Below are 116,739 nucleotides of genomic sequence, written 5' to 3'. Positions count from 1 at the left end.
AATGACTTCCTCCCTGAGCAAGGGCTTCAGTGAGATGTAATCTGGGAGGGTAATTGGTTCAGTGAGTAGATTGTGAAGGGTTTTAAACCATGAAGTTGTTTAAAAATTGGGAACAGGTGAATGATAGGAGAGGTGATGGGCCCTACCTGTCTGGAGCAAGTGATAAAGTGGTATTTCACATACAAGCAGGGCAGACAGGACTACTAAAAGTAAGTTTTAATAGTTACATGGAAATACTGGCAAACCAGGAGGCTTTGCTGGCTCAGTAGAGGTAGGAGGTAATAAGGTGTCCTGACTTGGGGTCATACAAAAGACACAGTTTGGGTGAAAGTTTTTGCTTTTTCAGGTGTTTTGACTATTGCAGCACAGGGATATAAAGCAATGGTCCTATAAAGTGACTAACCAGCAGATGAGAAGGCAGAGTTTTAGCCATACAGCACTAAACTGTGCTTGATGTGGGAAGAGGAAAGAGACTGAGTTATTACTTGGTTGTATGTGTTAAGAGATTTTGTAAGTGGGGACAGGGTAGTATGTCTAAATCTATTGCCATGCTGTGCTAGATACCGCAGACTTCTGGCGAGGTGTGTCTGAACTGATGTTTACATTAGTGGACTTGGAACATACCAGTTTAAATCACCTCTTGTGTCTGTGTTTGTGTTTTAAAATTAGCCATTACCTATTATGTTTGACCTCACCTGAGTGAATTACTAATATTTGTAGGTATTTGGTAAAGTTAGTGTTTGTACTATTCTAGATGAGTATTTGTATCAGTTAAAAATCTACAGAAGTGTAATACACATTGTCACTCTTTTCAACAGTGCTGGATCAAATGACTGAAAGCATCTCATTCTTTTTACTGTAATATCTGTTAAAATTTTGAATTAACTATCTAAAAGACACCTCGGTATACATAAAGGATTAATTTAATTCAGAAGTCTTTATTTGAAGTACTTACACACTTAATTATAGGTAGAGCTTTCTTCTAAAACTACTGTAGCAGTAAAATCTAAGCTTCACAAATTAAAAATACTATGCTCATTGTTACAAACGTAAGAAAGCTCCCTTAGATGTTAGGCTAAATTAAGGCTGTACTTTAATAAACTGGCATGAAGCTTGCAGTTAATCATCAAGAGCCGTGTGCCTTCTGGACACATAGGCTAAGAGTCAGATTTAAAACAAAGGGTGTGCCCCAAAAATGCTTTTTGTTCGTTCTGTGGAGCTTAATCAATGAACACTTGTGTTGGAGTAATGGTGTTTAAGGAGCTGACGAGCCCCAGGAGTGCCTGATCCTGAGTGAAGCAGTTGAGCTCTCCTGGGCCAGCTGCTCCGAGCGCCGTGAGCAGCAGCCGGAGGCGGGGCGAGCAGACAGCTGCGGGCATCGCCGCAGGGCCGGCTGTCTGCGCAGCGCAGCGCTTCCAGCCACCTCCTCTTCGGCTTGGAAATTACAGCTGCTTTCTGTGACTAGTTGCTAAAAGTCCAGGTAAAGCTCAGCTACTTTTATGTACTTAATCCCGTGTAAATTTTGAGTAAAAGAGGCTCCCCTTGTTTAGTTTCTTACTCTAAAATTTGAATGACAGTTCTTAAGTGTATAGATAAAGGCAAGTGGGAGTTTTAGAATAAACCTTTTAAACAGTATATACTGAGGAGACTTAATTAATTATTAACTTAGACAATAGCAAATCAGTTATTCTAAGATCTTTATGTGCCTTCTAAAGTGAATTTTCACCTTTTCCTACTTTATGTCTTAGGGGGAAAAAAAGTGTACTTAAATGGGCAAAAGTAACCTGGCTTTACAAATTCTCCTAAATGCAAGCTTTCTGTTGTTTTGCTGGAGAAATACAACCAATGTTTCATTTTCTTTTGAAAGGCACAGCCTTCAGCAGAATTGGTATTTTACCCTTATTAGTTTTTCACTACATCAGTGTGTCTGTGTTCTCAGTATGAATTTAATCTCAGTCAAATACATTTTTCTTTTCCAAGTTTTGCTGTTGTCCAGACAGGGGAGGTGTTTGACTTACACAGAGTGAAGGGCCTGAACCTGATTTAAGCAGAGAATGAGAATCAGCAAAGCCCAATGCCTGTAAGCAATGCTGGTCTAATTTATTTGCCATAGTGTATTGTATGGGCTTCACTGCAATTTCATCTTTTCTAACCCATTTTTAGCACAACCCCTGAAACAGTCATGTGTAAAAGATTTAAGAAAGTTTCATGCAGTATTGCAGGCAAGGCAATCTTGCTTTCTCATAACATTTTGGAAATCTCAGAAGTCCCTTCCTCAAATGGTTTTTCTCCTGTTTTGGACAAATAAGACTTCTGCTTGTTCTGAATAAAAAATTCAGGATATTGTACTAAGTTGTCAAGAGGATAGTCTTGCAGGGCTGGGAGCAAAAGAGCCAGGACCCACAGGGCCTTTTGGATAGGTAAAGTCTGGATATGTTAAATCCCCACATAAATCCCCAAAGGTGTCTTCCCCCTAGATCATCTGTCCTTTCCCCATGTCAGGTTACATAAATTTTATTCTTCACAGGTGGAGAAAAGTCACGATGACTCTGTGTAATGGATCTTCTATTTTGATCCCAAATGGAATGGGCTTCCCAGCACATATGGTTGTAGATATTTCCTGGCTGAGCATGTTTGTGTGTGGGTTGGTTACAGCAGTGTCTCTCACTGCATTTGTCCTTCTGCTAAATGCAGGATGCTTTCCAGCATCTCCTCCACAGTTACTGTTCCTGTAGCTCCTTATGTGTGAAGCTCTTTGTTCCTGGCCAGGTTAGATGAGGGAGAGCACCAAGGAGATGCCAAGATGTGGAAACAGGCATATGTGAAAGATCTTTCACTGCTCCTTTTGCTAGGATGCTGCTGAAATGGTGAACAAGAGTAAGGATTACCAGGACAGGAGATGGAAGCTGGTGTCCTCACGCGAGGTTACTGCTGCCCTTGTACAACTGCTCATGGCAGCATTTCCAGAGCACACCTCCCCCGCCCTCAGCATCTACATTCTGCCTCCAGCAGTACATCAGGTGGTTTTAGAAGAAAATACAAGCACTTTCCTCTGGTAATCTCATATGGCTGCTCTCTGTTGTAGAAGTACTCTGTGTCAGACCATCCCATTGTCCTAGCAGTGACTTTGCTCACCAGCTGCAGACCCTGCTATAGCTTTGTGACAATGCCACCAAGCGTGTTCAGTGCCTGTGCTGTGATCCTGGGGTGCCTCTATGGTGCTGTGTTGCTATAAAATTGTGGCAAACAGTTGTGTCCTGGACTGAGACCCGGGGCATTCATAACTCCCAGCTGGGCAGCTGGTGGCTTCTGTGCTGCAGAGCAAAGTGGGTTGGGCAGGGAACAGTGGGCAGCAAAGGAGCTGCACCCACTGTCCTCTCACAACACCAGTGTGGGCCTGTGTGGCAGGACCCATGGGCACAGCAGTCAGCCCCAGAGGGAGCACAATATCGACCAGAGGTGATAAGTGCTCAGTGAAACTGATGACGTGCTAAAGATTTTGTCGTCAATAAAATTTTAGGTTTTAGGCTGACTTTTTGTAATATATAGGCTGCTGAAAAATTGGCGAATTTATATTGTAGTAAATTCAGAGTGTCCTCAGTCTGGCTGATGGAACTACATCTCTTGACCCTGTGTAGTTTGTAACTACTTGACCCTAGTAGTTTGTAACTAATTTTAACAATATTTACATTATCTTTAGGGATAAATACAGAATCAAAAGGGAAATATTTAAGGAATGTTTTCAAGATTGCATATAGGGATATGATTGAAGTGGAAAGCAAACTGTTTCTTTGTTTGATATTTCACACACTGTGCTTTCTTTTATTCTATACCTTTTTTCCATCTCTTTCTTACAAGGCATTTCCAGCTTCCTTTTCCACTGTCACTCATCTGTTTCTTTCCCTTGTGCTTTCTTTTGCCTCAGCTTCCACTGAGTTTGTGGAAACTCTGTTTGGGCTTTTTTGTTGTTGTTGTTTTTAATCTCGTTGATGTCTTCAGGCTTATTCTGGAAGCATCAGAGATCAGCCAGGGTCAGTGATCAGCTTTGGACTCACTTTTCCAGGTCTATCCTTAGCAAACACAGGCCTGTTGGCAGAGAAGGAAAGCTTGCCTGGTGTGCTGTGTAATGGAAAGCATAGGAGCTTCCCTGCTCTTTACATCCAGCTCTGCAGCCCAGCTGTTGTATCTTAGGGTTTCAGATTAAGCAAAAAGTATCTTGTTTTGACTCCCTGCCGTGTTTTGTGAAATCAAAAGTACTGCCACAACCTGATGCAACTTGTTTGTTTATTACACAGGTGTGAATGACCAGAGCATGTAGATGATAATTATCAGGTATGAGATTTTAAACCCATATTTGTTAGGTAAGTCATAACAGTAGCTAATTCTTGTCTAGTATAAATCCCAGTTTCTCTACACAGCAGTGTCAAAAGACAGACTGGGAAGAGGGGCAAGCATGATGGGACAGTGCTCAGCCTGATGGGTACCAATGATGTATGAGTGTGGTGGGATTCCTTGTATGTTTTGAGTGGGATTCATTTAAAAGGAAACAAATGTGTCAAGAGAGGAAGGAGAATGCTGAAGGAAGGACGGAGGCAGAGGAGAGGTTAAGGGAAGGGCATGAAAGGTGGAGGAGAGCAGTGAATTTGAGGTGAAAGGGCTGAGAGAAGGAAGAAGTTGGAGGGAAGGCCAGTCAAACAGGGCGAGGGAAGTCCTGCCAGAGCACTGCCCCACCAGGCTGGCATGGCTTTATGCCCCAGCCAAAGCTCTGCTAAATCCCTTTGTGCTTCTTGCCTGATTTTACTTGGTGGTGATGCAACCCAGGTAGTGACATCACATAAATACACCTACAAGTGGTGTTGCAGAGTCTAGATTGTGACCGGCAGATTAGCCAGCGGTGTCACAATCCGGTGTTTATATCATTGTCTCCTGAATGTGGAAGCGATTGCTATGGTGATAACCAAGTTTTCATCAGTGGATCAGGCTGTTAAGAAAAGGGAGCCCTCTTGCAGAGACAAACAGCTTTGAATTATTTGGAATAAAATAATGGTAAACTCAAGTTAAATATAAATATCAAGTGCGGCACATCACTAAGATTTTAGCAGTTGGGGTGCAATATAAACATGTGACTGAACTCCAGCACATCCTGCATCTGGGTCACCTATGGCTACAGGGCAGTATTAGATTTTAGTGTTAGTGAAAAGTGTGCCCCTGTGCCAAAAAGCAGCTGTTGCATCTGCACATCCCAGAATTCTATGAACAGAAGCAGGGAGCATGAGGAGTGAATGGCACCCGAGAAAGTCAGCAGTACTTGCGATTTTGAGCTGGTTTTGTAATTTGTATCGGAAACAAAGCAAGTTATACTTGTTTGAAAAAATGTAACTTTCCAACCTCTTAATCAGATGACAGTATTTTTTTCGTATGTGAGATCAGATAAGAAATTTCTTCTATGTAATCTTGAATTACATTTTAAAGATGAGTTCAAAATATAGAATAGTTTTTATTGCATGTCATAAAGAGCAATTTACATCAGTTCATTTCACTTTGTAGAGCAAGATCCTACTTCAGTATTGGTATTTATCTTTTGCTATCCTAATGGCAGTGTTTGCAGATCCAAACAAAGCATTTTGTTTTTAGAACACTAACTGTAATCCAGTCAGAGGATATTAAGCAACTTCCAGGATTAGACCCTTAGTTAAAGTTTGTCTTCAGTTTCATATTTCCTTCAGTTGGTTGGTTGAATTGTTCTTCTATAATTTTGCATTGGAGTATATCCTGTACAAATAGAGAAGAGATTTTGACCTAGAAGGAGACCTCTTATTAGTGAGCATACTTTTAAATTACAGTAGCTATCTGAAGCATCTTGACATATGATAGATAGCGCTGTTGCTATATGGGTTTGATTCAACTTGTTACTTAGACAAGCAACCTCCCACCCCTATTTCTCAAGGAGAAACTCAAGATCTGATTTAACTTCATGTATGCTAGTTTGAATAAATCTGCTGTTTGTGATGCTGCTGTTGGTGTTACACTGGAGCATTTTGATGCAGTTTCAGCACTGTCCACATTGTAAGTGTCCCTTGCTCCCCAAACCCGGGTTCATCTGAGAGGCAATGAGTAACACATGGATCTGCTGCCCTTTAGCAGCTGGTGCCGTGCTTGTGCAAATTCACAGCATCAATTAGGTTGGAAAAGATATCTGAGATCATCAAGTCCAACCTATGACCAAACACCATCCTGTCAGCTAGACCAGAGCACTCAGTGCCACATCCTGTCTTTCCTTAAAAACCGCCAGGACAAGGAGGCCAGCACCTCCCGGGGCACCCCATTTCAATGTCTAATCGCTCCTTCGCAAAGAAATTCCTCCTAATGTCCAACGTAAACCTTCCGTGGCACAGCTTAAGACTACAGTAAAGACAATTCATATCATTGTGGCGGGTTTAGATTTTTCTAAAAGTGGGTGCAGTACATGAAAAAGAAATAAAGTTAATGGGAGGGGAGAGAGGGAGAAGGGAATCCCATTTTTAGCGCGGGAGGGATACCAGGCGGCTCCTGGCCTGTCCCCTCGCTCGGGGCTCTGTCCCGCCGCTGCCGCCTCCCCGGCCCGCGGAGCCCTCACACCGCCGGCCACGCCCCCGAGCGCGCCCGACCAATTGGGGCTCTGCGGCCCCGCCCCTCGGGCCGCGGCAGCCAATGGGAAGCGCGGCGCGGCGCGCGTCCACCTGCGGCTGCGGGAGCACCTGAGCGGGCGAGAGGAGCCGACAAAACCCGTCGGAGCGGCGGGTGCGCGGCGCTGCTCCTCCCGACCCGCCCGGCCAGTCCTGCCGCCCGCTGCCTCCGCCAGACATGACACAGGACTACGACAAGTGAGTGAGCCGGGCGGGGGAAGAAGTACCGCGTCCGGTCCGACCGGTGCTGCCGCCCCGCCGGGGGGCTGCGGCGAGAGGGGCTCGCCACCCGGGGGCCGGGCCGGAGCAGCCGCTCTCGCGGGCCCGCCCCCCTCGCTCCTCTCTCTCGGGGGAGTACCCGGAGGTTGCGGCGGGGCGGCGCGAACGGCGGGGGGAGCGGGGGCTGAGCCCCGGGGGGGAGCCGGCGGCGCAGCGGGGCGACCCCGGCAACCACCCCGCCCCGCGGGGCGAGCGCCGGGGCTGGGCCGGCTTTGAAACCCGACACCCGCAGCGAGGCGTGGGGCCGCCCCCCGCCTCGCCGGGCCGCGCCTTAAATGCGGGCGGCGGCTGCGGCGGCCGCGCCGTCGGGAGGAGCTGCCGGGCCGAGGGAGCCGGGCTGAGCCCCCGCGCCGCTGCCCGGCGGCCGCAGCCGCCCCCATGGATTTCTACGAGGCGCATCCCTCCGGCAAGGTGGACTTCGGCAGGTAAGGGCGGCTCCCGGCCAGCCCGGCTGCGGCGACCCCGGAGTAGCCGAAGTTGGGTCCTGAAAAGAGTTAAACTGAGCTCGAGGTGTGTGTATTCTGTAACTCCGTGGTGTTGAATACGAGACGTCGCCTTCAAGCGGATCCCAGGCTGTGTTTACGGACTCGGGTCTGTTGCTGCACTTGTCACTGTGTCCATCTGCTGACAGTGGCCGTGGACACCTGAGTGCCAGAAAATGGGGTAGCTCTGAAGAGATTTGCTTTCAAGAACAGATTTAAAAATTTCTATTCTTTGAATGATTGGTGACTCAAATGCGCTCCTTTCCTAGGGAATGTGTAGGATTTTAAACCCAACTTTTTGTTTCAACATGCTACTTTCTAGGAAGAGGACTCCAATGCAGCAGCTCACTTAACTCATATCTCTAGGATTTTTCATAGGTGTTTTAATTTCCAGTGACACTTAGTAGATGAGGCCGTAGCAGTTTGGGTGTATGCGCTTCGCTTTTCTGGCACACCGGTGCCAGAAATCCTGGGTGCTGCCTCAGCGTTAGAGGTGAGCTCTGTGCAGGAGCAGGCACAGCATGGCTGCGCAGCTCTGGGCGTCACAGGGTAAGAGGGACAGGACGGCTGGTCCTGCAGCAGTGAAGGAGGGAGGAATGGTTTCTGTGCTCTGAACACAGAATATCCCAGGCTGGGGAAGCTTCACAGGTAAAGAGTCTCTGCTTTTTGTAGTATTTCTCTGCTCCCACTGTGGTCAAGTGGAAAGTATAATTGGGAAATTATTAGAACTGCTGTATGAAGCTTAATTTTGTGCCTCTGCTGGACTTCTACCACTGTGTGAGCAGATCAGCATGCCAGTTATCTTCTAAAATGTAAGAAAAAAAGATGTGTTTGCCTTCTCTTATCAATATGTTCTCATTTTCGTGAAAGAAGCTGTGGTTCCCCTGAAGTAGGGAGTTGCTGCCAAACACTGTGCTTTTCTTGATAATTCTGCAGATAACTTTTTCTGTGCTTTTTTAGGTGGGTGGGTTACTTTTAGGGCAATGTGCATTGAATTTCGGTGTTTCAATGACAAAGGAATCACACAAAAATACTTAGTTCTTGCGTTCGAAAGGCTTCTGGCTAGTTGAGGCTTTTGTTCTCAGTATTTTTGGTTTTCTGATGATTTTGTTTCCCATGTGAATATTGTGTTGCTGGAGGGAATCAGCATAGTGTTTTTGTGAGTTCAGCAAGGCTGATTTAGCCTTTTAGCTTGGTGGGGATGGATCAAGGGAACTGCACCCAGGTTACTTCAGTTGCCTTTTCCTCTGTGAGTTTTCCCATTTGCTATGGATATTTGAGGATTCGTTTATATGAAGAACAATAGCTTGTACCACGTCCCTAAAGAAAATTCTGCTTTGTCTTCTGTGGGTCGTCTCACTTTGATGGAAAGTAGCTGTCCTCTGCATTCGGGTGTCTGTGTCAGTGTGTGTACAAATACATATGAAGACCTAAAGAACGGGCTTGGTGCAAGAACTTGTCTCTTTTGTCATTTTTGTTTGCTCTTCTTTCAACTACATAATACTGATTTATAGCCACCAAGTGCTCTTACAAGTCCTGGAAACTCCCACTTGCTTTCAGTGCCTTCAGCTCAGCCAAGCTGTCCGATGGCAGCTCGGCAGGGTGACTTGTGTAACTGATAAAGCGTCGAATGCATAATTTGCTTTGCAATCTTTTTGGTAGAAGGTGGTGATAAATGTAGGATACTGCTAAGCTGATTATAGTGATTAGAGTATTTCACAACTTTCTATTTCACAACTTTTTGTATTTGTAGTATATTTCAGTCTCTGAATGTATCTGAAATAGATTAAAAGAATGATTCCCTACTAGGAAAAGGATGTGAAGGTGGTGCGGTTTTTTTATGGGGTTAGTTGTTTTTAAATAACTACTTTTCTATTTTAACTATGGCCAATTCACTAAAAATGTCAAGTTTGGGATTATTACAGAAAGTAAAAAAGCCTCTCCTGCTCCCCCAGCCCATCTGCAGTAAACTAATGTTGAACTTGCACTGGAAAGAAAACTGAACTGGTTTAAAAGTCAGATTTAAAAATGAACTTGAGCTGACTTAAAAGATGAAGCATATGTTTTACCAGTAGAACAAAAAAATATTATCGAGGCTGGCAGGACAACATTTTCTACACATCTTGCTTTTGTCTGTGGACAGAATCTCCAAGTCATTTTGGAGTTTGTTGGTTCCCAGCAATCTCCAAATGTTTGGAGTAAATATAATTTTATATATATATACTACGGCACAAAGGGAATAACTCGTTTTTTTCCTTTTTCTTCACTCAGCTGAGTGTTTCAAACTAGTGTGCTGGATTATTTCAACAGTACCCAGGCAGTAAGTTGTTTTTATTCCCCCTTGTCAGAAAAAAAACACTGCCAAATTTATTTGAACCCGCCTTTACCAATTTCCCTATGTCATCTGTAACTTACAAGTTGCTTCTAGGTGGTGTTTTTAGATCTATTCTGAGAGTGAAGACACTTGAAAGCACTGGAGAAAAGAGATGTTTCGTTAATGCACATTTTCTAGTTCCACGTGGGAACTGGATCAGGCTGTACCTTGGCAATTTTGCATGGGATGTGCTGGAGCTTTGTAGGTGGTTGGCCAGGAAGTGTGTTGCTCTTTCTGGGTTGGATTCAGAGCATGAGCAGGTCAGTTGTGCTCTTACATGGCTTTGTCTTTTTGTAGAGGCTGGTGTAATCCATCTGAGTTTGGTCAAATTAATCCCGATTTACTCTGAGCATGAGTGAGATCAGAATTAAGTTTCTGGGCTTTTTGTGTTGACTAATCCTTGCAGTACACTGAATCAGAATATGAACCACATGAAACTGGGGCAGCTAATTTTGAAGAACTTTTGGAATGTTTTTCATGTGTTCTAACAGGTGGCTTTTTTTTATTTCTTCTTTTTTTTTATGATTCAAGTAAAAGACCCGTGTTGGTTCTTCAGAATGACTCTCTCTACTCTCAGAGACGTCCTTACACCAATGAAGATGAGGCCTGGAAAACTTTTCTTGAAAATCCCCTCACAGCAGCTACCAAAGCTATGATGAGCATCAATGGGGATGAAGACAGTGCAGCTGCCCTCGGACTGCTCTATGATTACTACAAGGTAGATTGGCCTGGGTTTGTTCTCGTAGCCAGCAGAGCTCGTGTTCCACTTGTGGAACAGGTGTCATTTGCTGGAGGATTTTGCAGAAGCTGTGAACAGATCACAAGGACTTTAAACAGTGTGGGTTTTAAATTGAAAAAACCCTATGTCTCTCTTTCTGAAAATTTGTTTTATTTTTAGCTCTGTAAAATAAGATCCCCTAGATCTTGATGTAAAAGTTAAGTAGCATTTTGCTACTTTTCAACCTGAGTAGCACTTTTTCTCTTGACCCCAAGTTCTGCAAGAGGCAATGTGTTATAGAAATAGTCATAAAGAGTGACACTTTAGGACCATATCCCTGCCTGAATATAAATATACATGGAGTAAGAAACTCCTTTTGCTCACATGGTCCCTATTCTGGGGGACCTTTGGCTTTTGCTGGGGCTTTGTTGTGTTATTTTAGGCTCAGCTGATACTAAGATACAGTTACAGGTCTTTGGTGGTATGTGGGGCTGAAGTGTCCACCTGAAAGAGTTGCTGTTTGCATCCCTCTAACCCTCAGTGAGCTTCAGCTGCTGTAATCTGTTAATCCTTTGATAGCAGTGATTGTCTTGCCCAGTGTTCATTGTCTTCTTGGAGACCTGTGCCTTCCTAGGTGCTCACAGCTGAGCTGAGCAGTCAGAGAACATTCTGGTCTGCATGGGGTGCATTTTGCTGAGCTCTGTTTCCCGAATACCAAAAGTATAAGCTAGGGTAGTTATCTCTAGCCAGGGCAGTGGAGAGCAGCAGGCATTTCCAGGCAGGGAGGGGTCCTGCTTGTGTTGGGATGCCTGTGTTATGGTGGCCTGGCTCACCGGGTGGAGATGCCTGTTTTTTCTTTGCTGAGCATGCAGGAACGCCAGGAGGCTGACTTGGCTCTCCTGCCTGGCGCTTTGGCTGGTGTCTTTTAACAGTGGTGAGTGGAGTTGCCAGCCTCAGTTGTGTTCTTCAAGTACTGGGAGACATTGCCTGGTGCAGACAAAACCCTTGCCTGCCCTTTTAAGAGTTGAATATGTCTTACATACCAAAATATTCTTGTAATGCTTAATATGGAGATTAACACTCCACACACACATGACAAAATGCCACAGACTCACTGATGTGGATGTTATTCAGCTAGTTTTGTGAGAAAACTGCCTTTCTGCTTTGTGCTTGTGCTTACTATGCTTTTGGGAAAAAAACCCCCAAACAACAACATGCTTTCACCAGAACAATTTTAATCCACAAGATCAATTTTGATTTCTAAACTTGTAGATTACAAAAAGAATGTTGATGTTGATCCTTCATGCTCAGCAAAGCAGAAGGGATTTGCTGTACATTAATGCCTAATTCAAGGTTTCTTCTTATGTTTGGGTATCAGTGAGTGTACAGAAAAAATTGGTGGAAGAACAGGTAGGCTGCACACTTGGGTAAAGCAGAATGGCTGGAGGTTGAAAGATTTATTGAGGGCTGCTATGGAGTAATGTTATAAAGAGGTGATGTCGAGGCATTTCTAACACGCCCCCTCTGCATATTAAAGGCAGCTGATGAGATCATTTTCCTATAAAAAAAACAAAACAATAAAACCAAAAAACTTTTGTTTCCTTCCATTCAACTACTGAGCTTGCTCAACTGTGGTTAATAAGGCCTTATAGGAAACAAATTTTGGATAAAAATTCTTTCAGGAGTGTTGGCCAAACTCAGCTTGGAAAACTCTTATTTTTTGCTGACTAGTTAGTGCTGGTCTCCCAGCAGTCTCCATCTAGAGGCTCTTCAAATTTTTCTGGTTACTGTGGGAAATCAAACAGTTCTGATGTTTCTGGGATTCCAGGTTATATGTAAGAATGAGGACATCGTTTTCAGTCGGGGCTGGTGGTGCTGGTGTACCCTCAGCCTTTGCCTTTGTGCTGAAGTGCTTCCCCACCCTGGACCCAGGCTGGCAAATGGAAGCAGGATCTGAACAGGCTTTTGGTGAAGGATCTGAACAGGCTCCTTTGGTGAAGGAGCGTGGTAGGAGTTCAGTCCTCTGTACATTCACCAGAAGATGTTTGCTTTGCTTGTTCAGGAGGCGTGATGAGGGTGACAAAAGTCCTAGGCCTTACGTGTGGGTTGGCAGGAGAGCTTGTGTGAACTTGCAGTGTGGCTGAGGGGACCTGAGCACCACAGGCTTTTGCCAGCAGCTGCAAGAGCTGTTTGGGTTTGCTGGAGTGCTGGTTATGTGCTCCATGCAAGGAGCTGAGCCACCACAGCTCCAAGAGTTCACCTTCTCCTGTGTGCCTTGGCCTTGCAGTGCAGCCAGGAAAATGACACATGTCTGGGCAAGGTGACTTGTTTGATTGATGGTGTGTTTTCAGGGCAAGTCCTGTCTGTGGCATAAAATACAAGAAGCAATACTGAGCTGTCTTAAATCAGAATGCTGATTACATTTTGTTTATAAAAATTTTAATATAGTTTTGGCCAGTGTGTTTGTGCAGCCATGCAGAAATATGAGCTGTAGTGTCTTAATATGTTTATTGGACATGGTACTCCCCAAATTCCCTGATCGCAGAGGAGAAAGGAGAGCCTCAACTGATCTTAAAGGGAATGGCCTAGAGAGCACATGTCCTTGGGGAAGTGGCTGTGGAACAGCATCCTTTCACAAGCTCATCCAGCAAGCTGAACTCTGCCAGCTTGCAGAGGAGAGAACCTGCACTGCCAGCAAACCTTGGGAAATCTTCTCTTGGTCCTGCTCACCCCAGAACTGGTGCTCCAGCCATAGGTGGATCATTTTCTGCACTGGTGGTCTCACCACCTGGTGCTGGCAAGAGCTCAGGGCTGACACATGTCAGTTGGCTACATAGGGATCTGTGGGGTATCTCCTGGGGCTGGCCTGGCATCCAAAGCAAGGCTTCCTTAATTTGACCAAATTTTAAGGAGCTATAGCTAATTTTTTTGTATGGGAGGAAGAATTGAATTATAGTATGTCTTTAATTTCTCAGGTTCCAAGGGAGAGGAGATCTTCAACAGCCAAGCCTGAGGTAGAACATCCTGAACAAGACCATAGCAAAAGGTATTATTTTTTATTATTGCTTCTCTATTTCCTCCCTTGTCTCCTCGACCATCAAAGCTGCTGAAGGAAGGTAACTTGCTGCAGTGTGGAGATAAATTGTTAGCTTTTACTCTGTGCCTCTGTGTTGTTTCAGGAACAGGATGGGGATTGAACCATGGTGTGGAGAGCTGAGGCTCAAACTGCTGCTCAATGCCATCTATCTGCTTTTGGTGTGCTGATGTCATATAGGCAGCCTAGCAAAAGCTGCTCTCTAACATTAGGTGCAGGCATCCCCCCAGGCTGCAGTCACTGGTGACACTTTCCATTTTTCATGCAGTTACTTCAGTTGCTCTCTGCTGATTTTTGTTCTCAGGTGCCAGCAGTATTGCTGTGTCATGTAAGGGCCAGTTGGGAAGCTCTTCAAAGTGCTTGTGATTTGGTTTTGTATTGTCTGGGGACTTGCTTTGTATTCTCTGCAACTTCTGTCTGGCTTCCCCTACCTGCCTTCCCTCTCTCATGCCTCCCAAGCAGATTATACTGATTAGGTGAATATAACAAATGGGAGGTTCACTCAAGCCAGTTTCCACTCCTACCATCCTCTTCCTTTGGACAGACTAGAATGCTTTAAGGACCTGAGGTGAGGTTTTGTGGTCTGGCTGAGCTGATTGAGTGACTTGTTGTCAAGAAGAGCAGGCTGGTTCCCAGCCATGTGTTCCCCCTGCTACTCTTGAACCAGATTGGGTCTCACATGGATCCATCACCAAACAGGGAAGGAAAAGCTGCCTAGTTTTCTGCTAGCCAGGCAAGCTGAACTGGCTCACCAAGGAGGCAGGGGAAATGTCTGAATTGGTGTAGAGGAGGGGGCAGGACCAATTGGTGGGGAGGGAGAAAGAAAGGGCAGGCTGACTTAGTGGTTACTAGCTATGAGGTCAGCTCAGCCACAGATCTCAGTGCTGTCCTGGCAGAAATGAGTGTGGTGGGGTGGAGAGTGGCAAGTTATGCAAACCACTCCCAGGAGTCTTGGTGCAAACCACTCCCAGGAGTCTTGGTGCAAACCACTCCCAGGAGTCTCGGTGTGGATTTTCTTGGGGGGTTGTGCATGAAACGAGGGGTGTGATTTCCCTATTAGTGCTTCCCAGGTGGTGCACAGTCCTGGGGCAGAGGAGCAGCAACCTTGCTGCCAGTCCTTCTCCCTCTGCCAAAGAGCAGCTTCGTGGAGCCTGCGTGTGCCAGTGTGTGGTGGGAAGTGCTTAGTTTTGGTCTGCTGTTTTCCAGGCAGTGAGGATCTGGGCTGCGAACCCTCACCCTTTGCTCCAGGGTAATTACTCTCCAAGGTGGGATGATTAACAGTGAGAGAGGAGTTATGGGGTTTTTTTAATTAGTTTCTCAGCTTTTCAGGTTAGGATTGAGCTGTTCTGCACAAGCAGGAGAGTTTGTGTCAGCTGTCTTTGTCCAAAAGGTTGAAAAGCTTTTCTAGCTCTTGTTTATTAAGAAAATAAGCTGTATAATTTATGCCTGCTTTCTTTTTGCCCTTTTAAGGAACAGCATCCCAAACGTGACAGAACAGTCGCTCATTTCTGCTGGAGAAAACAGGGTCCAGGTTCTGAAAAATGTGCCTTTCAATATTGTACTTCCACACACCCCCCAGATGGGCATGGACAAGCGAGGCCACCTCACGACGCCTGACACGACGGTGACGGTTTCCATTGCCACGATGCCCACGCACTCCATCAAGACGGAGACGCAGGCGCACGGCTTTGCCGTGGGCATCCCGCCCAGCGTGTACCACCCCGAGCCGCCCGAGCGCGTGGTGGTCTTCGACAGGAACCTCAACCCTGACCAGTTCAGTTCCAACACACAGCCCCAGAACTCCCAGAGGCGAACCCCAGACTCCACCTTCTCGGAGACTTTCAAGGAGGGTGTGCAAGAGGTACCAGGCGAGGCAGCTGCTGTGTGTGTGTCTGTCTGTCTTGATCTGGATGGAGAGATTCACTTCCGTCTTTAACTGTTCTTGTTACATGACAGAAATCTGTCAAGTGGCTTAGAAATAGAAGGCTTTCCCAGAAAAGTGCATAATTAAAACTTAGTAAATAAAACCTTCACAACATGCAGTCATTATCAAAAGCGAATGACTAATCTGACTAGTGACAGAGGCTTTGGCTTGCAGAGTGTGGAAATAGTTATCTCGATCCATAGAGCCAGGTTTTGCAAGAGTTCAGCACTCTGTGGTGCCTTTGCAGGTACCAAAGTGAAGTGACTGTATGTAAGCTTCCTTACTGCCAGTTTCTAGGTGTGGTGTGTGTCCATAGAAAACAGTTGGATTATGTAGAGCCCTTGAGTGAGAAAATCTGTGGGTTTTGTTTTATGATACCGACTGAAAATAGCAGTGTAACCATGTTTTGATTTTTAAGCCAAACCTCAAGGAGCTGTGTAGCTATGCCCTTTGAGATTTGGGAAAGCATTAAAATTTTGCCTTGAGCTGACTTGGAAGGCTTACGAGATGTTGTGCTTAGTTGACACCCAAAAGTTTTGGATTAAAACACTATTCAAGTGTCCTGTTTGTTAAAACCAAAAATCAGTTGTTATCTGGTGAACAATTTGCCTGACAGAAGTTCTGTGGTAAGGAGTATCTATTTAATATTGACTTTTCTTTTTGCTGCAGTGTTAATTGTTGTTTTGTCTACTTCAGGTTTTCTTTCCTACTGAACTGAATCTCCGAATGGCCAACATGAATTCAGAAGATTATGTTTTTGACAGCATTTCTGGGTAATGATTTAAGGCTTCCATTTGCCCATATCCTCCTATTCTCTTAGTTGTCCATGAGCAAGCAGTACAACTCATGCCAGTTTGCACCAAGTCACAGTTGGATTTTGAGGGGGTCTGTGGATCTTAAACCCACAATTGTCTGCTTTTTTGAATTTCACAGTTGAAAATTGTAGCTGTAAAGATAAAATTGTATCTCTAAAGAAAACAAATACTTTAAAGAAAACTACCTGGAGGACTGGAAATACCACCCATCTTCAGTTATGGTCCTTGCACCAAATCTGTGTCCCATGGGAAGGGGCAGTACTGTCTGGGAGTGATCTGGGAGTTTGCTTCCATCTGTGCCCCTCTCCCTGGTGTGCTTGTCTTGCTCTCAGTCTGCTGGAAGTCTACATCAAAAACAGGAGAAATAAAACTCACCTGAACTCCAGAGGAGGGGAGCGACTTGTTTGATAGTTGCAGTTGACCAAGAGGGTGATGGCCACTGAGTAGCTTATTAGCTTGTGAATTTAATTAAATTGTTAATAGATACTTTGCTGTTGGTTGAGGGCAGCTTGCTGCTCTCAACCTGAATAGGGACCTTCCAGTCTTAGGAAGGTCCCTATTCCTAAGACACACATATCCCCTAAGACACACTGCTGATGTGTCTTAGGATTTAGCTTGCCAAGAACTTCTCTTGAATGTTCATTCATGAAGGAAATGGTTGAAAAAGGGGCTCATCCTGTTTTCCAACTTCTTTGCTTGGTGATGGCTTAATGAGTCAGCTAACGACTTTGGAATTTCTCCAAATTAGATGTGGAACGTTTAATCAGCTTTCCAGGAAAATGCCTTAGCAATCACTACCCTCTTCACTCTATAGGAATAACTTTGAATACACTCTGGAAGCCTCCAAGTCCCTCCGACAGAAGCCTGGGGACAGCACAATGACTTACCTGAATAAAGGTCAATTTTACCCAATCACGCTGAAAGAAGTCAGCAGCGCTGAAGGAATCCACCACCCCATCAGTAAAGTCCGAGTGAGTGGCAGCACTTGTGGTTTCTTGGGAAGGAGGGTGTGCACCATGGTAACCTTAAAGTGCAGCAATCTCGAGCAGAGCATCAGCACAAAGGCCAGCTTAGCTGTGCCCTTACGTCAGTGTTCGTTCCTTTGCTGTCCACCTACTGCCAGGCCAGCCCAGCTTGGCTCAGACTGTTAAGAAGCGGTGTCAGCACTTGTGTAAAAGTGATGCAACACCTGGAATGAGATCCTTGAATTCTGGTTAGGAGAGCAGTTCTGCTCATCTCTGTTTATGACCCAGAAAGTGCTGTTGTCTGCCTTCCTGTTTGGCAGTGGTGTTCCAGGTATACTGTAGTGCCTCAAGTGGAAAAGCCTAAAGCTCCAAACCAAATGATGTACTCTCTGGCCTTTTCTTTATTTCTCTTTCATGTTTTTGTTTGTTTTTTTTTTAATCTTTCCCTCTCTCCTTTCAGAGTGTCATTATGGTTGTGTTTGCTGAAGACAAAACAAGGGAAGATCAGCTCAGGCACTGGAAATACTGGCACTCAAGACAGCACACAGCCAAACAAAGATGCATTGACATAGGTAAGGAACACTCTCGTTGCTGATGTCAAACTTAAGACCTAATTCCTTGGCAAGGTTCCGTTTTCTGCCAAAGCTTTGTTATTTTAAGGAACTTCTGGATCCCTCTCTGCCCTCCATAGCTTTGCTGAAAGCCCGGAGATGGTTTGTGATTGGAACTAATGCTGTAGTTTTTAGAACTCATTAAAGAGGCTGACTTTTTTTTGAGGATTTTGATTGGTGGGTTTTGTCTTGGGAAATCCAACAGTCCCCTCCATACAACAGGTTTTCTTAGAATATCCTGCTGCTTGTAGCTAGGTCACAGCTTGTAGTCCCAGTGGCTGACCTAAATATTGTGTTTCTTTAAAGGACAAGATCCTTGTAGGAATACCTCAGGACTAATGATCCTCCTTCCCACAGCTTTGCTCCCAACTCGTCTTTGGTACATGTAAAAAAAGAAAACACTGCAAATTTCCACTTGCCTCCAGACAAGGCTGGGGCTGGCTGGGTTCCAGCCTTCTCTGGCTGAAGGCTGGGCTGTACTCCTGGTCCCTTCCTTCTGTGAATCAAAGCAGGGATTAATCATTTGGCACTTAAAGCAGACGCGCATGCAAATCTTTGTTTGTTATTGAAGGATTTTATTGAGAGCTTATGTCCTTGCCATACAGGGTAGTTTCCTGCACATAGCACAGAGCACCTCATATTTGGGATCTGCCTTTGTCACTGCAGTTTCTAGTTTAGAATTTTTGCAAGTCCCATTTTGCTCCTTTCTCCTGTTGGTTGAGGGCTTTTTTGTGTGTGAGAACCATTTCCAGCCTCTTTAAAAATCCATTCCTAAGGTACAGTTCAGCTTTCTTTTGCCCCCCAAGGGGCTGCTGAAGAGTTACAGTTTCTGGCTGCTTGGTGTGATTAAGGACCCAGGTAATAATCTCTTCTTCCTCTCCCTCATGAACCCTTCTGTCTGACAGCTGACTATAAGGAGAGCTTCAACACCATCAGCAACATTGAGGAGATCGCCTACAATGCCATATCCTTCACCTGGGACATCAACGAGGAAGCAAAGGTATGTGACCACGATTGTATTTCCTGTCCTTTGAGCAGATTCAGGGGCTGGGGGAAGGGAAGGGCGTGTGGCCTACCTGGTGATTAGCGTGTAACAAGTTTGTTTACGCTCCTACATTAGGCAAAACCTTCTGGCTATTTCTTAAGAGGGTTTGCATGTGCAACTGGGAGAGCTTTGCAACTGCTTTAGGCTTCTTGGCAGAAGTGGCTGCCTGAGAGACAAGTACTGACAGAAGGAAGCACGGATGGAGCGTTTTGGAGCAGATGAGGTGTGAGGGAGTGGAGCCGGGCCTGGCACCGAGCATGGCCTCCTGGGGAGGCAGGGGACAGCTGCAGGGGAGCTGGGGCTCAAGCCATGGCCTTGCCTTCCACCAGAGAGGGAGCAGCTGCGGCATGCGTTGCTTAAACCGCAGATCCCAACACCCAGTGACCTATTTCTAACTAGAACAGCCTCCTGGTGAACTCTGGTTTGATCTTTCCTCAGAACTGTGGGTGCTTTTGTAGGTGTGTAGGTACAGGAAGCTTCCCTGGCTAGTAGCTAACTGCAGCTGTTTGAGCCACTCTGGCTGCTGGAAAAGCCTTGTGTATCTTCTACGTTCAAGGAAGCAGGTCAAAGCACAGAGCCAACTCAGTTCTAGAGGCATTTCTCACTGGTTAGCTGCTGGAGTCAAAGTGAAGGAATTTTCTTTTGACAATTTCATTACTGCCTGGTTTTTCTTTAAAAATTGGGAATGGTTTCCATTCATTTTTGGAGACTGGCTGTTTCCTTGGCAGTACTAGTAAGTGGTACCAGCAAGCAGTACCAGTAGTCACCAGCATCATGGGGGAAAACTCTGACGGCTGCAGAGTGCCATGTCTAGGGAGAGCCTGGCTTGGGGGAACATGGGAACTTTCAGCAAAGAACACAACTCCTTCTCTGGAGCTGTGTGGGCTCCTGCTCTGCAGGAGGAGCAAGGGCTGCTGTCACTGCACAGAGCTTGCTGTCACCACAAACTGCACTGTCCTGCACAAGGGCTGTGGAGAAAATGGAAGGAGACTGCTGTTAGGTTTCAGCTCTGTGGGAGAAGTTTGGGATGCTTAGCAGACAGCAGTGAGGAGCTGTGTGTGTGCTGCTGCTGAAAGTTCTGCTTTGCAATGTGTGGGATGTTACTTTTCAGTCTGGTGTTGGGTGCCAGGATTCCCTTTTCACCAGATTTGGCTTCAGTCGGGTTGAGAGGGCTGGCAGGGAGGGCCTTATCTGCTGGAGGATGCTGAAAGGCTGGAGGATGCTAAAAGGCTGACATGATTTCTAAAACATGAAGCACTTCACTTTGTGAACAAACAGAAGAGCTGTCAAAAGGAGTCAGTAAGTATTATCCTGCTGCCATAGCCAGTCAAACACTTAACAAACCCAGGGAGTCGGTGTCTAGGAGGTATGCAAAGGCTTAGGATTTGCACACAGGGGTGGATCATGCAGACAGAACAATGCAAGTCCTCAAGGAGCTGGAAGCACTTTCTGCAGCTGCCTCTGCTGGCTGAGCCACTCTGCAGCAGTAGGGATGAGCCATTAACTCAGGAGCAGGGCTCACAGCTGGTGCTGAGAACCTTGTGGCTGCCCCAAGGAAAGCCATCCCTTCCTACCAGGTGGCTATTGCTGAGTTACTCTACAGACCCCTGAATGAATAGTTTCAGTGTATAATGAAATTGCCAATAGCGTCTTGAAAAGGTCTAAGGACCCTCATGGTGATATTTCACCTCATGGCTGAACTTCATGGGATGAAGTGATGTGGGGAGCTGTGAGACAGACTTTTTTAGCTACAGAGTCAAATTTGCCTCCAGATTCACAATCTTAGTGTGTGAGATCCATATACTGAGAGTCCTGGTTTATATGAACTTTCAGAGGGGGCTGTTGATGCCAAATGTGCAAGCCTTGACTCTTGGGATCAGAATCATATTAAGACAAAAATACCCTCAATTTCAGTATTTAAAGAATTGGCTTTTTTAGCAAGGGCTCCATGTTCTTAAATGTCTGTTTAACTTCATTTTTTTCCCTGAGTGGATGTGTTTTCTCAGTGACTGAATTTCTCACCAGAAGAGCTGCAGTTCTTTCTCTACTTCTGATCTTATCAGGAGATGTCTGAGCCAATTTCAACAATTTTTATTGCATGGTTCATTTACCTTGCATGCTCTTGCTCTCTCTTTTCCTTTCCCTCCCTTCCCCCCAATCCCTGACAGCAGTCTTAAAAGTATATGTAGAAAACAAGGAATAGATAGAGCTGAGTTTCTGATGTTACAGAAATTCCTTCACAGCAATAAATACAGTGTTTATATTTAATAACAGCAGAAGTGCTGCATAGACAGTATGTTTAACCAGCCAGCAAGCCTTGATCATTAGAAATTTGCTTCCTGAGCCCTGGAGTTACCTGGACCAGAGCCAGGTGATTCTTGTGGGCTTGCTGCTTCTCCCGTTTCCCCTCTTGCTTTTGCTTCCAGTTTGCTGTGGAAATGATTTGATCCCGTGCAGCCATGTCAAATGGGAGGTGATGAGGCTCTGTGTCTGGGCTCTCTGATGTAGTTACTCATTTGGACACGCAGGGTGTGTGTCAGATTTAAGGCAGAAATAGCATATTATCACAAGGAGATGCCCTTAGCAGCTCTGGGACCATGTACTTGCCTTCTTGTGGGGATGTACAGGAATATTGCACCTCTGCCAGTGTGTGTGTTCAGGAGGGTGTCACCTGCCTGAGAGTGCTTTGCCAGTGCCCTTGGGGCACTAAGGGGGTTTAGTAAAGTGCACCTTTCTGATGAAGAAATGCTTTTTTCATACAACACAAGTCATGTGCTCCTTCTGTAGAAAGGAATTTCCCATTTCCCAGTTGTATTGTGCTGGGAGAGCAGAGAGCAAGGCCAGGGCTCTGGTTGCTGGACACATTGGACAGCCTGGCTCTGCACAGCTGGAATTGTCCCACAGCTGCCTGCATTGCTGTGCTGTTAGTGAGCCCTTGGGTGTAGAAACCAGGGATATTTCATGCATGACAGACACTGCCCACTTTGGGACCTGACCGTGTCCATGGATTTCAGAGCAAATGTGCTTCTCTCTGGCAGCTCCTCTCTGCCCTCTTCTGTTGTTTTGGAACATCACAGGAGCTGCTGGAAGCAGCCACTTCTCAACAGAGGCTGGGTTAAGTATTCTCTGACCTTTGCAAGAGTGTGTTGAAGCTGGAAAAGAGCCCAGCATCCAAAGCCTCCTTGCTCTGAGACAGTGAAAGGAACAAGGGCTGGGGAGGAAGGCCAGACTTTGAAAGAGGCAACCTGCCGTGAAGTGGTACTGTTGAGATTTGAAGGAGAGTGAGATCAGGTTTAGAAAGATTGTCAGGAGACACTGCAGAGTGGGGAAGCAGTGATTCAGGTGAGCTTTCAGATGTCTGTGTTAGAGAGGAGGTCTGATCCCATCACCTGCCAGAGCAGGGCAAGGGAATAGTTGAATGGGGAGGGAGTCATGCTTTGTGAGCAGAAAAGGGAAGAGGGTGGACTAGAAAATTAGTTGATGAACTGGTGGGTTGTTGAATGGGGTATTTAAGAAAGCCAGTGTAGCTACTCAATCAGGAGCCATCCTGCTGGAGTGGAAGCATGATCCGATGAGTCTGATGAGATGTGTAGCTGAGTTACCCTGAGGCTTGTGGAGACTTCAGACAGTTCCCACCCCATGATGGATGTCTGCTGTGGGCAGACAGTCAAGGTAGGGTTCTTCTGCAGAGAAGCTTTTAGATGTCTGAACACAAGCTCGTCATCTTTTGCATCTATGACTTCATTAGGGTGTCTAGAGCTGGGATGCAGCTTTCTCTAGAGGTATCTGCCCCTTCTTGTTGACTGAGCAGGCTTGGCTGTCTTTGAAATGTGGGGATGTTAGAAGTTGGGAATAGGAATCCTTGCAGCCCTTTTTGTGTCTTTGTCACCCTTGTCAGTCAGAATAAATGGTTGTAGTTTCAGGTCACGAGTTTTTGAGGCTGGGATCCATCTCTTCCCAGGTCTGTACAACATGTCAGGCTCTCCTTTTCTTGGTTGGAACCCAATAAAGGTCTTTTAATTAAGATTGCCACTATGTGTGCAGCTAAATGCACATTTCATACTGTTCTTCCTAATGTTGGCTGTTGTCCTGTTATCTCTGCTATGTTACCCGTTAGGCTGCAAAGCAAATTTTGTCCCTTAACTCTGGCCTGGGGACATGGCCTGCTCTCAGGTCAGTGGCACTTGAACAATCTGGACAGATTGGTTTCCCCAGGGTTAACTGGCTTTGCTGGATCCTGCTTTGCTCAAATCCTGTCTGAGCTCTTGCCCTGTGGAGCAGGAGGGTTGGGGCCTCTTGTCTGAACAGGGTGAATTGTTGTCTGCACAGTGACTGCAAGAGCCTCCCTGCCTGTTTCTGGAGCTCTGACAGGGCAGGTGTTGGGGCACCCCTTCTGTGCTTCCCAAGGGGCCCCTCCTAAAAAGCAGCATTGCTTCCAGCAGCTCCCAGAGAAGGGCCCCTGTGGAGGTCTTTGGTCTGGCTTGCTATAGGCTGGGTTATGGGACTGTAGCCAAAAATGATGTCACTGCACATTAAGGGTTCTATTGTCCTCCTACTCCTTCCCTCCCCAAAAAAAACAAAACCCAGTCATTGTAAGCCAGATGCTGTGTGAAAAAACTCATTCTACTAAAAGGGAATACATGGAGAGAGTATAACAGGCATTTTGAGCTCAAGAATATCATGACAGAGCTTTTTGCTGCTTTTCACCAAAGGGAAGATGCTGTAGTGTCTCTTAATTGATGCCCTGAATGACAGAGCAATTAAACAGTACTTTTTTATTACTTTTTTTTGGTCCAAGAAGAGTGGAATGGTCCTAATATTATGGTAATTTGCATCTAATTTGGGATAGCCTTTTGAAATAGAAATTTAGGCAATAAAGGTTGTTTTCTTGGCAGGTCCTCCCATGTGTTGGCAAGATTATTTTGTTTAGAGGAGTTAGTTTTTGGAGAGGGTGGATCTCTTGCTACAACTTGAAGCGAGACTGGGTGGTACACTGCTGATTTATTTTAGGAGCTTATTCTAGCATAATCCTCCCTTGGTGTTCACTATAGAAAGAATTTAAACTTTTTTGATTGATGAATATTGCATCCATTTATATGGATGCCATTGTAATGAAGCAGCAGTCATATGCCTCATTAAAGAAGGTGTTGCCACCTTCAGCAGCATTGAGGAGGTACAGGTTTGACTAGTTGGAAATGAAACTATGAAATGTGATGAGTCAAACATACTTAAAGGAAGGAGATTGGTGTGAAGCCAAGGCTGCAGACCACAAATACTTTGAGGCAGGTACACACAGCCTTTGGAGCAGTGACATAGGAAAGTCATAGCAAGTATTGCTTACCTGCCTCTTAACACTGACCTCTCCCTGCTCTGTCCTGGGTTTTCTGGAAAACAAGCAAATGCCACCCTTGATTTTAAGCATTGCCAACTAGAAGTTTTCAACCCAGTATTTTATCTGACCTTCATGTACTAAGCTTCTGCCATTGTCTGGCCTTCAAGTAGGAGCTCACAGGGTGTTTCCCAAAACTAAAAGGAAAATCTCTTGACATTAGCTTTTCTATAGAGAAAACTAGGAGGTGATTTTTTGTTTTTCTTTTCCCTTTTCTCTATTACTTTTTTGTATGACGGCAACTCTTTCTTTTCAGTCATTTTTGGGCATTTATAGACTTAATTCTCTGTTTTGTGTTTTGTTGTTGTGTTTCAACTTTTGTCATTGTTTTTGGAGACTTGTGTTGTTGTTGTTGATGTGGGGAGGTGTGTAAGGGTTTTTTGGTGGGGTTTTTTTATTGTTTATTTATTGTTTGGGTTTTTTTCAACACGTTGTCACTGTTTCTGCCAAGCTACTGTTTTTACTTTCTTTCCAACCAACCTTACAAAACCTGGCCCAACAGCCTTATCTTATCAAAGCATGGGGTGGGAGGAAGCATCAGTAGGACTGGGAACCATTATCCTCATGTTTCCCAGGTGCTGTAAGCAGAGACATTCCTATATTTCCTTACCTCAGAACAGGTTGGAATAACAATCAGCATTGCTCTTTGGGAGCAGGAATATGTATTTTCCTATCATTACCATTCCTTTTTGTTTTGTTGATGGAGTAAATTTGCTAGGAGGATGTTCTTTATCTGGAGATGGATCGTATTTCCCACTTGTCATTCTTTGACGTGGTGTGGGACCCATGATGGCCTCTGTGTAAATCACCCAAATTGGGAGTGGTAGGTTTGAATGCAAACTCACTCTCCTGGGCTGCGGGCAGGATGGTGCTGGGTCTGCCTGACGGAGCGGATGCAGCCCTATCACCCATCTGCCAGACAAGCCTTTTTTGGAGCATCCGATCCCAAAGGCAGGAGGAGGCTCAGGAGCCCACAGGTGCATGAATTGCCCAATTTTTTTATCTCTTTCCTGGCTCACCTCCTGCTGATGCAAAACCTGTGGTGCGTGTGGGAGGTGAAGAAACGAATGTGAGAGCAGTAAGATTAGCCACCTCTCAGGTGATCTTACCAAAGTGTGGGTTTGGGGTTTTTTTTCTTTTAAATACAGAAGAGTCTTCCCAGCGCTGCTTTCTTAGGACATGCCTTCGTGGATGTGTGCAGGCAGACCTGTGCTTGCCCTGCCTGCACTCAAAGCTGCTTGGCTCTCACCCAGAGCCAATCTTGGAAGCCACATAGCTACATTGGCACAAGGCAGTGCCCAGGTTGACAGCTCTGCCTCTCAGAAGGGCTTGGAACTCTGCTGGTATACTTCATAAGGCTGTTGGACAGGAGATGTTTTCCATCCAACCAGCTTGCAGCATAGAGGAAACATATGGGGACCAATCTTTAGAAAATACTCTGGTTTTTTTTTTTCCTCTTTGCTGTTTATATTTGTCCAAGCCTTTAAAGAAACCATATGATTTCAGCTATCAGCATTGAAATTGCAAACTTTGAGCTTCTGGTTAATTTTTCTTTATGGAAGGGGGATACACTGCCTTTGTGTCAGGAAAATTGTCTCTAGATCCACTGGAATCTCTTTGCCTCCTGTATTTTGGGCATAACATTGAAACTATTTAGCCAAGGCCAAGAAAAGCAGCTGCATTCCCTGGTAAGAAGCTCATTGCAGTTTGACCTGTCTCTGGTTGTTGTGTTGTAGGCTCCAAACTCTGTATTCTGTACAAACATAGTCATCCAGGATCAAAAGCATCCTGACAATTTAAAGGTGAATATAACACAGACTGAATATAACATAGCCTGGAATGTCTCTTATGAAGACAGGCTGAAGAGCTGGGGTTGCACAGCCTGAAGAAGAGATGGCTCTGGAGAGACCTTAGAACACCTTCCAGTGTTCCAAAAGTACTTGGAACTTCCAGTACCAAAAGGAGGCCTAAAAGAATGCTGGAAGGGGGACTTTTTACTGGAGCTTACAGTGATACAGAGCAAGGGTGAATGGCTTCAAACTGACAGATTCAGATTAGGTATTAGGAGGAAATTCTTCAGTGTGAGGGGTGCTAAGCCACTGTAACAGGCTGCCCAGAGAAGCTGTGGATGCCTCATTCCTGGAAGTGTTTAAGGCCAGGTTGGATGGGATTTTGAGCCTTCTGGTCTGGTGAAATGTGTCCCTGCCCATAACATGGGGGCTGGACTTGACGATCTTTAGGGTCCCTTCCAACCCAAACTGTGGTTAAAATGAGAGGCTTTGGAGTATACTAGTGTGAGAGAAGAGCTAAGGTTTTTATCTGAATTCTTAATAGAGAAAGAACTATCCAGTGGACTTGGATTGTTGAGTAATGTCTTAATCCTTTGGACACAGAAATATAAAGGATCATAAATAGGAGGAGATAATACCATTTACCTGCCTTCTCTTGAAACGAAATAAATGTGGAGCAAGGTGATCAGCCTGGAAAAGTCCCAGGTCTGCCTGTGTAGGTCCTTATCCAGAAGGATATACAGGACTTTGCAGGACAGTGCTACCTGTGCCTGTGTTTGCTCTGACTGGTCAGAGTTCATGGTGGGCTAACACAAGTTGCTCCCCATTGCCTGTGGCAGCCCCAGCTGCCATGGGTGAGAACCTACACTTGCTCATTTCCAACTGGGCAGATGAGCCTGCACAAGGTGACATTTCATCTGAAGCTGCTGCATATGTAGCCTTTGGACTCACCAGAATTGCTAGTGCTTTTTTGTGTGACAGAAGAGTACGGCGTCCAAGATAAACTGAGGAGAAGAGATCTGGGTATGCAAGCCTTCATTTAAAAAAGGCATCTTTCATCTCGCTGACAGAGAGGTTCCTGCAGTGCTTTGATTGCCCTTTAATTATGTCTGTTTTTCCTGGTTTGTTTGAAAGGCAGATCTTGTTAAAAAAAGGTGCTGTGTGGAAAGAACTTGGCTGTCTCTGCTGCCCTTCCTTGAGGGCACACAGCAGAGCTGTCAGATTAATTTTTTTTCTGCATTATTAAAATGGAAGATTGTTTCTCGTGGATTTGAATGTAGGCATGGTGTGTTCCTCCCACCTTAGGTGAGGAGGGGCATGAGGGGTCGGATGGTTAAAGCAGACAGAGAAGTCATGAGGTCTGACTTCTTCCCACGCTAACTTCAGCATGATCCCAGAGGAGGTGCTTTAATCCTTCTGCCTTCAGTTTTTTGTTGTGTGCAGCTGGGCTGCCCCAAAGGCTGCAGGAAACCCAGCATGGTGTTGGGGAAGGGAGGCTCTAGAGTGTTGGGGTGAATGCCAGGTGTGGGAGGTTAGCAGCTTGTAGCAGCTCACAGTTTTCATGCTGTTTGATTTTATCTGATATGCCACCATTGTGAAGCCATTTGCCTCAATGAGTATCTCAGCTTTTTTTAAAAGGAGTTAGAAAAAGCATGGAAAAAATCAACAGAAAAAAAAGGGAATAAAGCCTGCCTTGGGTTAGAGAGAAAAGACTGGCTATGTGATAGCCTAGATATATCTAGTCAAATATAGACTAGAGGCTCAACTGCCAAGCAAGCAAAATAACTCAAGAACAGGTTTCTAATCCCTTTACAAATCTCAGTTTTAAAGAAAATCTGTGTAACTTTTGAGGGCTTGACTCATGTGTGTAAGTGCCCAGGCTTGACAGTGCTCTATTTTTAAGTGCTCTCTTTATGTTGAATCTTGGGAGGTGAGATGAAAATGGTTTTTTTAAAAGTAACAACAAATCTTAATATAGCTGAGAATGCGGAACTGCCCTTAGAAAAATAGGTTGGACACATGAAAAGGAATCTTGCTCAGCAGGCTGAAGACGCAGAGCAACTTCTGTGGTTACGTTTTTCTTTCTTCTGGCAATTTTGGGGTGGGGATATAGCTGATGCAGTCACTTGGCCTTACATTTCATTTCTAATGTAAGTCAAATATTCCTGTAGATTAAGAACCTGGATGAAACTGTCTTAGCCCAAACTGGGAAAAAGCTGTTTGCTAAAATTCTGTTTTGTGAAGCTTGAGGCAACCTTGCTCAAAAATAGGAGGTACAGGGTGGGTAGGGAGAAATAGATGCTCCTTTTGAGCTGAAATGGTTCACTACAAACAGGAGAAGACAGGCTGGCTCTCTGTTGCTTCAGAGATGTGATTAGGTTTTAGTTGTCATCTCCTGCCTAGAGTCCTGAAGATTTAAATGGCATGAAAATGAAGTCAGCTGCTTAAAGCCAAAGCTAATCAAATGAGGAGACTCTAAAGTAGGAGGATAATCTTTGACATCTGACAGGCAGTCCTAAATTCCCATGGGATACCTGTGCAGCTCTGCTGTAGTAACATCTGTCTGTTGTGCTGAGACCAACTCTTCTACCTTCAGCCCAGTGGGCTTTGTGTGGCTGGTAAGCCATAAAAACTGAAAACATGAACTTGAAGTCTCAGAAGAGAAGTGACACCATGTGCTAGAGAACTGTTGATGCTGCACACTGAATCTTCTGGTGGCCAGTGGTGTGAAACTCATTTGAGGGATTTCACAGGAATTTTGAGACAGTGGATCTGCTGATGTGGCTGCTTAGGCATGTCTTCTTAAAGATTGTAGTCATTTTTTCATACAGAAATGGGTTGAGTGAATATTCAGTATAGGTAAATTTAAAATTAAAATTTAAGATGTAAAAATATGCAAACACTAGAGTTGAGGGTCTTTTAAAAAACAAAACCCCTGCTCAGGGAATGCAATTATTCAGGGTGTGCATACATCTGATTACCAAACTCCTAAGCTGGTGAGAGCAGCTCTTCAAACTCCTTGAAGCTTCCCCCCAGGCTGTACCAGTACTGCAGGCAAAATGTCCTTGTGAAGGCAAAGGTAGCAAGAAGGGAAGTGGGGTGGATAAAACAGGCAAAGCCATCCTTTGGGTTAGTCTGGGAAAGACTGCAAACAGCTTCTTTTAAAATAATTTTCCTGACTGAGATTTGTGATGTATTTAATGCCTTCACAAAAAGTTGTCTTGGAACAGCGTGGGTTTGGGATGCTGGGGCACAGGCTGGAGGAGGCACTGAGCACCAGCTCCCCTGGCATCCTGCACATGTTCCTGGCTTCAGTCCCCACAGAGGCAGCAGTGTGGGGCTGGGGCTCTGCTGACATGCTGTGCTGGCCTGGGTTGGGTGGGTGCTGTTTCACTCATTCCATGTCCCTTGGCACAGCAGCCTTGGTGAGGACATGGGAGCTGGAATCTCTGGGATGGTGTGTGCACAGAGGGGAGCAGGGGGGCTGCTTGCTGAGCAACTGTGCTGCCCTCTCAGGGCACAGGGGCTGCAGGAAGCAGTGTGTGAATCCCCAATATTCAGACAGGTTATTGCAAGAGAAGTCCCTCACCTGCACTATTTTTCCTCCCTGCCCCAGCTTTTTATACAGCTGTATTATACATGGCAGGGAAAAACGAGTGCTTATAAACTATCACCACGTCACTATTTCCATCTCCCAGCATTGTTAAAAGTGGTAAAGGATGTTGCAGAGCCTGTGTGCAGAGGACGTTGAGAAGCAGCCCTTAGCAAAGCCAGAGCCTGTAGCTTTCCCAAGCCTGTGTGAGCCTCTGCAGCTCCGGGAGGTGGCACCAGCTCGCTGCTCTTACGGTGCTGTGGAAGCACCACCTAAGTGAGCATCGAGGGCTGGGATGGTGCTCCTGCAAAATATCTGGGAAGGTGCTTCTGGCTCCCAAGGCTTTGATTGTTTTTTAAAGCAGTGAGTTCCCAGCCTTTATTCTTCAGGCAGAGAGGAGAGAAACTGTTGCAGGTCTTGGTGGCTTGTGAATTCCTGGTAATTAATCCTCACAGCTTCTGAGATGTGCCAGTAATAGGCATTGTGTCTGTAGAAAAGCCTGGCACACTGCAAGCCCATTATCTAGATACAAAGTACTCTGGTCTATCTGCTCATATCCACTTAAGGATATTTCTTTATTCTGTTAAGCAGCATTGGACTTGTTCTCTGGCTGTGATTTGTGTTTTTCAGAGGGTTTTTTTGTTGTTTTTTCAAGCAGTTATGAAAATGAAATTAGATATGTTCCAACGTGCAATTAATTTTTCCTGTAATTAATTTTTTGTAATAATGGAAATGTTTCTCTTACCCATTCCAGCTGAATGTTAACAGGGTATTGAAGGTCTTACTAAGGAATATTCAAAGTGTTCAACTTAGTGTGAAGCCCAGAAACCTTCACCGGAATAATGGTGTTATTTCTGTGTTTAAAGATTACATATTGCCTAATATTTTTTTAAAAGCTTTTAATAGCCTTTTGAAAAAAGCCTCAACCAAGTACTTTCAAGCATAAGCTATGCTGATGTCAAACTCATGGAAAGATTTAACTTACCCAGAGTAACATGAATTTTTTGGAACATGGTTGTGTTCTTACCAAGATGCTAATAAATGCTGAGCAGTGAGGATTGATTGTAGGAGCATCCCTTTTGCTAAAAGTTTGATAGTGACATTTGAGAGTTCTTGGGTGGAAAGATGGTGGGTGGAGTCTTCCTAGAGTTTGGAGGGTCTGTTGAAATCTGTTTTGGACAAAGTGGCTTTGTCCCCTCTGGTGGCTTATGTAAAGACTTAAGAATGTTATATTGCTTCTTGGGGATTTTACCTGGTGTCCCAGAAGAAAGAAGGTGCTGCTGTAGTGGCAAGGACCAGCATTTGAGCCTCAGCACTCCCCAAGTATCCCTTGCTCAGTGGTCAATCAGGAGTCCATGTGTCACTACTGACAGCTGCTGCTTTCCTCCTCTGCAGGTTTTCATTTCTGTCAACTGCCTCAGCACAGATTTCTCCTCTCAGAAGGGAGTTAAAGGCCTGCCCCTGAATCTTCAGATCGACACTTACAGCTACAATAACAGGAGTAACAAACCTGTCCACAGAGCCTACTGCCAAATTAAAGTCTTCTGTGACAAGGTAAGGTTGAATCAATGTGCCAGTGACTGTTTTGGAAAGGCTGCTTCATAGCTTAGCAGCTTTTTTTTCTTCCTAACTGTGTCACTTGCTATTTTGACTCACTGAGAAGTCCTGTCTGTGTTTAAAACATTTCAACCCCTTCTACTTGGCTCATACATGTTATGATGACCTCAATTAAATTTGCTGCTCTCAAATGCTGGAGTGCTAAGTGTTCCTGAGCATTGACTTTAGAGAAAGGTCAGTCAGTGGCATACTGACACTGGGAAGAGCCTTCAGCAGGAGAAATCATTGCCATTGACTGGAGTAAGTGCAGGCTTGTCTTTTTGCCCAAGTTCTGTTGTGTTGGTCCTTTTAAATTTCTTCATGTTTTCCTGCTGCATTTGTTACTAAAACCCCCAAACCAATAACTTGCAGAGCTTGTGAACAAAAGATGTACCACTGTGAGATACAGCAGCCTAAAAAAGCCCATTTATAAGCTGAATGGGTGCTGTAATTTAACTGCTTTGCCTAACTAATTTAGCACACAGAATTAATGCCTATCCCAAAGCCAGTATTCAACAGAAGCTATGAAAGAAACAGCAGAAGCTGAGCTGAAAGTAGCTGTAAAAGCTTAACTGAGTTTGCAAAGAAAGGCAGTTTCCCAATTTTCATAACCTGTTCCTGCCTGAGCAGTCTTTTGAAGATCCAGGACAAGTGATGTGTAATGTTATTATTTCCAGAGTGCCCAAGATTGTTCTAGGCCATGATAAATGCTTCCTGGACTTCCCCATTCCTTTTGATTGCTGTGAACCATGTTGACTTCCTATTTTGCTGATATCCTGCTTGATTTAGGCCTCTTATTCTTTGAATCTGGACTCCATCTTCATAGGGCAGACTCTTTCAGGTGACAGCTGAAATGCCTCTCAGTGCAGCTGCAGGGCTGAGGCAGGTCTGTCTGTCACCCTCTCTCTGGTCCTGTGCTGGCTTTGCCAGACCTCTGTGTGGTCTTGCCTGGTGTTCCCCAGGACAGTGGCACAAAGATTCATCTCATGTACAATTGTTCTGTCACCCCTTACCTCCCAAAATATCCAGTGCCTCTGCACTGTGCCCCTGCTCTAGCATCCCATTAACTCACCCTGCTATGTTCTGTTGTCCATCTGTGGGTTTTTAAATGGGTTCCTCTGCATTCCTCCCAGCTGGGAGAGCTGCCTGTAGCTGCTCCTGTTGTGATACTTTCTGCAGAAAATTTACAGGGACTTGGCAAAGGCTCTCCAGAGCCATCTTAAAGGCTTGCCAGTAAGCCTGAGGGGCTTGGGTCTCATGAGATTTCTTCAGGCTTTTATTTTTCCTTCTTTTTCTGTTTTCTTTTTTCAAGATGAGACTGAATCAACTGTGTCATCTAATGTTTTTTCACCAGAGTAATCTGGGAATCCTGTGTGCTATCAACCTTTTTTCTCTACAATACAGAGAGGACAGACTTTATACAGGGTAGGGGGGATCTTTTACTCCTAAATTGTCCAATCAATTACTGACACAATGCTAATAAAATGACTGTCAGGCTTGTGCCACTGCAAATAAGACAAATTGGTTAATAAAAAGGCTGATGTGTACCCAGCATATAGACTCCAATGGCTTCCTTCAAGCTATGGCAGAAATTTCAGCAAATCTAGTAATATAGTAATGCCAGTGCATCTTTTATTTCCCTTTGGGACTTTGACTTACATTCCTGATTTATTCCTCCAGATACTTTGCAAATTGTACCTGAATTAAAAGGGAGGAAGGAGAAATGTAAATCAAGATCAGAACAGGATAATAAAATACAAAACTGAATCTTAAAGTACTTTCCTTTCACCCTTCCCTTCTTTTCAGGCTCAACTTCACTCCCTAATTCTCTCCCTTGTCCCCTGCACTGCTGCAGGGGAGTGGGGGCTGTGGTCAGTTCTTCACACATCTCTGATGCTCCCTCCTCCTCAGGGGGAGGACTCCTCACTCTTCCCTGGCTTCAGCGTGGGGTGCCTCCCATGGGAGACAGTTTCCACAAACTTCTCCAACATGAGCCCTTCCCACAGGCTACAGTTCTTCACAAACAGCTTCAGCATGGGCCCCTTCCATGGGGTGCAGTTCTTCAGGAACAGGCTCCTCCTGTGTTGGTGCCCCAGGGGCCACAAGTTCTGCCTGCAAACCTGCTCCAGCATGGGCTCCTTTCTCTGTGGGGCCACAGGTCCTGCCAGAACCCTGCCCCAGCACAGACTTCCCATGGAATCACAGCCTTCTTTGGGTATCCCCCTGCTCTGGTCTGGGGTCCTGCACAGGCTGCAGCTGGATCTCTGCTCCCCCATGGGCTTCCATGGGCTGCAGGGGAATCTCTGCTCCAGTGCCTGGCTTCCCCCTTCTGCACTGACCTTGGCATCTGCATAGCTGTTTCTTTCATATATTCTCACTTTGATCCTGGCTGCAGAACACTTTTTCTTAAATACATAAGCCCAGAGGCACTACCACCATTGCTGATGGGCCTTGGCCATCCTAAGCTGACTGGCATTGGCTCTGCTGGGCATGGGGAAGCTGCTTTTTGGAATTAACATCCCCTCAGAGAATCCATGCCTGTAGCCCTGCGTGCTGTCATATCATACACAAACCCCATGTACTCATGGACCCTAGTGCTGGCTTCAGGCTCCTAAAGAGCATTGGCATTTCAGAAGGAGCACCTGTTTTTTGCCCTGTGTTGAATTGTGTGTAATCAACCAGCTGCTTTTGAATGTTTATAGGACCATTGTTACTATAATATCCATCCCTGAATGTGGTTGTCCTCATGTGACCACTCTCACCTGTAGAAGTTCTGTTACCCATGTTTTCTTCATGGAGGGCCAAGCCTGTGGTGTGGAGGTCTGTTGGAAAAAACGCAAACCAGCAGAAAATTATGAACTTGTGGCCACCAACACAGATGTCTCCTCTATTCCTTTGTCAAGGCTGTGCTTGCAGTGCCTGGGATGTTTGGTTTTCATCTGCTTCTGTGTGGTTCCAGGACAGTATGGGTATAATGGTGTCATCCTGTAGAATGTTATGGCACAACCTGCCTTCAGGCTTGGCCCAGCAGTATTTGGGCTGAGCAGGGATGAGGCTGACCTGTCCCAGAGGAAGATCTTCTCTATTCTCAATGGAACCTCAGCTATGCATCCATATGAGAAGAATTAAATCCAGGGTTTCAGTGTTTCACTGACTAGAGCTCATGTTGCCCTCTGGGATCTGCTGTTACTCTAGTAGCAGGGGCAGTGCTGTGGGAAGGCTTTCATGGGATGGTAGAAACAAATGAGTGGGATGCTGTTGGAAGGAAAGAGTGGGTGTAAGGCTGCTGGAGCATTGATGTCCATTGAATGGGCAGCAGCATGGAGCTGCTCTTTCAGTTGAGTGATAACAGAATGGTTTGGGTTGTAAAGCACCTTTAAAGGTCATCTAATCTAGATCTCTGCCATGGTCAGGGATACATTCCATTAGGCCAGCTTACTCAAAGCCCCATCCAACCTGGCCTTGAACACCTCCAGGGATGGAGCATCCACAGCTTCTCTGGCCAGCCTGTTCCAGTGCCTCACCACCCTCATCAGAAAAAAACCTTCTTCTTATATCCAGTATAAAACTGTCCTCTTTCAGTTTGAAACCACTGCTCCCAGAGCTCTGCTGGCAAGGCAGAAAAGCCTGTTATCAAGACTTAACTTTTTTTTTTCATGTGGGTTTTGAGATGTATTTACCTGGGCCTCAGTAGCCTGCATCAAGTTGACTTTCAAGCAGGGAATGGGAGGGCAGAGGTTTTTCTCAAAATGCGTGCTCATATTGAATCAGCATGTTCTCCACAAGGAAGCAGATGCTGTTCTGTAGCAGAGTGTTTGAGTAGCACAACCTTATTATTTCCACATGAAAGGTAAAAATCAGATGTGGAACCTTATCTAATCTTCCTGCTGTCAAGCTGAGATGTTGTGACTGCACTGGACGCAGAGGGGTTCGGGTCCAGCTGAGGTTTAGGTGGGATGTCTTCACTGTAGCGGGCTATATCAGCTTTATTGGGCCAAGCAAAGCTGGCAATGCCTGTGTCTTCATGAGTATTTTTTTCTCTCTTTCACTGCAGCTGCCTGAAGCTGTTTTTTTCCCCTTCATTGGGTGGAAGAAAAGATGATATGTGTTAATGTGTGTCAAATATCTTGGCTAATTTTCTGTTTTATTGCTGGTGCAGATAAGCCCAGTGCTATCAGCAGGGAATAGGCAGCCTGGCATCTATAGAGCATTGATTTACTGGGAAGTGAGGTGGGCTGTTCCCATTCTCCCATGCACCATTAGGCACAGATTCCCACCCCATGGCCACAGGAGTTTTGACACCTCATTTTCTGTAGCTAATCACGTCTTCCTCCAGTACCATGCAAGGATGTGGGTGTGTTTTGGCAGCTTTGAAGGAGAGGGAATGAGAAGTCATGGCTTGGTGTGGCCAGGTAACTGTTACCTTTTGCCCTGCTTTGCAGGAGGGCATTGGGAGACAGCTAGAACTTGTGTATACCAGTTTTGGTGACCTGGTGGTAGCACAAGGACTGAGTGTTGGGGATCTCCTGTGGGCTTATCACTTCATGCAGCTGGCAATGTGACATCCCTGACTTAACCCACAGTCACGTGTGAGGTCTGGGCAGAGCTGGAGGAATGAACACTATTCCAAAGCTTCTTTCTTCCTTTTCTTTCTCTGTCATAGCTGTCTGCACCTTGCAGAAAACATGGCAACATGGCACTGTCTCCTCTGCTGCTTGGTTTGGAAGGCCAGGAACAGTGCAGGCATGAACCCAGTTAGGGAATCTGTGGATTCCACCATGGCCTGGCCCTGATAAAAAGAAGAAATAATCCCTGCTTTAAAGCAGTGCATGTCTGCAGCTTGAGCTCAGTGGAGGCTGGTGCAACTGCTGCAGGCTCTATGTGAAATGTGCAGGAGGTATCTTGCACTTGGTGATCCAAATGTGGTGTGACTTTAATGACAATCAAGGGATCTCCTAAACTGGGAGAACCTGCAATTCTTTGTTTTAAACCCTTCAACTATACTTTTATCTAATGCTTTTCACAATCCTTATAGATGTGGGTATCTTTTGTCACCATATCTCAATCTGACTTGAAAGAAAAGCAAGCATTTGCATCTTGGATATGGTTGTTGGATTTCATTAGATGGTAGGAGTTAGAAGTAAGCAGATCTCAAAGTTGACACACACTCTGGCAAACCTGCGGCTCAGGTACTGTGGAACTGACCTCCACAAACATAGCTCTGGAAGAGTTGGTGTTTCTGCCTCTGCAGCTGAAAAAAACCTAAAAAATTAAAAATATCTTATCTTTCTCTTTCCCCCTCCTCTTCTTCTTCACTCACCCATTGCTTTCCCTTAATCTTTTGTCTGACAGGGAGCAGAGAGGAAGATCAGGGATGAAGAGCGAAAGCAGAGCAAAAGAAAAGGAAAGTGCACTGATCCCAGCTCTCAGTTGAATGCCTGTAAGTAGAACTTATTCTAGCAGTATTTTAAATATTGAATTTCATTTTGGCTACAAATAGCTTGTGCAGTAGAACTCTCAAGTTAATTTTTATCCTCTGTGGACCAGTGCTTGTTTTAAGCAATTCCTTATGGAACAGGCATTGTGTTTTGCAACACACTGGGTCATTTAGGGTTTCGTTCTGTATAGTTCTTTCTGTCCAAGACAGGGTCCTGCTGTGTATTTAGTCAGGATGGGTTGTAGCAGTTGAAGTGGTGAGGTGAGGGTGGGATTTTTGGGCTTAGAGACCCTCCCAATCCAGGTGGCAGTGAGAATGATCAGTTTCAAATATTGTCAGCTTGATCCTAAACTTAGCTTTTAACTTACATTAAAAAACGTGTTTGCAACTTGTCAGCAAGGCCGTGGCAGCCTTGAGGCTGAGCCTCCAGCCTCTCAGCCCTATGCTCACTCTTCTAGAGCAAAGTAGTCCTTAGCAAGTCATTTCAGAGTGTCTGCATGTGTGAAGTATGTGGAGACTTCAGCATCACCGTACCTAAAGGATGAGGAGTTTCTTCCTGCTGAGCATCTTCCTTTAGCTGCTGTGGCTGGCAGATGCTGTGTTTGGATGAGTGGTTATTCAGCAGCAGAGCTGCTCAGAGGCAGATGTGTCTCCCTGTTGCTGGCTGGCACGGGTCAGGCGCGTGCTCTCGCTCGCTGTGCTGCCGACAGCCCGACTGGTCCAGCCAGCGCGCGCCTTCAGCTCGCCCGGCAGGATTTTCCTGACACAGCAGGTACAGGCTGCTGGAGCAGCTTCAGAACATAGTGCTGAAGGGAACCCATTTGCTCAAGGGAAGCTGTGGAAAGGGCTGGGTTTTTGGTTTCTTTCAGAGCACGTCACAAGAGGCAGGTTTAGCGCACTGTTAGCGTTTCACAAGTGCAGCAGCCCCAGCGGCTCCCAGAAGATTACTGTGTGCAACCCTTGGCATCTGGAAAGGGAAGGCAGCTTCAGTACACATTGCCCAGGATCTCATGGTTTGACAAAAGCTGCTTTCCAATGTTAATTTTCCAGGCTTGGGCTTAGCCTGATGTGATCCTTATTTTCCTGGAAAGTATGATCTTTGGCTTCCAAGTTCTTCTGTGGGAAGTTTTTGATTCCTGGAAGCCCTAAGCTGTTATACTCACTTCCAGGATCACAAGTGCCATGTGTACATGAGCTCTTCAACAGCAGAAACAGTTGGTGGCTTTTGGGCAAAGGTATTTTTACAGAAATTGAGAAATCTTAAAAAAATCCATTTTGCAAGGAGAAGATAGTGTATTTTCTACTGAGGACATGAGAAATGGTTTTGTTTGAAAAACATTTATTTTGTTTGCAGTTGTTTTGACCTCAGATGGATGTGTTTCCACTTGGTAAAATAAAGTCTTCAACTGTGATAGTTTGACATGAATGTGTCTGAAATGTGGTTTAAGGCACCTTCTGCCTCACTTTCTCCTCAGAGGGTCTTTGTGGATGAAGTCTGCCCTCTTGGTGGGTTGTGTCACATCAGCTGGTACATTGTGAGAGCCAGAGAGCTCTGTGGGAGACAGATCCTGGAGGAATGGACTAGGGGCTGGCACCCTGAGGTGACCAGGAGGAACAATGGGAGGAACTAGAATGTGAAACTTGGAAGTGTGGAATCAAAATGTAACTTTAAATATAACAACTTGCATAAACCAGTGTTTGTACTCACTCTGTGGTGCTGACAGCTACTGTGGTGCTGTCTCTTTAAGACGCTCCCAATTGGGAGCACACAAGTTGTCCCTTTTCTTCTTTGTATCCTCCTGGCATAGGAATACCAGCAAGCTTTTGAGGGACTGGAGAGGGAGAAGGTGGGGCAGGGACTGATTTTTGCCCTCTGTTTGGATGGCTGACTTGGTACATGGAAGACCTCAGTTCCTCTCTTGGGCTGATGCCATGTTATTGTCCATCCTAATTAATATCTAAACAAAGTAGAGCTGTTCAGCTGGAGAGGTGGAGAAAGCTTTGACAGCTCTGAGAAGCAAACCCTCAGGGCACAGCTCCTCAGCTGAGAGGGAGGCAACCAAAGTTCCAACTCCCTTTACCACAGGAGCTTTTTGCTTTGACTCTGACTGCAGAATACCCTTGTTCAGCAGTGTCTATACCTTTTAGATGATGTAGGGCCCCATCAGAGCCTTCAGTATCCTCAATCCCAATCTTTGTTTCCACAGTTTCTGATGTCAAAGTGCCCATGCTTCCCTCACACAAACGTACCGACATCACCATCTTCAAGCCCTTCATGGACCTCGACACTCAGCCTGTCCTGTTCATCCCTGATGTTCACTTTGCAAACCTGCAGCGTGGGGCTCACGTGAGTAAAGCTCATAGCTGTGGGGATGAGGAGGCTGAGATGTTTTTGCAAAAGGCCTGGGATGCTGTGTGTGTGTATGTACATATGAAATGTCAGACTGCATCAGTGCTGTAATCAAATACAGGCTGAGTCTCACGTGGGCAAGAAATGTTCCTCCAAGATACATTGGCTGAAGTTAACTGGGGGTCTTTCACCATAATATTATTTTCTTGTCAAGTCCAGTTTCTGTGAACCTGAAAGGATTTTTCCATTTCATGAACTGCAGGGTGGTTTTTACTTGGGACATCCCTTGGGATCCTGGTGTGCTGTTGTGCAGCACAGACTCCTCCAGATCCTGCTGCAGGGTGAAAATCTACCCTGTGGAACTGGCCTGTGTGTCAGCTCTGTGATCCACTGCCAGGGTGCCCTGCCTCAGTGTTCCTGGAAAGTTCCAGCTTACAAGAAACAGGAAGGGGAAAAATTAGCATGCAACCAGGTTTCAAAATCTGGAACTTTGCTGTGCCAGGAGTTCTGCCATGCTCTAACATAATCTAAACCTTACTTTTTAAGAGCATTGCCTGAACTCCTAGCAAAGAATGGAGAATAAACTTGTATCCATAAGTCTGACATTCTTGCATGTTTTTCTACTAAGGCCTTAGTGCTGAGTTTTGTCAGAAGATTCTACACCAGTCCAGGGAGGAAGCTAGTTAGCTTCTTTTTGTTCCTGTCTCTCATTTGAGATCCTTTATTACTTTATATGAAAAAAGGTAAAGAAGATGTTTACTGGCTTTTGGAGCCAAAGTATCATTTGATTTAGCGTTGAAAGATTATAAGAGAAAATTAACTCTAGTTCTGGATGAAATACTCACAAAATCTCCCCTTTGTTTTTAAAGGTCCTTCCTGTTGCTTCAGAAGAACTAGAGGGTGAAAGGTAAGATCTGCCCTTCAACCTCCTGACACCTTGCCCTCAGACAGAGGGATAAGTCCCTGTAATTGTTCCACTGCTAACTTTTTGCCCTGTCAATGACAGCTCCAACCTGAAGAGAGGAGCTTATATTGGTGAAGAGGACTTTATTGCTACTCCAAATAAGATGGCCAGAGTAGAAGAGCCAAAAAGAGGTATTTTCTTCTTTCAGGGACTGAATTTTTGGAGTATTTATACATCATGATAGAGAGAGGCTACTGAGGTTAAAGAATGTTTTAATTCATATTGATGTATACTTCAGACTGATTTTTCTGGCTTTGAGTAGCGACAGTTCCTGTATCAAGATATGGTTCAGCTCTGTAAATATTTTAGGTTGTGAGAATTTCTGGGGGTTTCTGCCAACTCAGACAGTAATGGGCTCTGAACCTCTAAGGAAAGAGTCATGATGAGGTGAGCAGCTTACAGTGTCCCTCATGGACTGGGGCAGAGAATTCATCATGTAATCTGCTACAAAATACTGGGGAAATCTCCTCCAGGACTTCAAGCAATGAGCACCAGGAACTGGTTCTGGGTGTAAAACTGTTGCATCTTTCATGGTGCCAGGAAATTGGATGTTCACCTCTGAAAGCCAAGCTAAGAGAATATTCAGCTGATTTTTAACTGAGTTTCAGTCTTTGCAAGTTCATGTTGCTGTGGTGTTATGGAAGGAGATGAGAGGTCCCTTTGGGGTGTTGGAGGGTGGTGTGCCTGATTGATGATAGTTGTGTTTGGAAGGACTGCAACAAAGCTTGAAGTATTAAACCTATGAAGAAGCAAATGCTAAGTCTAGCAAGTCTGACCATAATGGGGCTGCACTTCTGCAGTTTGGATAAACTAGTAAGGAAGGATGAATTTTATAGAAGGAAATCCAACTTCTTGTTTTTTTCATGTTGCTGCATGTCATAAAAGAAGCCCCATGAGATTCTCTCTCCTTTGGTTGACTCTCATCTGACCTGTGCTGTAACTGAGACTGTGTCCTGTCTTCTCTTTTCAAATCTACAGTCCACCCTTTTTAAAGCTGCCTTTAACAGGCAAATTTGGCAATGCATCAAGGTGCTGTGCTGTCCTGAGTTCACCTTGTTCCATTAGAAATGCCAGTAATTGTTGCATGTTGCAGGTGTGTCAAAGCTGTGCCTGATGAACCCTTGCAAACAATCCAGGCTGCAATACCTGGTCATTAGAAGATGGATTAAAGACAGCAAAGCTGTTAAAGTCCAAGCTTTCTTGCTCTCCTGACTAATTCCTCAGCCTTAATGCAGTTTTTAATGAGGCTGATGCTACATGCAGTGAGTCTGTGCTAGCTTGAGAACGCTAGGGATGCTCACCTAATTGGGGTTCCTGCTCTTTCATTCCCCTCCTAGAGCAGACCAAGCCTGCACTGTATGTCAGCTCTGGTGTAAGAGTATTACTGAAACACAGCAAGGGGCAGGAAGAAAGATGAGACAGTGCAGAAGAGCACAGAACTGTACAAATAAATTATTTAAAAATTAGGAGCTGGCCAAGATGGCTTCACCTGCTGTCATAGCATCTGTCAAATCATTTGATTGTGGAAGGTCTTATGGCAAATGACTAAGATATAGAGGAACCCAAGAGTCTCAAAGATTTGTGTTTTGTGTTCCTCCTTTATTTCTTTCAAATATGACCTTTTCTCTAATAATAGAGAAAATAAAGAAAATACAGAGGTATTTTGACAATAAAGATGCTTGAGCATACAGTGGCTTTATGTGCAAGAAGTAAGTTTTGAGCTAACCTAGCAGTGTGTTTGTGCTACAGTGTTAAATGAATATTGAATGTATGCATGTCTATTTCTTCATGAGGTGAGGACCTTATGAAGAAATAGACATGCATACAGTCAATATTCATTTGGATATTCAATATTCATTTCATCACAGTGGATGTCTCTGTGTGCTTAGCCACTGTGGGATACAGATTTTTCCTGAGGAGCAATTGCACAGTTAATTCCTCTCCAAATTGCTTTCCAGTGTTGCTGTATGTCCGGAAAGAGTCAGAGGAGGTCTTTGATGCACTGATGTTGAAGACACCATCTCTGAAAGGCCTCATGGAAGCTGTAAGTAATGAGGTCATTTTGTAGTCCTTGAGAAGAAGCCCTGGCTACCCAGTCCTTACACACTGGCCAGTCACAGCTTGTGTCCACACATTTCTGCCCTTCTGGATAAGAAGAATAAGGAAGATTTCCTTTCAATAACATGGAAATTAATGCAAATAATGCTTTAATTTATTGTTGAGGGAATTCAGGAGGCTTGTCTTTTAAGTACCTTACCCCACATTTTTGGGGTCTGGTGTAAGAAGCCTTCCTGAAGATCCAGGTCTGTCAGACTTGATTATTGGATGTTCCTCTTGTCAGAGAGGGTACTTTTGCTAGGAGATGGAGTGATTTTCAGAATGTATCCAGTGGCTTGGGTTTGTTTCAGCCTTTCAAAACCATGTTTGGGGCCCTCCACTGCCCTTTCACAAGCTGGTAATGCAGAGCTGCAAGTCCCAGCTTCTCTGTGTTGCTGAATACTTTTATATTTCTGCACACATGTGTGAAATTGCTCTCTGCTGCTTGACTTCCAAAATAGCCTTCCACTATCCCTGCTGCTGCAGAGCAAGGGAAGTACAGAGCTTAAGTCCAAGGAATGGTGTAATATTTGGCATGAGCTCAGAACTGACACTTGTCTGTCTCTTTCTGTGACTAATGCCTCTGCTCAGGGAACAGGGGCTTTGGGGATATGCAGACAGGTCTAGCCATTAACTTTTGGTTGTAGAGATAGTTGTGTAACCAGAATCTTTATCTCTTCCTGGCTGTGAGGCTTTGCCAGCTGGACAGTGGGGGCTAGTGGAGAGAGGGTTTGAAGGCTGTCAAGTCCTTCCTTACCCCATGGTCCTGAAGTGCAGCTGCACCTCCGTTGTTTCACTTGGATTTCTTAAAGCAAGGAACCAAGTACTCAGAGCTGTAGCTTGGGAGAAACTCCCTGTACATTTGCATGTCAAAGCAGTGTCTTGGTTTGGTACTTAGTGTGGTGTGATAGAGCAGTTTGCCAGAATAAACCAGGCTTAGGTTACTGACCTCAAGACTTTCTGGAGGTTGTGCAGTGAAGTGCCATGGTCAGTGGCTGTGGCTCCACACTGGTGTCACCCTGCTGGGGAAGGAGAATGTTTCTGATCACCTCATGCCCTTAGCGCAGAGGTCCTCTCTCTGTTGCTATTTTCTTCTTTCAGCCACTGTCATGACTAGTTTTCACTTGATCCCTCTGACACTAAGTTTAAAAATGGTTTTCAGTATGCCAAGAGAACAGAGAGCCAAGAGAGAATGAGAGTCAGGGTGTGGAGTGGGCTTTTAGTGGGTGGGCTTTTGAGAGTAGGGGCAAGAGGCTGCTGTATGAGAAGTATCCAGATTCAAACATGGTTACATTTTTTGTACAGAAGTTAGCTAAATGCAGAGAAGGGGTTCTGATCTGTACATTTACACTATAGTTTGGGATTTAGTGGTGCCTTTATAGGGCAGAGCAGTTGTCCTCATTTGCAGGCTTTTTGTTGTGGTTGTTCTTTTCTGTAAAATAGGAAGCGAAAGACAATGACATCAGTCTCCTTGCTTCACCAATCATTGCTTTCTTTTGTTCTAGATATCTGACAAGTATGATGTTCCTTTTGATAAAATAGGAAAAATCTTCAAAAAATGTAAAAAAGGGTGAGTATGTACCTGTGCAGTAACTGCCTAAGAATATGAACACCTTTTTCAAAGCTGTAGGCAGATGTGCTGTATAATTCCTCCATGCACTGCAGATATGTGAATGCCATTTGCTGTTATGTGTGTGTGCACACAAGTACACACATTGCAACATCATCCACAGAGCTGAAGACTATGGGAAGGCCCTATAGAAATATGTAGTCTGGCTTCCTGGGTAAATACAAGTCACTGAGCCTCTCTGAGCTAGTTATTTGAACCAGAGTTGATCATGTCAGAGGAAGAAGAGTTCAATTTGTTGAAAGACTCCCAATGACAAAGAACCTCCTTCAACCTATGTTAAATTGTTACAGTGGTGACTGGGTTTACTGTATCTGCATTTGGCTACAATTACTGAACTCTGGTTGTATTTTTGTGGGCTAAATTGAAGAGAACTTAGCTGTGAAGTGTCTGTTTCTCCCAGAGGCCATACTTAATCTTTTTATTTTGTAGCATAAGTAATTGAGTTTCTGAACAGTGTCTGCTTTTGTTTTATCTTTTAATTTCTCAGTAATTTTTTTGGGTTGTCTATAAGTGGTTGTCAGTTTGGTGTCTCAGCCCCTTCTCCTTCTAGCCAGAAAATTACACCCTTCCAGGGTTGTGCTTTCATAGCAGAATTACCCCACCAGAACAGCTGCAAAAAGCTTAAAATCTGTGGCAGACAGAAAACCACTGCTAAGCACAGCTTTGTGTGCATGTGTGCACACAAACACACAGGGATTGACCTTTCTGCCAAATGAAAGAAGTGGCCAAGCATGAGCGGTTTCTTCCTTGCAAGCTCTGGAGGGTTTTGTGCTGATAGTTTATAACTGACTAGCAAACCCATTCAGAGCCCCAGGTGCCTGCAGCTTCAGAAGGATTCTGCTGGTTCCAAGATCTCTCTCCCTCCCTGGTCCAGGAGCCAGATTTAATCCTTCCATTCAGATCCTGAGAAGTGTGGCTGCCAGCCTTGATGGCAGAGTTGGGTCAGAACAGCCAGATCTGCTATGGGAAGCAATGAGTCAGAGAGAGATGAGCAGGATCTTGTGTTACCCTTGGATAGTCCAGGCTTTTTTAGGTTTGAGAGTGCCTTTGACATTTAGAACTGTAAAATACCTGATCCGTTTTGTTTTTCCAGAATTCTGGTCAACATGGATGATAACATTGTGAAACACTATTCTAATGAAGATACCTTCCAGCTGCAGATTGAAGAGGTTGGAGGATCTTACAAGCTGACTTTGACTGAGATCTAAGATCACAGATCACTGTGGATTTTAAACAAAGGTCTCAAGTGAACATTTTCCCATAATTCAGTATGTTGGGCAAAACACTAATCACCTCCAGAAGAAAGCCAGATGTTTGACTTGTTCTGGGGAGCAGAGCAGTGGTTTTGCTTAATACATTTGTGTTTGTGTTCTTGCTCATGATCTTATTTGCACTTGAAATGGGCAAGCCAAGATTGGCAATTAACTGGAGACCATGTATATATTTTTACTAGTGTATAAACCACTAGTAGCTATGGGAGGGGAAATCTCCTGTAAGGTGGCCTTTTAGACTGGTGATGTCTTATTTATCTTTTTAGTAACCATGTTTGAGCCTGTTATCAGCTAATACCATTTTACTGGACTGTTTTCTGCTAGGGAGAGCTGCAAAACTACTGATTGATATTAGTAGGAGTTGCATGCAGGTTGGAGAAAAGTCTTTAATGTTTACTTGTGACCAGGGCAGACTGTTGAAATCACTTGTGTCATTTGGGGGAATGTAAAACTGCCTTGCTTATGAAGAACTCGCCTTAGTAACTGTGTGAACTCTCATCAGATGAAGCTATATTGTATATAAGTGCAATATATTTTTGAAGGTTTGTAAATGTGTACATATAAGCAATATATAATATATATAAAATATGGTGTTCTGTATATACCGTGAATATATGCAATGAAGCCCATCTAAAAGGATGCCATATACAGAGAAATCGTATTTAACATAAATATTTAACAATGGACAAACCCTTATCATGCACCAAAGGTGAGCACACGTTTGTACATTCATAGAAGGCACAAGAGACCTGCTTTGTTAAACATGGATTTTCCTATGTAGAAGGAAAAAGATACCAGCTCTCTCCTAAATCCTCATGCCCAGGCAGGTGATGGAAGTCCTGGTTTCTGTCATGAACTGCCACCAAGTCCTGAAACAGCTGGGTACTGCTGTCCTGGGAGGTGATTTGGGCCCAGTCTGAGCTGGTTCACAGGAGGAGCTGGGCAGATGCAATTCTCTTGTAGTCTCATGTTTGAGGGTCAGGAAGAAGGTCTCCTCAAGGGTGGGTTTTTTTCTGGAGCAGTGTACTTAAGGCTCAGCTGGATGCTGCCTGCACCAGCAGCTCAGGCTGGATGAACCCATGGGCTAGAGGAGCCAGCTTGCAAGGCCTAGGATGTCAACAACTGGAAATGCACAGGCAAGGCTTTTGAGAGAGGAAGGTGCCAAAATGGCTCAGCAGGCCAAGTGTTAGCAGGGAGTAGGGCCTCCAAGTAGGTTATCCATTCTTGGTGTCTGTACATACCATGGATGTGCTGCTGAGCTGGAGAGACCCAATGGGCACAGCAGGCATCCTGAGCCCCCACTGGGAGTGCCAGACACCCCTAGAGAGTGCTGCCCTGTGTTATTTACTCATTGTGTGTGTGTGTGCTTATGAAGGAAAGGCACTCTTTGGTTAATAGCAAGTGCAAGAGGAGCACTTAAAGGGCAGCACTAAGGCAAAAACCTCGGTTACACAGTGAGCAGATGAACGTGAGTGCCAGGTCAGGCTTTGGTTAGGAATCTGGGTATTGAAAGAGGTTTGTAACATTTTCAGACAGTACAAAGCTGCACATACCTCACCTAGGACATGAAGGTCAACCTAGAAAGACTGGAGAAATAGTCCAGAAAAGTAGCATATGATTTTACTTAATAATTAATGGTTCTACTTAATGGTTAACAAATTGTAACCTACTATTGCTTAGCTCTGTCATGGTGCTGTTTGGAAGAGGAAGGCAAATGCCACGTTGAGTTATCAAGAGGAGCATGACCTGAAGAAATAGGAGATCCCCCCTGCTTTGGCTCTGCTTGGCACTGCTGAGGTCTCCACTGGAGTATGGACCACGTGGTCCTTTGGCCAAGGCTCCTCATGGCTTCTGAGGAGGAAGGCCTGCATGCTCTGGCTGGTGAGGGGTCATGTTCAGATGGGATGATTGATGGGAGCAGCCTCCCGACCCACGGACATGTCCTCCCTATCCATGGCAAGCACAGGGAGTAGTGGTGCAAATCACAGAATTTCAGGCTGGCTGTTGAGGCAGTTTTCTCTAGTGAGAAAGCAGATTGCCCATAGAGGCAGTGGTTTGGCCTCAAAGGTCTTCAGAGCCAGGCTGAGCAAAGGTATCCTTGGACTGTCACAGGTGTAATTGATTCTCCCTTGGTGGTGAGTCCAGGTGAAGTCCCTCCCCACATTCTTTTTTAATGATTTATATAAAATACAGTATTTTGGAATTTGTATTTCGATCAATCCTGAGCTGGTTCATTCCATTCCCCCTTGTATTCCCCTCCTCCTTCCTTTTCCTCTTTTGTTGATGGGCCCCAAAGAGGTTGGTGGTGCTCTGGGCACTGCAAGCTCCCCTCAGCAAACTCACACAGGTGCATCTGTGGCTGTGGGTGTGTGGCCAGAGCGTGTGGGCTCAGGCCAAAGGGGAGAGGCTGATGTACAGCACCATGCTGAAGAGACTTGGCCAACAGCTGCCACCCCTTACAGGAATGCACCTCTGGCACAGTAGCCATGGGAGCTGTGCCCAGCCAGCACCAGCCTCCTGCTCGGGCTGCCCTTCAGCAGCCATGGGAATCCTTCTACTATGGCAAGGGAATTTTTTAAAAAAACCTGATATATAGAATACACATATATATTTACACATTTTTATTGAAAGTGGAAGTTTTACTACAGAAATTTGGTCTAGGGTCAGGGAAGTAGATTTAGAATCTCCATAGAGGTAAGATTGACATGAATGTTATTTCTTTTTACTGCTTAATGAAGTATGTGAACTAAATCTGACGATTGTTTTCCACTATAAGATATTCTGGGACACGGGTCTTATAACAGTAGCAGCAATGTCACGTATGTTTTATGAAACTGATTTTTTTTGGTTTTGCCTGCTGTTTTTTAATTGAAAATGTATTTTAAACCAAGCTATTAAATTTTATATGTTCATTTCTAATGATGAGTCTTCTATATAACAAATGCATCTGCTCTTATCCCTTCAATTTTCCTCTGACATGGAATCTATAAAACCCTGGTGATTGTTTCCTCATTTCTCCTTGCAAAAGAAAATAATCCCAGTGCCAGCCTTGCACCTAAGAAATGGCCAGCTCCATTCTCATTCCCTGCTTTATTCCAGCTGACCTCGTTCAGTTCAGTGTGTGGGGAAGCTGCAGCATTTGCTTCCATAGGAGCTTTTCCTTTGGCAGGAGAACAGAACATCCATGGGTAAGTTCAGGTGTGTAGGGGGACCACTAGTGAAGCTGCTGGCATTGACTTGCCCAAGCTGAAAACAAAATTCACACTAACATGTCCAGGATAATCCTGGCACCATGGTATCTGGAGTGGTGTTCATCTCCTCTTTTTCACTCTTAGAAAATGTCTCGACAAGCTTTTGCTGTAGCTGGCTCCCAGCCCCTGCAGCACTTGCTGTCCTGGAGCAGCTCCTGTGCCAGCATCTTCTCAATCACCAGGCTTGTGTCAACATGCTGGGGCTGGGTGGGGAGCAGCGTGGGTGGCAGAACATTTCTGGGCTAGGAAAAGGCCAGGAAAACTTCTGCTTATTTCCTTATTTATTTGTAGTTCTTGTGCAGGCTATGCTCACAGGGTTTGCCCTAGGTGCAGGAAGATGCTGCGGTGTGCCATGACAGGGGGATGCACCAGTGCTGTGGGGTGCCCTGTGTCATCTCCACTTGGGTCTGTGCTTGCTGGAAGACTGGGCAGGGTTCTGCCTCCATACTACACAGCTGGTGTGTGGCTATCTCACAGCAAACCTCAGCATGATACAGAATCTGCTGCAGTGCTGGCTGACAAACAGCTGCTCCCCCTCCTCCCTGGCCGTGTGGCACCACCATTTTCCTCAGCCTTCACATGGTGTATGTGTATGGATGTCTGTGTCAGCACTCCCTCCTCCTCCTGACACCCCTCAGCCCTTTCTATTCAAGTGAGTTTAGAGGAAGTGAGGGTGAACCTCCAAAGATGCAGCTCTGAGCTCCCAGGGTAGGGAGCCTTGCATGGAACTCAGTGCTTCTTCCTGGGGCATGACTCAGGGCTCTAACAGTGAAAACATTGAGTTAGGCTTTTAAGATCTGACCTCTTTTTTTTGCATGGGGAAGCTGAATTCTGCATCAGCCTCCAGCTTCTTGATGGAACAAAGAGCACATGCAAGAGCATGGAGCTTTGATGCTCCTCAATTTGGTTTGTATTTTAGATCACTGGAGCCATTATTGCAATTGAATTGTTAAATATTAGACAATATTTAGATTGATCTAATGTATGAGTTCTCAGAACTTGTTTAGCTGCTTGTCCTTGGACTATCCTTTTATACCACTGGAAACATTGCATAGTTCACAATGCTGCAGAAGGAATATTTGGCTTTTTCCCCCCCTTGGCTAGTGTCAGTAGCTGCTGTGGTTGGGGTGGTTGTGGGGTTTTTGGCACATCACACAGGTTCCTATTCCCACAGGGCAGTGCTGCCCTGCCCCATCCATCTGTGTGCCTGTGCATGCAGCTCTGGGTGGCTGGTGTGCCCTCTGGCTCAAGCGGGATTTATTTTGTCATGCCTCCAGCACGGCCACCCTGCAGGCTGCAGATGCATGTGCCAATGGCAGCTGGTGACCAGTGTCAGCAGCACTGAATTGGTGTGTCCCTGCTGCAGAACTGGTCACCTTGGGTGGCATCCTGAGCCTAGAGCTGGCCTGCAGGTCACTCACCACTACTGCAGGCAGAGGAAAGCCTGGCAGCAGCTCTGATGAGTGGGAACACAGTGTTTGGGTGTCTTGGGGATTTAACACCTGGAGGAGAGAGAGCCCTGGGCTCAGGGATTACAGCAGTGAGGGATGGTGGAGCATGCTGGTGGCTGCTGCCACCTGAAAAAGACAGTGAAAAAGTTTTTCCCACTGAAAAAGAGAGGAATAAGACTGAAATTTGGAGAGGGTGAAGTGACATGGGGAAAAGTGAATGGAGTCCTGTGGTTGCTCAGCACCAGGGAAATTCCTCAGTATCCAGCAGGAGAGGAGAGCTAGATGGAGCCCCAGCCAGGCAGTGCTGGCCCTGCCAGCCTCTTCAATCTGCTCTTCCAACTTCTGAGCCTGGTGTGGGTTGAGCAGGGCACTGTCCTGCTGCCACTGCCCAGGAGTTTGGATTGAGCCAACCTGCCTGCTCCAGCCGTCAGAACGTGCCCAGACAGAGCCCAGTCCTGGCCTGGAGAGACAGGCCTGGAGCAGCTGCTGTCTGCAGGGACCCTGGGAGCAATGCTGAGCCCTGCTCAGGGGGTGACAGGTGTCTGGGAGAAGGGCACAGGAGCACAGGGATCGGCACTGGCTCTGCCAGGCAGTGATGCCAGTGGCATAGGGAGGGGCTGTTGCCAGTGCTTGGTTTGATGGTGCTTCTAATCTTATCATGATAAGTCTTGCTTGATTTTTTTTCCTAAATAATTACATGATTTTTATTTCCTAAATAAAAAACATGAGCTATTAAGTAAATAAAGGAAAAGTGATCACACGGTGGTCAGCTTTGCAGGTCGTGTTCCCAGAGCTTCTCACTTTAAATGCTTTGAGCCTGTCAGCCAGTGCTGACCAAGTATTTTTGGGGAGCAGCAGTGCTGGGTTCCCCATCTTGTGGATATCCTAAAGGGCCCTAAACCAGCCCCTGCCCTCCCACTTGCCTCTGCTTTGTGTGCTTAAAAAAGAGCCCAGGCTGCAGGCAAAGAGGCTGGTCAAGACTTGCTGTCTACAAAGCCTCAGGTCAGGGTAATGCCTGAGACAAAAGGAGACAGTTATAAAATCAGAGATGGCAAGCTAAAAACCAATCCATTGCTGCCTGAATCACCCCTTGCTGTGCTACATGGCTGTTCCCAAATGAGCTGGCACCTCATGGCAGCCCTCTCCAGAGCTTTGCTTGCGAGTGACCCCCAGCCCAGCCTTGGGGGCCAGCTGAGCTCTGCCTGTGGCGCAGCTGCAATGCCTTGGGCTGCCCAGCCTCAGCAGGGGTGAGGGTTTTGGTGAGAGAAAGGCCCAAATCCACCTCCTCTCTTTGGAGGCACAGCTTGTCCCTGCTCCTCTGTACATGCTGCAGGGCAAGAGACCACAATGCTGCTCTATTAATGGCCAGCAGCACCCCCAGACCCCATTCTGACTTCCACTGTTTTTTTCAAAGGAAAATTTTGAGCCCTCCACCAGGACTGAAAAGAAAATTTGAAAGATACATCAAGAGAAAAAAATTAAGATTATGATTTTGACTCTAAATCACTCTCCTTCATGCTTTTTTTTTTCTTTAGGTCCATCTTTCAGCTCCTAAGTGTTGGGGGTTAATGATGCTCTTCAACACCATCAAATTGCGCAATATTTAATTTCTTGGAGGAATTTCCCCCCATCACCCTGCTTTGAAAACCCTTTCTCTCTGCTCCTCAAGGTTTTTTCTCATGCTGCATTACATCTACCCATTACCCTGCTGTTATTTTGCTCTGAAGGTACATCTTGAGGCTTTTATGAACCATATTTGAGCTCCCTGACGACGGCACTCGGGCAGATGTAATCCAGCGTGACAGAGCGTGTGAATGCCATAAAGTGCAGGGGGAAATGTGGCCAGCAGGGACCTGGCTGGCTGCAGCAGCAGTGGGATTTCATGCCCTGATGAAGGGAGGAGGAGGAGGACTTGACCTGAGCTGGGGCAAAATATAAGCTGCCAGCCAGGCAAATAAATCTGTGTTTGGCACTGAGTGGGAGCCTAAACAGTCAGGCTGAGGTATTCAGGCAGGGAATTCACAGCTCAGCTTGTTTGGGTCAGTCACTCAGGAGAAAAGGAGGGGTGGTACTTGTGGAGCACAAGGAGCTGCAGCCAGGGCTCAGCTTGACTGTGAGGTGGAAGTTACTGGGTGTGTAGGGAAGGTTTTGGGGTAAAAGCAATGTTTCTCTCCAGTGCAGGGCCTTTCCCATCCAGCAGAATTGTGACTGTGAATGCTCAGCTGCAGACTGCTCTTCCCAGGTCACTGCATGGTTGGGGTGGAAAGGGATGTCTGGGGGCACCTGGTCTTCCTCCTGTGCTCAACCACCCCCAGTCAGCTGCCCAGCACCCTGTCCAGAGGGCTTTTCAATATCCCTAGGGACAGAGACTCCACAGATTTCTGGGCAACCCATTCCTGGGTCACCCTCTTAGTGAAATATTTCCTGACGTTCTGAAACTCCTCCTGTGTTTGGGATTGTGCCTTTTGTCTTGTGCTGGCTCTCCTGGAGGAAATAATAGCAAGAGATCAGAGATGAAGTGGTGATTTGGGACTGCTTCAGGTGAGCTGCAGCCATGGGGAAGAGAAGTGCAGCAGCCCAGAGTGGGGTGTGCAGCTGGGGGCATCCCTGGACAACATCCACCCCTTGGAAAAGCCCTGCAAGACATGGTGCCTGCTCAGTTCTCTGCTCTGCTGGCACTGTGGAAGGATGCCCAAGGGGAAAGAAACTGAGTGCAAACAGTGTTGCCTGAACTCAGGAAGGGAAAATAGCACAGCTATGCACAGAAGAGCTGTAGCACAGAATTGGAACCTGAGTTTATTTCACATTAGTCATCTTGTTGTGCCTCCTAACATCCTGAAGCAGTGCAGCAGTGAAGGGGAAGTGCACACCCAAGGCTGATGTAAGGATTTACCCATGCTGGGAAAAAAATAGGGACTCCTTGTCCTTTTTAAGTAAATAGTGTAAAACTAAGTGGGAAAGTGCTTTTGAAGGGAGGTATTAGGATCTCCACTGCACAAGGAGAGTTGCAGTGAGTAAGTCCAGGCAAGCACTAGTTATGAGAAAAAGCATCAAGCTGGCTGGATACTTGATCCAAACAACAGGCAGGGTCTGTTCTGCAGCTGAGAGAGTGAATGGAGCTGACAGAGTCATGTATGACTAGCAATGCTGCCAAGGAAGTATCACAACAACAGGAATTGCAGTTTTCCAGTTCCTCAGCTGGGGCAGGGATGGGATGTGGCCATTGCTGGGGTGAGAAACCTCCCTTCAGACATTAGAACAGGGATTTAAACTATTAAACAATTCAATTGCCACTGACCTTTCTCCCCAAAACAGCTTGGAAGGTGGCTTTTTAATTTATTTGACAATTAATGGAAAATGTATTTTTCAGCAGTAAAATCCTATACTTGACTGTGTCCCTCAATATATAGTTACTTCAGCATTTTATGCAGGAGGTTGCTCAGGGTATAAAATCATTGATAGCATAGTTTGAGTGCAAGCACTGAGGGGGAAATTACCCTTACAAGCAATCTCCTCAGCTCATACCCTCCCTTGCTTTGGCTGTCATTTACCAGGGACGTGTCCTTGTCCCTGGATTTGGTGTCTGTCCTGCCAGCTGCAGCTTTTTCCTGGCCCCCCAGCATTTGGCATTGTGACACCCAATGCCAGCTGCAGCTTTTTCCTGGCCCCCCAGCATTTGGCATTGTGACACCCAATGAGGCCAACGTGGCACTGGAGAGGGAAACAGAAACACAGCACCCATGAGGGAGCAGGGGCTGGCTCAGCTGGAGGTGTCTGTGAGAGCTCAGCTGTTCTGCCCACTGGGAGTGTCTGGGGGGCAAAGGAAGGTGTCAGTGAGCAGGATGCAGACCCTGCAGCCAGGAGCAGAGATGGGAATGGGCACAGCACAGCCCAAGGAAACTGCAAGAAGGTGATGGTGTAGCCAGAGTGGGTGGTGAGGAGCCTATAAATAAACCTGCTGATGGGTTAGTAACCACATCCCCACCACCACCCAGAGCCCTCCCTGGCCTTGGCACCATTCTGTACTTGGTGCTGCACAACACTGGGTGCCCATGGACAGCATCCCAGGGGAGAGGCCAGTGCTGGTACTGGGGAGCATTGCCAATGCCAGGACACTGCTGCCCCTGTGGTACCAATCCCCCCCTAGGAACAACGTCCAGTGGTCCAGAAGTCAGTCTCTGGTCACACAGGATGTCCTCCAGCACCTGAGGGCTGCTTGAAAACACTGCAGGGCTGTTAAGACGACTCAGGATGAAACACATGTTTTTGCATATAGGCTTGATGCCTGCCCCCAGCAAGTCCTGAGATGACCAAAAGAGGGGAACATCCATCAGCACTGCTAATGCTTTAATATACTGTGTGTCAGAAAATATGTGTAGGCTTAGCTAACAGTAATGCTGAGGTCAAGGGAACAGTGAAAACAATGAAGACGTCCTCTTAAGCAATAAGAACAAACAAATAAATAAATAATTTAAAATATAAAATTTAAATTTTAATTTTTGCTGGTTTTTGAATCCATCTCCTGGTGGCTCTAAAATAAGATCAAGGCACAAATAGCAGCAGCAGTAGAAAACCCAGATGGTGTACTCAAGCAAGCAGATGGTGCACTAGTATGTCACACTTATCGCTGTCACTTACTTTTTTATTTCTATTACCGTGGACCTGTGGACAGTCCACACCTGTAATCAGTATTTGTGGATTGGATTCTTTTAGTTCAGTAAACACTATGTTTCACATACTCATAACAAATCTGTTTGAGAGGTGATTTCTCCCTGCAGTACTGCCAGGGCTCACAAAGTCTTTGATGCAGTTAATATTTTTTTTGTGAAGAAACATATTTTTGGGAGTGAAGAAGGAAAAAAAAAAGGCAGCGTGTGTTTACTCTATCGGCACACTGGGTCTAAAATAGAGCAGGAAACAGTTTTTGTGGCTCTTCTCTTAAAGCCTTTCCTTTTGTTGTAACCTGGCTATGTTTCCTTACGCTGTGCTGGCTGTGTCCCCACTGCTTGGATGCTTACCCATGCACCAGAAGCTCAATCTGCTTCTGAAAGCGAACACCAAAGATGCAGGCGAGGAAGAATTTGACTTTTGACTCAGAGCTGCTGGGGCCAGCCCGTGAGGGCCGTGGTTTTGTCCTGGCTTTGGGCGCAGGCTGCTGTCTGTCCCGGGCTGTCCCTGCTGGCGGACACGTAGGCGGACGGCGGCGTTCGCTGCGCCATGCGATACCCGGCACAAACGAGATGTCCCCTCGGGCAGCTGGCCACACGCAGCGGGACAGAGCGGGGGACAGCACGTCTGCCCTGCCCTTGCCTCTTGCGAGTCCCTGCCCCGCGCTGCCCTCGGCTCCGCCGGGAGCGTGTCCCTGTCCCCGCAGCGTGTCCCTGACCCCGCAGCGTGTCCCTGTCCCTGCAGCGTGTCCCTGTCCCCGCAGCGTGTCCCTGTCCCTGTCCCCGCAGCGTGTCCCTGTCCCCGCAGCGTGTCCCTGTCCCTGACCCCGCAGTGTGTCCCTGTCCCTGTCCCTGCAGTGTGTCCCTGTCCCTGTCCCCGCAGCGTGTCCCTGTCCCCGCAGCGTGTCCCTGACCCTGCAGCGTGTCCCTGTCCCTGCAGTGTGTCCCTGTCCCTGTTCCCACAGTGTGTCCCTGTCCCCGCAGCGTGTCCCTGTCCCCGCAGCCCGAGCCTGGCGGGACCCGCTGGCTCCACAGCAAAGAGGCAACTCCCCAAAACGTCCCTCACACACACTCGGTGTCAGCCGGACCAGGCTTTGTAAAAGCCCGTGGATTTATCATCACTTTCACATTCTGAAATTATTCTACCAAGAAATATTTCTTGTCTGCCTGCTTTCTTTTATTCTCTTTTTCTTCCCATCTCTATTCTTCATAGTTACCCCTTTTATCCCTTTCCCCCACTATTTCTCAGAGATACCTTGTATATAGCTCTGACTATAAATACCTTTTGTATCTCTGCTGTTCCCCTGGGTGAATCCCTCTGGTCCTTGTCCTGCTCCTGCCCTTGGCCAGGGGCTGCTGCAGTTTCCATCAGCTGGTGACAGACACCACCTGGCAGAGCTCCCCTCTGGTGGGGCATTTCTCCTCTGCCTGCTGCTGCCTGCCCAGCAAGTGTGGTTTGGGACAATCTGGGGCTGTGGCAGCTCTGACTGCTCTGTCCTTCACAACAGAGCAGGGAGAGGTGACCGAGATGCATCCTCACACGTCTCACTACATGCATCCTATCACAGTCTTTCACTTCCTCCCATGTATCTTCTCATGGCCCCTGCACGGGAGCTCTGATTGTAGTTATCTATATTTATTTAGACAGATATCTATATTTATTTAGCCATTTGCTAGGCTCTGTGTGTTTGCTACAGTAGCCTGCTGCTGTATGCAGTCAGCTCAGATGCTGCTGCCAAAATGCAGTAACTGTAGAGCTGCACCCCAGACAACTGCTTTGGTCTATTTTTAACTACTGGTAAATATTAGGAAAACTGTCTGAGCCCATAATATTCTCCATTCAGTCTCTTTTGAATGGTTTATGGCATAATTAGCTACAAAAAGGGAATGGGGGAGAGCTGCCTGCATGACCTTTTGTTGTTCTCCATCTCCAGTATTAATTATTTTCCCTGCTACTCACACAGGATGTTTGATTCTTTCTTGTCATCCCAGCCAAAAGGATAAGATAACCAGAGCAGAGCCTTCTCAACCCTGCACTGCAGCCACTTACATCTGCTCCTTCCTACCTTGGAACAAAGGCATTGTGTATCTCCAACAAAGACAGCTTTTCTCTGAAGTGTTTGCCAGGGATCTGAGTTAAACAGCCCTTTATGAAACCACACAGTCCTCGGAGAGCCCCATCCAGAGAATACCACAGCAGCAGCAGCAGCAGCGCTGCAGGGAGGGGGGCTGGTGCAGGATGGCCCTGCTGGGAGGGACACCACCTTGCCACAGCCAGGCAGGGACTGTCACCTTGCCACAGCCAGGCATCCTGCAGTCACTGACGTGGGGAGGCTGCTCTGAGCTCTTTGGAATGGAGTTCTGAGCATACCTGGGCTTTGTTCCAGGTTACTACCTGCAAGGAGGGAAACTGCAGCCAGCATGGATCATCCCAAGGATCTCACTTGTGTGTTGCTCAGGAAGCTGTGCTGCTGGGTGAAACCCACGGGGAAATCAGTGGGTGTAGGCACAAGTATAAAGAAGCAGGATAATGTTAACTGCTTTATTATTCACCTTGATGCAGCCTTGGGAAAGGAAAGAAAGCAGGGAGAAGTAGGAGTCATGAGAGAGGGAGAAGCTCTAAAGCTGCCAGGGCTGGGGACTCAGGCTCTGTGGGGTTCAGACTCCTGATATTTGACATGAGGATGAAGGTGCTCCTTCCTCATCTAACACTGCCTCAGCTGGCAGCAGCAGAGAAAGGCAAACTAGATGACTTTGGTAAGAGTTCCACAGATTTATTTAAAAAACTTGAGTTGCCATTTTTAGCTCAGCAAGGAGAACATAATCAAGCACATTTTCCCTGTAGCACAAGTTGGAGCACAGACCTGTAACATCACTTCTTTCAACTGGTCTTGCATCCACGAGCTGTAGCGAGGACTCCTGGGGAACCTGGAACAGGTAGGCAGAGTCTGTGGTGTGTGACATGGGAAACACCCTGTTGGGAGTCAGGAGAAATGATTCCAACTCTGCTTTCCTGTGACTGCTTCTTCCCTGGTGAGGTGCTGTGCTGCCTTCAGATGCTCTGACTCAATTAAAAGTCTCTGCTGGCAATGACTAAGGCTGTGCGAGTGAGTGCTTAGAGCAGGAGCTGCATGTGTTACAACAAGCAGCAAGGAGAAAAACACAAGCCATTCCCAACAACAGCAGAACTGGAAAACATGCAAAATAGAACAGTATTTTCCTAATTTTACAATTCCCTAAAGGTTATTCTTGAAAAGGATCCATGCAATTGAGAGGCACTAACCCCGTGTCCCCACTGTGCCACCTCAACTGTGCTTTTTAGTCACCAACAGCATTTTCAAACTTTTTCCATTCTCTGTCACACAACCGATTCCCTCCTGTGAGTGAACAAAACTCTCCAATGTTAGAACTTGATTTGCAGTTTGAATTATCAGCATTTTCCTTCCCATCCCACAGCAGAGGCCAGGGCTCCAGCACAGCAAGTCTCATGCAAATACAGAGAGAAAGCTGCTGGAAACCCATGCACAGAGAGCTGGCCAGGGAGATCCCTTTCACTTCTTATTTGGTGAGCTGGGATGGGCCAGTGCTGGGAAAACTGAAATGTGCAGCAATGGAGAGCAGGGATGAGCACAGTGCAGTGAAGCTTTAGAAACTGCATGGACGGCAGGGAAGGACGGGGATTTGGAGCAGCTGTAATGGAACAAATAAACCCCAGTGGCAAAATGAAGCTGACAGCAGAAGGTGCCCAGAGGTTCAAGATGATTCTCTGTGTGGACACTTGAGGATGTAACATCTTGAGAAACCAGGGAAGGAACAAATAGAGATAATACAGCAGGATAAAATGCTTTTTGCTGTCCTCATTCTGTGTCAAGGAGGCATAAGGGAAGGGGCAGGGTGGGCTGGGATAGTGCTGGCGAAGCCAGCCTGTAGGACCCACATCTGTCCTGTCCCTGAGATGAGACACAGGTCTGACCCTCCCTGGGGACCCAGGTCTGACCCTCCATAGGGACCCAGGTCTGATCCCCCCTGGGGACCCGGGTCTTTCCTGTCCCATGGCAGGCTATGAGATGCAGAGCTGCCCCAGCTGTGCTCCGTGCCACCACTGCCAGCACTTGGTGCTGCTCAGTACAACCACAAATCCTGTTGGGAATCACAGGGCCAACACACTTCAGCTGCCACTGGAAAATGAAAACAAGGGCTGGGGACAGGAAAAACTGAAGAACACACATTTTTTAATAGAATATATGTTGTGACTTGAAGGCTTTTAAGAGCTACATCCTGGGCTGGCCCGGGGGAGGCCTTCGAGGGATCCACCTTGGGATTCACCAACGGATCCAATGATCCATAACACTGACCCTTCACAGATTTTGGGAGGGAGTTTAGGGCTATTTGTGATCCCAAATCTTTCATCCGGCAAAGTAATGCCGTGGCCGGGCAGGCACCCGACCCCTTCCCTGTCGTACGTGGCAGGCAGGACCTCGACGGCAAAACTGGCAGCGGGTGGCGGGAAGCTGCGGGAGCAGGGCCGCTGTTCCCAGACGGGGAAGCTGCGGGAGCAGGGGCGCTGTTGCCAGACGGGGAAGCTGGCGGTGGTTGGCGGGAAGCCGGCGGTGGTTGGCGGGAACCCGCGGCACCGGCGGTGCTCCCGCGCACGCACGCGGGCGGCGGTTGGCGGGAGCGCTCGTGCCGCGCCGCACGCACCGCTGGAGGGGCGGGGCCCAGCGGCGGCTCCGCCCCCCGCGCGCGGGCATTCCCGGCCGCCGCCCGCCCCCGACCTTTCCCCCAGTTTCCAGCGCGCGCTCCCCCGCCCCTGCCGGCCCCGCCTCCGCCCCGCCTTCCCGCCGGCCGAGCCCACGCGCCGCCCTTCCCGCCGGCACGCCGCGATCACGCCGCCCGCCGCCGCTCATTGGCCGGGCGCGGGCGGCGACGGGCGCTGATTGGCCGGGGCCGTCCCCCCCGCGCTGTTTGGCGCAGGCCGCGCTCGGAGTGCTCCCCCAGCGCACGGCCGCGCCGCTCCCGGCGGGCGGGGCCGGGAGGAGGCGGCGCTGCCGGGTGCCGCTCCCGCCGCTGTGTGCGCGCCGCTGCTCCCGCCGCCGCTCCCGCCGCCGCCGGTGCTGCTGCCCGGGAGCACCGCTGCCAACGCCGCCCGCCCGAGCCGCGCCATGCACGGCTCGCCCTGCTCGGACATGGGAGATGCGCCCGCGGTGAGCACCGGGCGCGCGGAGGGAGGGAGGGAAGCGGGGGCGGTGGGGATGGCCAGCGCCAGTGCAGCCCGGGCACGTGCTCGGTGGCGGGCACAGTGCGGGGACCGTCCCCGCCTCGGCCGGGACCGCTACTCACCCGGCGGGGAGCGGCTTGGTTGGGCAGCGGGTGCAGGGCGGCTGTGCCAGGGCAGAGCCCTCAGGAGGGGGTGTTGCTCCGGTCACCTGCAGGGAAGGGGGGCGGCCCTCCCTCAGCCACCGTGCGGGGGCGGCGGCAGGGTGGGAGCTGCCCTCCGCCCCCTTCTCCTCCTCCTCCTTCCTTTCGCGCCATTCTCCCTTCGGTGGCACCGCCCGGCCGCGGGCAGCCGCCGTGGGGCGGGGAGCGGGTGGGGGCCCCTGCGGGCGGCGGGAGGCGCTGCCTGCGCTGGGACCCGCGCTGCCCCCGCGGCTCCGCCCGCCCGCTGCCCTGCAGCCCGCACTGCCCGCAGGATGGGTCCTGCCCGGGAGCGACCCGCGCTGCCCGCATCTCCCTGCCCGCCCACCATGCTCCCTGACCGTGCCCCATCCTTCCCGCCGGCGACCCGCCCTGCTCGTGCCCATCCTGCCCGCGCTCCCGCCCATCCCTGCCGGTGCCCATCCTGCCGGCATCCCGCACGTCGTTCCCGGCGGGGTGATGTGAGGACAGGCGCCCGGCGCGCTTGCCCATTTCCCTGGCAGCAGCCGGCGAGCCCGCGCTGCAGCGCTCGTCTGCAGAAAGAGCTTTTTTTGTGAGGTTGTTTTTTTGGATTTCGGGGTGTTTTTTGAGGAAGCGAGGCACATTTTTTTTAATGTTTCTTTAGGGAAAGCTGCTGTCCTGAAACGTAGGGTTGGAGAATATAAGCCTGTGAGCTTGGCTGCTTGCAGGCGCGCTTGGAGGAGCACTGGCAGACTGTCTGCTCGGTGCAGAGCCTCGCCTGGCGTGGCCCCGTGTGACAGGAGATTGAGGTTCAGGCTTGCAGGCACACATCGTGTTTTCCTCTCACTGTTTTTCAGTGGAAATTCTTAGAAGTCTCTCTCCAACGTGTTAATTGCTTTTAACCCTTCCAGCCCCCACATTATGACATCTCCATGCCTGGTACCTCATATTGTAGGTGAAAGTCCTCTGTGAGTGCAGTACCAATATTTTTGATCCATTTTGCTTAGCATATTTGCTTGCACATCCCTAGAGTGTAAACACAGCTTTCCATCTTTGTGACACTGTTGAATAAGGGTCATTCCGCCTTACTTAACTCAGTAACAAAACCCATTAACTTAGTGTACATGCCTTAGTGTCCCATGTCCTTCTAGGGCTTGAGGCCATGCTCATGGTGTGGTGTTGCCTTTAGAGTTAAAACCTTTTCCTGCAGTACATAAACACTCTGTGTAACAGCAGTGGGCTCAAGAGGCTTGGTCCACACTTCTGAATCTCAGCCTTCAGGTTAGTTGGTGTTTCTAAAGACTGGAGGAACCTGGATGCCTAGTTGAGACTGAGCTGGCATGTGAGTAATAATCCATCAGGCTAGCATAGCTTTTGGAGCCACTGCCAAGCACTGTGAGAGCTTTGTGAAGTTTGGATATCCTTGTGCAGAGAAGTCAAGTGTTTTGCATGTGTACACATGCACACAAAAATATTCTGTGATGCTTGCAATTGGAAACAAGTCAGTGTGATTACATTTGTCTTCGTTTTACTCAGAGTGTGTTTTAGATCCCTAGCACCTATGTAGCATCAGGCCTTTCTGAAGTACAATGCAAACAGTTCCACTGTACTTAGAAAACTATTTTCCTTCCATCTTTTCCCCATCCTGGCTTCCCTGTTAAAAATAAGATTAAAAATCTTTTGTGATGTGCAGTACTCCAAGTCAATGATCATACCTTAAAAGCATCTTACTGGCAGCTGAAATTTAACTTCTAAATGTTTCCAGAATGAGATTAGTGCTGAATAGTCTTTTGGATTCAGGAAACAGCCTTCTCTAAACAAGGTTCAAAGTCAGGATTTTCCTCTTTTATGCTTGTATGGAAGCATGGGATGTGTTTGTTCAGAGCAGTGTCATCCAGGAAAGTAAGCTTGGAAATGTGAGCCACACACATATGTGTTCTTTTCCTGGAAAATCACATGTCTTTTTTTTTTTTTTTTTTTTTTTTTTTTAAGAGAAGGGAATGTGGAGACGAGCTGCTCGGGGGAGAGTGAGAGATGAGCCAGTTGGTAAAAGTCTTGTCACGGGCATGGGATCTGTTTCAGTTGACCTTCATTGTGAGCAGACAGTGTGTGGGTGGTGTCAGTTTTGTGCTCTGACTCGTGCTAACAGCCGGTAATCCAATTGCGCTCAGGTTGACATTGTGGACATCTACGAGTCCATCCGGGAGCGGCAGCGCCATGACAGCGAGAGGTCCACCTGCAGCACCTTGGAGCAGAACGACATCGAAGCTGTTGAAGCCCTTGTTTGTATGAGCTCCTGGGGGCAAAGATCACAGAAAGGTGACACATTAAAGATAAGGCCCCTCACGCCCTTCTCGGATTCTGGGGATTTCACAATGCACGCCGAGGCTCCGGCTGAGTTACCAAAGGACTGTCTATCGACACTGGTAAGAAAAGCATGGACACCAAGCAAATATGCCCAACATGTGGGTGTCACATCCCTGCAATGCTTTAAATTGGCTGGAAAAGACAGGCTTGCTCAGGTGTCCCGTTGCCACAGCCTGTGCTGTGCACAGAGTAGTGAGGTGGGCATGTTGAATTTGTGGTTTTGTGCTGTCTCTGGTTTAGCAAATGTAGAGGCTTTTGTTAAATTTAGGTGTGAAAGCCCTTGCTGACAGATTATTGGATTTGACAGGGATGTCGAGATGGCTGTTGTAGGTTCCTTGGAGCACTTTGAGTAGGAATGGCAGAGTGAGCCTTGGTGATTTGGCATCAACATTTCTGCAGGCACTGTGTGAAAAAAGGCCCTTGATGATGTTATGCTTCACTGGTCATTGTAAGAGAAAGTACACGTTGCCATTATGAAATAGGCAATTTAATTAGTTTCTGTACGATGTGTTTGTACATGTAGTCTGTTATTTCTCCAGACACTGGTCCACTCCAGCTGACTAATGTTGGTTGAATCCAATTTTTTTTCTTTTGTTTCAATTTATGTTGCAACAAAAGTAGTTATTAAAAAAAAGGCTTGGTGCCATTAGGGTTTTAGATGGTTAAGGCCCATTTCAACCAGTAGGCTTCTAGTATGCAGTTGCCAGGTAAAAGGGGAATAGTAGAGGAAAGAGGCTGAGATAAGAGCAGCCTGACAAGCAGCTGCCATAATATCTCCTGCTGCTCAGTGCTGACACTGTCTCTTGAGCAGCACAGGAGATACCCTTCAGTGGGAAAGGAGGAAGAAGAGGTGATGCAGGAAGACAGCATAGAGAGAAATGGATGAATAAGAAGGGACAGAGCAGTTTCATTTGTCTTTATATAAAAGGTAGCCATGAAACAATGAGGTAATCGTTGAGAAAAGATCTAGGGCTTGCTGGGAGCTTGAAATAGAAAAGTGGAGTATTGCTGTCTATTGTTGGTCTCTTTATTCTGCTCATAGCCTCTTACAGCTGTGCCCATTGCTGAGAAGGGAGCAATGAAAGACTTTTTTGTGGTGCAGTGAGTGTACTTGCAGTGTTTTATGCAGGTTTACAGCTGCCTCATTTGCTTCCTTTTATTAATACACTTCTGAGCTTAATCAGAATGGCCATGAGATAAGGCAATGTAGTGTCCTGGTGTTGGCTAGGATAGAGTTAATTTTCTTCCTAGTAGCTGGCACAGTGCTGTGTTTGTGATCTAGAATAGAAAAGTGCTGGTAACATACTGATGTTCCAGTTGTTGCTGAGCAGTGCTTACCCCACCCAGGTCAAGGACTTTTCAGATTCCCACCAGTGAGGAGGTGCACAGGAAGCTGGGAAGTAGCATGGCCAGGACAGGTGATCCAAACTGGCCAGGAGGATATTCCATACCATAGAGTGTCATGGCCAGCATAAAAACTGGGATGACCAGTGATGTTGGGAAGGACCTGGGCATTGGTCAGTGGATGGTGAGCAATTGTACTGTGCACCACTTGTTTCTCCTGGGTTTTATTGCTCTCTCTCTTTGGTACCTCCCTGTAATAATAATTACAATTGTTGTTATTATATTTTAGTTTATTCCAATTATTAACTTGTTCTTGTGTCAACACATGAGTTTTATCTTTCTGATACTCCTCTATGACAGATCTGACCAGACTGTACTGAAACAAATTTGTTATCAGGATTCATCTTATTAGTTTATTAGTTGTTGATCACAGTGTTGAATTATTTGCTATCAAGGTTGTTGTGTTATGTAACAATTTACTTCTTGTGTATTTTCCCCCTCGTGTTATGGTATCATCTCTGGGGGCTGGGCTAAGGTTATCATTTTGTTGTACTTTGTAACACTGGATTATGTGACAGCACAGAACTGCTGCCCTTGAAACTAATCTGGTTTTCATACTCTCAGCTCCCCTGTCATCACCTCTGTACTTGGGGAACCCTCTATTAGAAACTGCCAATAGTGACACTGTTTGCCTTTTTGCCTTGGAGAGCCAACCATTGTAGAAGACACGCACAATCTTCCCCTTCTTCTCCAGGCATGGGAATTTTGAAATTTTGAATATCCTTGGGATGCTGAAACCATGGTCTTTGAATGACCAGGAGCTGGGAATGTGGTTCAGGTCTTGTTTAGGGTTAAGCAGCTGTTTGTGGCTGCTCAGACCCTGGCATCACACATGCAGTGTGACCACTCAGACCCCAGCAGGGGATGATGCAGCTGAGCCAGAGGATGAGCTTGTGCCATTGTCAGTTTCCTTGTACACAAGAAGAAATGGACACCAAAGTCAGCTCATTTAGTGAAGGAGGATGAAGCAGGGCCATCACAAAAACTGGATGGAGGAAGAGACAGAACAAGAGGTAACCACTCAGTCCCTGTCCCTGAGGGAGGTGAAGAGGTTTTAGCTGCTGTCCAGGTATCCATATTATCACCTGGCTGCTCCAGTGGGGCTAGCAGCTGGAATTAGGAGATAGGGAAGCCAAGCAGTTGGGATGACTTCCTAGGAAAGAGAGCATTGACAAGGTGATTGGAAAAATGTCACAAGTCTTCAGCCTGTGGAGGCAACTCGGTCAAATGTGAAGGAAAGGTACCTGAGGGAATTAGCTGTACCAGAGGGGTTTTTTATGACATGAGCAAGGCACAGTCACCCACAGATCCAGATGAAGTCAGTGTGCCCAACACACCTGGCAAAACTTTGAACCATTTGCCATGGACTGATCCAGTTCCAGAGCACTTGTGAGCAATACAGCAGCAGAAGTTTTTGAGAAAGGGAAGAAAATAGTCCAGATCTCTCTGAAAGCTGCCATAAAACAAAGTGAGCTCCAGGAGCCTGCATAGCAGATCCAGTTTTTAGGAATAAAATAGCAAGGTGGATGTCATCAGATCCCAATGGATTTGATTAACAAAATAGCAGATACACTTCTACCAACTAGTAAGAAAAACACAAGCTTAGGCATTGTGGGTTTTTGGAGAATGCACATTCCAAATTACAGTCTGATTGTCAGCCTTCTCTGTCAAGTGACCCAGAAGAAGAGTGATTTCAATGGGGCCCTGAACAACAACAAGCCTTTGAACAACTTAAACAGGAGATAATTCATGCAGAAAATTAACTCTGCCCCAACCCTTGGGCCAGTCCAGGCAGGACAAGATACAAAAATTGTGCTCTAGACCACAGCCAAAGAAAATGGCCCTACCTGGAACCTCTGGTAGAAAGCACAGGGGAGAATTGGTCAGCCTCTGGGATTTTGGAGTCAGGGGTACTGAGGATCTGCAGCCCACTGTATTCCAGCTGTAAAACAGATACTGGCAGCTTACAAAGAGGTTCCAGCTGCTTTGGAAGTGATTGGTACTGAACACAGCTCCCCCTGGCATCCTGATTCCAGGGCTGGATGTGCAAAGGATGAGTCTCCTACACATCACATAGCTGATGCTGTGTGGAATCAGTGGGTCTTGCTGGTCACACTGGGTGCTCAAATAGGAAACCTCAGTCATTGTGATTACTTCCAAGACTCCTGGGATTGGTGAGAGGCAGACTCCTGGATGCCACCTGGTGAGGAGATGACATGTGCTGAAGAGACTCTATTGTGTAATAAGTTACCCAAAAATGAGAAACAATATGCCCTGTTTGATTCCTGCTGTGTTGTAGGATAGCATTGAAGATGGAAAGTGGCTGTATGGTGTATTCTACAAAAAATTACAGAAACTGCTGAAGGAGAAGGTGAATTGAGTTACTTTGCAGAGGTGAACACTGGCTTTAGACACTGCTGAACAGGAAGAACAGCCAATGCTTTATCTCTGTGCTGATTCACGGGTGGTGGCAAATGTCCTGTGGTGGTGGTTGCAGTGATGGAAGCAGAGCAGAAGTAAACCCATCTGGGCTGCTGCCTTGTGGCAAGATCCTGCTGCCTGGGTGGAGACCCTGCTTGTAAGGGTACATCAGTGGATGCTCATGTACCCAAGACTTGGGCCACCAAGGAACATCAAAACAACCAATGGGTGGATCAGGCAGTTCTAAGATTGAAGTGGCCCAGGTGGATCTGGATTGGCAAGATTCACCAGAGTGAATTATTTATTGCTTGGTGAGCCCATGACATCTGAGGCCATCAAGGAGGAAATGCAACGTGTAGATGAGGTGATGATCAAAGGTGGACTTGACCATGGACACTCTTGGGGGGCTATCCATAGTTGTGAAACATACACTTCAGTTATTTAAGATGAGCAGTTAAAGCCTCTTTGGTGTGGAGGACAATGGCTGAAATATAAATATGGGGACACTTGGCAAATGGACTCTATCAGACTCCCACAAACCCACCCAGGCACGCACCATGTGCTTATGATGGTGGAAGCAACCACTGGATAACTGGAACCATATTCTGTGTCCTATGCCACTGCCTGGAACACTGTCCTGAGCCTTGGAAAGCAAGTCTTAGGGCAACAGGGCACCCCAGAAAGAATTGAGCCAGACAAGGGGCCTCATTTCCAAAACAACCTCACAGACACCTGGGTTGAAGAGCGTGGCATTGTGTGGGTTTATCACATACCCTATCATGTGCCAGTCTCCAGGAAAATTGAATGATAGAAGAGACTGTTACTGAGAGCAATGGGTGGTGGGACCTTCAAACAACGGGATACACATTTAGCAAAGGCTACCTGAGCAGTCAGCACTAGAGGATCTGCCAGCTGTGCTCGAGCAAAACTTCTACATAGTGTAGAAGGGGATAAAGTCCCTGTAGTGCACACAAAAAATCTTCTGGGGAAAACAATCCGAGTTATTCCTGCACCAGGCAATGACAGCTCCAACCATGGGATTGCTGTTCTGAAGGACCTGGCTGCACTTGGTGGGTAATGTGGGAGGATAGGGAAGTCCAAAGTTTTGTTCCAGGGGATCTGGTTCTGTGTGAGAATAGCCAGTGATTTGGACTGCATGATGCTAATTGCTGTATAACACTCATGTCACCACTGCTGAGCTGGCTACACACAACATCGGGGGTATTACAGTAGGAATCATCCAGATTAATGAAGAACAAACTTTGATGAAACTGGACAAACAGTGATGGAATGAGAACTAACTTCAGTAGGCAGCAGTCCAGCATAGCACACCATCTTTCCTGCCCTGAATTGGAGCCCAAAGCAATGCATGAATGAGCTCAGCAGATGTTTTAGAGGGATGGCCCACAGACTAAGGGAATGATACCTGTATCAAAAGACAAGAAAAATAATGGTGGTTAATTGGGATGTATTGAAAAGTGTGGGCATGATGTAAATGGCATAGAATATGGGGTAGATATTGTCCTGTTTTCAGCTGGGATAGAGTTAGTGTTCATCCTAGTAGCTAGCAGAGTACTGTGTTTGGGATTTAAGGTGAGAATAATGTTAATAACACACTGATGTTTTCCAGTAAGCACAGTTCAGCAGCACTTAAACCAAGGACTTCTCAGGGTCTCCTGCTCTGCCAGTGAGGAGGAGAAGCCTTGTGAGAGAGCATGGGTAGAACACTGCTGACCAATCTGGCCACAGGGATATTCCATACCATAGAGCATTGTGTTCAGTGTATAAACTGGGGGGAGTTGGCCAGAAGGGGCCAGTCACTGCTTGGGATCAGGCCAGGTGGATGGTGAGCAGTTGTACTGTGCATCATTTGTTTCTCTTGAGCTTTATTTCTCTCTGTCTTTTTATCTGCATTTTTTATATTTTTATTATTGTATTTTCCTGTATTTGAATTATTAATTTGTTCTCATCTCAACCCATATGTTTTACCTTTTTCTAATTCTCCTTCCCATTCATCTGGGGGTGGAGGATGAGTGAGCTTCATGGGACTTGGTTGCCATCTGGGATTAAACCACAGCAGTATACTTTTTTTCAGTTTGTCCTAAGAGACACATTCTGAGATGCTGGGAGAGGGTGTGTAATTTTATTTTTCAGAGTAAAAATAGGGAAAAACTGTGCTGTGGAATTGAACTGATGCACACTGGTGTGGATTTTTTTTGCAGTGCATGACCCCTCCGCACAGCCCTGACTTCGTTGAGATGTCGGCAGCCACGCTCCTGTCCTCACAGGTGACTTACTCCAAACCAAGGACTGTCATGGCAAACACAGCTGCCTGCTCAGTCACGTCAGCCACCGGTGCCTCTCTCACCCCCAAGCCATCTGTTCCCAGTGTGGGGCCACCGTGCAGGCAGAAGCCAGTGATCTCTGAATTCCCTGCTCCTCAGCCCTGCAGGGCCATGGCAACAAGTGTCATACGGCACACAGGTGATAGTTCTGCTTACCATCACATTCCTGCCGTGCAAGAGCAAACAAAGGTAACTTCAGGCTACAGCGCTTCCAGAGACTGGTGTGGAGCAGATGACCCAAAACATTCCAGACTGCCACAGGACACGTGGGCTGCGGATGATTTGATCAACAAAACCTCTCCGGCACATCAGCCTTATGCACATGACTCCAGTGATATTGTGACCAATAAAGGGCAGCTACCAGTCCGGCCTGTTTCACCACAAACCCACTTACCAAAGAATTGTGAGAATGACTTGCAAAAAAGAGCTACCCCAGTGACACCTGCCCCCGTCTCAAGCCCCCAGGTTCTCTGTCAAATGATCCCTTTAAATGGACAAAGCAGCATGATTAATGCCTATGTCAAGCCTTCAGCTCCAGCACTCTCAACTCCCATGAAGCCCATCTTGCCCCAGACAGCCCCGCTCCCCCAGCCTGTGCTCATGGGCCCCTCTGTGCCTCAGGGGACTGTCATGTTGGTTCTGCCACAGCCCGCTGTCACGCAGGCACCGCCGTGCCCGCAGGCCCTGGTGACTGTGGGCAGCACCAAGCTCCTGCCCCTCGCCCCTGCTCCCGTGTTCATCGCTTCTGGCCAGACCTGTGCCCCCCAGGTGGACTTCTCCAGGCGGAGGAATTACGTCTGTGACTTCCCCGGCTGCAAGAAAACCTATTTCAAGAGTTCCCACCTCAAAGCCCACCTGCGCACCCACACCGGTGCGTGCGAGGGGCTCTGCTCGTGTGGGGTGCTGAAATGCGGGCTCTTTGCAAGGAGGGGCTGGGAAAGGGAAGGAGCAGGTGATAGGGAAGCTTTTGCTCATCTTGGGGATGGAAGGAATGTTCATTCTCCATGGACAGGCAAAACAAGATGTACTTTGTTCTGAGACCTCAGCTGACCCTGTAGTGTTAGTTGAATTTCACAGGCTTTAGCTGGAGTGAAGCTTTGCTGTCTGTGTGCATGTGTTTAGATCTAAGTGGAATCCTGCCATCTGGACTAGATGGAAATGAATTGTGCAAGTCCCTTGTTTTGGAGCTTGGGGAGGTCTGCTGTAGGCATAACACAGTACAGGTAGTTGGTCTTAATTGTTACGTGAGTAAAAGAAAAGAGAAAAAACTGGGGGGTTTTTTGTTCCCCCAGAGTTTTGTGTAGGATAAATGGGAATGCATTGAGATTCTGGGCTGCTGCGTTAGGAAGCAGAGCTCCTACAGGAATGTAACAGTTTATTCAGTTGCAAAAGGGGAATTTTAGTGGTAAATGAAAATTAATTGTAATTAATATGAAGTGATTTGCTCCATAAATTGGGTCAGTGGGGAAACAGTCTATATGTGTTTTACTTACTCTTTTTCTGCTTCCATGATCTTGTTAAATTAAAACTAACTTTGAGTTCTCAGGGATTATTTTTGATGTTGAAGGATAGACAGAACTATTCTATACCAATCTCCCACTATGCCTATTTTTGGTTTTCCTTGGCTTTTCTCCCCTGGCTGCTGTTACCCCACAGTCACTGGTTTATTGGGTGTCAGCTTGTGTGACAGGAGTTGCATTAGTTTGGCAGCTTTTCTTTACAGTTCCTTTGGGGAAAGAGCTTAACCTCTACATGAAGCTGATAATTCTTGTAAACCATAATTCAGAGGTAGAATGATGCTTCTGCTCCTGGCTTGAGAGGCTGCTGAATTAAACCTGATGCTCCAGGATAAACAGACTATCAGCAAGTGCCTTGCTTTGTGCACATGGCTGATCCATAGGGAGCCTGTGTGTGCCCCTGTATCGTGGTTAAGACATCAGTGGCAGGTGAAACACACTGACCCCTCACTAGCCAGTTCCCATTACAGGATCAGGAGGAGGAGCAGTTCAGCTTTCTTTTTCTGCCTTTTCTCTGCACACTGACTAGCTAGATCATAGCACATCCAGAAGACACAGACTTTACTCTCAATACCTGGAGTGAGAACACTCCTGTGGGGCTTCCTTCCTGTTTGAGCCCCTTCTCTTCTGCTCCAAAGTGTCCCCAAAATCTTGGGCCACGTGGTGCATGTTTATCTGGAGCCCTGTGGGAGTTGCAGGCAGTAGTTGCAGTTGTGGTTGTTCAGGACAGGTGGGATGTTCAGCAGTGGCCCAGGATGAGCAGCAGCTGATGTGGGCAGCCTTGCTTCCATTCCTGGTCTCTGGGGGCTGGCAGGACAGGCTTTGCTTGGGAGTGCTTGCTGGTGTGTTTGTGTGCAGGACTGGATCACTGGAGCAGCAGGACCCTGAGGCTCCATTCCAGGCTTCCTGTTTGCCCACAGTATTTGTGGATGACATGCTGCAGCAAGAGAGATACGGATGCATGGGGATGGGGGCAGGGGCTTGCTTCTAGTTCAGTCAGCAGATAAGGCAGCTTTATGAATGCTTTATTTCTTTAAACTGGGATTTTTGACAACTGAAAAACCAGACTTGATTAAAGAACACTAAAGAGAGATACAAGGAAATAAGTAGAAATGATAGCTATTATTTTTCTCTGGAACAGAACTTTAGCTTAGTCTTACATTGACTACACAGATAAGCAGTTCTGTGAACTCACTGGTTTCTGCAAGGCAGATTTTAAGTTAACCCTTTGATAAGACTGCAACACAGCTTCTCAAAAGTAACAAACCCTTCCTTTATGTCCTGCAGGGGAAAAACCTTTCAGCTGCAACTGGGAGGGCTGTGACAAGAAGTTTGCCCGCTCGGATGAACTGTCGCGGCACCGCCGGACGCACACGGGCGAGAAGAAGTTCTCGTGCCCGGTGTGCGAGCGCCGCTTCATGCGCAGCGACCACCTGACCAAGCACACCCGCCGCCACATGGCCACCAAGAAGACCCCCAGCTGGCAGACAGAGCTTGGCAAACTCAGCAGGATTGCCACGGCAGAGAAACCCAAGAGCAGCAGCAGCAGCAGTGCGCTGAGTATGCTCATCCCCGTGCCATCACCTGCCTGCCAGGGCTAGAGTGAAGAGGCACATTCTGCACACTGTCTGAGGGTCAGGAAGAGCTCTGATGGCAACAGCAGAATGGGCAATGGCTTTTATTTTCCTCGTGTTTGTGTGTACTTTAGTTTCCTGCAGTTTAGGTCCTCTGTTGATAGTGCTATGTGAGAAATCTATCATATTTCCTCATCCCTTCCCTGTTGGATTTTTTTTCAGTACTTGGGCAATTGCAATCACCAGCACTTCAGGAAAGTAGAACTCCTTGGAAATTATTTTGGCAATAGGTTAAAAAAAGTTGTAATGCTTGCTGTTAATATTTTGATGGACAGTAAAACAGGGTGGTTTTTAATTTTTATAGTACTATTTTCTATACCAAATATATTTTGTATTTGTTCATTTTGGTCTTGTTATGCAGGCAAATTACTTGCATTAGTAGGGCTGCGCTAGATGAGACCCAGAGTTTTGGAAACTCCTTTTCAGTAAACCCAAACTATTGCATTCAGGGTGTCTTATAACCACTTACCATTTGATAACATACTGGTTGGTTTTCACACTTGCAAATCCTGATCCTGCCATGGGCTAGTGCTCTTACACCCTCCTTGTGCAGGTAGATTAAAAATCAAAGTGAGTCAGTAATTTTTAAAACAAACCAAACCAGAATGACCTTATTTGAGAATACAAGTGCTGAAATCCTCAACATTTTAGGAATTCATACCCTTTGCAAGTAGAAGCCGATGTGGCTTTTGGTAGAAGCATTCTCTAGTCCACATTCCACTGAAGCAAAGTTTGGAGGAGCCACACTGCTCTCATGGAGGTAGAAGCACAAACACTGTTTAGAAATGTTGACACTAAAAATTATGCTTTATTTTTGGTCCTACTAAACCAACATATCAAAATAAACTGAAAAATGCAAAAATGGCAAGATAGCCCATAAAAAATTAGTGGGTCTCTCTTTATATTTTTTTGAGTAGAGGAGAAATAAAAAAATTAAAGGGTTTTTTTGTATTGTGGATGCTTGTGCACCTTATAGTTCAAGGCTTTCTTTTACCTGTATCAATGCACCAGAGGAAATACTAATGTGTCTTGAGTTAAGAAATAGCCACCATGTCAACTTGATGATGCTCTTCATGTGGCCTTATACTTCTCCACAGTACTTTGTATAAAATCACCCTTTTCTATTAAACAATACACTCTCCCTGTTGAATGGATTTTCTTTTACACAAAGTGTAATGATAGTTAAGAAATGGAACCAATGGCTGCAGGAGTGCTGTGTTGTAATAGCATGGTGTGAGTAACAAACTGCCCGTAGCACAGTCGGACTGCTCCATTCCCAAGGGCAGGAGGAGTGTGTCTGTACTGTAGCAGAGCTGACAGTACAGCAAAGCACCAGCTGTTTTGCTGGGAGACAACTTCCCCCCCTGAATGAAATATTTCTGGAGTGCTTATTCCTTCTGGACTCTTCTCCCTTCAGCCACTCCTGCACTGAAGCTTAGTTGAGCACTGAGGAGGATTGTTCTTCCTATATGCATCAACTGTCCATAACTAGGAATGCATTCCCTCTTTTACTGCTTTGTTCTGAAATCCTGGTCTTGCTTCCCCGGGTGGGCAAAGCATGGATCTCATCTATGGAAGTGCTGACTTGGCAGAGACCTGTTTCAGTTAAAGCAGATTATGTCATTATTTTTTACACTAAAATCTATAGTTATAATTAACAGTGGTAAGTTTTCAAACTGCACTAAATTGGAGTATTGTGCTAAGTGTACTAAGTTTTTGTGCCTGACCTTGTAAAGGCCCACACCCTGTTCACTGACACGTGCTGTAATCCCAGTGTACGTGCCAGTGGGTGTGTGTGGACCTTGCTTTGGACTCTCCAAAGGGCTCAGCTGGAACCTCTTTGCCTGGTGAAGTGGATCCTCGTGGTGTTGCTGTTCTCTGTTGCTACCTAGTTTTCCAAGTTTCTGTGGTGAACAAAGATGTTGCTGCTCTTACTTTTTTTTTTTTTCCCTCAGAAATCTCTTAGAAGAAGAAGTCTGGCTTTTGGATGCTGTTTTTGCATGCTTTTAACCAGGGGAAGCATGTCCTGTCTCAGTTTAGTAGCCAGTTTAGCACTTCATTTTTTTACAGACTGATTATTTATGGTGCTCACCTGAGAAAACAATTTGGAAACTCTTGTCATAATTATATAAATTGTCATGTTTTTTGCATTATGGGGCGGGGGGGAAACAGTGGACTTGGAGAATACAGACTTTTCAAAAGTGTGTCATGTATGTGTGTCACGATGTGGAAAAGCAGCTGCTCCCTCCTTGTTTGGGTGAGGCTGGCCTGCAGTTCCTGGCAGCCTGCTCTGGGATGTGTGGATCGTTCCCTGTGGATGTGCGTGAATAGCTGTGCCTGTGTCTGCTCTGCCTGTTCCTTCCTGCTGCTGTCTAAGGGTTATTTATGGATTAAGCATGACTGGCATAGCTGCTGTCTTTGCACTTTACTGCCTGAACTCTACTGTTCTGGCTTTTTATTTTGAGCCTATATTTTACGGAAATGGAACTGCATTTTTGTACGTGTTTTTAACTTTTATTAAATAAAATGTATGTAATGTGACTGGTTTTAAGTCATAAAAAAAATCCTGGATTTTCAGGTTTCATAGGCGTCCATTCCAGAACTATGTCAATCCTTCAGGTTTAGGTTGTGTGTCTAGGCCAGTGGCAGACTTTGGGGCTTGCTAATTCACTTCCCTGTAAAGGCTGGATTTTTTTGATCCTGTTGTAAATTGACCAATGCTCACTTGTTTATGATTTTACACCACTCATCTGGTGGTTTTGGTAGAAGGTGCACACCCTCAGCAGGCCTTGGGGCTTCTCTCTGCTCTCTGGGGACAAGGGTTCCCAGCTCCACACCACTCCCAGCCTGGCCTCCAGCATCTGGAAGGGATGTGCTGGGTGTCGCTCTGTCCATGTCACAAGCTGTGCATGGAGTAAGTGCTGGGAATAAGGCAGAGACAAGAATTTAGCCCTGAAAGTGGCTGTGCTAGCCCCAATTCTTCCTGCTCTGGTGGGGACATGGCAGGCTGGGTGTTACCTCCCAGTCTCAGCTGGGAAAGAGGTGACCAGTGATGGTGACAACAGCAGCAACTACCTACATTTTTATGCTGTTTCCCTCTGACCAGTTCCTGAACTGCAGAAATGTTTACTTCCAGCAGAAAGGGAGAAGGTGTAATGATTCCAGCTTTTTGTCACAGCCTTTCTCTGCTCAGTCTGTGCAGCCCTCAGCTGCTCAGCCCTCAGGGAGTGACCTGGGAGCAGTGACTCAAGGCTTTGTCCACAGAAAGGCACATTGTTCTTGCATGTGTGAGGAAGGTGAAAAGAGATCTCATGGATGGTTCTGCTTTCCCCTCAGAAGAACAACTGGAAGGGAAAGCTTAGGTGCAGGTTTAATGCTCTGGCAGAACAGCACAAACTTCAGCCCCATGGCTCTGCAGTTTGTCACAATGCCTTTGTCTCCCAGGGGAAGATGTCTTAGCTGTCCCTACTATTTTTCAAGGAAGATTTTTCTGAGCATCCAATTATATCCCTAAGAATACTTGTTTTAGGGTTTTTTTTCTGATTTTTAATTTGTTTCCCTGGCTTTGTTTATGTGAAACATGGCAATGGATTTCAGTCTGTGCTCACCTTCCTGCTTTTCCTTAGACCCAAGCTGTGGTCTGAGCTGTCCCATGTAGCCAGGAGGTGCACTCAGTCCACATCCTAATGGGGCTGGAGTCTGGAACAGCTTCATCCAGTGAGAGAAAACAGCCTACATACAAGAAAGCCTTCCCAACTACCCCTGTGCTGACACAAGCATTGTTTGGGGCAAGTCTTTCTGTCTTGAAGCCATTCTAAATCCATGAAAAGGAATAATTTTCTGAAGGACAGTGGATTTGTGCTCAAACATGTCTATTGGCTTATGCTTCATCTTGCAGACAGTGGCACTGCTTGTTACACATACCACCCTGTGTGGTTGTACAGCCAAGCCCTGGGCTGAGCAGCAGCCTGAGCTGTCTTGAAAACCCATGAGCACTGATCCTCTTGAAGCCTGGGCACTGGGAGAGTGAATCCACTCTGATGCTGCAGAGGTGGCCGAGGTGGCCCATGCTGCATGCTTGGTGTGCTCCTCCAGCTGAGGCCACAGCTCTGGCCAATTTTCCCTTTCCAGCTGTGAAAGCTGTACCCAACATCCTTCATCTGTCATCTCATGAGCTGAGTCCTGCCCCAGGGTTGCCTCTGGCTTGAGTTCATCTGCAGGGATAAACCTTCAGGCTGGTTTTGAAGTTTAACCTGTGAGCCCATCTGCCTGTTTACCTTCCATTCACATCCAGCAAGGCAGCTTGAGGCAGGCAGGCTCTGGCTGGGAGAAGGCAAATTGCTTCCATGTCTGCAGCAAGAGTAAATCATGACTCAAAACCCAGCAACCTGCAGGCTGAGGAAATGGTGAGATGGTCCAGGGGGAAGCTGCAAAGCCTCAGCCACATCTCACAGTCCAGGCTGTCCTGGGATCCTCTGTCAAATGCAGCCTTCCTCCTCTTCTGCTTCAGCCCTCGGGTGTAGAAGGAAATTGATGATTTAAGTGCTGATGTATGCAGAAGGCAATGGACACATCTTAAAACATGCAGAAAATTTGAGGAAACTGGAGCATACCCTTTCCTGGGAGAGTTTGTCCCAGATGGGAAGAACACCTTAGGTTTAATTGTTTCTCTTGTAGCATCTCTTGAGTGCAGAGTGACTTCTCTGTTGGTTATCACTGCCCAGATAAATCCACTTCACCCTGTGGAATAATTGCCATGTCCTGTGTCCAGGGTGAGGTGAGGGGGAGCCCTGCTGTGGATGTGGTCTGTGCCAGGCAGCTGGCCAATGTGGTGGGCAGCTCCATGAGGTTCCTGTGGCACAGCTGCAGGCCTGGGGCCCCTGTGCCCCCCTTGCTGGGGCAGAGGCTCTGTCTCAGCAAGGCTCTCTTGCTCCTTTTGGACTAGTGCAAAATGCAGCATGTAGCATTTGTCTTTGTTAGATGAATAATGTAGTCATTTGGTTAAAAATAATAGCCTTTTGCCAGTTTATTAATGGAGATTAAGACTGTCAGCTCAAAAGCACTTGTCAGCTATCCTGTCTTATGCTGTGGGTATTAAACAGGAGGGTAGTTTCCAAAATGATGAGTAAGAGACTCTCCAGAGCCCTGCTTAATTCCAGCAAACTGTTTTAGGGGTAGGAAGTACTGGCAAGCTGAATAATTTCTTGTCCTTCAAGCAGTTGTGATTTGATGGTGGTTATAGAGAAATACCATGAAAAGAAAACAAACTTTTCAATAATTCAGCTGGTTGGATATCAGCATTTGTAGGGGGATAGGATATAAGAAAATAAAGATAGTATACAAAGTAATCTTACCCCTAAGGAGTTGCAGCTGGGCAATTATCAAAGATTAGGAACAGGCCTGACTTTACCAGGCCACAGCTGTAACCAATGAGAAGAAGTGTGCTATAAAAGAGTGGGCTGGGTGATTGAGAAGGGAACTGGAGTTGCTTGGCTAATGTGAGAAGAAGAAGGAGTCAGTGCTCTGAGGAGCTGCCCCCAAGAAACACCAAGAAGACAGGAAACTTTGTGATAAGGAGACAACAGTATGGAACCCCTGCAACAAGATGACAACATCCCTGAGATGTGGCAGTGATCTCTATAGTGTAATTGTCCTTTTTCTGAAAAACCCATTATTTCAAGAAGTTTCTCTTGAAATCTGTTGTGGGCACAGCTACTGTTTTCATACTGTTATTCACCTACAAATGATCTGGTGTCCTATTTTCTGTGAGCAAAAGATGGACCAAAAGCAGAGTTGCACTGACACCAGGTAATTAAACTGTAGTTGTGGCTTCCCAGGCACCAGCCCCACTGCCACTGTCCCTTTTGGGTGTGGAGCTGTGTGCAGGTTTGACCCAGAGGGAGATCAGTCCCCATCAGTTCTTGGGCAGACTGGGAACCTGCTTGGGTACCACCATCCTGTTCTGCATGGTGTGAGAAGACAGATGGCTGTGGGCTGTCTGCACTGGCTGGCTCTGTGGTCTGAGCTCACATCATTTTATGGCACAGAGAAAGACCATACTGCAGTTTGAGGTCCCTCCTTGTATCCCCAAAGTTCTTTCTTGCACCTTTTCCCTGGTGCAGTGACTGTCCCAGCTGCATCACTCCTTCCTGGACCTTCCTGTGTTTCTGCAGCTCCTCCTTTTCTGTTGGTGATGCTGAAAAGGTTGTCTGTGAAATCCACTGCACCTTTGTTCCAGCTACAGCAATGTGCTTGTCTCTTGCTTATTTTAGAAGCTCATTTTATAAAGCAGCCCAGTGCTTTGCTGTGTTCAATAGAGATTTTTTTTTTTTTTTTCAGCTTAACAATATGTTCTGCTTAGGTGTTATTTTTAATTAGTCAATTTCTGTAATTGTGAATACTTGGGCTTTCCTGTAGGAGAGTCTGAAATGGGTTGTAGAGCTGTTACCTGGGCCAGTCACCAAATGCAGCCCCAGAGAGCAGCTCTGTAAGGGCAGGCAGGGGACATGCAGGGTGACCTGGGGGAGGCAGAGCCCTGGTCCCTGCCTGCTCCTGTCACAGCATGGTCTGACAGTAGCGTGGCTTCCCTCTGTTTGCTGTGTCATTGGAGGCCATCCAAAAAGGCAGCAATCCACTGGCCCTGTGCTCACAAAGGGGGGGGAGCTGTGACTGAGCTCAGTGAAATATCTCCCCACATGTGCCAGAGACTCTGGGGACCTTGACAGAAGGAAGGTCTTAGTTGAAAGAATGAAATCCAAATTCAAAGAAAATCTAAACTACTGTTGTGATTACAAAATAATAGAGTACTGTGGTCCCCTGTGGTGCTGGGGTCACCGTGTTTTTTCTGCTCTCCACAGGCAGATTCTGTTCCTCCCAGCAGGTCTTTGAGAGCTGCTGAAAACTAACACAAGCTCTGGGAGATCTGGTGAGTGGGCTCTCCATAAACTGCAGACAAACTGTATCCTGCCACAGATCAGTGACATTAATAGGTCTAAAAATGACTGTTCCTGTGAAAGAACTGCTATTGTTCAAAATTGGATTTTTTCCAGGAGGGTTAGAGAGCCATTGCTCCAGAGGACCCACCCAACTTCTCCCAACAATGCAGGCACATCTGCTCTCTACTCCAGCTATTTCTGGGCCACCAAGATATCACAGAATCATAAAACAGCCTGGGTTGGAAGTGTCCTTAAAGACCATCCAGTCCCATCCCCCTGCCATGGGCAGGGACATCTTCCACTAGACCAGGCTGCTCAGAGCACCATCCACCCTGGCTTTGACCACTTCCAGGGATGGGGCACTCACAACCTGTTCCAGTGCCTCAACACCCCCACAGTGAACAATTTCTTCCTTATGTTCAACCCAAATTTAGACTCTTCCAGTTTAAACCCTTATTATCCCTGGTCCTGTCGACATGCCCCAGCTGGTGTGCTGGGAGCTGCTGCCTCCAAGCATGCACAGCTTTGTGGGAGCTTGGCTCCCTCCCACTGCCCACCCTGGGCTGCCTGGGGGCTCCCCAGCTACCAGTGTCCAGCCTTGCTGAAGGCAGCTGCAGGGAACACAGCTGGGGTGTGAGACTGTGTGCCAGGGCTGTGATCTAGTGCCCCCCTCAAGGCATCCCACCTGCCATCCTCCAGGGATGCATCCTGCAGGAATCCCACCTGCCATCCTCCAGGGATGCATCCTGCAGGAATCCCACCTGCCATCCTCCAGGGATGCATCCTGCAGGAATCCCACTGCCATCCTGCAAGGATGCATCCTGCTTAGTCTCTGCAGGTACCAGAGCATGATTTTTCAGAGAGCCTTTTTCAGAACATTTGATGCCTTCACTGAGGGCTTCAGAGTATAGATGCATTTATTTGTGTTTCACAGGTCTCAGAAATCATAAAGTACTTAAAATACAGCATCTTAAGAGGTGTCCTGCACTTTTTTCTTGCATTTACATGTAGTGAAAATTTCATCTGATGCCTTTTATGCTTCAGCAGAAGATAGAAATAAAGTAATTTTCTACTTCTGATAATAAGCAGATACTCATAATATGTTAACATGCAGATATAATAAAAGCAGAAACCCAAAATACCAGGCTTCCCTGTCTGGGAGCATTGAAAATACTATTTCCTTAGGAGAGAGAACATTCTGGTTTACTTTGCAGTCAGCTAATGGTAAAATGCAGTGATTTTTCTTGTAGGACAAGAAATATTAGGGAAAGGCTAGGAGTAGCAATTCTGAAAACTGATCCCAAACAGCTGCTCTGCAAGAGCATGCAAGTACCCCTTGAGGAGGATGACTGAAATGGGGATGTGCCTCCTGCTTTCACTCCCATCACTGGAATGGATTCATGCCCAGGTAGGACACATGCCAGGACCCTGCCCCAAAGCGCTCATACAAATCCTGTGTTCCCTGATGGCTCCCAGGAGCCTAATTTGGCAGTGTGGTGGGATTTGAACTCTGGGATTACACTGCCTATGCACTAGATGGTGGGCTCAATCCCCTTCTCCTCTTATCTCCCATACTGGGGACCAGATTGAAAGAGACAGTACCAAACCCGGACCTGAACCTGAGGCTTGCACAAGTGCAATTTGGCACATTTTAAGTGGCAGAAACATGAATTTCATTCAACAGCCCCTTAAGTTCTGGATCAGATGATATTGCTGCAAATTTTTACTAGGTTCAAAGATTCCTTCAAAGCACCACATTTCAACACCTCTAGTATGACATTAATTCTAGTACATGTTCATTTAAAAACAGCATTTAGAAATGAGCTTCTAAATATCGATTCTTAAGATGGATTGGTCCCTCTTGCAGTGGCACCAATCAGCAGCTGGTGAGGATCTTCCTGCTCTCCCAGGGAGCTGATCAGGGGAACGTTCTCCTCAGTGCTTCCCAAGCAGCCCCTGATGCTCCAGTCCCCTCCAGAGCCCCCTCTCCCGTGCAGCTGTGGTGTCACAGGAGCTCTGCTCAGCCTGGCCCCAGGCTGTGCCTGCCGTTCCCTGGGGGGCTCAGCGGCAGTACTCCCTCTCGATGCTGGCCATCAGCTCCTCCTCCGAGTAATCATACAGAATCGTGGGCTGCCCCAATGGCTTCTTGCTGCCTTCTGGGCACCTAGCATGGAAGGGAGCGAGTTAGTGGTGTTGTGAGAGACAATCAGGCTCTGAAGATACAAGATCCTTGCTTCATTTCTTTTTTTTGTGAATGGAAAGATTGAGCTGCATGTGGCTGGCTGAGACACAGATACTCTGTCAGGTCTGGTTCCCATTCCCCACTGGCACATTGCCTGCTGACATTTGCTATCACTTGGCACCAGTTCAGTCTGGGAGTTCATTACAGCACAACCCTTACAGTGCTCCAGGATCAAGCTCCCAGAACCTTTCAAGTTAGGCTCCAGGCCCAGCTAAAGGACAGTGTAATCTTTATGCTACTTTTAAGGTTTTATGCAAAAAGAGATTATTTTGTTCGCATTCATAAGGAATCTGAGTTTCAACCAAAATATGAATGCAGCTCCCTCAAACTGCTCTTACAGCTTTTGTTTCCACATCAGCACAGCCCTCCCATGAGTGGGAGCTGATGAATGACTCAAAGGGAACTGGTATGGGTTTTATTGGTGTTATCAGAGGTAGGGTACAGGAGAAATCTGTCCCTACCTGCGTAAGGGAGAACAGTGACAAGTCTTCTGCAGGCTTTGACCACTGTACCTCACGCTACCAATTAAGCCTACTTGGTCTTGCCCTCCAGGACTCGAGAGGAGCCAGCAGCTGACAAGGAGTGCTTCTCCTTGGCCTTGTAGAGCTCTGGGAGGTGAGCAAGCCAGGCTGTCAGGCTTGGAACACATGGCTCCTTGGAATGGAGGTCATGGTGAGGGGCAGAGCTAAGTGGGGAATTGAGCTGGTAAATCCAAACTGTAAAGTGCTCTGCCATGCCATGTCAACTAAGACTTTGTCACCATCCACTAGTGAAGAACAAGTAAACAAGAAAGAAATGTTTTGGTTTTGTGTGTCAGTTAGTTCCTTGCCAAAGAGGAGAGGTTTTCATATCCACTGGCATGGCTCCAGATCTGTCCCAGACTTGTTATCTATTGAACTCCTCTAAGGATGAGATCTATCCCAACCATTGCTCTTGCAGCTGGGATGAATAAAATTCATCCATTAGCATCCTTTAATTAAAAAAACTGAGGACCTGTTTACTAGACAAAATCACAGAAACTGCCCCAAAGCAGGTATATAAATGTAGAGTCAGAATTGAAGAGAAGAACCCTGAAATGCTTTTCTAAGGACACTTTGTCCTACAGAGGAGGTGCTTTCACACTGCTCTCCTTGGGCCAGGCAGCATCCTCGGGCTCCTGCCCAGCCCAGCTGCTCTGACCACGCTGTGTTTGCCATGCCTCCCGTGTGTCAGAAATAGCCTGGTGTTTTTCCTGGAGTCACCTGATGGCCAGCTGGTGACACTGGGTAGTGTAGGTATTCTACAGTTACTTACACTGCACTATGCCCTTGATGGCAAGTTCTACTAGCAGCAAGCAGGATTTAGCAACTGGACTCTTCTGCTTATTCAATTTATTCATTCTCCTGCTGAGGGCTGCAGGGTATCTGATTTCCACTGCACTAGGTAAGACCTGAGAAGAAAGCTACAGGTCCAAGAGCTCAAACCATACAGCAGCATTTACAAAGCAATAATGGGAAAAGAAGTGCAGAAATCTGAGTTAAAACACACAATTTACTGATTTAAACTCTGCATTGTGACAATCCTCTAACTAATTTTATGTTACGTGACGAATAAGAGGCAGAGCTCCTGGCAGCTTGCTTGCAGGCCCACAGAAGAGCCATTGTTTCTCTTAGCAGTTACATAATTTCCCACTGTTAATTATTCTCGATGCTTTGGTTTGCATGGAGAAAATCTCCAGGTAAAACTCATTGAGACACAGATGTGCTTTGGAAAAAGCAAAAACAGACTCCACTTCCTATGCATACCCCAGAAATGAGAGGAAAAGAGAGGGCTGCATTTCTTTCAAAAGCAAAGCAAGCTGCTGCTCATACTATTGCTATTTGTGGCAAAGTTCTGTATCATTTAATACAGGAAAACTGAAGTAAAATAAAAAATGAGAGCTTTAATCTGGATAAAAGGAGGAACTTCTGTACCCTGAGGACAGTAAGCAGAGGAATAGGCTGTGTGGTTACACAGGTTCCATCTTTGGAGGCTTTCAACACCTGATGGGACAAAGCCTGGAGCACTCTGCTCTGACTTCACAGCTGATCCAGCTTGGAGCCAGAGCTAGGAGATTGGACTGGAGATCTCCTGAGGCCATCCCAACCTAAACCTGCATCTCAAAGGCACATTGGCACAGCTACTTCTGCTGATCCTAGAATTCAGTGAGCAGCTGAGGAAGAGAAATCCCAAGCTCATGATGTGCACAGCACAAAAGCTGGTGGCCCACAGGCCTATTCCTGTGCTCCTCCAGCTGCTCCAGCAGCAGAGGAGCCACCTTGCTCCTCTTGTCACTACATGCCAGGGCCGCAGAGCCTGGCTTCACACACAGAGTCCACCTGAGGGCTGTTAGACCTTCCAGCCAGGAAAATAACTGGTCAGTACTCTGAGTGGAAAGATTTTCAAACCCCAGATGTTCTGGGGAAGGAGAGAAATCTGTGAAGGAGCAAAGCTGAGAGAGAAGGAGTCAGCTGAAAAGCAAATGAGGGAAATGTGCAGTGTGATAGGACAGCAAGGAAAAAGAAGGCTAGTGCAGCTCCATCAGGATTACTGGGCAGGCTTCTGGGCGCCTCACTGCTAAAATGTTCTTAACAGCTTGGAGGGAGTGTAGAAAGCAGCAATAAAAGTGATTTAAGAGGCTGGAGCAAAGCAATTTAGGAAAGAGGAAAGCAAGAAATGTGTTCGATTTCAGCTACAGGCTTCTCGGTGTTTAAAGTTTCTTAAGGGAAGCAGGAGTTATGAGTGGGGTTTTTTGTTAAGTGTAAAGACAATGAACTATGTAATGTGGAGAAGGAAATGCAAAGGACAAAATTAGACCAACAGTGAGCAAAACCACCTTTGAGCAAGATCCCAGCCATGGGGATAGCTGTCAGTGCCATATCCCTGGTGTCAGGCAGGTGCCTGGTGTGGGGGAGAGCTGCCTGCAGGCTCCTGTGACAATGGCCCTGGATGGGTGACTAGGGTGACAAACTCCCAGGCACAAACCTGAGCTAAGTGGCTGAAAACTAGGTTGGGGTGAATCTAGGCCAGTGTTTTTTATCATTTTGCTGAGGATGGGCAAGTCCAGGGTTAATCATTAAAATGCCTTCTGCAAGGCCTAGCAGCTGAAAAATGGGTCAGAACAACGCCCTGGTAACTGTGCCAGTGCCACGAGCCTTGGCAGCAATTATAAAATCATTCCTGTGTGCCTGGGCTGTGTCATCCACCCCTGAACTACCAGACACCGGAGAGCAGCTCCCAAAAGATTTTGGGGGAGTGAGGATGAGAGGTAACACAGCCCAACCAGGAGCACATCCAAAGTACTCAGAAGGGGCTGGTTCAGATGCTGATGTGGTGTCTGAACACAGGGGCATGTTCTAGGACAGGAGTGCACACCCACCTCTCTCTCACGTGACTGCCTATCTAGTTCTTCTTTCCTTCCTCGGCATGTGCTTCTCCTTTAATTGGCTTTGTAGGAATTTCTTCAGTCAGCAACTCTATCAAGACAAGGCTGACTTTTGCTGTTTGTAAAGTGTTTATCTAGAATGAGTCCAGCCACAGAAATGTGAAGGATGAGACACCTACACATGCACATTAACCTCTCTTTCTGTGGTTTGATTTGATTTTAATTGATTTGATGTCTTCAAAAATTTGTTGGGTGCTGGGCCGTTTCCAAAAAAATGTTTGCATAGTTCTTGCCAGCAGAAATTGCAATTCTGCTTATCTCAGGCAGTACAGGCACTTCACACATGAGCTGTGCTATGGGACTCTGGATATAAAGTAAATGTTATCTAAATGAAAATAATCTCCTGCTCTGTCATCCCAGATCAGAAAGCATTTTCTGCTGTCTCAAACCTTCCCCTTGTACATCAAAGAGGGTGGGAGAAGGAAAGTCCTGGCAGGGTGTGAGGGGCCAGTGGGTGCCTGGGGAGCTGCACAGGGGCCTGGCAGGGCTGGCTGTGCACCCCAGGAGGAGAAGGCTCAGTTGCCATCACCACCCAAAGCCCACTGAGGATGCTGGGAAGCACAGGAGAGGTTCAAGTCCCTGCAAGAGCACCTGTACAAGCCTTGCCAGGTGAGCTCCCTGCCAGCTGGGAGGGAGAGCAGCAGTGGGAGGGGGAGCAGCAGCAGTGCCTGGGCTCTGCTGACACAGCCAGCAGCACTGCTGGACATTAGTAGGTCACACACCAGCATCTGCAGATCAGTCTGCTCTGAGTGCTGCAGGAGCAGAGGGGCTGGATCAGAGTCAGAGCTTAATGCTGAAGAGAGTGGCTCTTCAATGTAAGGAGGTGATATTTTAAGATAGTCTTCCAAGCCTGTTCATTTCACCTGTTTTTTTAGCATGTGTTAAACTGTTCCCATTTCTGGTGCAGGCAGACTCAGAGGCTCACTCTGCTGGACAGCTTTTGCTTGTGGAAAATTTCTGATTTCTTTTGTTTGGCACCCAGAGCAGCAGGTCCCCACCATTCCCCTGTCCCTGAGGGACACTCTTGTCTCTAACGGGTGTAGCATGGGAGCACCCGATAGGGTTTCTCTTAAGACTCCTGGGGAGCAAAGAGACATTATTCTCCTTTTCCACATGCTGCAGAGCCCACAGGTGAATCAGGGCCTGAGCTCTTTGTTGGAGCAATTCTCCACAGCTTTGCACTAACTACTCCAACGTGCCTCTCTGACATGTGGACACCCAAAATTCTGACTGCTCACAACCTCTATACTACACTTGAGCTAGAGCCTGAATCTTTTCAAGCAGCACCTGATTTTTTTTTAATTTGCAAATAAGCAAAAGGGTGGAATATTTAGGGCTATAAACCACTTCACACCATTCCCAGCTCTTCTGTACAGTGTTACAAATGCAGAAAAAGCATAAAGGCCCCTTGCTTCCATGTGCTTTCCCCATGCTGAAGATACCATGAAAGCAGGGGATACTCACTGCTGGTCAAGGTTGTTGTTCTCTGGGCTTGGTGGGCTTCTGGTTGACAAAGCCTAGGATAGAAGACAAGACAGTTAAAATAATTTGAATTCAAGGAGGGTGATTCTCCACCTCTACTCTGCTCATGTGAGACCCCACCTGCAGCGCTGTATCCAGGTCTGGTGTTCTCAGCACAGGAAGGACATGGACCTGTTGGAGTGAGTCCAGAGGGGACAATGAAGATGATCAGAGAAATGGAGCACCTCTCCTGTGAGGACAGGCTGAGGTAGTTGGGGTTGGTCAGCCTGGAGGAGAGAAGGCTCTAGGGAAACCTTATTGCAACCTTTCACTACTTAAAGGAGGTCTACGAGAAACATGGAGAGGGGCTGCTTACAAGACGTGTAGTGACAGGACAAGGGATGATGGTTTTATACTGAAAGGGCAAATTTAGATTAGATCTTAGGAAGAAATTTTTACTGTGAGCGTTGTGAGGCACTGGAACAGGTGGCCCAGAAAAGCTGTGGATGCCCCATCCCTGGGGGCAAGGCCAGGCTGAATGGAGCTTTCAGCAATCTGGTCTAGTTAAAGATGTCCTTGCCCATGATGGGGAGGGTTGAAACTAGGTAATCTTCAAAGCTCCCTTTCAACCCAAACCATTATTTCTTTCTATGAAACCTATCTCTGTCTACAGTGGGCAACATGTCCTGGTTTAAACTCCCTGGTTTGGTTTAAACCTCTGTGGAGACAATACAGGTACAAGAGACTCTCCTTTCCTAGCCCTGTTCTGCTGGTTCTGTTTCAGCACTCAGGACAGCTGGGTGGCTGCTGGCTACAGAATCAAGATCCCTGAATGTTAAACCTCACAGTTTTCCATGAATGCCACTGTGCCACCAGCTGCAGGTAACAGTATGAAAATACCTGCTAAGGGAGGAAGTCACAGCCACATCAACCCAATTTTCACCTGACAAAGATGTTTCCTGGAAAAATTATCCATCTGGGGTGAAATATCCATTTTCCCTATGCTGGAATCCCCAGGCTTTTAATGGGATACCTGGGAAGCAACCAAAGCCAAACCTAATGGTATTTAAAATGGGGGCAGGGATGGGACTGTTCATCCCCAGCTGGGCCAGTAATAAAATGAACCCTCTGCAGCCAGGTACTACTGAGAATAATATATCTATGATCTTTTTCTACCTTTTCACTGTATTCTCACAGGGAAAGGGACTGGGACATGGCTTTGCATCTTAGCTTGTCATTATCGGTTCTGAGGTGCAATCCTGAAGCTGGTGGGCCTCCTTCATACAAACTACCCTGAATCCCACAACAAAACTAACAAGTTGAACAGGTTGCACCAAATCAGGGCCTTCCAGAAAACAGAAATGAAAAGCTGTTCCATCAGTGTGGAAAAGAAGAAAATATTTTCTGTACAATAAAAAAGGCAAGTGTCTTTGTTTGAGTGACAGGTGTCTGCTAAGGAAGGCAGGAGCATCCCTTGGAATGGAAAATGTAAACCCCTTCTCTCTGAATCACTATAATTTTGAAATTAAGGGGCTCTCAGGCAAAGATATGAGAATAGGAATAACAGTTCTTTACTGGTGTGTATGATAAAGCAAACAAACCACACCAGCTCTGGCACTAACACCACACAGACACAAACCCAGGCCCGGCCGCCTCAGCCGCGGCGCTTTCCCCTCAGTGCAGTTCCAGGCACGGCCAGCAGGGGCGCTGCTGGCTCCTGGCAGGCAGGGCAGGTGCAGTGACTCCCCCCTGCCCCATCTGCAGGGGGCGCTGTGGCGCGGGCTCGGGCAGCACACAGCAATGGCGGCTGGGCCCAGAGGGGAAGGGACAGACGAGAGGCTTTGCCTCACAGGCCTCTGGGGTGGCCAATCCCGCTGCCCCAGCAGGACTCTGGGAAGCAGCAAGCTGGGCCAGCAGGATGTGTCAGCAGGCAGGAGGTGCAGGGCTACAGTGCAGTGAAAGCTCAGAGCAGTGCCAAAGAGACAGCAGGGGTGGGATAGCGGTGGCCTAGCTCCCAGCAGGGCAGGCAGAGGCGAGCTCAGGATCCTAGACACCCGAGCAGATGGGGATGGGTCCCTGCTTTAGTGAGGCGAGGGTTAATAAGGTCCCACTTCAGTGGCTGATGTCACGAGCAGAGGCTCACCCCACAGCACAAGAGACAGCTCTGGGCTGGGCTCTGGCGGGAGCAGCAGCAAATTCCCTTCCCCAGGCAGCAGCTCCTACCGTGCTCCTCCAAAGCCAAGAGACAGAGCCAGCACCTTGCTATGGGTAGAACAGCTGCCCATTCTTTTAAAAGGTTGCCGAGTTCACAGGTTGGGCTACTTGCTGCCAGGGTGGAGTTCTAACTGTTTGTTATTGTAATCACCTGTCATTTGTTATTGTAATGACCTGTCGTTTTCGTTAACTACCTGTCGTAATTGTTAAGAATTCCCCCTTTGGTCAAGTGGCACCCAGCTGCTGCCTGGAATATGGCACCCAGATGGTGAAGAGGAGGGGACATCGAGTTGGCATGCAAATGACTCGGATCCAGCATGCAACGGGAGAAATCCCTCACCAAACCTAGAGCCAACACAAAATTGACAGATCGAAGTGATGTCTAGATGTGAGCAACAGAATCCAGTATCTGCTGAGACCCTTTTTACCCCTCACCCTAACCTAGATATCGGCTGGACAGAGGACCTCAAATGTCAAATCAAAAAACAGGGAATCTCTTGATGCTCTGGTGAGGACAGAGGCCCCAGCTCTGCCCACAGACCAGTGGACAAAGCTGCGCTCTTTCTCCTCCTCCAAGTCACTCCTGGGAACAGCGGCTATGTGAGCATTTCAACCTGCCCGACTCTCACAGTACCTCTGCCCCTCAGAGAGAAACTCCCAGGTAAGAGAAGTGCAGCCAGATGCCCTCCTCCCCTGAGCATGGCCACTTTTTTTTGTTTTTCTCAAGTACCCCGTTGTTAGTGTTTTGTAGCAACTTATGGGGGAAAAAAATCCCTAAGTAAAAAGGAACAAAAGGAAGGAAACCTAACCACCAACCTGAGGCAAAGGAACCAGGGAGAGGTGTGGAAAAGCTTGCAATGCAGAGCCGTTGCCTGTTGCTCTGCTGTGTTTCTGCAGGGCTGGATGGGATCAAGTGATTCCTCAGGAAGATCATGTACATGCTCTCAGAATAGCTCAAACCTGTGCTGCCTCAAGGTCATGCACGGGACTGGTGCTGGAAAGTGTGGGAGCTTTGGAGGGGCAATGCCCCACTACAGGCACTGCTGGTACAACAGTGATGGCTTCACACACAGTTTTGTGCCAATTAAAATCTGTTGGTATTGGTCATGCTTGTGTGTGCCATCCCCTGGGTAGAAATGTCCACTGGGGTGTCTGCAGGTATTGCATGACACCTGATTTTAATTTGCTAGGCTATTTTTTCACTACATTCCTTCCTCAGCTGCTTCTCACAGGGGATGGACAGGAGTTGAGGTTTAAACACTGTGGTCTCAGACACTGAGAGGCACACAGAGAGGTGCTTGGTAGTGAACTGCTCAGTTCTTCCCTCCCTCTTGCAAGGGCTTTGTGCTGCTGTGGTCACCTTTGGCTCCCATGCTTCAGCAGATGAGGAGAGCTGCAGCAAGGACACCTCTCTGATGGTTCTGGCTGACATCTCTTCCAGGTGAGCCCTTAGTAGCTTCTGTTTCAGGAGCCAGGAAAGGTATCTGTTGTACACTGTGTTTCCCATCCTAGCTGCTTTTGTCAAAAAAATACAAAAGATGTTGCTGGTTTTTCATCAAGTTTTAGCGTAATACCTGTCAAAGGCATTTCACATCCTTTCAAAAGAGTCCCTGCTCTTTGGCAATACTTTGTTTTCTCTGGAAGAGGCTGAACTACTCTAGAAAGAGCTTCTGGGTCCAAGCAGAGACAAGGGTATGTGAGAAAGCTGACAGTGAGGTAAGACAGTTCTCTCCTGGTTATTTATGATTGTTTCTTGGCAATCTCCCACATGCAACAAGAGCAAGAAGCAGTGCCAGGAGAACAGCATGCTGAGCTCTGATGGCTGACTTCTCCTGGGACTGCATCCCACAATGCAGCTCCTCATCCATCATCCACTGGACTACTGTTGAGGCCCGAGTTTCCTTCCACCAGGTGAAGAACATTATTCATCCTCAGCACCAAGGGAAATAGAGTTCTTTAGGAGTGCTTTGATGATGTTTTTCCCACAGTGAGAACCCAGCTTCCAATACTTCTGTGCAAAGGATGGGTTTGGATCATTCCAGGGAGGGGTTTGGATTGTACAGTAGGTTGTCTGTTTTTTCTTCCCTTGTGGCTGACTCCTCCGTATTACGAGCTGTACGTGTTGTGTGGGTGGAAGACAGAATTAATTCGTCATCAGGATAGTGCAGCTCTGGTTAGCAAAATCTGCTTCTCTGTGCAAAACCTGCCCCCACCTTTTCCAAGGGATCTGTCAGCAGCAATACTTATTGCCCAAGAGAATTTGGAACTGGCACATGTAGATGTCTACCAACATTTCATCCAGTGTGTGAATCAAAAATGGTGGCAAGTGAAAACAAGAGGCACCTCCAGCCTCTGCCTTCTCCCTGCCACGAGAGTCTCCACAATTTGGGAGCTGCTCCCAGTTCCTGCAGGCAAAGGCCACTTGGCTGGGGTGCCTGGGTGACATCGTGTGCCGGGCAGCAGGCAGGGAGCAGAGCACAGGCTGCCCTGGGCTGTGAGACACAATAAACACTGACCCCACCCAGCCGGCTGGGGAGTGCTGTAATGGGTGTCTTGCAAGTTCAGCACATAATTAGTCTTAGCCCTTTATGTGGGTTAGGATGATGTGCATGTCAGGACACTTTAATATTATGGGTTCCTATCCTACAGCTAAATAAGTAATTGCTGGCCTGGTTGGCCTGTGTCCTGGTAAGAGTTAAATGAAGTCAGCTTCTCCTTTCTGCAGCTTGCAGTCATCTTTTTATTACTCATCTAGACCATGGCGTGTCTCCTTGTTTTCCACCTCATTCTCAGCACAAGCATCCTGTGCTGACGTCTGCTGTGCCACAAAGCCCCACATCACCCCCTCCTCCAAGTTTAAAGGCTTGGCTATTAAGCTCACCCAGCATGTATCCACATTTAATTTAATGTCATGACATGTGGGGTGGAAGGGTTTGACAGTCATTGCTCACGCAGCTCAGCCATCCTTTAGGGCAGCAGCTCCTGGGAGCAAGGCAGAGCTGAGAGCTGGAAGCAGGAGCTATTTCTCTCTGCTGCATGCATAAACCAGCACTCCTGGCGTGCAGCTTCCCACTTCCCCCAGTCCAGTGCAAGTTCCTCATGGCCCTGCCAGCCCTTAACCCCCACTTTCTCTGTCAGCTCCAGCAGCTATGAATAAGCTGGGTGAGAACACCCTTTCCTGGAACCTTCCACAGGGTGATCTGGAGCCATGTACCTTTGGAGGCTCTAGAGCTGCTCCCAAGCTGCACTGAAACCAGCCAGCTGCAGTCTGGACTACTAACATTGTCTTCAAAACTGAGAGGCCAAATTCAAGCTCTCTTTGAGATGGTTCCTGTGCTGGTCCCTAAGCAACACCCAGTCATTATTTGAGAAACTACAACCTGGTCCTAACCAAAAATCATGCCAGCTCAGTGGGGCAGACCGTCATGCTCCAGTGCCAGGCAGCTGCTATGGTACAGTTTACCATATGGATATAGCCCTGAGATGCAGCAGAAATACGGACTCTGAGTACAGGTGCAACTCATCCAGGGAGTGACTGAGCCCTGTTAAGTACCTACATAGGAGCAGTGTGGTCTCTGCCAGTGCTGGTCCATGGGGTGTGGTTTAATAGCACAGCATTCTGACAAAGGTATACCAGTGCCTCTTTCCCTGCCTCTGCTCCTCCCAAATCCCTCTTCACAAACACTCCATGAACTGGACCAGTGGATCAGTTTGAGCTGAAATGCCAACCTGCTGCCGTGGCAGGGAGGGAGGCTATCAGTGGAGAGCACTGCAGGTGCAGCAGCAGGGCAGCACCCTGCAGCACTGCCAGCACAGGACTGGGGCTGAGATAGGCAGCACTGCTGGAATCAGCCTCTCCAACCCACAGCCAGTACTGCTGGCTAAAAAAAGCAGCTTACCTAGGGTGCCAGTAGGTGCCAAACGTGACGCAAGGCCCCAGCTGCACCCCAGGCAAAGCACTCCCGGGCAAAGCACTTCCAGCTTTGCTTTGGTCTGCAGCAACATCCTCTGGCCAGCCAAGGAATTAGGAGCAGGCGGTGGACGGGAAGTGGGCAGGGATGCAAGGAGTTCCCACGCTTCTCCTCTCCTGCCAACTAAAACAGCAGCTCCCAGCTATTCTGCACATGCCCTGGGCGTACTTTTTAGATCACAAATAGTTTCCAGGGAAAAAGCCACCCATGCTCTGCCAAGTGAAAGGGGGGAAGTTGTGGAAAATACCTAGTCAGCAGTTTTCCAAGTCCAGGTGCAACACAGCTGTGCTGGGAGGGTGATGCTGGCTGAGGGGACAGCACAGCTCACTGCTTCTGGGCTCTGGTGAAGTTTCAGGTACTTTGAACAAGACAAGAAATATAATGGGGTAGAGAGGGAGACCTTTAATTCAGCAACCACCAGATCTACAACTGGACAATAACTACAGAATCTGAAATAATCTGACTTTGGGAAGTTCAGGGAGTCCCAGATATACAGCTGGAGATGACATTTTCTAAAGGCCCCATGCTCCCTATGAAATTAAAGCACAATGTCTTGATTCGAGGGCATTTTTGATTTTTAACACAACCAGGAAGAAAATGTTGACATAAACTGCTAACAACGTGGTATCAGAAAGATCAAATTTCTGTTTGAGGGAAGCACATTTTAACAAGAGTAGAAAAATAAACCTGAGTTCCTGTAAGAAGCTAATGGGGCATGGCATTTAATGTCCCTTCAGGACCCTTTTGTGTTTGCAGCTGGGAATTAGCAGCCAGCCACGAGGTGACGCTGTGCCACGTCAGTCTGCAGAAAAAACATCTGGCTGAAAAAATCAGGCAAAGCTTTGAACACTCGGGTGTTTTAAAATTATATTATAGTCCCTCTAGGAGTTGGTGAATACACCCTCTAGCTGTGCTACTCCTGTGCTGCAGCTGGGGTGATTTGCCTCATGGAATCACATCCAGTCTCCAGTCAGGAGGAGAGATGGTGCCATGGAAGCAGCTGTTAAAACTGAAACCCTAACATGTCTGTATTATTCCTCCATTTCAGGAAGGCAATGGGGAAATGCCTGAGGCCACGGCCTCTGCCCTGGCTTCTACCAAGAGTTGCCACCCCTGCTCTGTGCTGCAGCAGCACCTGCAAAGCCTCAACTACATTTTTCTGTCTTAAGCAAAGAAACAAGGAATAGCACATACAACTGTCTAGAATTGAGAGCAAAGCTGAAAATGGATGTTCAATGCTGACAAGAAGTGTTGGGGTCTGCTCTGAGGCATGTGCAGGTTTCCAGGATTTGGTTCCCAGCCTGCTGCTGTGATATGCTTTCACCCTTTTTTGCTCCCAAGCACTATTTGAATATAGTAAAGGTGGCTCAAGTCTTTAAAGGCAGCTGCATGCTCCACCAGCCCTTGTCACCTGGCCTGAGTGCCCATCAGTGCTGCCAGCTCACTGCTGGATGGCAAATTGTGCCAGAGTTCAGCTGTGAAACACAGCATGGATGCACATCACACCCAGGAGAAACCCAGCTGTGACAGCAGAATGATGAGTCCTGTTTGCAATTCTGCTCTCTTCTGACTGGTGTCAAAGGTCTCTTCTACTCCCACTGGCCACAATCTGCTCCTCCAGGGGCCACTTCTCATCAGACTTTCTTACTGTGATACCTCCTTGTTGCCTTTCCTCTTCCTGCCTCACCTTTCCCCCATTAACTCTGTTGAATTAACTCATCTTTTCTTCTCTAAAATTTCTTTGCTTATCCTCCAATTTGAACAACTGAACAGGGCAAAGAAAGCAAGTTCTTACCACAAGACAGAAACTACAAATGACTTTAGAAGCTGTCAAGACTGAGAGAAATTGCCCTAAAATTACGAGCGATGCAATGAAGGTGATATCCCTTTCCAGAAACCTCCTCCCCCAGCCTCCTGGGAAGGGTGGGACTGCAGTTTGCACAACAACCTAGAAGACTAAATTGCACCCAGTAAACAACCAAAACCTGGTGCTCCAAACAGTTTCCTCCCTCCTTTTCACAGGCATGTGACTTTTTAGGCCTCAAGGAGTCAGAATACTAAGCCCACGACTTCTGTCTCTGCCATCTCAGGTTCAGGAAAATAAAGTGCTACCAAAAAAAGCTTCAAGTTTGCCGTGAAACTACCTGAGACTTCTCTTAGCAGCCTCTATTCTCATAAGTAAAGACAAATGGGAGAAGTCAGGAGGATTACTCCTAAATGAGAGGCCCTCAGAAGAGCAAGTAGTGCTGGAGTAAGCTCCATTCATTCTGCAGGAGGGTTTGGAGTTTAAAGAGCAAGGAAAACAATATGTCAATACAAGATGTCTGTTTTTTTTTCTTCAATTTCCAAACCTTACTTCGAGGTTTTTCTTTAAAACCTGTCTAAATAAAGGGTTCTCATACAGAACCCTGCCAAGTTTCCGAATGGAAAATTTAGTTTGTATTAAACTAATCCCATGGATGTGCAGTTCAGTGATGGAAATGATACCCTTCTAAAGAGTAAAACTGAGGCATGCAATGTAGAATGTTCCTGGGTCCTAAATATTTCTTTAAATTTTTGAATTTATTACTTTATTTTGACAACTTGCGTGTATCTGTGGAGAGCAGTGTTTATCTAACAAAAAACACACAGCTTCCAAAGCCAAGCTAAGATGAAAGATGTCGGTGATTTTTGACCTCATCACCAGTTGATATATATGATGCTGTTATTCTTGGATTGGAAAAAAAGCCCAAAAGATAAATCTCAACTCCCTCGGAAGCAAATCCATTATTTGTTAAAGAGACTGAAATGTGCCTTTAGGACGAGCCAGACTGCAGTTGCAGCAGATTGGCAAACATTAAGGGGCAGCTTTATGTTCACATTTTAAACCTTCTGTTTACAAGCCCGACCCAGGAAAAAGCAGGAACTGAACTTTAAAAAGTCGACCTATTTTTCCAAGTCAGGAAAAGAAACTTCCAGTAGCACCGGGAGACCGAAAAACGGGATGGCCCCTCTCGGGACTAGGTTTGCCTTGCACCGGAGACTTAAAACGCAAAGAGAACAGCAAAGAGAAAACGCCAAGAAAGCAGCAAAGAGAAAACGCAAAGAGAGCAGAAAAGAGAAAACGCAAAGAGAGCCTGGAGCCTGGCTCGCAGCGAAGATCAAAAGAATGTAACGCTGTTGATGTTCGGAGGAAGCCGCGGCCGCGGCGGGTGGCGCCGGCTGCGGCAGGGCTGCCCAGGGCGGCGGGGACACCCGGGCTGGGCTGGGCTGGGCTGGGGGCCCGGGGCCACCGCCGGGAGGGCCGGGGGTCCCGTTCGGGACCGGCGGGCACTTACCGCCTGCTGGAGCGGGGCCCCGCCGCCGCCTCCCGCCGCCTCCGCACCGCTCCCGCCGGCCCGGGTCTCGGCGCTGCCTCCGGCAGCCGGGGCTCGGCGGCCGGGGCCGGGCGGTGCCGCCGCCCCCTCGCCGTCGGCCGGCGCCGTCCCCGGCGGGTCCCGGCTCTGCCCCGCTCTGCCCGCGAGACCCCGCCGCCGGCTGCTGCCGCTGCCCATGGCCGGAGCCGCCGGGAGCCGCCGCCTCTCCCGGCCGGGGCGGGAGCGGCGCTCGGCGGTCCGGGAGCCTTTCGGGGGGAGAATCCCACCCCGGAGCGCCCCGGGGCCGGGGGAGGGAGCGGCGGCGCCGGGGAGGGTGCGCGGCCGTCTCTGATCGCGGTTCTGGGCAGGCTGCCGCGCTCCCCTGTCCCTTCCAAAAGTTTCCAGCCCAGCCCGTTAGCTCGGGCCTCCCAAGCACCAGATCCTTACAGACATTTCCCCGGGCTGGCGGAGGACATTGTTGTCATCCTCGGGAGCCATGCAGCAGGAGCAGCACTCCTGGGCTACACTTTAGCACAACTCTCACGGACGGGTCCTGCAGAGCTGTGGAGAACAGCCCAGCCCGGGGGATGCCCCGCGGGGAGGGTTTGCGGCACTGAGTGCGGTTCCGGCCGTGTGCCTGGAGTTACAGGGAAGCCCCCGGGCAAGGGGTGCGCCAGCCGGGCACACCTTTAGCCGATGGCTACAGACAGAGTCACCCGACAGCCTGTCAAGCCTGTGGAGCTGATCCCCCAGCCGTCCTCGGCTGCTCTTTGCTTCCAGCAGTTCAATATTTGCATATTGTTCGACAGTGCAAGATGATAGATATTAAAGGCAGGGCTGTCATTCCCTCCAGGGATGGAGGGCAGGGAAGTACAGTGGCTGTTTGGTGTCCAGCCCGTTCTGCTTCCCTTCCTTTCAAACCAGAGGCTGATAAAGGCAGGGGGCACAGAGGTGTAATTCCTTTTGCTGCTCCTCGGCCCTGACTGCAATGATTGCATCTACCAGTCAGTCATTCTGCTGGTTCTTCCTGAACACTGAGCTAAAGCCCAAGAATTTGAAGTGGAGGGGGCTGGAGGAAAGAAGGCAATGAGAGGTCAGATCATTGTTAGAGAGATGAGCTCACAGCAATTGGGACTTACAAGAAAGATGGGGATAGACTTTCTACCAGAGCATGTATTGATAGGACAAGGAGTAAGGTTTTAAACTAAAAGAGGGCAGATGTAGACTAGATGTAAGGAAGAGATTTTTTTACAAAGAGGGTGGTGAAACACTGGCACAGGTTGCCAGGGAGGTGGTAGATGCCCCATCCCTGGAAACATTCGAGGTCAGAGCCATGGGGCTCTGAGAGACTGGGTGTACTGGAATGGCAGGGGGTTGAACTAGATGACCTTCATAGGTGCCTTCCCACACAAACTGTGACTGAGAAGGATGTTCTGTCAGAAGAGTAGATCATTTGGGAGCGTGGGGGTGTGGTGTCACATCCAGAGCCCTGGGTCCAGAGCCAGGCCAGTCACAAAGTTGTTTTGGATCTGAGGCAGGTCTTGGAGAAAGGAGAAATGATGCGGCCTGGTTGCTGAGGAGGAGATGGTGGAGCTGAATATGGGATTAAATAGCCCAAAACTAAATGTCCCAAGGGGAACAGACTCTGGAAGCATTAGAGACAAAAATTCTTCTCAACAAGAAGTGAGCAAATTCTTCCTCCTCCTCCATCCCTGCTGGCTGTCTCTGAGGGAGTGGAGCCTCCTGGAAAGTTTCCTGGCTGCCCCCATGGAAACAGTTCATTCCAGGACAGTTCCCCAGATTCACTTGGAAGCAATGCTGGCTCCATAAACCAGCTGTCAAAACGAGCCAAACCTTGTGTTTTGAAGCAGATCATTGCTGGAGCCAGGAAAGTGTTTGAGCAGCAGTGATCCCAAATGCTGCTGTGGTTTAGTAGTGACACTGAAAGGCTCTGAGGCCATTCAGTGATATTTCCCTGCCCCTAAAGGACTGGTGAGAATTAAAGAGAAAATTTCCCAAAAGCTAAAGGCCTAATAAGCACATGACTCCTCAGAAAAATCAATTAAAATTGGCAAATTCCTTTTTATGACTGCCTGGTGCCTTTTAAGACCATTTCCCAGCAGGGCCAGTGGATAGTGTTTTGGCTGCTCTTCAAGAGCAAGGGTGGAAGTGTGAGGTACAAGTGCCAAATATGGCATGTGGATCAATTTTGCATGGCACCCAGCCAGACCAGCAAGGAGCCAGAATCCTTCACATCAAAAGCACAGTGATGAGGGAGACAGCAGTGCTGGCTCCTGGCTTTTCCCAAATCCTGTGGAAGCCCAGGAGCTCTTCTGGACAATGATGCTGGAGTTACATGGTAGATGGCCTCTTCTGACTCCTGCTGTGCTGGCACTCTCAGCCTCTGCTTTGGGAAAGAAAAGGATTTATGCTATGATGCCCACTGTTAGCACTCTTCAATCATGCCTTCTAATAAAAGATGTAATTAGAGAGATAAAAACATACATGCATATACACACACATTTATACTTGTACATATTTACACCCAAGTCTTTCTAAACCATCACATTTATTTGAGGAATGTGGGATTATTTTAAGATTACCATTATCCATTGAAGCCACTAGCACTTATTTATCCTGCTGTAGAATTTGACTGGTCTTTTATGAGCAAAGGCCAAAGTGGAGTTGAGGCATGCAATTACCTGGACAAAATGTGACTTTCAGATCTTATTTTCAGATTGCTCAGTCCCCAGGTATGAGACTGAACCGTACTGTTAACTCATACCTGACTCTACCTCATGCCATGTCTCATCCTATCCCCAGACTACAGGCAGGAGTGTCACTCCTCTCTCCTGACAGTCTTCCATCAGTGAAGAGAAAGGGCACGTGAAAAATTGCAGCCAGCTCCAGCAGCATTTTTTGTTCCCTGCCCTCTCCCCAGTCCATGGTTGCTGCGAGATGATCTCAGACCCTATCCTACACCTCACTTTAACCTCAAAGGGAGACCCTCTAGTTCAGACTTGTTCTTTGTTACAGCCAAGGAATTGTTGTTCTTCTGTGATGCAGAGCCTGAGCTTTTTGCTTCCTCAGGTCTTTGGTCTCTTGTCTTCAACTCCTGGAGCAACAAACCCTCTGGGCACAGGACAGATCTCCATGGCTGGAGCCAGTCCAAGCCCAGCCCAGCCCAGCCCAGCCCAACCTGGCCCTTGCACTCAGCAGTGTTGGTGCCAGGCAGGGCTGGGGAAGATGGAAGAACATACCCTTGCCCCACAGACATGTTCCCCTGTCAGGGAAACCACCCCAAGCAGATCCCAGCATCAGCATTTGGGAGGGGTGTTGTGCTGGGCTGTGTTGCTGCTCACCCTGGTGAGCTGTGATGGGCACCTGCAGCACTCCCAGGAGTTGTGATGGGAGTCCCAGAGAGCCAAACATGAGGAGTTTCCTTGCTGGGTAAAACAACGGACTCCCTCCAATACAAAATCAAAACAGAACCTAGGTAGCTGGGTTTTTCCAGGTTTTTGTTCCCAAAAGAAATTTTCTAAGCTATTTCCAGTTAGTTCACTGAAGGAGCTGATCTTGTAACAATAAATATCACAGCACATGTGTTTAGATTTAGTTTTCTTTCCTAATACTTGCTGTGTTTTCAGCAAGGCTTCAACAAAGATAGATGCAGTCCCTTGTCATAACAGTTCTGGAAAACTGTGAGAGTTTTTTTTTGTGGTCACCTGTATTAACCACAAAAAAGATTAAAATTCAAAGTTAAATACATAATGTCAGAATGGATCTCTCCCTCTTGCTTGCTGAATGAAAGGGAAAGGGTGATTTCTCCCATGCTTCCCAGGCATCCTTCAAAGGGTATCCACTTCCCTGGAATATAGCATGGGGCGATGCTGCTCCTTCCTGGCTGTCCTCCACTATGTCATGGATGCTGGCTGACCACTGCCAGGACCTGGACACTCCTGCCTTGCACTGTGAGGACACCATGGCATGTTTGGAGAGAGCCTGGAGAGCTTGGTACAGATTTTCACTGTGGATTTGTTAGAAGAAGCCCAGTGATTGTCCATCAGAAGGTTGTTTAGATTTCAAACTAGCTTAGACAGCTTTTGCCATGCTCTGAGAAGAAAACAGTAACATTTAGTCTCTATGGAATAAGTAGGAAAACCTTCATTTCCCCACTGCAAATTGCTGGATTGGTGTTACCCTTCAGTGAACAAGTTTATATATTAATCTGCCTTTCTAACATTAACTTGTGTGTAGCAAAGGCAATGTGTACCTTGCTCAAAGCAGAGCCAGCATCCATCACTTGGCTTTCCAAATGTTTACCCAGATAACATCTTTGCTTGGGTTTTTCTACAGTTCTGACCCAAAACCTTCTGAAAATTTTATTTATAATGTTAACAGCTCTTCAGGTATTTGCTTTGATGCAGAGACCTTATGTCTGGTGGGCCTGTGCCATGTCCTTAGCTGATGTGCTGTGAAATTCAGTGGATGGAAAAAGCTGGACTTGAGAAAGAGCACAGAGCCAGTGTTGTCTGCCTGGGGACCCAAACGGGGAGTGGGAGGAGGAAATTTGCTTCACCTCCAGAAGTTCCCCAGAGAAAAATAACTGCAAGAGAGAGGCCATTGAGATGCAGAGAAGAAAGGTCCAAGAGGCTGAGTTGGAAGGTGAGGGTTAGGAGTTAATGTTCCTAAACCTCTTTCATCTCTGCTCCTCCTCAAGGTCTTCCCTCATGCTGCACACACCTCTCCTGGCTGAGATGAGCTGGGAAGGTGGGTGCTGTGCAGCAGGGGAGACCAGTTCCCTGTCTGAAGAGCCACCCTTCAGCAGCTGTGGGCCAGGATGCAGCGGGGAAGCCACAGCTGGAGGAGGGAGGGAGGTTGCCCCCATGTGATTAATGGAGCTGGGCTTTAGCCCAGGGCTGGAGTTTGACTCATCTAATTCACAAAAAGCCTGCTGAGAACAGGTGTTTAAATATAAAAGCATATTTTTTAGGAGTGTCCTTTCAACACATCTTGGATTTTACTGCAACCTAAGCATCGCCAGTAAATACTTCTTTTCTCCCTGCTTTCCACATTTCAAGGGATGGGCTCTGCTTTGTTCAAAACCACAAAAACAAAGACCCAGCCTGCAAAGAGCTGTCTTTCGTGTCTCCCACCACGCTGTCTTCCTGCCATCTTTCCTTTGGGAGCACAGAGGGCTCAGGCCATTGGAGCCTTTCCACCAGCAGCAGCTGCAGCCGGCTCCTGCCCGAGCGTCTCTGCATACCGGAGAGACAGCTGTGCCACAGCTGGAGTGTGACAGTGCAGCCTGTGTGAGCAGCTCGTGTGCTCATAAGACAGCCCTTCCTGTTGAGTCCCTCTGTGAGTCCCAAACTGTGGCCAGATGAGGAAAAAGGCCAAAACCACTGTCACCTGCAGTGGAGGGGGGGAAGCTGCACAGCAGGTGAGACAAAGCACAATGCAGATGAGCTGGTGTCCACCTGGTAGTGCTGTGTTCCCACCAGTGACTGAAAACTCAAACTGCAAATTCCACTCAGTGGCCACAGGATGGATGCTGTTACCAAAGTGGGGATGACTCAAGCTGTCTGTGTGGTGTTCTCACATCATCAGTAGCATAAATGTTGCCCCTGACTCCGCTCAGCCCCTCTGAGTTTTGTCCCAGCTCGTTTCAATTCTGACTTCCCCTAGCCTTTCCCACTGTGACTCCCAACCCCAGCATATCTCTGAACAGGGATGCCCTGTGGATTCCACACCCCTGCTCCAGGAGAGAGTGGGCTTCTCTCCTGCAGAGAGCCCTGCTGGGTGTTCTGCTGAGGCTCCCCAGCCACATCCTTCTCCTCTCTTTGTGCTGGTATTCAGGGTGGGACTTTATGGGTGGCCCTTAGTGATGGCTGCCTCTCATTCTGTTGGGTAAACACAAGAAGCACGAGAGCTCTGCAGAGATCCTGTGGGTGTGTGAAACTAATCAGTGAGAGATGAACCTCCCCTTCCTGCAGAAACTTTGTTCTTGTTCCAGGTCTGTGAAGATTTTTTCTCATCCTCGGGGAGGACAGGGTTGAGGTTTCTGAAAGCTGGCTGACCTTGGACAGGCTCCATTCCCAGTGTTTGGCAGGCTACAGGATTTCAACTATGGCACTAAATCCCAGACTTCAGTGGAGTTACAGCTGCTGCTGGGCTTGCACCTCAGCAGACCTGCACAAGCCTGGGGTGTAGGGGAGCAGGCAGGTGACAGGCCTGACTTTGTACAGCAGAAGTTGCTTTGCTGCCTGGACAGCACCAGTTCTCCCATGGCTTTTGCCCTGTCCCAGCCTGGAAGAAGGCAAGGGGCTACAGGAGCACTATCCTGCTGCTTGCCCAGCACAGATGTGCTTCAGCCTTGTCATGCTTTGTCCAGGGAGGAAAAGGCAGCTGTGACATCTGGCATTGCTGTTGGTCCACTTTGCCAAGTTGAGCCTTGCAGATGTCCATGACCAGGAACACCTCTTCTCTGACATCCACACCTTTGTTTTCTATTCCAGCCTGAGAGCCTGCAGCCTTGCAAGAGAGGTGATGGGGGTCAAGGGCAATGTAAACCCCTGTGACTTGAGACACTGTTAGGTTGGTTGACCTCCAGCTCTGCAGCTTTTATCATCACCAAACTGGGACTCTGCTATTAACTGAAGGCTCTGCTCTGTGGAGGCAGGACCAAGCCCTGGTTAGCAGGGAAGCCTGATAGAGAGGGACCACCAAATACAGGTGCAATCAAACTGGTTTAACTCACACAGAGGAAGAAAACAGCTGAGGTGAATGCCTAACCAGCAAGTAAAAAAACTCACCTGGTATTCAGACACGTGTCTGAGTTATGGGAGCTGTCAGGGCTGTGCTGGCAGTCCCTCTGTCCTTAGCCCACTTCAGACTTGAGCTGCATCCATGCCTCACAGATGACCTGGGATAAAGACATGCATGTGGGTAATGCTGGGTTTTATGGCACAGGCCATGGAATGGCTGTGCTGGGATTCTGCCTGGTGGCTGTCCTGATGGCTGTGCTGGGATTCTGCCTGGTGCCTCCATGGTATGCATGACCTGTCCTGGTGCTAGCAAACCTGTGTCTCCTAGCCAGTCCTGGATACAAGGTGGGTTTGTTACAAAGATTTCTGAAGCTGGCCTGTGGTAGAGCATATCCATCTCCTGGACGGAGTGGAGGTGGGACCAGAGCTGGGTGGCCTGAGGGAGAGGCAGGGCGGGACCTCCCAGGGTTTTATCTGCGAAGGGTGGAGCAAACAGGATGAGATCGCTTGTGAAGAGACCTTCCTTTCATCTACCCTGTCTTTAATGTGCAAAATTGTGTGCTTTTACCTCAGAGGAAGCCTTAGCATTCTTCTAGTTGAAAGAATTTGTACAGTTTTTGGTATTTCACATCTGAAGGGATTAATGGCAAGGAAGTTTTTAAAAGTGTTTCCTTTATAAAAACGTTCAGACCTGTACAGACTGTAGCTAGTGTACAATGTACCTTTCAGCATGTAGTTAAAAATGTCAAACTGTGCTTTTCCAGAAGGCAGGCCTGAGGTATGTGAGCTCAGGGACTGGCATTGCTTTCATCTTTGTGCTGCTGGGAATTAAAAAGGGAAGGAGGAGACATAGGATTGTTCCCTTGAACTCTCCAGAAATATGGGTCACAGATCCAAGGGTTTGGGTTTTGTAAACTCAGTGACTGCATCTCTTCTGACATCTGCAAACACGGAGTAGCTTCACTAGGAATGGAGATGGGCAAATTGGTACTGCTGGCATGGCAGACTTTTTTCTTTTCCAGCTCATGGAGGAGCAGAGACTCCAGCAGACTGAATCTCCACATGGGAAAACAGAACCATTTGAGATGTCCTAGGGGTCATGCCTTGAAGGGCTCTAGTCCAACCCTCTGCTTAATGCAGGGCCAGCCAGATTGGGCTGCTCAGGGTCTCGTCCACTTTTAAGTATCTCCAAAATGGAGACTCCACATCCTCTCTGGGAAGCTTTCTCCAGTGCCTGACCACATTCACAGCAAAAACTCATTTCCCTTGCTCCAGTGTGTGGCTCTTGTCCTGTTGCTGAGCACCTCTGAGAAGAATCATGAATGTTGTGATTGAGTAGAGCACCAGCCCATGACTGCAATCAGAACCATAGAATCAGATATCCTGAGTTGGAAGGGATCAATGAGGACCACAAGTCCAACTCTGGGAGTGCTTGGACATTCACATTCCACATGGAGAGGAGAGTGCATTTTTGGCAATGTGCATGCAGCCTGTCTGCACAGGGGGAAAACAGCACACAGCCCAGCTCCTGAGGAGTAGAAACAACTGAGCTCACTGGTGGTGCTGCCTTTTCACCTTTCCCACAGAGGCCACTGAAATGCTCAGGTTCTTTGCTCAGGATGACTCCCAATACTCATTTGTGTGACCAGATCCATCAGTTATTATTCTCTCAAAATGCCCATCCTTTCCTTGGCCTCCACAGGTGCTGGGGAGGTCAGCTTTACACCCTTAACTCTCAGACTGGAGACTAGTGTGAAGAGAATGGAGCTGTAGAGAATGGCCAGGCTGTGTCAGGTGGGCCCTGCTCCTAGACAAGCCCTGTCCAGCCTTATTTATTTGCATGCACAGATGGACCCTCTGAATCTCCTCTGGAGCTGCTGGAAAGTTGGAGGTAGGTGTACATGTGAGTAAATTATAGACTTAGCAGATTTGTCACCTATGTGTGGCTGGAGATTGAAAACCCAAGCAGAACAGGCAGATGGGGGTATTTTATGGGGGCAGACACCAGGGAGCAGAGATGCTCTCCATAGAAAAATAATATCAAACAAAATTATTGAATCTGTCACATGATGTACTCATTACCTTTAATCTCACATGTATCTTCTGCCATCACTCTAATTTTCTGTAGGCTGAACTGTTTATTCCTGTGACTCCAGCCATGACCTTAAATAACCCTTTATGCCCTTGATTTTAAATATCTGTGTACAATACCACCAGGACATCATCTCTGCAAAATCTTTCCTTTTCTTCCTCTGTAGTAAACCCCATAGATTTAGGAAAAGCACCATGGAGGATATGAACAATAGGAATGCTGAAACAGCAAAAGAAAATTCCTGTTTCCCTGTCCTCCGCCCTTAACGTATCTCTGTAACCCTATAAGGCAATGTCATGTTAACCTCTTACCCATTGGTCAAGCTTGGATCCTTTCCAACCCTATAAAAGAAGCATACTGTACCCCATTAGGGGAGAAAGAAGAAGAGCAGAGACCCTTCACGGACCTCCCCAAACAAAGCCATCTCTGTGGAACAGCCTGCGCCTTCTCCTTCTCCTCTCTCCCCGTCTGCTGCAGCCTCCAGCCCAGGGCACCACTATCTAGCAAGCAGAGCTGAAATCCTGAGAGCTTGCAATCACTCTAGAGCTGATAATCACCATGCTTGCTAGATGGCAGCCCCGCGGCGTTGGCATGAGCGAGCTAGCTTCGGGCACCCGGTCCCTACCCAGGGACTGAGCTCCTGAGCCCTAGTGCTCTGCTTTATGATAACTCCAATGAGAGGTTATTATTCCTCTAGGGCTCTTGTCCCTGCCTACCCAGCTCCAGGATGTCATGACATGTCAGCAGCACTTCAGCAGGGCTTGCAGTCAGGTCTGTGCTTTCAAAACACAGGGTGAAATTCCCAGAAGAAGGAGGTCAAGTGCCTCAGGTATTTCTAGGTATTAGCACTCAAATACCATCTGACAGTGATCAAATGGAAACATGGTTTTGTGCAGGAGATATCAAACCATGTATCTGCTGAGGGCCTTTAGTGATCTTCATTAACAGACGGTATGGAAGCTCATTGTCACATCTGCTCAGGTGCCTTGGGCCCAAGGAGACCAGTGCCTCACCCTGGGTCAGTGACACATTGCAGCGAAGTCACAGCTCAGGTCACACAATAAACAACACAGCTTTGCCACCTCTGTTGACCAGTCCTGAAAAATGTATTTGGTTTAGCCCAGAAGACACCAATGCATCTGCCTTTCCTCCATTCTTGTGTTCACATAGCCACCTGAACCAGGCTTGTTTTCAATGAAGGCAAAACAATTTTTAATTTATTTATTTTAGCAGTGGGGTAAATAGTGCTCCCTGCATTAGAGAGTTAGTTAAAGCAAATTTTTTGCCTACTACCTGCTTCTGAGACATGTCAGGGCATCTGCAAGCCACGAGTGTACTTATGTGGGAATAATAGGTTGCTTAATAGCAAGGAATTTTTTGCTGAGTTTTGTGAAATGCCCCTTACACAAATTGGGTATTAAAGTCCTGGAGACACTGCTTTCGTATGTGACCCTAATTATAACAAAATGAAACTGTAAACACGTGGCTTCCCTGTGAAAGTGTTGTGTAACCCTCAGTTAATGAACCTTTCCAGCCCCTCTTGGGGTGGATGTGGTTACCTCCTCTCTGTAAGGGCAAAGCAGAGAGCACAGAGATGCTTTGTTGGCTGGCACAAACACTTCCCTCCTCCCCAGAAGGACTTAATGCTAAATCTCCTGCTAATGTGGGTAGGTCTTGGTTTTGAAGTAACTTACTTAATTAAAAGTTTTGTGTAGGTTTGTTTTTTATGTTTTTTTTTTCTTCTACAACTGCAGTTACAAAGGCTGTGGAAGAGGCTGCCTTCACTTTCCTTTGTGGCAATGTGCTGCACAACTGACTGAAGAGACACCCCCTTATGCCTTTTGGAGCCCAGAGTGGTGACTGCTAGTGAATGTCCATGCAGGGTCACTCATGAGGTGCAGTTACAGGCACAGGAGCTGTGGTGTCTCCTCTAAATGTACATGGCTAATGGATTTCACTGCAAAGCTTCCAAAGGCTGTGTCTAACAGAGCAGTGCCAGTGTGGGCTTTGTGCTGTCATGAAATGGCTTTCCACAGAGCTTATGAATCGCTGGCCCTCAATAACCAAGTAGCCCCAGCTTGCTGGAATAATAAAGATGTGAGAAAAGCGGCAAGCCAGGCATGGCTGCACTATTTCTAGCAAGACAGTGCTCCTAAGCAAGAGATGGAAAGGTGAGGATTTAATTGCAAGGTGCTAACACCAAGGCAGGCTGCAATTTTTTCCCCAGTCTGCGTGGTTTGTAGGATGCTGAAAATGAGTGTAGCCATTAGCATGCTAACTGCTGTCATTGCATCTTCAGGATCTTGTTTGACACCTTGGTGTAATAAGGATGGAAATATTGTGTGCTATAAAAGCTTGTGCTGGACTCCCTTTGTGCTGATGGTGGCTCATTTCCCATAAGGCAGTGCAATGCCATGCTGCCTTTAGCTGAGCCAGTCCACAGCATCATAAAGAGCCTTTGCTCCACAGCTGGCAGCGGTTCAGGAGCTCTTGGGTTGAATGCAGCAGATTTTTGTGTTCTCTTTTGAGGTGAGGGGTCCCCAAAGGATGCTTATCTCAGAGGTGTGAGCCTCAGCCTGTTGTGACTATAGGTTTAGTTGATTTTTGAAGATCTATTAAAATAGTATGAAGGCTCTTGGGGTCTGCAGAAAACATACAGCGGGAACCACTGGCAATGGATCTCTGCCTTGGAGTGAGAAGGTCAGATTTTATTCTTCATTCAGCTGTTAACAGGCCATGTGACTGATTTTATCTTTCTTTTTTTCAAGTATGTGCTCCTTGTACCTAAACTCAGCACCCAGCAGTGGGTCCTGCTGTGCCCACTGAAGACAGGGTTTAAGTTGGGCAGCTCCTGGCCCCTCAGAGGTCTGAGAAGTGTCCACACCCCAACAGTGGTGTTTGGGGGGTGCACCCACATGCTAGACCACACCACAAAGTACAGGCAGAACATGCCAAGCACCAGGCCCTCCTGTGCACTTGTGTGTGTTCCTCTGTGCCTTCTGCACCCAGCTAAGAGGAACCTGCTCATCCCTGGGTCACTCTGGGTGTGCCTGGCATGGAGTGCACTCCCCAAGCATGGCAGCTGGACACTGGGGCTGAGAGAAGCAGCCTCAGTCACTGTCCCTGCATGCTTTTTGCAGTGCTCCTAGCTCTCCATGGCAAGAGCAATCCAAACAGGCCATAATCTGAATGCTCTGCCACCTGCTGAGATGGAGCAGCCCTGGCCTGAAACACACAGGAGCCCCACCACATTCCTGCAGTGCTTGGATGCCTCTGCAGCAGGATTGCCCAAAACCCTGTAATCCATTAACACTGACTGCTTCAGTGTTGTACCAGGGCTACCATGGCTTTATTAGCCAGAAGAGTCATGCAATGACTTTTAGAGTGTGCTGCTTTTGTATCCTTAAATTGTCATTGAAGACATAAGGGGAAAAAAGACTTTTCTAAAGTTGGACTCAATAACTTCTTATAAAGGAGAATTAAATTCATATCACCTCGTGAGACACAAGAAATTCGCAGTCCTTTGATTTTTTTATTAAGTTTCTTAAGCTTTTTTGGTAATATTCAGATTTCTATATGAATTTCTGATGTGGCTATTTCATAGACTTTATTTTAAATACTATTAATCATGCTGAACCAACACTTAGTAATCTACATGATATTACAAACACAAGCTGGCATTGACAGGCATTTTACTGAATATTTAAATTGCTTTTCATCTAGTTTCATTTAAAAATGGGAAAAAGGAAATGTCTGCTCTTTTAAAATGGTTGTATGATGGCTGATAGTTTTGACTACTGAGTACAGGCATTTTTAAGCAAGCTGTTGCTCTTTTGCAATCCCAATTAACATAAGGGAGCCTTTTAACCCTTATATACCTGAGCCTATTAATAAATGCATGTAGGATTGGGATTTGATCATGGTCTGAACTAAGGGGGATCACAAAGAAGGACTCATCACAACACAGAGGGTAACTGTAGTAGCAGAGGTCTGATTTGAGAAGAAGGAAGATATAATTTCTTCTTCTCTTTCCTTTTTTTCCCACCAATGTTTGTTTTATACTGTTTCCAGAAGAGCTTCCCATAAAGAAGTTGAGTTTGAAACAAAGCTTCTGTTAGCTCACCAGAGAAAGCTTGATCCCAGCTCCTGTTTAACATAGATTAGACTCAAAAGCAGACATTGAAAGGCATTTTAAGTAGAATAATAATCATCTTGAAAGGATTGTGAGTGAAAAACCCTCTACCATCCTCCTGGTGAAGAAATCAGCCATTTAATGCTTAATAGAGACCAGGGAGCTTTTCTGGATTAGAAACATGGGGTTTTTTCTAGCTCACTGCCTAGAGACTAATGTGGCTTTAGGTCCAGGAAACCCAACTTCACCATGTTTTTTCTTTTGCTAAACCCAGACTAAATGTAAAGCAATCCTAATTGGTTGTACAATATTATAAGAAACTGAACTGGCTCAAGCTAACAGTGAGAAGATGTCTGAAAATATGCTCATAAAATGGCACTGAATTTGCACTTTGGTGACAAATTTACAATTTGGTGACAGAAGTCACTGTTTTCTGTTACCTCAGTCGATGGTGATTTTTATGAGCACCTCTCAAACAGGAGCATCTGATGTGTCACCTTTTGGAGTTATGAGTAGACCCCAGGGGTGCAGCCAGCAGTGCTTTCATCTCTGACACTACACAGTTAAAAACACAATGCACCTGGAAGTGTCCCACTGCTTCAGTCAATATCAGGCACTGAGGGAGATGAGAGCCTGACAGTGACAGTGGTGCATGTCTGGGAAAGCCACTGCTTACCACCAGGACATGTCACTGATGGTACCCAGGATGTCCCTTGTCCCCGACACACAGCCTGGATTACATCCAGGAGCTCAAAAGAGGGGATGCAGAGAGCTGAACAGTTCAGCAGCATTTCCTTTTGCACGACTCTGTCCTCCCTGCCAGGTCCTGGTCCCTTGGGAGTTAACAGCACTGCTGATTGCTTTTGTGGGGTGATTTGGCTGTGGCCCCAGTTTTGAAGGCTGTTCCCCCCTGTGCTACCTGTAACCCCTGACGGTGCTGTGGCTGCAGCCTGGGGAGCAGCAGGAGATGGAGGATGGGACTCAGTGAGCAGGGTCACTCCTCAGCCCTGCCCACTGCAGAGCTGTGCCAGAGCCCAGAGCCCTGAGGGGCTGGCTGCTGCTCTGTGCTGGTACAGAACTGCCAGCCCATGGGACCTGCCACTGCCTGGCCCTTCAGAAGGAGCTCAGAGCTTTGCACCCTGTCTGCTGCTCCCAGCGTGGGTGCTGCTGTATGGCTCAGGCTGTGCCAAGCAGAGCACCACTGTGTGCCTGGGGCAGGGGATGTGCCTCTCCTGCCTCAGCAGCAACAGGCAGGGCTGCTTTTAGCCCCTGCCCTGACTTTAGCTGGCTCAGAGTGGTTAATAGCTAAAGGGGTGGTGCTTTGCAGTGTTTTCTCACACCTGGCCTCTCCACCTCTGTAAGTTAGCAATGCTTTGTTCCCACCTCTCACCTCCACTTGCTAGGCTGTAGATTGCAGGGGGACTGCACTTCACCCACTACAGTGTAGGCTCACACCATTAAATTGGGATCAAAAGCCCCATCTGACTCTGAAGGCTGAGTAAGAGCTGTGGAGGGAGGTGGTGATGTCTGCACTGTGCCCCTTGGGGCCTGGACCATGCTCAAGGCAGGCAGCCAAATGCTTTTTTTGGTTTGACAGCAGGGTGGTGGTTATTCTTTACATCATCAGGTACTTGTATAAATGCCCTGTTGCTAAATATGTCTGGTTTTGCTCTATTTCTGTTCAGCCTCATCAGAGCAGATAATAGCTGCTCACCTGTCTCCACAATCAATGGGAGCAGAGCCAGCTTGGCCCCACTGTGAGGTAATAAAATTCTGAGCTCTGGCTGCTCCTCCTGTGCTTGCCAGGCAAGCTGAATACAGCTTTCTTCTCCATTTAAAACTTTGCATGAGTTGTGGCTGCACTCAGTTGGACTGATTGGAAAAATAAAGCAGTTGCAGGTGTATATTCCTCACAATCCCTGACATCTTCCCCTTTTATTAGTGCCTTTATGAAAGCAGTGTGAGCACATTAGGAAAAGGCACATTTTCCTCCTGGCAATAGTGAGAGCTGGAAATACTTGGCCAGAAGTTAAACTGTGTTTTCCCTAACCATTAGCACTACTGTGGGAGACAAGGGCCTGCTCTTGGCTCTCATCTGATGATCATTCCTCTCAACATTTAAATGTTCATGTGAATCATTTTTTGGTGGTTAACTAATTCCTTGTGATAACAGCCACCTAGGAAAACAGTGATGACCTTAATTCCTTCTGCTTTCTTCCCATGGCACAACTTTCTCTGAGTTCTAAGGTTATTGCTATAGATTTACAGGGTATTGAGAGGTGTTTGTTTTGTAGAAGCAGTGTGATAGAAGCAGCCCTGTAGTGCCTGATTCCAGGTGGTGTGCCTGAAGCCTGCTCAGCTTGGCCAGCAAACTGCTTTCTTCCAGTGGCACAACTTTCTCTGGGTTTTAAGATTAATGGCCCATCAGCTGGGGCAGAGGAGGAGGTGATAGGGAGAATGGAAACCTGAATGTAGTGGGGGGTGAATTTAACCCAGTGCTTATCTCCACCTCTGGTATTTCCTTTGCAAAGAGTTTTGATAACTGCCAGCACAAGATAGGGAGAGTGTGTTCTGCTCAGGGCAGGGCAGCTGCTGGCAGGAGCTTGGGGCCATTTTAATGTAACTTCTTAAAAAAAAAAAAAAAAAGAAAAAAAGAAAAAAAGAAAAAAAAAGAAAAAAAGAAAGAAAAAAAAAAGGCACCAGAATGCCAGACTGCATGAATTTCAGGAAGACCAGAAGGAAGAAGGAAAGGAGCTCTGGTCTCCTCTGCTCCTGCTCCCCACTTTGTGTGTGCCCAGTCTGCTAATCTGTGTGAAGTCTCATTCCCCTTCAGGCAGTGCCCAGAGAATGCCAAAAGGATCATGGCTTTGGTGGACTGGCTTACAAAGCCCAAGCAGTGCAGATCCTCTGCACCCTCTCTCCTCTCCCCTGTGCAGCCTGGCTGTTCCAGGCCCCGTGCCTGTGCTCATTAACTGTGCAGCCAAGCATCCATGAGCTCTGCAGAGGGGAGATGGCAGGATGGCAGCTGTGTAGCAGTCTCTTCCCTTCTCTGGACAGTGACCTGAGGAAACACTTCTTGCCCAGCTTATCACATGCCTGTGTTTTCACTGCATGGATCTGGGGACATCAGGACTCATCAAAAGGGATGTGTAGCTGGGGTGACATCCCAGGGAAGGGATGTATCATGCATGGGGTACAGGCTCCTTTCCAAAGCTGCTTTTGGGCTGGCATCTCTACTGGGACAACTGGGCACTGGATCTGGGGCAGTTGTGGAAAATGAGAATGGCGTGGCTGAGGAAAGCTGGTACTGAAAGCTCAGAAATGAGCTTCGGGGTCAAGGTGGGGAGGGAGCAGGATCCCAGTGGAAAGAGAGTGCAAATTTCCTTGTCCCAAGCAATTCATGTGGCAGCACTGAAGAAAATGGGATAGATGGGAACTTAAAGCTAACACAAAAAAATAAAGAATAGATGGGGATAGTCACAGGGAAGGCAACTCTTGTAGAAAATTTTATATGGATGTGCAGTTCTCCAATGCAGTATAGGCAAAGAATGGTCATATAATGCCTTGCTGTCTCCATCTGTGATTGGTGTAGGATGGTTACAAAATAGAAGCTTTCCCAATGCCTGCTAGGAAGGAAACACCAGTAGTACTTCAGCTGCATAATTCCTCTTTTTCCCCCAAGGGCTGGGTGGGAAAGGAGGAGGAAGTGGATCCAGTTTAATGGTTTTGAAAGGAAGGGAATATGGAAAAAGCTATATCCTTTAAGGGAATTATTTGTGTCTCAACTTCACTGAAAATGTTAGAGGTCACTGAAGCCCCAAGAGGGAGATGTGGCAATATGTGGTGGAGCAGGTACAGTGGGGCTCTGTGGGTAAGAGACTTGTTGTCTCCTGTTTTATAGAGGTTTTTTTTTTTTTTTTTCTGCTGGAGTGACATGAGACCAAAGTGTTTTGCTGCAACAAAATATCAGTTATTTATTTATTTATTTATTTATGTATTCAGTGTTAAAACCTTATCTTGAAGATTCTTTTCCCCTCCTTTCTTCAGCTGGGTGTGCCAACAGGCATAGCTGGGAAGAAGCTCCTGGTGTGCCCTTGAGCTTGCTGTGCAATGAAAGCACATCTTGATGGATGCCAGAAAAAAGGACTAATAAAATAATATATCCTAATCCTTTTATGCTCAGCAAAACTTGATGGTAACTGCTGAGCAAAACATAATGTGCCTGAATAAAACTGTCATGTGAAATCCTGAAATCATGACTGGGAATTGAGGAATCTGCTCAGGAAGGCTGTTCAATGCATAATTACCCCTGGTGGGAAATACCTTCTCTCTGAACTCCATGTTCTGGTGACTGCTCAAAGCTGTAAGATCTTATGCCTTTTTCCCCACTGGCTGATTACAGCCATGCTTGGCTGGGGTGGTTACCTGGCTGCTCCCCAGCTCGCTCCCACAGCAGTGAACAGGACAGCCTGCTCCAGCATCTTGCCCCAGGGCAGGTTTTTAATCCTCTGGTGTGCCCTGGAGCTGTGTTCTGAACAGCTCCCAGACTGTCAACACCCTTTTCACCCTCACCCTCAGGGCACAAGGAGCGAGTTTGGTTTGAGATAATGGCAATGCATTTAGACATCCAGAAAACTCATTGGATGTCTTGACTTGGTTGCCTAAATAGGGATATTTGTGCCATTTCAGAGGCTCTGGAGGGCCTAGATGTGTGGCTGGGAGGACTGGCACAGTGAGGTCAGGCAGGATGCTTTAGAATGTCTCAGGTACCCTCCACACCCCACCCCTGAGTAGACACCTGCCTCTGGGTGGCTGAACCTGGAGCTGAGCCCTGCTGGCACTGCCCCATGGATCCTGTCCCACACAGGGCAGGAGGGAAGCAGTCATGGCTCCAGCTGCAGTCCCTCTGCCAATGGAGCAGAGGATCAGGTTTGCTCCCTTGACCATGGGTTAGCCTGTGAAGCTGCTGATGGAGCTGCTATGCATCATAACCCCAGAGCACCTCTCTTCAGGGCCAGTCCAGCAGTTCATAAATGTGGCCTTCAGTTTTTTTCCCTAGTGCATGATCCTGCATTTAGCCTCATTAATATCAAGGACAGGTTACTTTTACACACACTCACTGCCCACCACATCTACCACGTAAAACTTTGCAGGCACCTCAGGACATTGAGCTGGTAATGATGTGCCCCAACAGTGACTTTCTAAAATCTATCAGTTAGCCAGTTTTAATCCTCTCAGTGTCACAAAGCAGTGAATCAAATGTGCCCTTATAAAGCAAGGGATTTTTTTTTCAGCCTGACTGTACTGCCAAAAGGATAATGGATGACAATCTTTTTTTTGTCACCCATTACATTCCCATACAGGACTCTGTCTCATTTAATATCAGACCTGCATCAATTCATCTACCTCTGGTTAATGCAAGTCCAACATAAACCCACTTTTCTGTTTTCATGCTCCCCTAAGTGCTGTGAACAACTGCCTCTCTCTAGTTTTCTAATTTCCATTTTATCTTTTTTTTCTCCTGGTTTCAATTCCCAGGGTCAATTACTGCCTTCATATATAGGAGTATTCCTAGCTCATCTTTCACTTTCTTGGATGTATTTGGGATCCTTTCTACTGCTGCCAGTTTGTGCACAGGGACTGACCAGGTAAACAGTCCCTTGCACCTTCTCCTATCACCACGGGGTCACTGCTAGACCCCACAATGAAATTGCCATGGCAGAACAGGATAGGGCATGGAAGGAGCTGGCTTTTCCAGTCTCTTCTTTGGCAAAATTGTAATTGAATCCTGACAAATACTGAACATTTTCATGCTCTGCAGGGAAGTGTCTGGCAGATGCCACCAGAAAAATGTTCAGTGATAAATCTCCCTGTTTTCTCTGCCCTGCTAGATGAGTGCAAATGTCATTGCCATCTGGAGCAGAAGAGGGCTAAAATGTTGTACTGTCCCAAAGGTGAGAGGCAGCATCCTTTCTGTCTTTTCATGACATTCATGACAGTCTTGACTGGGTGGTTTCTTAGGATAGGAATGCCAATGTACATCAGGAAGTCTGGTAGCAGGAGCTATCCTCTTCGTTGAAGATAATCTGCATTTTCCAGGGGGAAAAAAAAATCTCTGCTGCAGAAGAAAAGGTCATTGGAAGAAGACAGAGCAGGGCTGTGGAACACATACGAGTTCCCTGTGGGTGAGTAAGGTTTGGGTGGTAACCAAGCTGCCCCCTGCTGACCCAGTTAAGAAAAATGATTTAAGTCCCACCTTTGTCTCCTTGGTCAATTGACTTTGATGGTTTGAGGCTGGTTTTCTTTGGAACTACTTGGAATTAGAGGAGGGCTCCTGGCTGCCTTACTAAGACGGCAAGGTTGTCTTCTGGAGCAAGAGGGAAAGGGTGGCTCAGACCACTGTGTGTGTATGGTAGAATGAGGAGATGTCCCAGAAGTGCTGCTGTGCATCAGCCCTGCTCAACACAACCAACACAGGCCTGCCCAGGAATGAAGGACCTGGGGCTGCACCCTCCAACAGGATGAGTAAATGCTGAGGAATGGGACCCTCAGGAAAGCTCACTGCTCTGTGCTGACTGACTGGCTGCTAGAGGGAGACTTGTAGCTGTCCATGTGCAGCAAGAGGTCAGCCACAGTCTCCATGAGCAGGGTGCAGGAGCTGAGACCAAAGCAAAGCCCAAAACACTGACTGCTTGAGGCAACTCACTGGCACTGGTGGGCCACAGGCTGGAGCCACTGCCTTCTGCTATTGCAGGAAACAAGGAGGTGGTGCTCCCAGCCAGGAAAAGTGACAGCCTTCTTGAGCACAGGTATGGATGTCATGTGGGCCCTGCTACTCCAGCTCCAGTGTGCTCACAGGTCCTCAAGAAGGCTCCAGAATCAGTGCTGTTCTTGAATATTACTGACTGCTGAAGTGCAGCTGCTTGGAAAGCTTCATGTTTCCAGCTCTTGAAAGTCTTTCAGTGCTGGATCATCTACCTGACACTTGTGGGACTGTATCTGCAGCACTATGCTGAATTTCATGAACAGCAAAGAAACACGTCCAATTATGCCATTAAAATGCCATATGTACTCATATACTACCTGAGACTTTGTCCTGAGATTGTAAATGTTGAGTAAGGACCTTGAATAGGCAAGAACTATAGTTAAAAAAAAATTCAAGGCATTGGGGATGTTAACCCTGTGAGGGTTTTGCTTTCCAACAGCCCATTATCTCCAAGAGGCTGTCAGGTAAGCAGGTGGCTAAAGATGGTGCTGGAAATGAATGGGCTGCATTGGCAAATGTGATATCCAGCCAGAAGCATGCTAATGAAGACTTGTTTTGTTCTGCTCTAGATTTCTCAGTGAAACAGCCTGTTGAAGTGCCTAGGCCCTGCAGTTCAGTTTTTGCAGTTATAAATCCTGGAGTAAATGGAGGGTGACCACACCTCAACAGGCAGACAGCTACAGGGGGAAATTTTTCATTCAAATTTTTGAAGTTTAGGTCTCAGTCCTTAGGTTCAGATCGGTTCTGGAGGGATGTGGAGCATTCTCCTCAGCACAGCTGGGTGAGGAAATGCTGGGGCCTACCTCCAAACCTGCTGGAGAAAGTGGAGGCCATTGAGACCATTGCTGATCATCTCAGAGATGTTGGCTGGTGGCCTCTCCTGCTCACCTACTCTGTCTCAGCTTTTATTTACTTGGATTTCTTTGTGTTGCATGTGGGATTCAGACCACAGCAGGGGCCCTTGAGCATGGTGCTCTGTACAAATATCAACCCTATCAGCTGAGCAGTGGGTGAGGATTTCAGGATTTGGCAAGGATGCATGTGGCTGGATGAGACCATGCAAACAAATCAGGAGAAAACCATCAGCAAATGCTGAGTCCTCAGCTAGTGATGAGTCAGTTCTCTTCTCTGACTTTCATCAGACCAGTTGCTGCAGTGTGGGAGGCAGTCAGCAAGCTGGAGTCACTGTCTATCTGTTCTGTAGGCAATCTGTGTTAAAATGGAAGAAAAGCAATCCTGTGAGCAAGGACAGCCCTGCCCTGAGCATTACCAGCGGGTCAGTGGGCTCAGAGCCCCAGCAATAGCCAGCCTGAGGAAGCAGACAGGAGCTGGGGACATGGAACCTGTAGGTCCCATGGGGGCTGTAGGCTGTGCCTGGGGGGGTCAGGGCTTTGCCATGCTGGCACTGAGGGTACCACAACAGCAGTGGCTGGGCCAGAGGCTGAGCTCCATGTGCAGCTGATAGGAATGTCAGGGCCTGGGTGGAGCTGGGTGCTGGGACCCAGCGTGGGGGCCTGGGGGCATCTCAAGCAAACAGGGTGCTTACACAACAGCCCACACCTGCCTCACCCAGACACCCCAGGCTGCTCTTACTTCCACCTGAGTGTCTGAATTCCTGCCAACAAAGGAGGTGAGAAACTAATACAAGTCTGGGGCTGTTTGGTTTAAGCACACAGTACTGAGAACTAGTGGCCAGAAGCCATAAAGGCAGGGCATTCTTTCACACACCCAAAGAGAGGGCAGGAGCTAGCTGACATCCCTGGTCACTATCCCTGTCATCCCTGATGCTGAGCACTTCAGAGCAGGGCAGCAGCCTACTGCCTTCAACCCAGCTGTGCCA

General features: G+C 47.2%; 3 protein-coding genes across 3 annotated transcripts; 2 read left to right on the top strand and 1 right to left on the bottom strand.

The window, feature by feature from the left end:
• Positions 1 to 6,706: 6,706 nt before the first annotated feature.
• Positions 6,707 to 48,007, top strand: GRHL1 (grainyhead like transcription factor 1). Its single transcript, XM_071440979.1, has 16 exons — positions 6,707 to 6,863; positions 10,332 to 10,518; positions 13,494 to 13,564; positions 15,083 to 15,473; positions 16,233 to 16,309; positions 17,166 to 17,322; positions 17,777 to 17,888; positions 18,833 to 18,927; positions 31,139 to 31,297; positions 36,692 to 36,779; positions 38,984 to 39,123; positions 39,996 to 40,033; positions 40,133 to 40,221; positions 42,049 to 42,134; positions 43,693 to 43,757; positions 44,911 to 48,007. The coding sequence occupies exons 1-16, from the start codon at positions 6,844 to 6,846 to the stop codon at positions 45,023 to 45,025; spliced, it is 1,890 nt and encodes a 629-aa protein (XP_071297080.1). The 5' UTR covers positions 6,707 to 6,843; the 3' UTR covers positions 45,026 to 48,007.
• Positions 48,008 to 59,485: 11,478 nt separating this feature from the next.
• On the top strand, positions 59,486 to 74,062 carry KLF11 (KLF transcription factor 11). Its single transcript, XM_071440975.1, has 4 exons — positions 59,486 to 59,661; positions 62,005 to 62,259; positions 68,248 to 69,241; positions 71,175 to 74,062. The coding sequence occupies exons 1-4, from the start codon at positions 59,620 to 59,622 to the stop codon at positions 71,486 to 71,488; spliced, it is 1,605 nt and encodes a 534-aa protein (XP_071297076.1). The 5' UTR covers positions 59,486 to 59,619; the 3' UTR covers positions 71,489 to 74,062.
• Positions 74,063 to 79,355: 5,293 nt separating this feature from the next.
• Positions 79,356 to 95,517, bottom strand: CYS1 (cystin 1). The gene is made up of 3 exons (XM_071440963.1): positions 95,125 to 95,517; positions 85,626 to 85,678; positions 79,356 to 80,620 (listed from the first exon to the last, which is right to left on the bottom strand). Exons 1-3 carry the CDS (start codon positions 95,338 to 95,340, stop codon positions 80,518 to 80,520), a joined length of 372 nt encoding a protein of 123 aa, XP_071297064.1. The 5' UTR covers positions 95,341 to 95,517; the 3' UTR covers positions 79,356 to 80,517.
• Positions 95,518 to 116,739: the final 21,222 nt, after the last annotated feature.

This window comes from Agelaius tricolor, unplaced genomic scaffold (genome assembly GCF_023055355.1).
Source record: "Agelaius tricolor isolate 1412-34295 unplaced genomic scaffold, bAgeTri1.0.p SCAF_1, whole genome shotgun sequence".
Taxonomy (NCBI): domain Eukaryota; kingdom Metazoa; phylum Chordata; class Aves; order Passeriformes; family Icteridae; genus Agelaius; species Agelaius tricolor.
Note: the sequence above shows the minus strand (reverse complement) of the source record. Positions and strands in the feature narration are given on the sequence as shown.

Coding starts and splice junctions, on each gene's coding strand:
- KLF11 (XM_071440975.1), top strand. CDS start 59,620: ATGCACGGCTCGCCCTGCTCGGACATGGGAGATGCGCCCGCG. Junction 59,662..62,004: donor ACATGGGAGATGCGCCCGCG/GTGAGCACCGGG, acceptor AATTGCGCTCAG/GTTGACATTGTGGACATCTA. Junction 69,242..71,174: donor CCACCTGCGCACCCACACCG/GTGCGTGCGAGG, acceptor TATGTCCTGCAG/GGGAAAAACCTTTCAGCTGC.
- CYS1 (XM_071440963.1), bottom strand. CDS start 95,340: ATGGGCAGCGGCAGCAGCCGGCGGCGGGGTCTCGCGGGCAGAGCGGGG. Junction 85,679..95,124: donor GGGCCCCGCTCCAGCAGGCG/GTAAGTGCCCGC, acceptor CTTCTATCCTAG/GCTTTGTCAACCAGAAGCCC. Junction 80,621..85,625: donor AACAACAACCTTGACCAGCA/GTGAGTATCCCC, acceptor CTTCCATGCTAG/GTGCCCAGAAGGCAGCAAGA.
- GRHL1 (XM_071440979.1), top strand. CDS start 6,844: ATGACACAGGACTACGACAA. Junction 15,474..16,232: donor TCAAGGAGGGTGTGCAAGAG/GTACCAGGCGAG, acceptor TGTCTACTTCAG/GTTTTCTTTCCTACTGAACT. Junction 40,222..42,048: donor AGTAGAAGAGCCAAAAAGAG/GTATTTTCTTCT, acceptor ATTGCTTTCCAG/TGTTGCTGTATGTCCGGAAA.